This window comes from Pipra filicauda, unplaced genomic scaffold (genome assembly GCF_003945595.2).
Source record: "Pipra filicauda isolate LSUMZ 115617 unplaced genomic scaffold, ASM394559v2 scaffold54_size4384275_pilon, whole genome shotgun sequence".
NCBI classification, from domain to species: Eukaryota; Metazoa; Chordata; class Aves; order Passeriformes; family Pipridae; genus Pipra; species Pipra filicauda.
This window is the reverse complement of record NW_024104698.1, coordinates 1387533-1531711: the sequence shown is the minus strand read 5'-3', so window position 1 is coordinate 1531711 and position 144179 is coordinate 1387533. Positions and strand designations below refer to the sequence as shown.

General features: G+C 35.9%; 4 protein-coding genes across 16 annotated transcripts; 2 read left to right on the top strand and 2 right to left on the bottom strand.

The window, feature by feature from the left end:
• Positions 1-36059: 36059 nt before the first annotated feature.
• On the bottom strand, positions 36060-49629 carry CUNH12orf50 (chromosome unknown C12orf50 homolog). Of its 4 annotated transcripts, none has more exons than XM_027732920.2 (12): positions 49196-49628; positions 47614-47737; positions 45284-45448; positions 43951-44028; positions 43742-43855; positions 42336-42455; positions 41155-41265; positions 39750-39857; positions 39324-39521; positions 37781-37870; positions 37042-37133; positions 36060-36463 (listed from the first exon to the last, which is right to left on the bottom strand). In XM_027732920.2, exons 1-12 carry the CDS (start codon positions 49202-49204, stop codon positions 36404-36406), a joined length of 1269 nt encoding a protein of 422 aa, XP_027588721.1. In that variant the 5' UTR covers positions 49205-49628; the 3' UTR covers positions 36060-36403. The 4 variants fall into 4 exon arrangements, with proteins under 4 accessions (XP_027588721.1, XP_027588719.1, XP_027588720.1 ...); XM_027732918.2 differs by having other exon boundaries at positions 36060-36466; positions 49196-49625; XM_027732919.2 differs by having other exon boundaries at positions 36060-36466; positions 37781-37867; positions 49196-49625.
• Positions 49306-56533, top strand: CUNH12orf29 (chromosome unknown C12orf29 homolog). Its single transcript, XM_027732917.2, has 7 exons — positions 49306-50136; positions 51814-51931; positions 52551-52646; positions 53053-53169; positions 53510-53704; positions 54846-55015; positions 55585-56533. The coding sequence occupies exons 1-7, from the start codon at positions 49477-49479 to the stop codon at positions 55771-55773; spliced, it is 1545 nt and encodes a 514-aa protein (XP_027588718.2). The 5' UTR covers positions 49306-49476; the 3' UTR covers positions 55774-56533.
• A 557-nt stretch (positions 56534-57090) lies between these two features.
• On the bottom strand, positions 57091-109006 carry CEP290 (centrosomal protein 290). 5 transcript variants are annotated; one of them, XM_039387299.1, is made up of 53 exons: positions 108788-109004; positions 106009-106131; positions 105792-105869; positions 105120-105189; positions 104770-104816; positions 104335-104478; positions 104083-104136; positions 103240-103392; positions 102715-102897; positions 102273-102362; positions 102074-102196; positions 100008-100131; positions 99308-99480; positions 98781-98943; positions 98069-98169; positions 97889-97976; positions 97298-97410; positions 95677-95761; positions 94426-94568; positions 93685-93849; positions 92563-92712; positions 91447-91562; positions 91027-91129; positions 88162-88392; positions 86728-86901; positions 85230-85341; positions 84214-84419; positions 81193-81344; positions 80097-80208; positions 78862-79317; positions 77633-77797; positions 77306-77413; positions 77084-77218; positions 76161-76424; positions 75296-75403; positions 74530-74720; positions 73643-73856; positions 73318-73455; positions 73009-73230; positions 72565-72681; positions 71025-71170; positions 69794-69949; positions 69086-69209; positions 66686-66820; positions 66300-66386; positions 64412-64576; positions 63968-64090; positions 63503-63663; positions 60459-60600; positions 58817-58890; positions 58565-58668; positions 57628-57713; positions 57091-57340 (listed from the first exon to the last, which is right to left on the bottom strand). In XM_039387299.1, exons 2-53 carry the CDS (start codon positions 106108-106110, stop codon positions 57152-57154), a joined length of 7365 nt encoding a protein of 2454 aa, XP_039243233.1. In that variant the 5' UTR covers positions 106111-106131; positions 108788-109004; the 3' UTR covers positions 57091-57151. The 5 variants fall into 5 exon arrangements, with proteins under 5 accessions (XP_039243233.1, XP_039243236.1, XP_039243234.1 ...); XM_039387302.1 differs by lacking the exon at positions 88162-88392; XM_039387300.1 differs by lacking the exon at positions 105792-105869.
• Positions 109007-109116: 110 nt separating this feature from the next.
• On the top strand, positions 109117-139882 carry TMTC3 (transmembrane O-mannosyltransferase targeting cadherins 3). Of its 6 annotated transcripts, none has more exons than XM_027732930.2 (15): positions 109117-109193; positions 115725-115825; positions 116425-116641; positions 118301-118519; positions 125057-125156; positions 125849-125964; positions 127596-127768; positions 128607-128859; positions 129753-129901; positions 132168-132288; positions 132871-132982; positions 133736-133839; positions 134994-135163; positions 136002-136228; positions 137691-139882. In XM_027732930.2, exons 3-15 carry the CDS (start codon positions 116453-116455, stop codon positions 138503-138505), a joined length of 2748 nt encoding a protein of 915 aa, XP_027588731.1. In that variant the 5' UTR covers positions 109117-109193; positions 115725-115825; positions 116425-116452; the 3' UTR covers positions 138506-139882. The 6 variants fall into 6 exon arrangements, with proteins under 6 accessions (XP_027588731.1, XP_027588727.1, XP_039243207.1 ...); XM_027732926.2 differs by having other exon boundaries at positions 115725-115840; XM_039387273.1 differs by lacking the exon at positions 109117-109193 and adding an exon at positions 109273-109496 and having other exon boundaries at positions 115725-115840.
• Positions 139883-144179: the final 4297 nt, after the last annotated feature.

The following is a 144179-nucleotide window of genomic DNA, read 5'->3' as shown; positions in this document are numbered from 1 at the left end:
GCTTTTTTTTTGAAGATATCAGCTATCTAAATGGTTATGAAGAAAAATAAAATCTGTCAATATGTCTGTTAAAGCACACCTCCATAACACCTTTTTGTAGTCCCCATGGAGGCTTGTTCATCTCATTTAATGTTAATAGTCATATTGTGTTACTTGATTTATTGCAACTAATTTAATTTGAAGGTAAAAACATCAAAGGGAGTTGGAAAAAACCCCAACCCTGATCATGTGGAATACATGAAAAACAGTAATTCTCAAAGAATAAAAAACAAGAACAAATTGAAATAAGGTTTATGGGGGAAAAAAAATGAAGTACTATTATGAGGTGTGTTTTTCATCATTGTATACAGTTACTTTGAGGCATTTCCTCTGCAATAGCCAAGTTATATTTGCTGTTCTACAAGTATGAATCATTCCTCATGTCTTGCCTCAATATCTACTCATTTATTAATTTATACATTAAAAAAAGCATCAGCCAACCATTCAATTGATAGGAAGATCACACTGGAAAAGACTAACTAAAGACTTATAAATTGCTATCAGCTTTGTATTAGCTATTACAGCTCTATTTTTCTGTTAAAACAGGTTATCTTTTCTCTGCAAATAATAATTGTTAAGGTCTGACAACTAAAGTCTGTTCAGAGAAACTTTTACTTCTACACAGATCTCTCATTTTTCTCAAATAAAACCTGTTATCAGGCTAAATTAATGTACATAACATTTCTCTCAAAGAATATCTCAAAGTACATCCAGACTCCGACTGGAACTGATCTAAGCAAACTTTGAATACAAAGTTTACATTCACCCACCTCATATTTTGATGGAGTTTTCCGTAATTTATCAACATTTTTCCTGTATTGGGTGGCCCACAACAAGATACAGTATTCTAGATGTGAACCAACAGTTAGTATCACAATAGCATCTCTCAAACTGCAGAAATATGAGATGTTTTTTCAGTACCACAGAAGTGTTAGAAATCAAGTACAGGTCTCACATTCAGGGAAAAGCCTGCCCTCTCTCACTTATTTCCCCAAAAAATTCACAATCCATAAGAATGTCATCTGGTTTGATTATTTCTTTTTAACAGAACAAAATGCTAACATGAGCAAGTTCAGAAACATTATAGGACATTTCTGAAGATATAGTTAACAGCCAATGTATCTACTTTTATTTATTCCATGTTCTAAGCTCCAAGTTCCAGGCAAGACACAACAATAGCTCATTAAAACAGTTATGGGTGGATACATACGTTGGCCACTCTAAATGGATATAATGCACTGCATTTCACAATTAGTACGATAATTGATCCTGTTTCACAAGAATTTGAATGACTAAAGTGACAAAATTAACAGGTTCCTCAGATTCTGCTAAAATATCTTTTCTACTCACTGGCAAAAGTGAAAGTAATTCATGTCTTTCTTGTCTCATATTATATTTTTCACACACATTAAAGAAAAAAATAACATATGGCATATTCTACAGATAGCCTGATATTCAGTTTTTGATGAGGTAGGTGTGGAAAACTCCAAGCTGACGTGAATTTTAAAGCCAATGTTTTCATCAAAGCCACTTCTACCAGAAATCCACTATTCTCAAGTGTTTCAATCTAGTGTTAAAACAAAAGGCATCAAGACTTATCTAAAGACGCAAATAAACTGCACTAACATTGTGCTAACAGAAACAACACACAATACGCACAAGCTTTTAAAAAGAACTTTACACTTCCCTTAGGTAATTTTTAAGAACTTTTCATGGAGTGAAAGTGAAGCTGATTGGCTAGTAGTTCCCCTTATCATAATTTTCCGTCTTGAAAAATGACTGCAACAATTGACTTTTTGAATTCATTGGGAATTCCCTGAATCTGTACACTGTTTTAAATGCAATAGAGATCTCTGAGTTGATCAGCTTTCACTGCTTGTTGTTCCTCTGTTTGGATTCTGTATCTAGGCATAAAAATTTGTGAGACCTTATAGGGAATATGTAGGCAAAGAAGGCACTGATGTCTCTACCTTAACTGCATCCTCTACATCACTAAATCACTGACTTATTTGGTCACAAACGCACATTTTCATTTGTTCTCTTACTGCTCATGAAGTAGTAGAAGATCTTCTAAATGTCTAAATGGCAACATCTCTTGCCATTTCGATTCTAACTTTGCTTTGGTTTTTCTGACACTGTCCATGCAGTCGCAGTCAACGTTTCCAAGTTCCCACTGTGCAGCCTGTCTTCATTTGAATCTCCAGTATATGTCCTTTATGGACTGGAGCCTGTTCAGCCAAGCTAGTCTCCCAGTGTACATATGCGTATTTTTATAAGTATTAGGATGACCTACTCTTACAATTGAGGGTGTGCTAAGCATGTAAAGGAAGTCTCAAAGCAGAAAAAAAAAAAAAAAGAATTATAAGCATTACCCAGATTTATCATCTTACAGTCCCTTTTTAATATACATATTTCACTACTTCAGGGCTCGCATAAATTTTATCCAAAATGTGTACACTTCTATTTATTTCTGAAACTTACTGCAAACTCAAAACTAGATTTCAGATTTCACCAAGTATAGCCTTGTATTTCCTATAGTGTTTGTAGACCTGAATCAAGTATCTATGAAATTCACAGAACTTCATTGACATCAGAGAATGTAAGATGAGAAACACTCGTGATGAATAATTAATAAAAGTATTTAAAACAGGTAAAATATTAGAAATTAAAAATTAAATGATAGAAAAGACATTGCAAGATATCTAGACTTCTTTTAGTTCAAATAATTAAAAGTTATTGATTTACAACAAGAAAGTTTATAGTGGTTGTATAATTCCCTACGAAAAGAGTATCCTAAAACATAAGATTTTTAACAGGCATAACATATATATAGAAATTCTGCTTAGAGTGCTACAGGGAAATAAATAAGAATGAATAATATATATATATTTTTTTTTTTAATCCTAGCATTTGATATATTCAGTTCATCTAAGAGTTGTTTTAAAAGAAAATAATTTGTTACAGGTCTCACTAGAAAAATTGAGACCTGTATTGATAGTCTGTGCTATCAATATTACACAAAGAAAATACCTGATTTTTATTTTTTTTTGCTATCAGTTGTCCATAATTATTCACTTTTTACATGTTCCAAATCCTCTGGACCGCACTGCAGTCAAGAAACAGAACACATCTTTTTCCAGTACTTCAATTAGTAAGCTTGTATTTTATATTAGCTTCTCAGTAACAGGTAGTTAGATATTTAACTTTGTCTAGTATCATATATTAAAAATCAAGACAAAAGTTTAATATCTCAGCATTTGATTTTGGTCAGTTTTTCCCTTGATAGACCTAAGTTAATGGACCGTGGGTCAGGTGTTATTCATTTATTTGTTTTCTGAAACTCTAGAACTGACACAAAACTGCTTTCAACTAGATTAATTTGTTCTGTTCCTTTTGAAAGTAATTTTTTAGTGCTTTTTGATATTGCTTATTTGATAGAATGATGTTTTTGCTTAGTGAAACAGTAGTCACAGGATTCAGCTTTCTGAAAATTTTAAACATATTTTATTTACTCCCTTCAGCTCTTTGATTTAAACAGAATTTACAGATGCGCACCATCAACACATTTGGTTATTTTCTTAAAAAAAAACCCATTAGTTTTTTTGCCTACTACTCCTAGAGGATATTTTTGAATATTCAATAAAAAAGAAATACAATTAGCTGTTGAGTTCATCCTTTATTACAGAACTCTTTGAATAGTTATTCAGATAAACTAATGGGTGCATAGCTGTCTGCCTTTCGTATGTTCATATAGAAAGCCTGTTATCCAAAATTCACATTTCACAGTTCTTTAAGTTCAGAAACACTCCAATATAATTCACGACATACCAAGTCTGAATAGTGATGTTAATATTCAGATGTACTGATCACCAAATGGAACACACTATTAAAGAAAGGGAAAAAAAGAATCTGTATTTCTAATGGGCTGATACCAGACTAGACAGTAAAAAAAACCAAACAAACAAGCCCAACCAAAACAAAACAAAACAAAACACACTCATTAGATTAAAGATTCTTCTATTCAGTAGGTATCTTACAATAGCAGTATCTCTAAAATGAAGATCAAGGACTTGAATTTAGCCTTTTCACCTCAACAGTTCTGTTGCACATAGGGATAATAGATTCCCCTACTATGTTAGGAAAAACAAGGTTCAGGAGCTATTGTCCGAGATTTCTGCCCAGCTGAGGGAGTAATCAAATTCTGATGAACCTTTTCTTACTGGTTCAGTGGGGCAACCTCCGGGCAGCGGATAATGAACCTCTTCAGGAGATAGGGCTCTTGCAGGATAAGGATTTGAAATTTTTCTCTTTTGCCAATATTTATATAATTGAGGGAAATTGAATGGATTTTATATAAACAAATATTTTTATATGACTGATAATGTAATGATTTTATTCTGCTTAATAGATACTGACATTTCTGCAGTACAAAGCATCATGACATACAATATCCAGCCATGTGGATATTGTCAGATGGCAGCTTCATACACACCAAGACATTCTTATTCAATTTTAATACCTCAGCTGAAGTGGCCAATAAGCCTTTTAGGCAAAATACAGAACGTTTTACTAGAAAAGCACTATTAAGGAGTCCACCTGTTATTCATCATCACATTGACAGCATTTTTACTTCCCTCTCTGCTGGGTACAGATATATAATATTTGTCTAGAAATCATCATTGTAGTACAGCCTTAAAGATAGATTCCTTTATTAAATTTCCAGTACAAACAAACTATGTTTCATGCTTTTAGTGATTCCCTGTTTAAACAATTATATGGTAGGAAAAAGAGATGCAAGAATCACACAGAGATAGGTGTGGGAGACATAGCAAATAAAAAAAAAAGGAATAGCTACATTTTCAATGATTCTGGAATTAGGTATTGTCGTGGACTCAGGGTGGACTTTTCAAACCCCCACAAAATTGCAAAAAGGTGAGAGAGGTTTTACACAGGCAAAACAGACTTGACGTGGGAGAATAGTATTAAAGTTTATTACTAACAGAATAGAAACTATAGAATAATATATACAACAATTCTAACTAGTTTTTCCTATGAAGACAAACCCATTTATTTACAAAACCACCCTTCATTCCCCCCACATCAGTCCAGGGGGAAAGAAGTCTCTCCTTTACTCTCAGGGCCACGGCTCTTCCAAATTAATTCTGTAACACTTGAAAGTTTTTCTTCTATTATCTCTAGGGCGACAGCTCCAATTTGCCATAGCTGGAAAATTTCTCTCTCTCTCTCTCTCTCTTCTGTGGGGTGCAGAAGTCTCAGTACCCCACCTCTAACAGCTTGGCTCCCACCGAGGGCTCATCCATGGGCTGCAAGTGGGACAGACTTCCTTCACCATGAATCTTCACCACGTGTTACAGGGAATTACAGCTCTGAGTCTTTTTCCCTGCTCCGCATGGGGTCCCTCCCCAGGGAAGCAAATTCTCAGGGGATCCCTCTCCAAGTAGGATCCACCCCTTCCCTGGGTCACAGGTTTCTTGGGGTTCGTCTCAGTCCTACTCCAAGACGTTCCAGCTTGGCTTTTCTCTCTCTGCTTTGCTCTGCTCCCGGCGAGCTCTGTCCATGCATTGCTGCTGCTCTGGGCCCGCTCCGCTCCTCAGCAGGGCTTCTCTGCTTGCTCCGAGCTACCACGGCTGCCCGTCCCCTCTGGGCAGCTCTTCTCTCATTCTCTGGAATTTCTTCTGATTTCTGCTGCGCTTCTTGGCCATCACTGCTGCTCCGGCGTCCTCCTCCACCCCCACTCGCAGTGAGGAAAAAACGCCCCAGCCCCAGCCCAGCTCTAACACTGCATCAGGCCCCCCCAAGCCAGGACCGAGAGGGGAGGGGAAGGGGGCCTGGCCCCGCAGGCCATCTGGCTCCCCTCTGATACTCTTCTGGTGCTAATTTCCACTGTGCAATAAGTGCTTCTCTTCTGGCTCTATTAAATATGTCGTTTCGCAGAGGCGTTATCAAGCTTTCGATTGGTTCAGCATTGGAAATCCACCCCTGGAGCTACCCATCTTTCAGCTCCAAGGAGGGGAGGGGTCTCTGAAACCATGATAGGTATTCTTGCCCTACAATGGCACTCACTATTCAGTCTAAAGGGAGCAATTTTAGACATCACAGAAAGTGAACAAGCAATCTCTGGCCTTGAGATACAAACGGATTTCGTTACATTTGAATGTCGTTGCATTATAGCTAGATGAAATATTTCAAGCCATTTCTGAACACAGTCCATTTCTAAGCAGCATGAAAAATTGAAATGATAACACTTAGTTCATTAAATCTTTATAAGTACGTAACAGGTGTGATTTTAGGATATGAATGAAAAATTTTACAGAGGTGACCTGTCTTATCAATCTTGACATCACAAAGCCTTCCATAACTCTCATAGCAAGAATTTGCAAGTTACAAAAAGAAAACCACAAACTAGAGTTGCATTACAAGCAATATTACATGTAAAATTCAAACTGTAGTGACACTGCAGATGATCATCTGTCTGTTCCAGCTATTCAACTGTCTTTTTTGCCTCCTAGATCTGCTAATATTGGTTAATTTACATAATTTTTTTGAAACATACATAATTATTTGTAGTTCTCATTGTTATTTTGTGAACTATTTACCCAGCTGTTAAACATTTAATCTGTGGAATTTCCATTGATATTTCCATGTCATTACAATGGAAATACAAAAGCAACAATATACATCTTCTACCTCTTTACCCCACTACATAGGAAGATTACATGTACACATGACAAGGCAGACTTTGCCTTTCCTCTGATACTTTCACTTCTTTTTTACATTATGAGTTAGAGGATAAAAGGAATGAAATTCATGTAATCTGCGTTTCTGAAACTCTTGAAAGAGGAATAATTTTATGAATGCTAGTCTCTAAGGTTTCTGACTGTCACAGTCCTAACACAAAAGAAGCTGCCTTTTTTTTTTCCCCTCATGAAATGAACATAACATCTTTAAAGAATGCACAAGCAAGTTTGGGAAAATTATATTAGTTTTCACTTTTAGTCCAAATATATATATTCATATTCCGTGAGAACAACTTTTCAACCAAATAACTATTATTTTAAATCTTATCTTTTAATAGTTCCTTCCAGTTTTCCAGTACTTATGGAAGTCAGGAGAAGGTCTACAGGAATGTTTCTTGAAGTAGGAAAAGAGCATCCAATGTCACAGAATCATAGAATGCCTGAGTTGGAAGGGACTTTAAAGATCATCTAGTTCCAAAACCCCCTGCTGTGAACAGGGATACCTTTCATTAGACCTTTCACAGCTGCATCCAATCTGGCCTTAAACGCTTTCGGGGTGGGGTATCCACAACTTCTGTCCTATGAACTAGGTTAATAATTTTAATTTTCAACTTAAAAAAAAATAAATTACAGAGTAGAAGTGATAAAGGAGTTGAGCAGCAAACTGAACTGAGAGGTTTCAACACAAGTCTGCCTCCATTAGTTAGGGGGTGGAGCTCAGCTCTGGCAGCTCCACTTACTACTTTCCCGCCCCTTAAAGACAGATACCCAGAACACACTCATCCCTAAAAGGAACAAAGGCAGTGGCATAACAATATGCCCAGGCCTACTCTGCCTATTCCATGCAGCCAGACAGGTCATAGCTCCTGGATCTCTCAACCCATAGACATATTCCATTCCTTGAAGCCAGCTAGAAGCCAATAACAGTTCAGCAAGTCTGACTAATGCTTTATTACTGAGCCCCACATCACCCCAGTACCATTTTCTGCAGTTGACCTCCCTCCCTGCAACTGGTGCCAACCACAGCCCTTCCTCCTACCACCACTACAGCCCATCACCTCACACAATTCCCCCACCCAAGAGGAGCCAAACAGAGATGGCTACAGCAGTACCTCAATATGAGGGAAGAAAGATGAAGTTGCTTAGTGAGATTGGGGTCAAGAAGAATGAAAGATCAAAGTACAATTGTGAGAGTGTCAGGAACCACTTCATTCTGGAAAGAAATATACTAATCACACAAGAAAGTATTACAGATGTGTTACTGCAGGTGTTCTGCTGTCAAATTAACTCCTTAGATGACATACTCTGTTTGTATAGAGCACCAAGTCAGAAGCCGACTTTTTTCTCTATCTACCATGAAGTGAAAATCTAGGGTATGCAAATCAAAGTGCAACCACCATCTTAACCATTCACATTTTCAAACACAAAGAATAGTTATGTAGCTGTTTTCTTAAACAATGCTCTTGACTAATGGGCTACATAGAATAACAGTCTATTCTCTGTCTCTGGAACTGGAAGTCTATTTTTCAGTGACTATGATTTCTAGCCTTCATAGCTGAAGTCTACAAGCGATGCTTGCCCAAAATAAAATGTGTCTATTCTTCTCAAATCTCTTATCTCAGAGTTCTGTGAAATTTTATTATTACTTGCTGTGTTAAGAAAAGATGGCAAAATATTGATATTATATATATGTATCCAGCCAATAAGAGGCATGACAAATTGTAAATACAGGCACAAATTCAAATAATTTTTCCCACTCTAAAACCTTTTTCTGTTAAACTTTAACATAGTCCACCACTCAGCAAAATATAACAGGTAACAAGCATTTCTTGTGAGTCAACATGTCATTTTATTTAGAAATCTAAATGTATGGTCAGTAGTGACTTGAACCCTTGCAAGTTATCACAAGTACAGCTGGTTGCATAGAAGCCAAAACTTTCATCTTCCTGGTCTTCAGCTATCTTGTCCCAGTCAAAAAATTACATATATGACCTTGAATAAATATTCAGACAGAAGTTTCCATTTTAGAAGAATAATTATTTTTTGTAATTGATCCCACGCAGAGCTATTGCTGACATGCAAAAATAATTGCTAACCACTTACACATACTACTCCATTTTCAGTTAAAAGCAAAAATATAGAAATATGGTGATAATGAACTGTTTCAAGATGCAGAATGGGGGTAGGGAAGATCTCTTAGTTTAACTACATTTAGAAGGCATTTTAAAGCCACATAACTTGTAAAAACCAACAATTTTATAGTATTACCAGATCTTTGATATAGGCTACAGCATAAATAATATTCGTCAGAAAGATTTCTAACTGCCTACATTTTCTTCAAAACACTTTATTGTATCAGATTTCTACAATTAACATTCCTGTGGTTGTGGGGGCACCTAGTGGCAAACTAAACATGTTTATTTATAAGGTAGTGATCATCAATTATCAGAAACCTGTTCTCTTTTATTTTAAGAAAACGATTCTCTTACTTGCATAAAAAAACACTCTTCTGTGTAAGATAAATTTCAACATTAACATCAAGAAATAACAGCTGAAAATAACACACTATCAATTTCACTGATTTCTCCCTCCATCTCCTCTCCCCAGACTGATATGTGTCTATAGGAGCTGAAAAATAGCCTTTTTATCCTGTATGCCCTGTCAGAACTCTATACTCTCTGAGCAACTTCTTTTATACATTTTACATGAGCAAGGTTTAATGTTTAATACTAAACTTACTTATTGGAAAACATTTCATACAATACTGGATTGTGATTTAGCAGAGGGATGTGACAGCGTAGTGAAATCACAATACAAGCTGGACATAACAATTCAATATAAAATTGGATCACAATGCAAATATGATTTCTATTACTGGTCTTTATGTTTGTTATCATGGCACTGGTTATCTGTTATCAGTCACCAGTAGTTAATACTTAAATTGAATCCAGCTAAAGCTCATTTCTATCTTCAAAATTTATTCTGTTGGCTGTTTGGTTTTTATACCCTATTGAGCGACCTACACCCTTCCTGCATGCTGGTCTGGCCAGTCCAGGAAAACATTCCCAGTCTTTACTATCTTAGGAAGAAAATAAAATAAAATAACCAATTACACAACCATTTGATCCAGTCAACAGATGCAACCAGATGCTTGGGAATGGAAAAGGCAAGACAAATTTACAATCTAAATCCAAATATATATCTATTGCTTGATCCTGTACTAATGTTTCATGGGGTCCACCTCCAAAAGTCAGATTTTTCCTCAGGGCTCAATAACTACCTCCCAGCAACCACAGAGCTTTGACCCCTCAAGCTGCTCCTCACATGAAAGAAGGAACACTAATTCTACTATTCTCAATGACCTCATGTAGCTCAGTTACACACATCATTTTGACTCTTATCAGCTGGATCTCATTATCAGCTACAGAGAAAGTTCACTGAACTCATCATAGACAGCACATAAGAATCACTTGTTCATTTTTATGTCAGGATATAGAAATGTTGTGCAACTGCATTGTTGTATTGTAAGTTTCTCTCTCCGTAAAACTGCATGTTTTGACATGTCTCTCTTAAGTGTGCTTTACTGAAGAAGCGTTCTTTTTAAAGAGCTAGCAACATTTTCCTATGTACAGAAATTATTGATTCTTTTGTCTACATTATTCTATCAAAATTGTCTCTCACCATTACAATGAAGCATTATGAAGTAGGTATAAAATAGCAAGGAGTGAATTACCCTCTGAATCTCTGGTGTGTGGTCTTGCAACCTTATCTAGGACTTTTCTAGAAAAACTAACTCTGCTCAAGACTGCTTAAAATTACAAAGTCAGTCTTTTCCTGCTCACATTACAGTAGCATAAGTGAGTAAACCTATTTACATAAACAAACACAGGAAGAGATTAATCAATTAGTCCACCTGATTTTCACTGTTTATACAGCTGTAAGGCAATAATTTCCACGCATGGGGGAAAAAAACTAAGATATGTTCAGCCACTAAGGGACAGTCATAAATGTACAAAATACAAATATTTGTGTGAAGATTTTGCTGTAGTTTTTTTGTATAGACATTTCATTGACTCATCTATGGCAATTAAACTAGTTTTATTATATCACTATTGTGGTGCTTAAAAGATAGTACTACTGTCAAAGTGACATGAAAAATACTGGCTGTACAGCTGAAGTGTTGGAACTAACTCAGATTGGAGGAGATATCCTTTTGCAATGGCAACAGAAAAGGGAAGAATCATTTTTCTCTAGTATGATGTGCAAGTGTGAAAAATCATAAGAAATTAAAATTATAAAACAGATGAACGAACTTAGAAAATTTAATTACATACTACAGAAATTTCAAATATATCCATAGCTCATCTGTCCCGTATTGTTAAAGAGTATTTTATCATTATCTTTTCATCTTTCTTTGCCTGTATCTAGATATCTTCTCTCTGCTTAAGTGACTTATCTCCTATATACTCTCTGTATTGTACTCATGCTATGGTCTTATAATTTTTAGGACAGAAAGCGTACAAGATAAAGTTGACTTTTGTCACCCAAAACTAGGATACCATGATTTATGAAGATCACACAGTAAGAAGGCATTCTGTTAAGACTTATTTTCATCACTGAGGAAAATATTCTGGAGCATCCATTCACACATGGATCAGGTTATGTCCTAAAATGACTTCAAACAGAGGTTAGAACTTCACAGTTTTCTCTCATGAATAATTGTTTGTATTTATTGTTAGTCCAAAAAGCCCAGCTTAAGTTCAACCATATCAGAACATAATAAGTACCCTCCAGGTTCAGGCAACTTCTCCACCTAGCACAGTATTCTGTCTTGGACAATGGTAACGAGAGACTTCAGGGGAGGAGACAAGTCTGAATATTTTCTTATATCTGCTTCCTGCCAAAACCTGCAACTACTATAATTGTGATACTAGAGGGTACAACCTTGCTTACTCTCTTTTTTTCCATTAGCAGAATTCATTTCTATAAATCTGCTAATTTTTTTTTTAACTGATGATAGTCTGCTTCTACAGCCTCCTGTGGTAGCAACATTCAGAGGCTCACTGCCTCATGTATAGAGAATTACTTACTTTTACCCATTCAAATCAACCTTTTCCAGTTTCAAGTGCCCTCTAATTCTTGTATTATGGGTCTTAGCAAATAAAAGCTCCAAATCCAACTTCCTCCTCAGCCTTCTCTAAGCTCAGAGTCCCCATCTTTCCTCATTAGGCAGGTGATCTCCCCCAGTGATAGTTTTAATTTCCTTTTTTTAACTATTCTTGTCTACTTACAGCACTTCAATCCTGTCTTGATCTTCATATCTTCTTTGATGATGCCCAACATCTTCTTGACCATTTTGGTTACTGCTACATATAAAGGCTATGATTTCAGAGAACTGTCAAAAAGAACTTGCCAGAACAAGCTTATTATTTCCCTTTAAAGAGTTCATTAACTCACAGGCAGGGGAGCCTAGTTCCAGATATCTCTCATCTTACCTAAACATCTGCCAAAAACTGATCACAGTTTGGTCCTTTAAATTAACTATTATTCAACAGTTAACATAATTAACAGAGATACAAGCAATCTTCAGCCTGAAGATGAGCAGACATTTCAGCTTCCATACCATCTTTTCTGGGTTGAGCTAAGCATCCCTCACAAACAACTTGTCCCATTTACTTTCAGACTAACATCGTTCACTCTATTTGATCAAGGTTTGTCTATGTGATCTTAAACTAAGTGTTGAGCATTTCTTCAGGACTGATGTCAATCAGAGGCCAGCCTTCAGTATTTTTTCCTCCCTTCTCTTACCAATACAGCAAATATCTTAAGTCCACCAGCCTATAAGTCTATATTCCTGTGTAACACATTTTCTTCCCTTTATGGGACCTTTTCTTTCTGGCACCGTGCATGCATGGAAAAGGTCAGGATCTAAGATGCAGAAAGTGAATGTGCAAAGCTAGAGAAGTATTATTCCAGGGAAGAAGTAGTGAATGTGAGCTAAGATCCCTTTGATTTAAGCACGTTGCAGGAGAATATGTGAAATCATAAAAAACCACTCTCAACAGTGCAATCTGGGAACAGAAAATGAAAACTCCTAATAAAAGATGCTATCCCAAGAAAGTTTTCTATAAATACAGACCAGTGGAAGATTATAAAACTGACATAGACATGTTTTACTGGGAGATGATCAAAAATATCAGGTGAGTAAAACACATATTCATATCTAGAGGAGAAAAGTCTGCAGTCACCATGAAAAAGATATGTATGTGTCAGACAGAGGAAGAACATGCTTCCAATTTCTTGCTTATAACCTGTTTCTGTCAAAAATTTAAACACCCGAGTGGATAATTACTGGGTTGTAAATGAAGATAAAAGGACAAGAGTTACTTAAATTTGAAATCACCTGACATATTCCCTGGACACATTTTATAAAATTAATGTGAAGTTGCCTCTTGACTAAATCTTCCATCAAACTTTCTTGCCCCACTGAAAAGGTGCAGGTTGGGAAATAATCTGCTACAAGAGAGTAAAGGTAAAATATTATCCCCTAGGTCTCTAATTTGCTGATCTTTAACTGCATCCCTACATGTTTTCCTAACTGTAGTACTGAGAACTATTAAAAATTATATGGTCAACCTTGCATATGTGAATGTAGTATTAGAATTTATGTCATTGTTTGAAACCTATAAAGTCTAAATAGTCTTATTCATAGATGTTAAAAGAGCAACACATAACCTTCATTTAAAAGTGCATTATGGAAAAAAAAGATGTTAAGAATATATTTTTCTCTAATTTAGGTGAAGAGGGAGGCAGGAGATAAAGAAAAACAAGCAGGGATTTTTTTTTCCGGTAAATATTACATTTTAAAGGCAAAATAATACAACCCGTTTTTAGTTTTTAACACTAGTATAAAATAGATTAATTCATTTTGTTTTCAACTCAGTTTGAAATAAATAAATTCTCAAAGTGATGTGGTTTATTTTGTTCAAATATATCACTTGGTCATGAAACAAAATTTATTAACAAAAGCCTGGATCCTGCGAAGATTTATGTACATGCTCACAGTTACAACATTTGGCTATTCTCATTGACTTTGATAGACCTTTTCAATATCCAAGATTTTCTGTGTCTACACAGAGTATATATTTCAGTGTATGCATGCAAACTTCCTCTTCTTACATTTTTAAATTTTCTGCCTCTCTCCAATGTCAATCTTTCCAATTCTAAAGCTGGTTAAGTCTATGTATCACTTTGTTTCTCCCACTAAAATATTTCCAGAAGAACTTATGTAAATCAGAGAAGTAGCTGACAAACAAAAGATAATTTCTCTAACACTGGTGGTGATCTAAGAATGCTATTAGCAATACTTGTAGGATTAAACAATGTCTTTGTGAGTAAATTCAGCAGTCTAATCGTTCTGTCTCAGACCTAAAGCTGCAGCCTCCTTAGTTATTTATAAAACAAGCACAAAACCAAACACAAATATTTTTGTCCTCATTTTTGCAGTAAGCTATGGATCTATAGAAGTTAGATATTCCATACTATGTTACATCAGCTCAGATATAAAAGACGAGAAGGAAGTAAGGTCCTTCCTTCTCTCCCAGGTAGCTGCGTGGTTGTGGACGGGCCACTCCTTCGGGGGAGAAGAGCGTTCATTGTGAGGAAGTAGCCTTTGCTGTTATTTTTTCTCTCTGTGTATAGTGTTTATATATATTTTTTTCCCTCTCTGTGTATATATAAAACCACTTTTCTTGGCAGTTTCAATTTTTGTAGGTTTTTTTTTCCCCCTTCTTCTCTCCTTTCCCTCCTCCCCCCCTTTCCCTCCGGAGGGAGGTTGGGCACAGGCCCAGTGAATACCTGGCATGCATCCAAGGTAAACAATAAGAATACCCTATATTTCAGATATATGTTAGTTTTTCTTAAAAGGTTGATTTCAGGTAACTCACATGGCATTTCTGAGTAAAAAAATGACTCAAGTCTGTGCTGATTTCCAGGAAAAAAAAATTAATAATATCCTATTTACCCACTTAAATACACTTTTGGCAAGATTCTTTAATTCAGAAAAAAAATAAAATAAGAGAGAGTACAAGATACAGTAGTAATTATGTAAGGTAATTATGTAATTATGCAAGGAATTAGAGACACTGTATCTTAGTACGTCTTCATATATATAATTTATCATTAAAGAAAGTACTGATAACTAAAGCTTCATTATAGCTTATTAATTTTTTTCATGGTTAGGCTTTAATTCAGGACCCCTCACTATCATAGAACTTAAGTCTCATAAAACACTTCTCTATCAGAGAGAGACATAGCTGTTCTCAATTCCAGTTTTATGGTTTGTTCTGAGGTTGTACATATAAGTGGAAAAAAGAACATGCCAATATTTGGAAAAAAAGGTTCAATTTGAGACTAAAAACATAAGATGAACTGAAATCTAATGATTTTAGTTCAGTTTAAATCAAATCAATTAAGACTGGATTACAGTACTTTGAAAAACACTTTCAAACACATAGTGTGATTCTTAGGGTGTCCTGCACAGGGCCTGCACTTGATGATCCTGATGGGTACCTTCCAACTCAGTATATTCTATGATTATATGATTCCATGTTTCTAATTTATTCTGATTTCTGGCCTGACATGCAAATCCATTATTTGTTATCTCTAGTACACAGAACTATTCTCATTCTCTCTTTAAATGCACAAAATCAAAACTGTAAGGGTTTAACAATAAGAACATGAACACTTCTTAAAGATTTCCTTTAGGAAGTTCCATTTAAAGACTTTTTACCACTTCCATACTGAGAAACCTTTTTGAATAGTTTTTAATTGTCCAGTACAAAAGCATGAGTAGTTGAAAATAAAACCAGATTTTATAGTACAGCACATCTTGTATTCTTTGCTACTCAAACTATCATTCTGTAGCTTATCTTCAAACATCTTCTACATAACAATAATAACACCTCCCTAAAGATCCACACAAATATAGCTGGATTTGTCTTCTACTTAGATAAAGACATTTTATTCTTTTTTTTATTTTCATATTATATTTTATTTCATTCACACTGAGTGACTTGTGGTGCACATCATCTTCTATGAGGCAGAAGGGAGGTCTCAACTGTCATTTCCTCCAATGAAAGCTTTTTAAGAGAATAAGGTCTGTTCACTAGCCTTTTTCTTTAACTAACATTCTTTGTGGGTTACTTACAGATGAGGAAATAGGCAGAATCATGGACCTTATTGCAACAACTCTCAGCCATTGCAAAGGATCACATGACAGTATCAACCTAATTTCTGGGAATTTGCACGGCTGCAGTGAGTCAGTTGAGCTCTGGCTACAACACAACAATAATTAGATGCTTATTTTAATCATTGGCTGCACATACACACTCTGGGATCTGAATATAAAACTCCAGCTGATTAAGAACAGTTGAAATTCACTCTCTTACTCCAGCAAGATGAGCAGCCATAGTAGCCGTAGTCACAGCTACTATGTCTAATTATTTTCAGTAGCTAATCAGGCTTACATATAGCTAATTGAAACCAACTGACAGTTGTCTTGCTCTGTAAATTGCCCTTTATATGCTTTGAACCTGGTCTCTGATCCCAGTTAGAATGCACTACTAATGCCCAAACAGGAATACATCCAAAACAGTCATTGTTACTTTCTCAGTAACATAGTTTGGACAACTAGGACATGCTAAAAAGACTCAACTTCTAAGGTATAATTACCACGTGCATCTGCAGGGAAGACACAAGAATCATAGTTCTTCATTTACTGAATGAAAAGTTGAAATGGTGTAAACACTTCTAAAATAGTAAATTATTGCATCTAATTTTTTTCAAATTGTATTTCAATGACTTAGTGATATAGAAAATCATTCTGTTTCTGCATTCTGGCTTATAACTTTCTATTTTATCTGGAGTATTGTATCCACACAGTAATTGTAGGAGAATAAAGGAGGAATAAAACAGCAGAGGAGGTTTGTTTTCTTTTTATTTACTTCAGTAGCATTTGACAATTCAATGGTCTGTTTTTTATGTACTAGACTTTGCAGACCATGTCAAGGCAGCTTGCAAACATCTCATTTTTTATTTAGGCAATGTATGCTTAATGGCTTTAGTGTCTGAAGTTTCATCTGAATTAAATTTTGTGTAGTGCCAGCTTTGGTTTCATTTCATTTGGAGTCTGGCAGAAAAGAAGTCACAGAGGGGAAAACAACAAACCCCCACATTCCTTGTTTATGTCCTTTCCCCCAGCCACATTTGAGGCAGACTATGAATTAATTATGAGTCCATATGAAGCCAATAACTTGGTGACTGAGGTTTTTACATGTTCTGATGTTTTATTATAATATTATACTCGGTGATTATATTTCCCTTGTTTTTGCTTACAATCAGAGTTGCAAAGACCTGTGTGCATGTGTTTTACAGGGATTTTTAAATGGATGAGTTATCTGAATGTAGTTAATTTTAGTGCTAAATATGTTCATTTGGTACACACTCAAGTAGTTACTCTGGAAAAAAAATCAAAGGGGACTGCTGAATCGCTTATTTAGATCTAAAAATTGCTATTCCCCTGCAGATCCAAATGAGCTATGGGAATTAATACTTTCTTTATCTCTGGAAATAAATACAGACCTGTGACATTAATTATGAACATGTCTGTGTGGAAAGTATGGATCAAAAGAGAGTATATACAAATAATTATACAGGAAATGTATTCAATACTGTCCCAGAAACAGATGTAAATCACACTGTAACTTCACAAGAGAGCAGTAAAAAATTAGAAAGTTATTCTTACAAAAGACCATGAATCATTGAATAAGTGATCACACTGCTACAATATTTGTTACAATACAGAAAAATGCCGGATACCTGTGTTCAAGAGCTCAGATGCAGGTTACTTGCTTAGGATACGAGTCTATTGACCCAGAAGTGTAAGTAATTATCCTATGACTCTTCAAAACATCTTCTAAAAGAGTTAACAATAACCTTATAAAATCTAACAAAAAGAATATAGAGTTCATGTGGGAAGTTGTCATGTCTCTGCAATGAGACTCTACCTTGTCTCACATAATCGATTCCTCCTAAGTGGACTCTCATACTGAGACTCTCTGCACAGGGCTTCAGCTGATAGAGCACAGCTATGTGGCCAAGGCTTAGAGCTGACAATAATACTGTTGCTTGGTTGAAAGAAAGTTAGTGAGCTAAAACCACTTCAGATGATAAAAGTAAAAATGGAGAGCACTTGTTGAGATAGTGAGTGGCTCAAGGATTCTGGAGGAAAAATAGTCACATGAAAGGATATAAAGATCATACGCTGTGTGTATCCTGTTTTCATTGTGCATAGTAAAAGATCTCAAACAAAAGTGACCTAGTGAGCTGGATTACAGATAACATCCTACTACAAACAGTGTAGGACTTCAAGTCTTAACAAGTCTTTGGGTTTTATGTAAGCCAGCAGTGTAAAATTTGATAGCCTGTCACACTGAGGAGGTAAGACTACATGATTTAGACATCCTTTAGAGCTTAGTTTTATGAATTTAAGTCTCTCTCAAGAAAATGATAGCTTTGATTTTTAAATAGAAGCACTAATAACATTAGAATGCCTCTGTGTTAACAATAGCATCTTGCCCAGCCTGGCGAGGACCTTGTAGCAGAGGACAAAGAACAGTTTTGTGAATATTATATTATTTTCCAAAAGCAGAAATGGCAACTCAGAACATTCAGTCCACAAAGATAAGATCATAGATGATGTTTAGGTGGCTCCATATGGTAGGATCAAAGAGTGCAAAATATTTTGGCCAAAACCCCTTCCTGGTTGACATATTTGGTTTCATCAAGAAGCTTTGAAAGTGAAAATGAGTCACCTACAAATTCCAAGTCTCAAACCTTTGAATTCAAAAAGTGACTTAGAAGTGAACTAGAAAAAATTTCATATGGAGGCATTTTCAGAAGTGAAAACGTTGTTGAGATGGGGCAGCAAGGAGCTCAGCAATTTATGAGAAAGATGCTAACACAAAACAGTAAAAAGCTTCAAGGCAAAAAAAAAATAAACACAGAATATGACAGCAACTCAATAGCTTTAAGAACTAACCTATACCAAGGAACCTATACCTCTCCTGCTTGACAGGCAACTGTTGGCTTCGCAGACACTCCACTGGACCTGGTAAGTATACTAATTCTTAGCCTCCTAGCTAATTAATCTTAGCTATCTATGTCTTGTTGAGCCACCAATAAGTAATTGATGCAGATCCTCCTCATGACTGGTAAAAGATCCCAAAGTGGCTCAAAGTGGGTGGAAAGAGGACTCTCAGCAGAGTGTGCTGGTGTCCTGGCTATACCTTATTTTCTTTGCAGCTGAGTCAACCTTGGGTTACTTAACAGAATATGAGATAACAAAGCCATATTTTCCACTTTATTTTTTTTTTTTTTAGCTGTCAGGAAACATTCTGAGAAGAAGCCAGTACCACACCGTCACTAGGTTATGCTTCTACAGAAGTCATGCATTGAAAAATCAGTGATTAGCTCTTATCAGTCCCTTCAGAGAATTCTGAAAAAAAGTTAGAGCTTTACTTTCTAGATAAGATTCTGCTTTCTGAATTGTAAACAGAATCATACCTTTTGCCTAAGAATTGTCTGACTTCAGCACTGAAGCTTCATGGAGGAAACAGAAATTAGATGTATTTACTGTTTCCCACCAGCTCTAGGTTTGGGATCCAACTAAACTCATGATTTTATTTTTTTAATCATTTTCTTAAGTCCCAATTCTCCCAAAACACAGTATAAAGATCCTCATCAGCCTTCATAATCTTCTCAGAGACCATGCACTCTACTGTTTAGGATTTTGAGTGTGTGAAATTAAGGACATGTGCAAGCTGCTGCAGGATTGGAATCTGGCTTAATGCATACTTTTGGAAATAGAACAACTCATATGTTTTGCTAATTTCAAGGACATGCCACCAACACTAAGACAAATATATATAGTTCACATTAAAATACACATAGATAAAAATATGTTAAGCCTTATTAAAAGTCTTGCTTCAAATTGCAAAACCATACAGGCAAAATTAAAAAAAAAAAAAAAAGAACAAGAGAACAACAAAAAAACACCAGCAAACAAAAAAACCACCAAGCCAACCCTCTTTATTTCACAGAAATCTTAAATATTTATTACAAATTGGTAGGATTGATTCACTTGGGGAATCAATAATTAATAAATAGAAATGTTTCAGATCTCTCATAAATATAATTACTTTTAATAATTACTTTTAATAATTACTTTACAAATCCAGATCAGCAGAAATCATGAAGGCTTTAAACATTGTGGGAGGTGGAAACAAGCTACAGAATTGAGAACTATAAAAATTATGAAAAATGAATCAAATACTTTTTGATCCTATACTGCTGTGTTATAAAGGAGATTAATACTATAAGCATGATCCAGCATGGATCTTTTGATGGAATTTTTGATGGCTCACTGGAATTAACAGTAAAGCTTTTCACAGTTTTAATGATTCAGAAACAGGCCCATAGAAATGTCATAATATTGATCATATACAGTTCAATTATCAATAATAGCACTTCAAAGCAAGAGAGTTAGCAGTTGCCATTAGGAAGTAGACTTGGTTTTGAATCTCATAAAAAACATGCTAATAATTTCTGAAGTACCATTTTATGTGAGCAAATGAGTAAAACTCTAGAGAATCGAGTTCAACCCTAAAAACCAAAACCTTCCCTGTCTTGTCCCAGGAGACTGAAAAAAACCATGACAATAAACCTCACCATGTATTTTTAAAGAAAAACACATTGTTTCAACTTAAGTGTCAATATTGCCCATTTTTAACTGTGAAAAAAAAGAGAGTAAGAAAGGCATTTAGATTAGATAATATTACTTTTTTCCTAGTTCTGAGAGTTGTCCTGCAAGGCCAGTGTATCCATGAACAGTTTTTGAACCATATTAAAAAATGGGAATTTTCCTTTTAATTCATTAGACTGCTGTATAAATCCTGTGACATCTTCTGTTACAGTTCTTGATACTAATGTTTTCATAAAGAAAAACACAAGAATCCCCAAATATTGCAGTAGAAAATCTTGTCCAAACATTAATTGCTTTATTAAAAACTAGTACCAGATGATCTTTGAGGTTCCCAAACCATTCCATGATTCTATGAAAAATAAGCATTTATAGTCCCATTATTCCTCATTGGTAGAAGGCAGAGAACAAATTACAAATAACTAAACAGTTCATTGTCAAGTATGTGATTTCTTGTATAATATAGATATGAAAAAAATCCTGTAAAGCTGTAACAGCAGGAATTGAGAAGATAAATTTATTTGCACCAAAACCAGATACTGAAGAACTAAAGGCATAATTATCGGCTATCCCACAGAAGACATCAAAATCCTATGTTCCATCTCAAGTTAAACAAAGCACAAAGACAGAACTTTCCTGGTGTTTTTGTGATACTTTTTTTAAAGACATCCAACAGCATAAGCTATGAGACTTCTAAAAAGACAGGTATTCCTCAGATAAATCATACATGGTAGTAAATTCAGCGTTAAGTTCATCTTTGATCTGTGCATACTTAGCAAACCCAACACATCAGGCATACTCAGCAACAAAGAATCTCTCAGAAACTGCACCGTATATCTATCCCAGCCTATAAACACCTCCAATCAGTGCCACAGGCAGTAGTCAAAAGGATTAAAATAGCTGGGGGAACAGAAATGGGCTGGTAACAAGTGCATGATCCTGCAGTGACGTGTAGAAATACAGAAGTCTGGGCATTTATTCTAACCTGAAGAATTCAGTCTATTTGTCACTTTATTCGGTTGCCAAAAAACTCGTTACTATCAAAATATATCTCATTACTAAGGCATGCAATTATATGTTTCGTCTTTGCTTTCAAGTGGAGGAGGTGTCACAGGTGGGACTGGAACGTTTAGACAAAATTTATTAAAAATCTCTGCTGTTGAGTCACGAGGTGCAGAAAGAACTTCCTTGTTTCTATACCTCTTCTCAGAGAGGAGTCTAGGTGTGGTTGCATCCAGTCTAAGCCTCAGATAATGTCAACAGTTTAAATTTAAGGAATTATAGAGATGTGATTGAAGAACTTTTGTCCTGCAGTCTTTTAATGATTGGCAAAATGAGAATATTTATATAAAATGAATATTTTATTTTTATAAATCATCAGATAAAAGACCTTAGAACTATTTCCTACACAATATAAACACGAAAACTCTACTAGCAGAGTATAATATAGCATAAGTGCACTGTAACAAAGCAATTATTGAAGCAGTTATACTAAAGCTAGGAAAAAGAAATAATTATTAAGTATAGATCTGATGTAACTCACCCATACCAATGATTGTGGGGAGGTCTCTTTCTCTCAGCCTTGAGGAGTATCCTTGGAGGGCATCCCCAGCCAAGGGAGGAATCTCCATGCATACACCCTGTCTCTGTTTAAGGAGACTGAAGTGCTAAGGAGGATGAGTTATGAAGTAGACCAAACTCCTCTCTCTCAGCAATTGTAAATCAGAAATTAAGAGTCTCCAATCGAGGAAGTATGGAAAAAAGAAGAAAGAACAACCCTTTATTAAAGGATATATGTATATTGGCAGAACAACAAAAGAACACAAAAACAACTAAACAATAATCCTGTACCCAAAAGTCTCCTTCAAAAAGGAAGGAGTTCGATACTTCCCATCCTCTGGCGCAATTCCAATCATGGTTGGCAGGGGGTGCCGTTGGATCACTGGAGGAGCAGTGCTCCATGGTGGTCAGCGGGGGGCACTGTTGGGCTCTGGCGGTCACCACGGGGGGCCCTGGTTCACGGGAGAAGCCGACAATGGAGATTCCCCCCCATCAAGGAGGGGAAGTGGAAAAGGGAAAAAAAGGGTGGTTTCTTTCCCATGAAACTCACGCTGTCTGCGGCTGGCTGTGGCTAGGACTCCCCGCTCTTTGTCGATGACCACAAACTCTCCGATGAAATCTGAGCGGATCCAGGCTGGGGACAGAGCAGAGTGTAGGCAAGCCAAGGCCAGAGAGTAGCCAGATGACGAGGTCGAGAGCAAAATGGCCTCAGAGTTTTTCCAACACACACACCTTGCCTCCGTTAAGGCAGAAAGCGAAGTGTCCCTGTTTCCAAGGAGAGGAGAGAGAAAAAAAAAAAACCTCATCACCGCCCCCCCCACACATACCAGCCTTAGAGAGGGCCATCAGCCTGGAATGCAGTTCTGCCAACCAGCTCCTTTGTGTAGGTCAATCACCCAAGGCAAAAAATGCCATCTCCCATTCAACATCCCTCCCCCACAGTGGAGCAGGGGAAAGAAAATTCCCTTTTGGTTTTTTAGAAAAAGTAAACCCATGACACACCCCAAGAAGGTTTACACCAGGAGAACCTGACTGTATGAGAGGGGACTGGACTTTTATAGTATAAAGTGATTGAGTGCTAGTCACAGACCTACAAAACAGCAGACTAGCTTATCTGTCAAATCCTGTTTCAATAGCAGGAGGTGCATTCAAAGTCTGGTGAACCATGATAGTCTTAGCATCCTTTACCACCAAGACAACACCCTGGTGCCAGCAGTTGATAGCTTGCATTGTATTGGATTTTACTACTTACCAGGGGTAGGCTCTCTGGCACAGAAGGCAAATGCATTTTTCTCTCCCACATACTGTTACACCTAATATTTGGCATTTATCTACATTTCTTCATGCAAAAATTGCAAGATGTTAGAAAATAGACATATAATGCAATTGACTGTAATATCAGTCATAGATTAATTCTGGATATTTATTGTAAAGAAGAAGACGAGCAAATAGAACTAGATTAAAGCAGCTGGATAGAAAAATCAGTCCTGGTCATATTGCAGCAGTACTAGAGGTCGGCTCTAACTTTGTTTATTCGGAAAAGCCACAGCCTGTGGCCCACTCTAGTCCATCACTAACACTGATGAAGGAGATAAGAGCAAACTAAGATGTACACTGCATCAATACATTTAAGAGGCAACATGTGATAGTGTAGTTCCTGCTGGAGCCTCCCCCCAAAAGCTCCCCCCCCCACTGTTGTAGAGTTACTTCCTGGTTCACAGGAATATGTGGGTTGTGCCTACCTGCTATAACGCGAACTAAATCCTATGCTTTAGTTGTCTCTTTTTCACCAAAGAGGCTGCATTGTGTCAATTACCTCTTCACTATATAGTTTTTGTTTTCTTCACTCTGACAGATTTACAGTTCTATTCTCTCTCAGTCTGTATTTTACAACAGATCAAACATATGCATCCTACATTTTTCTGTCCCCACTATTCACCAATGCTAGCACTTTTATTTCCAGCACATCCTTTTGCCCACAGTGGCTGCCTGCAATGAAAATTAGAGTCTTAATCTTCTTCAAGTCTGAAGTTGAGATTATGTAACAGCATTCAGCTCATGAATGATTCATTCATAGAGCAAAAGCTGGCTGAACAGAAAGTAATATAGTGGCAGTGATTGTCTGTGAGACCTCAAGAGGCACAACCTTGCAAAACCTGAGATTTTAACCTCATAAAAGATATAACAGAGCCTCACAGGAGAAGATCAGGCCAATCAGAGAATATTGGCCACTAAAGAAATATCTTGATTGTTGTGGAACTCTTTTCTTTTGGCAAAATGAAAATTATTTCTCATTTATTTAATCCTGACATGATGGTGACAGCAGACATTGTGAAAAGTTGGGTAAAGTACAATAGCATTTTTTTCTGTACTTCAGTACAGAGTATCAAGGGCAGAGGGCTGTGAGCAAGACTAAGACTTTGATCACTACTTAGCAGCTCAAATTAAGCGATTATTGTAGGAAATGAATAAGACAGTTTTATTACAAGCAGGGGTTTCCATGGTTGCCTCGTGCCGAGTGTAATGGTTTTGAGTCTAGGCCTTCCTTCCTTTTGGTGGGTGGGAGCTCTTGCGGTGGGATTAGGAGACTTGGCAGGGAGCCAGGTCCAAACCACCACACTGAGATACCTGGAGGTCATTTTATTTGGGGAGTTGGGGAGTCATTTTGTGGACGAAGACTGATGGGCTGCTTACAGTTACCTATTGCTGCTTACTGTTCTGCTTACAGGGTTGCTTACAGTTACTTACTGCTACTTACAGTTAGGGTGTGAAGGTGGTCCTGAAAGAATGTAAGGCAGTAAGACCAGTCTGGGCTCACTGCCAAGGGACCATGCGGCTGGGGCAGGGAAACAACTTGATAGGTTGTTTAAAACAACCAGTGGACTGCAAGAAGAATACTGTATCACCTTTTAAGGAAGAAAAGAGTGAGGCTTGGCATGGGAGGAGCGAGGGAGTGGTTATGTAAATTAAAGGGTTTTAAAAAGGCTCATCCCTCCCATTTGGAGTGTGCTCGGACGTCGTCACGAGTGCAGTGCACCCAGCACGCTGTTGATAAAGTTCTTTGTTTCACTTTATTTGGCTGTCTCCGAAATTTTAATTAGAGATATTTCTCACAATTATAATAGCAGGATTTATTTTCATTCAAAGACACAGAATTCTAAATAAATTGTTACTTTCTGTTTTGTTTTATTTTATAGTTGCCCTTTATGATTTGTTTAAGGTTTTAATCTTCTTTCAGAAAGAAACCAGCTCCCAAAAGAAACACATATCTATTTTTTGATTTTTGCTGCCATCTTGTGCAAAATAATGTTTTGACTGCCAAGAAACTTGTAGAACAAAAGAAGAAGAGTATTACAAAATATCAAAGTTCCTATACAATTCTATGAAAAAGTAAGCCACCTACTACAAACAGAAAAAACCAACCAAATTCTTTTGTCTAATTCTGGTCCCCCTTCCCAAGTCACAATAAATACTTATTATTATTGCCAAAGAACCCACAGAAATCCTCAGTCTCAGAATGCATTTTGAGGAAAAGGTCTTTAAAAACCTCAAGCTGATCAGAGATAGAAAGCTTATAGAAGGCTGAATACAAAAGGCAATCCATGGTACCAAGAAAAAGAAGGTACCTCCAGCTTCTGTAATAGGCACAGAAACTCTGTTGCTTTTCTCACATTTCATGTCTGACCAGCTTGCCATTCAGCTGTTCTTGAGGACTTTCCCCAATGTATTTTCACTGCATCTCCATGGCAGCTCATATGTCTATTTATGCTTGGGGTCTGTATAAAGCAGAAGTTGCAAAAGGGTCAGATAGTACATCATTTGAGTTATCATGTGGACTTTTTTCTTCAAGATGAGTCTTCCTCAGCTGTTTTACTTCCAACATTTACCAAATAACTTCTATGATTCATGCTTTGTCTCTACCTGGTCCACACCTGTCACTTTGGTTATTTTGATTACACTTCCATTAATGGGGCTAGCATGGTTTTCTGTTCCAGAAATGGGGCTGAATTTTCATGACTTCTCACTCCTCTTAGTGTGTGGGAGGTTACACCAAGACCCCACTTCTTTCCCACGAGCCTAAACAGTACTGTGAGGTACCTCTACGTTCCCATCCTTGGGTTGTGTCTCGGAGAGTAACTGTAGACTGCCGCAGCCTTTTGCCCTGCCTAGAGTTTTTCCTCTTTATCTAATTTATCTCTTAAGACCTGAACCAAAACAATTGGCCTCTCTGATGGCCCCTGAAAATGGTATAGCTGTTCTACACTTGTAAGTGAAATTCCTGGGGCCAGGCGAGAGGGGAAAAACTAGAGAGCGGAAAAGCGTCACCTTACAGGGAAGGTACAATTTACCCTATCGAGTTCACATTCCTACACTTAACTTCCATTCAGGTACAGAAAACCCTATGCAAAATAAGCAAGTCATGCATTTCTCCCCAACACAGCAGAGAGACTGAGCAGGACAATGCTAGTTCTCACACTTCATTAACAAGCTTAACTGCTAAACTCTGCTAAACTATACCTCAGCAATCCTGACTACAGGCCCTGGATTAGCCACAATGCTGTTAACAAGTTAATCAGAAGAGTGGAGTTTGAACATCAGTCATAGAGAAGGTAATTTGATTTCTTCTCAGTTTGAATGTTGATCATTCCTTGGGAAAGAAAAATAAAAACAAAAATGTCACATTTCTGGAGGCCTGGTTGAGATTTTAGTATTAACAGCTCCTAAGACTGGAGGGTTTGGGTTTCTTTTTTTTTTTAGCAGATCGATCATTCATATTAGGAGATTACTCAGAGGTACAGTTACACTATATTTACATCCCTTTGCAAGAGCAAAGGATGTGTAATGTCCTTCCCTTAGGAGAAAGAGTTTCTTGTGACACTTGCTTTTAATCATACTTCTAGGACGTGACTGACCAAGCTACAGTGAACAGGCTCTCTTCTGGACAGTACTCCTCCAGGAAGTAATTGAAAGTTAAATTGGAAATACAACTTGTGTTACTATTGAAATGTTACTTATAAATGTATTCAAATAATCATTCCTACTTCAATGCTTTAGTAGGTGACAAATTTCTTTTATGAGCAAGCACTGGCAAAAAGTACTGAGCTGGGAACCTGACAGAAGACAGCTGCTTAATCTGCCAGAAAAAAATGAATCTAGTTTAATCCATGCTATTTGTTTTATATGTAGCAATCTGTTACACTGCAATAGCCCAAGAGGCTAAATTGATCTCTCAGCAGTTGCCTACTAAAGGTAGAAAATCTTCATCCATGAAATCTAGATCATTTATTCATTTAAAGGTTTTTCCATGCTGACCACTCTAATATTAAACTTTTTCTTTTTGTTTGGTGGTAAAAAAAAATTTTAAAGTCTCCATGTTAGAATACATTTTGCATTTTTTTTCCTATGTGTTATTTGCTCTTTGTATTTGCCTGTACCAGACAGCCTGTGTTGGTTGGTTCGAGTGCTCAACTCACAGCATGGTGAACTCAACTCACAGAACAGTTTGTAGACAGATGATAGAAGGCCAATTAAAAGCACATAATAAAGAATAACAAAATCTCAAAACACTGAGCATTTTCACAGCAGCTATGAGGTTAGTTTTTCAGGAAGCCTTCAGGTCCCTTAAAAATATATTATTTAAGCAAAAGTCACAGAAAATTTTATAGGACTGAGATTAGCAATTTAAATTAAGGCAGTTACCTTGCCAGTTCTCATCCTAAATCATAGTGCTGACCAATTATGTATCAGATGATTTTTAGGGTAATAGTAGGAAATAATTTTTTCATACATCATACACTCTACAGTAAAACCTAGGCTTCTGAAGCACAGTTCTTTGAGGAAACTAAGGACATGTCATCTTCTCCTTATTATTTGCTCCTCTGATAACCTGCATCTGGAGTGTGCAATTGTGAGAACAAGGGGGTGTCACACATTGATGGTAAAGAGGACAGGTCTCCGTGGGGAAGACATTACCTCCGTGCCCATCCTGCATGGCTGCCGTGGTGCAGTGTGCTCGCAGAGTCCCAGGCCAAATTTCAAGCTGTGCTACTCTGGGGGAAGCCTGATTGCAACACCACTGCCAACCTTCCTTGCAGGGCTCAGAAAGAAAAGCTAATGATAAATACTGGGAAGAATAATCTGACCTACTAATGCACTTTATAGGATTCTAAATTATCTGTAACAGCAGAGGGGGGGAAAAAAAGACTTGGAAACTTCTGTGAAAAACTCAGTAACTGTTTCTGCTCAATATATTGCATCAATCAAAAGAACAATCTTAGGATGCAAACGCAGTAGTGTTGAAAACAGTATTGAAAGCGAATACCATCACATAATCAATGAGAGAGTCTCCTCTGAACCACTGTTCCGTGCTGACCACTTCATCAAAAAGGGATATGACAAAAGGTTTACAAACAAACAACAAAAATGAAGAGAGGCTTGGGTAAACATTGATTATGTGGAGAATGAAATTGCTGAAACAGTTCAGCTTTGAGAGGTACTGTTTAGGGTGCCATGAATAACACATTCTCTAAGTTTAATTTGCGGAGAACTGGAAAATTTTTAACAGCCTGGTTCCGGTAGAAAATGTGAATTTGTCAAAACAGAAGTATTCTATCAGAATATATCATTCAAAAAAATATTTCAAAGGAATCACAGCAAAGATTTCTCCCTGTCCAGGATTTTTCTCCCTTTAGAAAGATGCTTTATTTCCTCCAAGTGGGCTATCTGCAATCCCAACTTTCTGTGGCAGATGTGTGCAAGGGACTTCCTCAGACATAGAACAAGTGATCATTTAGCTTCAAAACTCAAAGGTAAAGCCACTCTAGGGACAAGCAAGAATTTGAAACTCCAAATTTCTGATGCTTGGGGAATTTTGGTTGCAATAACACTGTGCTTGTAGAAAGGCAAGAAATCTCCAGTCTCTCCACTTGAGTCCTTTAAGTTTTCACAAGTATGAGTTGAGCACACACTATCCTTCATTGTTCATTCAGGATGCTCCTCTTCATAAAGGAAAGCAGTAGGCAGACACTGACTGTAATCCAAGGTGAACCAAAGGGTGCAGGCACTGTGTTTTTCCCAAGAATCCTTCTGAGGCAACTGTGAATTTACACCAGTCGTCTTTCAAAGGCCAAATAGAAACTTAATAGTAGACTTCACTGTTTGCTTCAGGTCTGCTCATGTGATTTAGGTGCTGGAGTGGGATAGTATGATATTTGCAAAATCCAAAGAGTTCAGGTATTCCCAGTGAGAAAAGTCTTGGATGATCTCATTCACGTTTTTCATTAACACTACTCACGAGAACAGGATTGGAGAATGTCTACAGACACCTTGACAATAGCTTTTGCTGTTGTCTTTTACATTTACCTGCCGCAGAATTGTTGGTTGGTGAATAGCCAGGTTGGATGTAATAAGGCTGTGTGGGGTGATAGCCACTATCCTGAACAGTCAATCCTGAAAAGCATTTATGTTGAGCAATGTCAAAGTCATGGGGCTAATTCTTGGCAGGATGCCTCCACCGTGCCCTTCCACATCCAAAGGTCCTCCTGTATCTGTTGCTGGTCACCCCTTGTCCTGAGGACAATGATGCCCCACAAGCTGGGTGTTGCATCATACCCTAGACATGATCACTGATCAACAAGGTGCAAAGCAACCACAGAGACTCCAAGGATGTTATTAACCCATCTTCCTGATCTGTGAGGGCTGGGAGCAGGCCATCAAGGCACCTTACTCATATGCTGCAGGTGTGTGAATAAGCCTGCTGTTCCCTCACCCTTCACTGGGCCTTTGCAGCGATCAGCAGTGAGTCAGGCAGCAGGTACTACATCATCGATAAGAAATCTGGAGATGGATGAGCAGCAGCAACAAGATTTACACTACATTGAAGGTGATGGCCGTAGGGACAGTGGTGTGCAATCACCATCTATGTGGGGCAGGTGAAAGGACACAGTAGCATATCCACCTGAGGCTTACTGTTCTTATGGCAAAGGTTTGTAGAAAAAATATTCCTTTGGAAGCACCTGGGAATGCATCTTTTCCCCAGAGAACTCTAATATGCACAATTTTTTCTTTCTCCCCTAGTCTGGAGAACTCCTTATTTATCATCCTTAAATCCAAGTAATGTTTACAATTTCTCTGACAACAGCCTGTAGAAAGTTGTGCTCGCAGGATTCGGAGGAACACAGAGATAGTGGCATAACAGAATTCCAAAGAACTGCGATAGAAAACTCCTCTGATTTGACAGAAATTACAAGGGGGACATTAATTGTACAAAATGAAATACTGAATTGTAACCTTTTTCAAATGTCAGAATTTTTAAAACTATAAAAATATCAATTATATGTCTTCAGTGTAGTTACTTGTTCATAGAAAAAGGGCACATAATTTAATAGAAAGTCAGGAAGTTGAAACTTGATTTAAAAAAAGAATACATTTAATTTCACCAAAAAAAAGGCTGTGGAACTCACCATTCCAATAAGTCAGGGGGAAAATATATTGTAAAATAAAATTAAAATTGCTCACTTTGAGCCATAAACACTACTAAACAAATAAATTTTCTAATGCATGTACTTCTCATTATTTCCTATCTTTGGAAGTGCCTGCAGTTCCCTTGAAATATCCTCTTTTGATCACTATTGGAGACATTATTGGGATATCTGGATCGGTAATCTGTCTGAGGAAATCAGAGTTTATTATCCTGTAGAGTTTCAATCTGAAGTCTACTCTCCTCACTTCCAGACTTGAGGTTTTGCTGAGACTTTTCCTTCTGTCAACAGAGATTTTAAACTCTATCACTGTGTGGTCACTGTGGCCAAGACGGCCACCATTCTCCACTTTGCTCACGAGACCCACTCTGTTGACATGCAGCAGATCAAGGAGAGTATCTCTCTGAATGGGCTCCCTTAGGACCTGTTCCATAAAGTTGTCACCCAGGTTTTTTTAGAAATCTTCTGGCCTGGATTGTACTGGCTGTGTGATGCTCCCAGTTAATTTCTGGCAAGTTGAAACCCTCCATAAGGACAAGGGCAATTGACTTGGAAGTGTCCCTTAGTTCCTCAAAGAATCATTGGTTGGTGTCATCGTCCTGGCCAGGAGGTCTGTAGCAGACTCACACAATGACATCTCCATTATTTGATTGCCTCTTGATTCTTACCCAGAGCCTCTCAACTGTGCCATTGCCAACTGTGAGCTCCATACATTCCAACCCTTGTATTACACACAGTGCCACCCCTCTGCCTCTTCTGCCCTGACTGTCCTGAAAAGCCTGTAACCATCCAACAGGGCACTCCAATCAGAGGTCTCATCTCACCAGGTTTAACTTGTACCGATGATGTGAAATCTCTGGGACTGGACCAAAGCTTTGATCCCCTTTTGTTTGCTCCCCATGCTGCGTGCATTAGTGTAGAAACATTTCAGGTGTGGTATTTTGTAGCCAACACCTGGAGAAGCAGAATGGAGGATCTCAGTAGTGCTTGTTTTCTCAAGTTTTGGCACAACACCCCATCACTTATCACTGGTGAGCCTGGTTTTGTCCCCTTCCCCCTTCCAAAGTAGTTTAAAGCTCTACAACAAGGCCTGCTAACTCCTGTGTACACTTCAAAAAAATACAGACATGTCCATATCTATCTATATACATAGATCTATAAAATCAGGAAGCGTTCTATTCAGGACATCAGCTCTTTGCCACCTGCCTGGAGTTTACATGGGAAATAGGGAGTTTTCTCAAGACTGGCTTTGATGAGAGGCACATCTCAAATTCTTGAGAAAAGAATTATATGATCTGGTAAGTGAAAACCTATTTCCATTACGTAATCTAATAAAAAGAGGTTGTTAGTCTATTAGAATAAATCTTATGCACTGCTATTGCTTAGTTTTTAAATAACTGTAGTGTGTACTATCATGGGGATTTTAAAATAATGGTTCTTAAAACAGCTTTTTCCAGTAAACCAAATGTTGGATAAGTCATACTGGAATAAGGGAAGGAGAGTCTGCTGTGAATCCCTGAGGTGTGTCACTTTAAAATAGTGCAGTGGACTCTGAGCAAATAAAACAATAGTAAATCAAAAGAGTTCAGCTGTTGTGGCTATTTATTCTACAGCAACTTCACTTCAGGCCATGCTGGTAGTTTTTCTAATGCCTTAAATCAAACAGTAGGTATCTGTGGCCTCAAGTTAAGAAATGTTAAATATCTGCCAGTTTCCAGAATTGAAACATTGCAGCTGCCTTACCTGAAGGAAATTTTACTGTTAGTGTATCAGGAATCTCAGCACTACCATCATGTGGCATTTTGACTATGAAATATATCATTGTCACTTCACAAAATGTTGAACAATACCCTCTTCCAAAGACCCAGTTTTAAGTACTTTGCAAAATATTTTATCATATTTTTCAATTCCTTATACTGGACACAAAAATATGGCTACACACTTTTCAGTTTTACTTCTTTAACAGACTTAAGACTTCTCTTGACAGCTGGCAGTATGTGTTTAGTTCAGCAATCCCTTTGTCCAAACCATACTGACACTATTCTTGCTGACATGTGCTTTGGCCTATGAGAAAGACCTACAGATATAAACATAATGGAATAAACTTAAAACTACCTCAAAACAAATATTTAATTTCTGTATATTAATGGTCTGTTATGAGCACAAGCTATTTAAGAGTTCTGTCTCCTCTTCACCAGCACTCCTACTAAGGAGTACTCTTCATCATCCTCCTGCGCCAACAGAACAAAGGTTTTGATTGGCACTGCCCAACTGAAAGAGCTGGTACAAGGCATGTTTTATTGCAAATTTTATTTTTTTTATTTAATTTTTATTATTTGCAACTGATTGTAACATTTCCATAATTTATTGTTCCTCATACAATTCTCTACTATATTTCCCCAGCTCGCAAATTCTGCTTCAAAAGTTAAAAGTCTTGCTACATTTTACATCCTCATCCATCTCCAATAGCAACATGAATTTGGCAGGCTGCAATGCATACTGAATGAAAAACTTGGAAGCCACTCTGTTGTGACCAATCAAGACACACTTGAATTTAAGAATATCAGTAATTCTATTGAAGTCAATAGGATTACCATGGGTCATGTTACAGTATGTTGTGTTTGTTACATACTCCTGTGAGGCATTAGAATCTTCAAAATCTTCAAAGATCCTTCTTGGGAGCAGAAAGTGTTGTGAAGATGTAAGAAGCACATTCTATCCTTCAAGTGGAAATTCATTAATAAGCCTCGGACTTGATCTTGGAGGTCTTTTCCAACCTTGATAATTCTATGATTCTATGATCATGCATGAATAGCAACAACAAGGATATCAATCTTTGAAGACATTAGGTCAAATGGAAACTGTGAAAACCATCTTTTTTTAAACAATGCCTACAATTGCCAGGAACATTTAATTCGGTTTTTCTTTTGTAACCATCAATGTTTTTCTCCTTCCAGTGTTGAGATGGACTTTGAGTTAATTAATAAACAGATTATTTAAATTATTAGAGCTTCTAAGATGCTAGGAGTTAATGGCTTTAATTTAGCCATATAATTTTGTTCAGGAATGCAGACTCTCAGACTGGAAGCTTTGCAAACTTTTGATAAAATACAGGTAGTACCACTGTTATTCCTTTTACTAAGTAATAGGATTCATCTAGACTAGACGTCTGATGTGTTTTCAGAAGTACCATTTGGAAAAACATTAACATATTTTAACATGTATAGGGTGAAAGCAACAAATCACTTCTTTCCTCTGGGCCTTTCAATTCAGCAGCAGATTATGGCCATGCATACTTATTAATACTGGGGCAAAGTCAACTCTATTTCAGTAGCCCTCTGCCTCTGATCTTTGGCTCATTATCTCAGGACTTATTTTCAAGTACTATATGCTTAAATAAGTGTGAGGGATCTGTCATACAGTGATTATGAGAAAATGCAAAAGAAGTGCAATCTTTAGGGCCTCACTGCATAAAATGCTTAATATCCTCAATTTCCTTTGGCTCCTCTCTGAGGCCCTAATGACAAAGAAGACCAAGCAAGAGTGGATTAAAAAATATAATAGAGAAAATGACTGTGATCTGGAAAACACACATATATTTTTATTATTTAAAAGGATCTTAGTGTCCTTGAAGCTGTGAAAGGGAAATCTTAAATAAGAATTTGATTGCTCAAAGCACTTGATCTCTTTCTGTTCCTTGAATTTCCATCAAGAGCAGTTAACACCTCACAGGAACTGTTAATATCTTGTTGAGCCATATATTAAGTGTACAATGGTGACATATTTCTTAGTATCTGTGACTTCCTCTGAGCAAGTGATGAGAAGAGAACAGTATTTGTAATTTCTCTACAGGAAGCTCCAGTGAAAAGGGAAGAGATAATGTACTGAGGCTGTGGTTCCACAACCCAGGATCAGCCAAGAATTGCCCTCATGGCCACACCTTCTCCTCCTGCATTTCTTTGTCTTTTCCTTGAGCTGGGCCGGACACTTAGCCCAATCACTTGCTGGGATGTTAGTATGTTAAGATGCCAGAAAATTATTTTCTTTTGGCTTTGGCTTGTGGGATTGGCTTTTCAGGGCAGGGAGGTGGATAAAGTTGAACCAGGAGGAGCTTTGTTTGTGATCCCAGACAGTAAGGTGCTCAGATTCTGTAAAGCATCTCTCAAGGTCCTGTTTTTTTTGAGACCAGACTAAAAAGAAAAGGAAGATAGTATAGATCGTATGACCCTTCAGATGCTGGGAGCCCCAGATTGTGCAACATCGAATGGACCTCTAACCATAGCCCAGCATACCCTGCAGATCCCATCCATGGAAAAGTTACCCTATTTTGGTCATTGGAACTCTTACAGGATTTTCCCAAAGAAGCCAACTATATTCCTCATTCCTACTGTCAAACAGAAAGGATGTTCACCTGAGAACTTCTTGCTGCACTGCTAAATAAAGGTGAGGCCAGGCAGGGGGTGTAATCACCTGTACCAAGCAGGAGCTCCCTGCAGGTTCCCCTATTCCAAGGAGCTGGTTGATTTTCTCCTGTGGTAAGGCATCTGTGTGGCATGAACCAACAGGCTGTATATGCAGTGTTTAATTAGGGGTGTTGGGAACATTTTCAATACCTTATTCCTTGATTTAAAAACGTGTTTCTTGTTTTGTACACTTGTACTTAGCTAAACTAGACACTCTAGGGTTTTCTATTCTTCTCTCAGTTAAGAAAAGTGATGCCTATATAAATTTCAATTTAGAATAAAAATTATTCCATTATTGAGATATTTTCAGCAAAGTAGGACAGAGAAATATATGACTATATTTCTCATAGAACAAGAGAATAATTTCATCTAGAAGTACCCCGGAAGGTATCTGATCCATCCTCATGCTCTGAGAAGTCACAATGAATAAAAGACTCCAAGGTTGTGCTTTCATACTGAGTTACAGGTGCTACCAAGATAATTATGGGACAGTAATTGTCCGTGTTACAGAAAGAAGTTTGAAGGGTTCTTCTCAAAAATTGATTATGTTCTAGGAATGACCAAAGGTGAGGCAAATACAAAAAAAAAAGAAAAACATCTCAGATAAAGATATGAAGTCACGTATATGTAACACCTCAGTATGAAGTTTGTTTCTCCAGGAAGCAATATTAAAATTTCATTCTTATCAGTCTTCCTCTCAGTCTTTACCCAACTCTTCATATTTTAGTTTAAAATGTGTGCAAATACATATTTCATTTAATTCTGAGAGTTTTGTTGTGAAGTTCATTTAGTTCAAAACACAGTTCTGTTTCTCTGCTAAAATTTCAAGATCAAATTCAGACTGAGCCCCCAAACATCTGGCAAACAGCTAAGCCATCTAAGAATATGGCTTTTACACCAGAACAGCTACATTCTATTGTTGTCCACATCAAAAGTCTTCTGAAACTGCTAAGTAAATAGTATTTATTCATATTAGGAATTATGCCTTTAAAGATCTGTCAAATAAAAAAGGGGAAGACTGCTTAGGGATATTTTTGCTCTCTATGGATATCTATTACTGTCAGTCTTCTGGTGTACAGCCATAATCTGTAAAAATAACTTCAACTGCCAAATTTTCACAATGGATTAAACTTAGTGAATATATTAAACACCTTTATATGTGACTGTGCAGAGTATACTTTTTAAATTTTTTAGCCAGCTTAGAAACATTACAGTGTAATTCCTACACCTTCTTTATGGAATTTGCAGGTTCATCATCTTTTTGTATTCCAGTTGATAATCTCCTCATTTTCCTTTAGATTTTTCTTTTTCTCCTTTTCTATTGCCTTCCATGTCTTCTTGGCTCTGCTGTCAAAATAGATATACAGAACATTTTGTACATAATTTACTAGAGTAAAACTACATACTCTTTCAGAAAGATTTAAGCAGTAAACATGAGACAGAGGTTCTAATCTCTGCTTTCAAGACAGCTGTAAAATGCATTAATGGTCCTTAGAGTGTCTTGCGAACGTTTTGTAGCCTGAGTCTTTTTATGAATTTGGACCTCAGCTGCTTGTCATTCAGCCATTGCTGATGCTTCATGAACAATCAAACAGAGAAACAAAAAGACCACTCATATAGTCTCTACTGTGTTTGTCCTGTGCTAGAATCCAAAACTTGTTTTTTGTAGTACTCCACTATAAAGGTAGTTTTCATTTTGCTTTCATACCAGTATTATTGTAAAAAAATTTAGAAATCACAGGGTAGTTATACAGGCAAAAGTACATGTCTGCAAACAAACAAAACTACTCTTTCAGACTGCTTAACATTGATTAGAATCTTGCAGGTTTTGACTGGGCAAGTCTTACAAGCACTTTACATTTTCTAGGTGTGAGGAGACATGTCACTTGACCTAAAAAGACTAAACCATTTTTATCAATTACCTGAGTGGTTGTTTTAAACTTAGAGATTGGTTTTGCCTGTGGATTTCTTTTTCTCCAAGTTGGTGAATTAGAAGATCCTGAAGTATATTTGCCTGTAGGGGAAAACATACATGTTGTTTCTTTATTTCAGACACAATTTTAGGTAAGACTCTCTTAGTGTGATATGTGAATTAAATATTACGTTAGCTGAGTGTCAATGAACGCATCAGGTGAATAACATTTCACTTCTGAAACACAAGCTAGTATTAAAGACAGACTATCTAATACTTTAAAGATCATTTGTAATATTGCAGCATTTCTGTGATACAGGATCTTCCAAATAAGGTGGTTCTGCCATGGACATCGTTGGTTTTAACAAAGGGAATGTTTCTGTGCTGAAGATCTTCCCAAAGGCATCAATTGCTAATCCATACTAATCAAACTAATCCATAATCCAACCTCCTGTTTGGGAAAGCACTATAATATAGTGCTTTCACAGGGCCAGATTATGTTTTAGCACATATGTTTTAGCATAACATAGCACAAGGCTATATTATGTTTTTCTGCTAGACAATTGATTGTGCCTCAGAGTATGGTGCCTAATCACAAGCCACTTTCTAGAAAATTTGATTTAAAATTAATATTATTAATATTGATTTAATAATAACAGAAGATAGTTCTATCTTAATTCAATAACTCAAATTATTAATTTAATAATCATCCTAAAATTTTCAGTTTATGCACAACATGTAAGTATTACCATAGTTTTCTGTTTGTGTCCAAAATCTCCTATTGTTGTCAGGCTGATTCTTCTGTTTTGAGCATTTCTGACCATATGATTCAGGTACTGCTAGAAAGAAAGGCAGTAAAAACATTAATGATTGCTCCTACAACAAAAATGTTGATTACCATTTTTTCTGAAATGCTCTATCTTTTTTTAACATGGAAATTTGATAAAATGCACTCTTCATATTAAGAATGTTCTCTCTATATCTCTATACCAACCTGTTCACATTTAATGAAAGCAACCATTCAGAGAAAAAACAAAAAACACACAGCTATTTGTCCTCAAGACTAAGCAGTGATGTTGGAATTCATGTCACTTAACTTTAGTCAACTTAAAGTAGGCATTACTCTGTCTGAAGGAAGTTCCTGTTATTAAAAATTAAGACAGGGAGTCACCTCAAGATGGAGATTCAATACAGCTTAAAAGATGGCTGAAACTGGCAAGATGAAATCACTTTCTTAACTTATGGTTATTTAAATTATTTCCCACTGAATTTGTTGACAAAATGACAGATGAAAAAATACAATTATCCAGGGAAACCATGGACACAGAAGGTGGAAAGGCAAATAAAGCCCAAATGATGTACGAAGCTCTATTAGAAAGATAAAAATAAAGTTATAAAATCAGAGTTACATCCAAAACAGATTCCCAGAAAGAAAGATGTAAGGCTCAGAATCCCACCTGTAGGTTTCTTGTCAAATTAATGACATAGCATGTATCATCAAGAGGACAGTAGAGTATTTCAAAGATGGAAAAAAAGATGAAGGAAAACATCATCCTGCATGAATGGGAGGAGGAAGGGATTCAGTCCTTTGTCCAACATAACTAATGTGAAAAAATAATACTAATATAAATCACAAAAATGTCCACTCTATTTAAATAGGTAAGAGAAGTTTGAATAAGACCCAAACCCATGTTTATTCAAGATGAAAAATAACCCTAAATAATGACAATAAATATAAATGCATAGCAATCTTTAACTCTGGTGAAATCCTAGTTGTGGAATTATACTATGCAAAGCAAGGTCATTTTTTCACACCTTACTGGGACAATAAAAGTTGAATAAGAAATATTTCTTAAGACAAAACATAAATTCTACTGTAAAATTACTTCTATTATCATTAGTTAGAATAAAATAAAAAGTTAAAAGTGGAGTTTTTTTAACCCTAATAAAGTTTACTAAATATTTGGAAAGAATAAATCACATAAAAGATGCTGTAAAGCTGGGTAACTGTATATTTGTGCACATTAGTACATCACTGCATTCATGAATTCCTGCTGTGAAGGTGGCTTAATTATTGTTTGTGGATTTTCTTTCTGACAAATTGTAAAGCTTTATAAATCTTTACATTTCTGTCTATGGATATGGTTGAAATCTATTTGTCAAAATTATGCTTAATCAAATTTACTTATACCTGTATTTAGGCATAAATAACATATTTACCTGCAGGGACACAATTGACTGCAGCACAATACAGACAGTCATTTTAAGAATTCTGCATAAGCAGGAGCCCACCTGTAGATCCATTGAACTTTGGTTTCTGAGTGACTGTACGATAGACTACATATGCTGATCGTCGAGGTTCTGGAGAATTTAAATTAGTGTATCTTCCAGTTTCTTTCCCATAAGGACTGGAAGAAGCAGTTTCATCATTCTTACTTTGACCCCTTTGTTGGTACCTTGGTTTTACTTTGGGGTCCAAAGTCTGATTTCCTAGAAGTGAAAATACAAACAAAAAGTTGTGCTATTACTCAAAATTTGACATATTGCAGGAGACTGGAGACTAGACAATAAGATTAAAAAAATATTCTTTGTGGATAGTCCAATCCAAATACGGACTGTCCACATTTGACACTAAGAACAGAAACTAACTAGGTAGTGCTAAATCATCTCACAGTTTAGTAAATAAAAATGAATAAACCAGCAGTTTTCTGCAAATACCTTTGCCAGTTACTGTATTAGCTGAATTTCTTGGCTCCTCAGAAATGCATTTATTTTCTTTTACTTCCTTACAGCGATGGTTCTTTACCAGCTCAGTGTGGTTTGTCTCTGATGAATTAAAATAACATATATTTACTTTTTTAGAAAGCAGACAAAATGTTCTTATCCAAAACTGTTGTGGTGTTTTGAAAACATAATCTCCCACCTCATGCATGGTTTGTCTTGGGCAGAACATGGTTTCACATGTTGGATGAAATTCGTTCATCATTCTCCAAAGAGAAATTAAAAGTGCCTCTCTTCCCTCTAGCAGAAGAAATCTTGAAAGCCAACTCAAAAATTAACTCTACAGGCAAAGACCAGATCATCCTTTCTATACACTTCATAAGTGATGTGTGGACCTTTGGAACACCCATGGTTGAGCCCATGGAGACCACCCCATGCACTCCAAAGGACACCTGGCTGAACTGTGAATGATTTCTGCCTGTAGCATCTAGATACATCCTGAACGTGGGCAGTACATGAACATAACAAAATACATAATGAGGAGAATAAAATAGCAATAGCATTTGTTGCATAGATAAGCTCACTTCAAACTACAAACAGAACTTCAGAAGGAAAGTTTCAGTATAAGGTAACAACAGTGCTCTTCTCCTGGCCCCTTCTACTCTTCAGGAAGATGTGACTTTGATCTTCCTTTTCTCCCACTGATGTAAGTAAACACTTTTGGTTTCTCTCATTTCAGGCCAGAATGTGGCAGAAATCCTCTACTTTTTCTTTAGTTTATGGGGTAGTTTAAAGACAAAATCTCTTTTTTTTTTCTTTTTACTCTAAAACTGCCAAGAAATAACCGGGTAACAATCTACCTACAGATTGATACAATAATCATATTGATACATATTCTACATTGACAAATAAATTCTGAAATTCTTTGGGAAAAGAATGAAGCTTATGATCAAGGTACTTTGGTGTAGGTATTTTAATTTGTTGTATGTGACTAGTTTTTAATAGGCATACTTTATCACAAGTGTAACTGTATTTTTACTGGTTCTATTAAGTCCCATTTTCTGTGAGATACCACCTACATTGAAATCTGTTTTACTTGACAGAATTGGCACGTGCACAGTGCTCCCTGTGATCTAACACTTGAGCATCAAAGATTTTAATAACTCAGGGACTAATCCTGCCCACATTGAATCTAACAGAGGATGCAAACTAGCTAAAAGGAGCAGAAACGAACCATAGCATACAATGACTGCTGTCATCTTGCAGTGAAAGAAATCACACTGTTAATGGGAAATTTCAATTCAGATTGGTTTCACACAAAATATATAATGCCCACCACACTTGCAGAGGAACAAAAATGATCTAAAATATAAAAATTTGGAAATATATAATAATGGATTACCTTTCGCATTGGAATACTTGGATGAAATTCGTTCTTTTTCCCAAGGTAGTGGTGCCTCAAATCTGGTCCCATCAAAAAATGTGCTCCTCTGTGTCCCAGAACCACCACCTCCTGGAGGAAAGGAGTCTCAAAAAGTTATCTACACTCAAGAGCACCCTGAGAAAGGTGAACAGTGTAGAGTCTGCTTTCTATATCGCATAGTTTTAGCTGAACTGAATAAAAAAGTACAACCACCAAAGAGCTGATTCAATAAAGCCCACAAAATAAGAGGAGGGGAAAAAAAAAGCTTTGAATACATACAGGTGTAAACAGAGATTTAATTATTGCATTGTTTCCCACTGGTAACTGTTTATATCAACATAAAGAATGTTTAAAAGAAAGATACATTTGTATATAAAGGTCACAGGAAAAGAAGTAGCACATAAGATACATTTTTACTGTCCAATAAAGTTCTGGAGCTACAAGACCCACACCAGTTTGCTCCAAGTTAGAGCAAGCAGCCCTGGCATGGTAGTGCATTGACAAACTAAGGGGGGGAAAAGAATACTACAACAATTACTACTATTTTTACCACTAATAAATATTTATGAAGAAAAAGGATTGAATACCACCGAGTACTAAGTAAATTCAAGGAGAATGGAGCATTATTCAGCTTTAATGACTATTCAATACTGAACTCAAAGGGTCAAAACACTGTGTCTTCATCTACATCAACCAAGTTTATGCAGAGGGATAGGATCCTGTTACACAAGATAGAGGACTGCAGCTTTGTTATTTCTCTGTAAGATAACTGAAAAACTTAAAGCTTATTCACCTCAACTAGGGATAGTCTCACAAATGTAATGGTTTTTGAAAACATTTCATCATGTGCGCATCTCTACACTTGCTTTTTTGTAACTCCACAGAATCCTTTCTTTCCCAAAATTCAGTATGAAAAAAGTCAATTGTAATCAGCTTAAAGGATTTTTTTTCAGTATAATCCTAAGATAAGCATAATACATAATCATAAACAGTGGTTTTGATTGTTATAATTAATGGTGCAGCATGAGAAAGAGTGTCTAGAACATAAAGAACAAAGAATAACTCAAATGTAAAGTGTTGAAGTTTAATGCATGCATTTTTGGTTATTTCATTTACCACATGATGTTCAGCAATGAGAAGCTGATGCTACAGTATATTACCTCCATTGTCAAAGGATTTATGATCTTTTCTGGGAGTACTCTCTATTGGTACTCTCCTTTCTGAACTCTCTTTCTCTTTTCTTGCATTATTACATTTTGTAGGAATTGTGTTACCATCACCTGGAAAGGCAACAGAGAATGTTTAGCTGTGGGTAAGCCCAGGGAATGGTACTGACATTCTCCGCCTCCCACCTCTATGAGCCAGTGATTAGAGCAATTTCTCTTAACCTCTCGTTTCATAACCTTCTTTCTCTTTTATCAGTTATTTGGATCCTGTCTAGTGTAACTGATGCATAACTTTCATGCTCTCTAAGATAATATCATAATACATAGGCTAAAGAAGACTGTGGCATCAAAGTAAAGACCTAGCTATAAACTACCTGCTTATTCATGAGTTTCTCACTTTCCATGAATCATATTTTTGAATCCTCACTGAATGAATTTATGTCATTTTCAAGATGTACCAAAGCCCCAGAGAACTAAAATGAAAAACTGCTTTGGGGAAACATATCTATCCTTTCCTCTAAATATGATAAAGATATACACTTCCTAAAAGCTATGTTTATGTATTCGTTATTGATTCCCTCATCTGTAGACTAAATGTATCTATATATGTGTTAGAAATAGCTTATCGAAACTACTTTATTTACAAACATTTTAAATTTAGAAAATAGAAGAGAATAATGAATGAAGTATCATAATAGCTGTGGTAAATATTTATGAATCTGTATTTATTTGACCTTAACTATGCTGGATGAAGCCCAGCATTTGAAACAAAATGGAACTCTTTCGTTTCAAGACCCTTGAGGGGGGTATTTACTTAATCTAAATTTAGTTATAGAAAAGTTTGCTCTATCACTACATTTTGCTATCTAGACACCCAAGATAGTCAGCAGAGAGGGCAGAGCACCTCTGGCAAAGTGACTCATCTCACCTTCCTTTGGTGCATCTGCTGATGCAATAAATAGCCCCATAAGAGTTCCAGTCTTTCTCAACTTACAACAGAGAGCCTTGATGAGAAATTTAAACTACATTCCTAACATTAGGATGGTTAAAATTAGACTACGCAAATCTTGATTGTGAAGAAAAATTATATGAAAGACCTATGTTGTGCATGTCAGGAAAGTACACACATTGCCTTAATGACCCATTTCTACCTTTTCCATGTAGAATTGATGCAGGTAGTCACATAAGTGCGACTATATATCTATATCTATATCTATATATGGTAAAAATTAATGAAGTGGTTTGGCAATATGCTTACAAATACAAATATGTTCTTTGTAATATTTTATTTTCACTAAATTTAAAAAGTGGCAAAGAAGTGCAAACTATGTAATAGTTTTGCCCTGTTACAGCCATTTTAAAAGTGGTAAACACAGTTCAAGGGAATTAAAAGTACTTGCCTTTCTGTAAGTTTTGTTCAGTAGCTTCCAAGGGTAGTAGCTCATCTTGCCAAGGTGAAGACACAGTTTTTGTTGATTGGTGTTTGTGAGGGTTCTGAATTCCATAATACTCTCCTAAACATGCCCCAAGAGGGGGAAAAAAAAGGCCCCAAAGATTACTGTATTGGCAGCATTGCTGTTTAGAAAAGAGTGACTAATTTCATATTTACCAGATTTATAGCATATATCCCTTATTGCTCTTTCCTCTTCAATATCTGCAGTGGTCTTGGGCCTCAAGTTAGAAACAGCTGTAGGAAATATTTATAAAAGATTACAAGATAATCTTTTGAATACGAATATCTTCAACATTTCTTAATAATCAAATACCATAATGACTTTCATTTCTATCATCGGTTATTTTTGTTTCTGACTGCAACCTCTGCTTCCAGACAGCAAAATGACTCCTTAACATGAGGTATTTTCATGTATAATGGAATTGCAGTTAAAACACATATTAAGAAGCAAATGTTTGTTCATTTAAAGTGATTCAAAAGCATCTCAGGTATTCATTTTGAAAATAATCCTTCATTTACACCCACAACGAAATCTGATTCAAAATGTCACCAGACAGGGTGACACCTTTGCCAAAAGTTACTACTCAGTAGTGTCTGCTATCAGAGCTGGTGAAGTGAGTGCTCCTTACCTCTCTCAGTTAAAGCTCTGAAGACTAGCAAAGGCCTGCCTTCTATATTGTTTGAGTTAATGCGGCATATTCAGACTGAAAATATGTTAGGAAGCTCTAGCAGGCTGCCCTACCTGATGGGCACTACAATAATTTGCTGAGTGCACTCCTGAGAGTAGGTCATTCTCTCACTTTTCACTCTTCAGGAATGTGCAATTTGTTCATTCCCTAAGAATGTCGTATCTCTAAGTGAGATACAGTCAAAGGTTTAAATATATTAACATATATATATATGTATATACACATAAACATTCAGTCAAACTAGTGAAGAGTTTTGCATGGACTCTCTTCACTAGATTTAAGAATAACTTCCTCTAAAAAAATTAGACTGCCTGCAGAGTTTAGTAAATCAGTTGATGAAATTAAGTGTAACTCACTCACACAACTATCTTTTGTAAAAAACCTGTGACTTCACCTTCAGTGATGAGTGTGTACAGCCCTTGTTCAAAAATTTGTTTCCCAGAAAAGAAGTACCTCCTAAGCTTGTAATTTCATCTCAAAATTTTGAAGAGTTTTTGATGGCCATATGAATTGTGGATCGTATTTTAAACTTAATTTAATAAAAAAAGGTATGTGAATTATACCACTATTGAAATATATACTAAAAATTACAAGGGAGTTAGAAAAAATTGCCTTGCTTACATCTGGTGACTATCAGTTTCAACATTTTAAGGATTAGCTGAAAACTATTTAAAAAGACTTGTCAACAACTCTTTTATAAAAATGTAGTGGTTATTACAATAAATCACCTGTGAAGTACATTGCAAGAATTGACAAAAGCCATTTAACTTCCTTATAAAAGAAAAAAATAAACTGTTTACAGTTCTCTTCCTCTCCATCGTCCTCTTCATCATCCTCTTCATCACTGAGGTTTATAATCAGTGGAGGATGAATTGGCAGTAAAATATTCTCTTGATTTCTGAGTGAGTCTTGACGAAGGACTGGATGCAGAATCCCTCCTTGGACATCCTGTTTTAATGGGACATCTGCAAACAAGAGCATTAGATGTACTTCATTAGGAGTGAACTAGAATGTCAAATCCACATTCACACTAGCAGGTATACTTTTGACATCCTTATCAGGATTGGGCATTATCTTGTGCAGAGATTGGCAAGAGAACACCTTCCAACTCCAGAAAGTAGGAAAAACACAGGTACTAGCTCCTCTGAATGTACGGATGAGGCACTGCTGAATACAGACTTTTGAAAGAGGAACGTTTTTATCACTAAGCTGTTTAAAAAAGGCTGGTTATCTCTTCCAGCTGGTGGATAGATTAATTTGAGTCAGCAAACTTCTTTCTTCCAATCCCTTTTAAGACATTTACAAGATAGAGAAATGCGTGATTAATCATTCCTGGATTGAAATGAGTGAGTGGGTGACTTTAGGATCCCACCTATGAAAATATTTTAAACATGCTGAATAACAGGCAAGTTGTATCATCTCATGGTATCCATTTTGAAGAATTTAGCAATGCTAAGTACAGAATTGCCCATTTTAAACTTGCAGATATTTTTTTCCTATCAACTCTCTTTAATAGGTACAAGGAATGCGTAGTTCATAAAAATAATTTACACTTAATTAGAAGAAAATCAGAAAATATATTATTTTCCTCAGGAATTTCTCTATATAATGTTTGCAGCAAAATGGCTTCAGTACTGGGATAACATACTCCAAGAGCCAGGAAATGCAATGGACTGAAAAGATAAATGATGAAAAATGTTGAATCTATTTGTACTGTTCGAGCTGACCTATAATTCTGTGCATTATATTAAAGAAGTTGGATATATTTTCCAGTTTAAAAGAAAGTGTGGGCATTTTTCTATTATTCCAGTTGTTGTTATTCTTATGCATCTCTTGCTTGCCTATGAGCAGCATGTATATCATATTAAACCCATTTTTATAACACTATTGCAGATCAGATTTGTTGCATCTCATGAAAGAGATGTGTAAGATAAAACACTGACTTCGTAGAGCCTTTTTCGCTGTCCAGAACAGGATATTATTAGCTCCGGGTAGTATAAGCCAAAACAAACTTAAATTAGTTTAACAACATTTCTAAGTATTAGCACAAATAAATGCAAGTTTAATATTTGCAAACAGACTTCGAATTTGTACATATTGCAATAAAAAGTCAAAGGACTGTGTCTGTTTTCTGCTTCTGCTTGTTGGACGTTGCTCATAGTTCCTCTTGGGCATAGTCTGTGACTCTCACCACACCTAAAAGTGGGACTATGCTGTGTAAGTGGGAACTGTGCTAAAAGCATTATGGGCACTCAGTGAAACAGCACTCAAGTTCTTGCTTTGGTCCTGTGTGGTTAGTTAAGCTCCACATGCTCAGATATGACACGCTATGTTTTTCTGGGGGAATTTCAGGAACACAAGGTTTCATGTTGACTTGCTCTCCTCACTCCTGCTTCTGACATCTGTCTTGGTTCTTTGCTCTGGACTCTTACCCTGTTCTGGGTTCCGGCTGCCTACCAGGACTCCTAATAGTCAAGAGTTCCTCTTAGAGAGGGCTGAGGAAAAAACCCCAACTTGTAATGGTGGGAGTTTCCACAAAGAAGTGTGCTGCCTTACACACTATTACCGTACTTCAGCAACGTGCAACCAATGTTCAAGCCTGAAAATTTTATTCAAAACGATGAACTGGAAATATATCTGCACACACATCACTGTAATCTGATGTTATCTCTTCAAGGGTTGTCTCATCCATACAACATGTACTCTATCAACAAATATCACTATTAGTGTCCCTACCAACCTCCTCCCCAACCACACACACTACTTTTAATTTCTCTTAAATGATTATCTGCATACTAACCATTTTAACTATGAGAGAGCTGTCAAAAATACAAGTTAAGCAACATTTTTACTCCATGGATCTCAGCACCTAAATTGCCATTTGTGACTTGATCTTTCATGTCACTAATAGGTATGAAGATTCGTAATATGACAGGTAAAATAATTCATGTGGCAATCCTTCTTTGCCTTGAGCTTGCTGGGATAGCAGATCATACCTGATTGGTTCACCATGGTCCATTTCTTGACCATATTATATATTACATAAGCACTGGAAGTAAATGCTGGGAGCACATTTTTGTCTATTTCCTTACTCTAATGAACAAATTGTTGAGAAAATATTTTTACTCACTGTTACTCGGTGGCAAATAAAGTCCATTTATATTACGGGGTTTTCTGTGAAAGAAGTCACAGCTTATCCTCCTACAGCCTACGGGCTCTGTCTCCCAGAAACAGGAGAACTTGCTGTAGTTTTGCTGCCAGAGAAAACAGTTTTCAGGTATTGTAAGTATAACAATCAAAAAATGGACTAAATGGATTAGCACAATGTGACCACTGGACTGAACATATGACAGTTCACACTGTTGTAAACATATAACTAAGATTTTGTGGGACCATGTTCTGATAGTTTACAACATTTCAAATTATCCTGAAAGTTATCTTAAGTTCCAGATAGGTCTAAAGTTATCTTGAGTTAGGTCAACAGAGTTTGATGATGTAAAACTGTTCCTAGATTAGAAGAGAAGTAAGGCAGTCTACTTAGTTTACTGCAGACTTTTCATGAGAGGCTGGGAGGAAAAAAAATCTATTAGCCACTTAACTGGCATGTGGCTGAGTTTTCTATCCTGTTCAATGGGAAAATCAGATCAATCTCCAATGAAATGTGCTGTATAAGTGCAAACTAGTACTGTCTTACTATTAAAAGGCATAGGTCTATGGGGAAATATGGGGTAAGAAACAAAACCCAGAAAGATTCCCAACAAAAAAATGAAAAGAAATGGGAATTGACATTATGAGACTGTTGCCATCACACTGCTCACCATCTTTCAGCTGTTTTTATAGATAACAAACAAAAGCCTAATGGGAATAATAACTCTACATGGATTTTTTTAATTATTGTTTCTTTACTCATACGTACACTGCTGCTCTTTCTCTGTTGATCAATGTAGCACCAGCTAAAATGTCTGCACAAAACTACAGAGATAGTACTTTCATGACAAGTGACTTTTGTTAGTAATACATAAAATTATTGTTCTATAGCACTGTCTTATTAAAGTTTACAGTTTTTAGCATAATCTCTGATGGTGCAATTCATTTATCCTTATAAGCTGAGGTATCTTTCTCAAGCATATGTTAAACTTGTAATTCCAAAGAGGCAAGTGCTCATGAGCACTACCCTGACTATGTAAACTCAGGTTTATACCCTGGATTTGAACGGCATCCTAGCTGAGAGCTGTAAATGCCAGGTTGCCAGTTACTTCTAAATGATTTTTTGTGTCATTTTTTAGACAAAACCAGAGCCACACTTGAAAATATTGGAATATTTGGAGGCAGGTTTCACTGAATTCCAGATATTAACAACTTTGTCTACGAGTAACATCTCCAAAACTTTTGGACTGTAGTGACTACAACTGGGCCATCCCACCAGACACACTGGGGTCTGGAGTCAAAGCCCATCTCCCTGGCATTAACCCCTAAATCCCCAACTCTTAAAAATGGATGCAATAAGCAGGAGCCCATACCCACGCCTGGATTATTACCAGGTGGAATATAAATATTTCTTTAAATTAAAGCTATGCTATCAGCTGTCAGGAAAATCATAATCTTATCCTGAAAACAGTAGTTTTCCTTCAAATACTGGACCTTCAGATGAAATGAAACTCAGATGGACAGTGTAGCTAAAACAAAAGATAGCTGAGTGAAGCAGGTGGTACCTTCTCCATGTGGTTGAACTGTTGAACTGAACTGAAAGCAGTTGTTAGCCAGGATGGAATGTTACATTTTGACAGTTGCCAACTGCTCCTCCAGCTTGGGACATCGGCATGATGCTGCTACATGATCTGTCCAGGCTGAACATCTTCCTTTATCTCTCTTGCTTGCAAGAAAGCATAGAAAAACAAACTGTTTCAAAGAGTCTCCCATTCTAGTGCTTCCTTAGTGTAAAACGGAAAAAAACCCATTTGGTGGGGCTTAAATAATACCCAACTTCTTGTTGATGGAACTATGGTTTTGGGAACAAACCTTTGTCACCGCAAAGATACCACAGCCTGCTAGGCAACAGCAGCCAGAGAGAGGAGTGAAAGTATATGTGAGTAAGAACCCTCAGGCACCAAGCTCAGGGAAGGAGAGGGACTTCTGGCACCAGAGCAGAGATTCTCTCTTGCAGCCCATGGTGCAGCCCATGGGGAGGCACCTGTGCCCCTGCAGCCCATGGAAGTCCACGGCGGAACAGAGATCCACCTGCAGCCCATGGAGGGCCCCGCACCGGAGAAGGTGGATGCACCCTAAGGAGCAGGCTGCTGGTAGGACCTTGGACCCATGGAGGCAGGAGTCTACTCTTGTGGGAGCCGCCGCTGGGCAAAGTGGAGCTGCCCCTGGCCCCGGGCCGGGCAGAGGCCACCGCCTCGCTGAGGGCCGATGGAGGGAACTGGCCCCGATGCCCCCGGTGCTCGGTCGCTCAGCAGCGTCCCAGGCGGGGCCGGGCGGACTCCATTTCCCGTGGCGCAGCGCGGCCGGGGCGGCGCAGGCGCGCTGCCGGGCGCGGCGGGAGCGGGCGGCCGTGGCCATGAGGCGGCGGAGCGCCGTGCAGCGCAAGGTGCCCTGTCTGTTCGTCACCGAGGTGAAGAAGGAGCCGTCGGCCAAGAGGGAGCGCCAGGTGCCCGGGGCGGCAGGGGACGGGGGAGCGGGAGGCAGGCAGGCGGGGCTAGGCCTCTGCACGAGCCCGGAGGAAATCGCTGGGCCGCGGGTTGCCACAGCACCGACCGTGTCAGGGCCGCCTGGCCACAGCCGAGTGGCGACAGGTTTGGCTGCAGATTCTGAGCGAAATGCACGGTAGCGGTTCTCCCCCTGAAATACAGGGAAGAAGGGCTTTTTGGGTGCCGTTTCAGCTCAGCCCCACGCAGAAATGTTGTCGCCCTGATGTTGTGTTTGCTTTTTCTAAGTGAAGGCCGCTCCTACGTGACCGCATTGGGAGCCCGTGTAAAACCACTCTGCTGTCCCCGCCTGTGAGCCTGGCAGGGAAAAAAAAAGGAGCTTGTCTATTTCTTTGTTTTGGTTTGGTTTTTGTTTGTTTTCATTTTGTGGTCGAAGGAATATCAGGCTTATGACAGAATAATTAATTTGAGGCTGTGAGACGTGGGCAAGTTGGGGTGGCATTCACCTGCAGATCTCCAGCTTGTGTTTCCTGATTTTAGTAGCAGCTGCGTAGTGAACTTGAATCCAGCTGGGTGACTCGGTCCCACTGGCGATTGGCTTTTGGACCGAAGACCTGAAATGGTTGCACAAAAGACAGTAATGTAATTGTTCAACTCAGGGTACCAGCACCTGGTACCTGAAAATGGTCATGTAAGGGTACATCCCTACACTGTTGTTCCTTCATACAGGAAAAGTGAACGAGGTATTAGATCTGGAACTGGCACACGCTGTTTTGGGGTTATTTACAAAGTTTAGGTAAAGATAAAATGGGGTTATGACTGGTAGGGAAGAAAGGGGGTGGTGGTGCTGATAAAACCAATGGGATTGTTTTCTCACAACCCTGAAATTTTTCTTTATTGTGTAATTTTTAGTCTTAATATACGCTGTATGTCATGGTTACAGATTTATAACTAAAATGTGAAACAGAGGTGTCGTGTAACAAAAGCATTCTGTTTCAAGACTTCTGCAAGACAAGGACTTGCTTTGTGTCCACTGAAAGAGACAGTGTCCAGCTTAAAAGACAAAGTTGACTGGGGAGAGAAGAAGGAAGTATGATGACTGTAGAGGAGAAGATTTGAATCCAAACACAACTGCTTGCATGTTTGTAGTGAAAGTGTTAGAGAAGCTGTAATATCTTACTAGAAATTTCTGTTAGTTGGCTATTTGTTTCAGATCCACAGATCATGTATTTCTTTGCTCTTTTGAAGCACAGAAGTATTTAGTTGATAGCACTGATACTAAGTATTTAATACCAGGATGTTTTGGCCACCTTGCATTCCACTGGTCTGTGTATTGCACTAACATGATGCTGTTGACTTTCAGCTCCAAACTGAAAGCGTGGGAGAGCTAGTCATGAGTCATCTTAAAATATTGCAGCATTGGACTGGACCCCTTCTAGTTTATATGCCCTATTTAAAGTGGAAAGCAAAATCATCTTTGAATGCTAATCAAGAATGGAAAAGGGGGAGAGAATTAGCAAACAGATTGCCTTGGTTCTTCTGTCTTAAGAGCATTTTGCAAACTGTCAAGTGTTGAAGAAACAAGGGTGTATTTCGATAGTGTTAGAAATCAGTAGAGGCCAACTGTAAGGAACCCTATGAGAGCAAGGCAATAACATAGCCACTTGTCTTCTTTTCAGCCATTTAAAGTTTTGGCAACTGAAACTATATCTGGAAAGGCATTAGCGGCAGATATACACAATGCAATTCCTACGGAAAAGGTGGACGGAACCTGCTGTTACGTAACTACCTATAAAGGTAAGAAGGAAGACCCTTATGCAGATTTCTCATGCTGACTAGAAGCCTTGCTTTACTTAGTTTTCATTTTCATGGTATGATTTATTTACAGCTGTTGTGAAGTCAACTGTCATGAAGCATCTTGACCACAAAGTAATAGCTACCATAGACTTAGCAGGTGTTTCTGAAGGTGTTACAGATTTTAGTCTCTAAATACATGAAGTATGGTTTAAGTGAACACGACAATCCAGGAACTATTCCAGTTTTAAAATGTCGTATTAGTAAGTCTTCCTTGCACACTGGGACTTGTATAATAGTGTCTGATTTCCTTGGGGAAGATTAATAGAATTATGGAGTTGGGGTGGAAATGAGAAGACTGTGATTCATTGCATCACTGGGGTTCTTGCCTTTCCGTGAAATTGTAAAAAACTTTGTATTATATTAGGCAAGACTGTATCTAGAATCTAAAATAGATTTTTAGATTCATATAGTGTAACTTATGACTTTAAATAGCAGATTTGGATATAAAATTTCTCTAGTGGCAGTTGAGAATTCTTGCCTGTTACACAGTTGATTTCAGTACTCTGCACTGTATGGTTACCTCAGTAACATGCTGGTTTTCTCTCTCTGGAAACGCTAGGGCAACCCTATCTATGGGCCAGACTGGATCGAAGACCCAGCAAACAAGGCGAAAAAAAGTTTAGACAATTCTTGCATTCATTGAAAGATTGCAAAGGTCTGTGAAGATTTCTTTCCTTCTTTTTGGCAAAGTAAGTTAGCCAGTTGGAAAAACTAGTCTAACGTGGGAAATGTCAGTGATCCTGCTCCTATTTTTTTAACGTCACTCTTTACTTTGAGAGAGGTTTAAACTGGCATAGGGAGGTATTTTTTTGATCTTAGTTAGTTTTTGAACTTTTAAACTACTTAAAGGCTACGTGCTTCTTTAAACCATCCTAATTGTAGACTACTTGAGTGCAACAGATATTGGTGCTTGTATGAAGTAACTGGGACTACTGTCTGTAAAACCAGGTTTAGATCAATGGTACTTTAATAATTGCATTGAAAAACAACAAACATTGAAAACTGTTAGCAAAATTGGCTAACAGTTTGCTGAAAACTAAATGTCGCATTTATATGTTTAGAATTTGCATGGAATATTGAAGAGGATTTCAAGCCTGTTCCAGATACCTGGATTCCAGCAAAGGACTTAGAGTTCTCTAATGGCAATCCATTGCCCGATGAAAATGGACATATGCCAGGTACCTATGATGCAGCACAGGTAAAATTGGGGAAAGGGGTGGGTGAGGGTGGGTGTGTGAATTTTGGAGTGAATTAGAATTAGTTCCAGAGTTAAAAATAGCAGTTATTGTATTTAAAAAAAAAGAATTGTAATGTCATTCATTCACTATCCAGGAAGGCATAAATGTCACATTTGCATGCTTCTGACACACGACAGTTTCTCTTGTTACTCTTTCTGTTTGTAGTTAACTGTGGTTTCTTGGTTTTTTGTTGTTTTTTTTTTTAAATGCATGTAGAGGTCTATTGCATACTTAATAACCTGAGATGCTTACTTTGGTAAAATGCAGTGTTTTCTCATAGGTTGGGTGCCTGTGGAGAAAAATAGTAAGCAGTATTGCTGGCACTCATCTGTTATAAATTATGAGGCTGAAATAGCACTGGTATTGAAACGCCATGCTGACCCAGGGCTTCTGGAAATCAGTCCAGTGCCGTTATCAGAACTTCTAGAACAAACATTGGAGCTTATTGGGACTAATATTAATGCAAATCCGTATGGTAAGTTTGTATGGTCTGTGCTTAAATACTTTTTTAATGTAGTGCTATTTTTGAGTGAAAACTATGCATTTCCTTTGTGTAAGTTTTTTTTAAAAGTTCTCTCGTAGCAACCTTCATAGAAGGGAGAGAAAGGGCTAGCTGAAGGAACAGTCACCCAAAAATACCTTAGAACCTTAGAAAGCTTAGTTGTCATGGGACTAGTTATCTCTATTAAACCTCAGTGCTATAAAAATGCTTTGCTTTAGTCTTTCAAAAAATATTTTGACTGGAAAAGCTGTTTTAAATATTACTATTAAAATATTAAAATAACTTTTTAAGATTGTTTCTTGGTGCCTTTTCTTCACTTTTTTTACTTGCTCTTCTGATGCTGTTTAGTCCATTGAAGTAGAAAATTTTATTCAACCATTTTTGGAGCCCCTAGAATTAGTCATAAGTTGCAATTTTTAAATTATGAAAAAGGAATTTTTTTTAAGGAAGTGTAATTTAAGCTAAATTTTGGTTGTGGCTTCTTCCTTTAAAAGCCTTATAACAAAAAAACAATTGGATATGAGCACAAGTGAGTTCTAATTCCAGAGCTTTGCTGTCAGGATAACTTGCAAGGACAGTCATATCTGGTCTAAGCATTTTCCCAGTACATAAAAAGAACTGCAAAAAAAAAAAATTCAGTAGCTGTATTCTTAAATGAAGATTTGTGATGAACAGTCAGTGAAGAGGCAGTGCAGTTGTTAACAGCCTGGCTTAAGTATTCATCCATATTCATGAAAAGATATGCCAGATTTTCTGGAACTAAGATGTTTGTGCCATTGACTGTGATCTGAAGTGTGAAGAATTTAGCCAGTAGCGTTATTGGTACTGAGGAGGTGACCAGAAGGACAAAACATACAACTGTAAAAATCTCTGTGTCATGTTTATTTTATTCAAAGGAGAAGGAGATTTAAATAAATAAATTAAAATGTGAGGATAGACAGCTGCATCTGATACTTAAAAATACACTTAATGTTTTGTTAAAGGCAGGACGATGTTGTAGTATCTAATAGAAATCCACAGAGTACTTTTAAGATAGCCACAGTAACAAAAATGAGAAAAATTTTAAGGTATCACATGTTAACTAACAGGAATATATTTGTTTCTTTAAACATAGGATTAGGAAGCAAGAAGCACCCTGTACATCTTCTGGTACCACATGGAGCATTTGAAATAAAGAATCCACCTACTTTGAAGCAAAATGACATACTGTCTTGGTTTGAAAGCTGCAGTGAGGGTAAAGTTGAAGGAATTGTGTGGCACTGCCATGATGGGTGTTTAATCAAGGTAAATATAAGGATAGACATGTGAAAAACACTACAGTAATTCACAGTATGTGAAGTATTGTACAGTACTCATTTTTTGTCTCTTTTTCCAAATTTTTTAATAATAAATGTCCTCCATCAAATGAGATGACAGTAGAATTAGTCAAGCCACTGAATCACTGCAATGATGACATTGAACATTTTCATTCCCAACATTATGCTAACAAAGTAATTGAGAACATAGTATTTTCTTGCCTCTCTATATAGGAATCATTAATTTTAAATCTTAATTCTTTTATTTAAAAATTAATTTCTTGTATTGATGACTTATGGAACAAGTATTATTAATAAGAATGTGATTTTTTTTTTAATTAGCACGTTTGTATTATTTCTGAAACTGTGGAGGACACCTTGGTTCTAGTTTGCCTTTTGTGCTTCATTGTTACTCATGTTATTCAGATAACTGATTAATGGTTTTAAGTGCCCTAATGCAGAGGATCCTAGAACCCACACATACCCACACCCCCCCAACCTGGAAGTTGTGCTACTCTATCAAAATTGCTGAGTTGATCATCTTTCTTTTTATTTTAGCTCCATCGCCATCATCTTGATTTACCCTGGCCACTTGCAGAGACATACCTGAATTCTCAGCCTGTTGTAATTTCTTTTAATAGAAGTAAATATGAATGTGACTTTGAACCAAAGAGTTTGTTTCACCATTTCTCAAACTTGGATGGTCAACGATTTGACAGACTCAAAGATATCAAGTTTGATGCTTAAAATGATTTTCTGCTTCTAAGTTAATTGTCCCGTTTGCTGCATTCCTCTTACTTGTGTCTACCACAGAACTTTTTACAAATAATCTACCAGCTTAGGCAACAGCCCAGGTACTGTATCATTTTAAGTTTATCCTAAATGACTAATTTCAGATAATAGAGATCTGACAGCCAGAGCAAGATCCAGCTTCCAGCATGTTTATTTTCTTTTCTGAAAAATCCTTAACTTTTGAACCCATTTCTGGAAACTGTCAGCATTAAGTGTAAGAAGTATTGTTGTCTATCAATGAGTCATTCTAAAAGCTTAGTTAATGAATGCAATCAAATGGAAAAGTTACATAGGTTGCACTTTTAAAAATATAATTGTTATGACACTATTATATGTAGGATTCAGATTTAGGATCTAGTTTCTTTACAGTAAAGAACATATTTCTGATGGGACCAGAATTTGTCTAAAATTTGATAACTTTTTTTTAAGTAGTAACAGTTTCTTATAGGGCAAAACTTTTCCCTGTATTATTTAACATAAGCATTATACTATTACTTGAAACCCCAATTACTCTCTATCCTATGGGCACTTCCACTATTTTGGGATAAAAAGAATAAATAATAGAAAGTATACTAGTTTTATTTTGGAGATCCTTAGTACTTGGAGAGAGACATGGCTTAATAATTTCCACTTACAACTGCATCTCAATTAGGACACTTCAAGGGTATATTAAGTACAATAAGGCATATAAATAATAAAGGTGAGACTGAATGACTGTTTGAGTTGGTTTTATTTTATTTCTGCTATAAAAGTATACATCCAGCTATATAAAATATACAAAATAAAAAATCAATTATGTACAAAAATACCTTTGGTTTGGCTGAAATACTATAGTTTAATTTTCAGTTCTTTGTTCTTGGGTTTTTTAAAATTGAGGTAAAAATAAGCAGGGATGTAAATACAGCCATCCCACATACTGACCCTGAGTTCAGAGTTAAACAGCATGGTCAGATGAGACAGCAAGTGCAAATTATCTATTCTTATTAATCTGGAATTTAGCACACTTAGCTACATATGCTGACATTTTAAGAGTTTCTCAACTTTTAGGATAAGCCCAAGGTTTCAACTTCACCTGAAACCTGTGTACTACCCAGTTTAACTGTTCCGAATTAAAATGTGATACTGTGAAGGAGCTGGAAGAGGTAAAACTCCCTTTTATTTTGACTGATGTATATAACTGTTGACTAATCCAATTCTGCATTCTTAGGTGTGTGCAAACTAGTGTAACTTTAAGAGACTTGTATTATTCTAAGATAACCACAGACAAATTAATATTACATAACTGCTGTGGAATTTATTTTTTGTATCAATGCTGAGAATACTAAACAGTAGCCTAATCAACAGCAATGTTGCCTGGACTATGCACTTGGATGCCAAACTCTTCAGAAAGCTGCTTCAACTTCTCTTCTAAGATTATATTTTTTTTTACTTCTTCATTGTAGTTATATTTCAGATCCTCAAGTTCTTCAAAAAAGGAACGGTCATAGTTTTCTAATTCTCTTCTCAGCTTTTTTGTCTCCTCCTATTGAAAAGAATGAAGGAGTTCCACCTTTATCAAGAACTTTGTTAATACAGCACAACTTTTTTTCCTTTGTCTTGAGGTTAAATGATGAGATAATAACTATGTTATCTAGAGACAAAAAACCTCTACCCACAAACAGCACATTCACTAAAAACAAAATAGGCTTTGTAAACATAATGGTTTGAAATTGACTTAGTCATTAAATATTAATTTAGATATTAAACAGCTCTTTCTAGCTAACCGTAATTTTACTCGTTATCTTGCCTAGGATGATCCTTGCAACTCACCTTTAATTGCTGTTTTTCCAGCTCTAGGGCTTTCAGCTGTGTCTGGAGGTCAGCTATTTTATCCTTCTCTACAATTTCATTATGCCCTGTAAAAATAATGATGATTTTTTTATGAAATTTAAAGTAATGAAAATCCATGGCACAAATAATCTTGTTCGAGTAGTTCTGCATCTCCTGAAAGCTGAAACAGTTGAAGTGTGTAAACCCAGCTGGGGTCACCAAATATTCAAGTCATCTGGGCTTTTCCTTAGTTCTTGTAAAAATTAGACAGTGGTGTCTAGTTCTTGTGATTGAATGCAGTAGTCCAGTGACCAGTATGTTAGCACACTTCTGAGAAATATGACATGTATGCTTTCTCTGAATTAAGCTCAGGAAGTCTGGAAATAACATTAGGATCTTGTTATGTGTATTCTTAAATTCAAGAGGGTTAGTTTGTTTTGGTTTTATTCTTCCAGTCATATGGCAATGTGCTACTCCATAGTGCTCTGCTTTTCCCATGGGACTGATGCCTGCTAAATCTTAAGTTATTCACAGAGCTGCTATCTGGAAGTAGGCAGTCATTCTCTAGCAGCTTAGAACCCAAAGCAAAAGAGTATTTTAGTGAATGACTGATACCTTACAAACAGTCTTTTGAGGCTAATAAAACAAGTGGTGGCATGAACTACACACCTTGTGAGGAAAAAATCATACAAAGATTACAGTCTCTTGCTCAGGATAATTGATTATGGAGATTTTTACTAAGAATTCTCTACAAAAGGCTTGTATATGTACTCAAAAATCCAAGGCCTTAGTCTGCTACAGTTTACACTATTTTGGTATTAATCTAAATCAAACAGTTCTTTAGATTTATTATCACTTTGCACAAATATATTTAGTAAAAATAGTTTTAGGCTCCAAATACAGGAAGATCTTTATTTTAGGTATTGAAAATTATTACCAGCTGCCAGATCTTCACTTGTATAGGTGTGTCTGTGGTGCTTATAATCCTCCATCTGGTGCACTAGTTCTGCTTTTTCTTTCTCTAATTGATTATTAGTTAATCTGGAATATAAAACAATTTTAGAATAATTCTTAAAAATTATTAAAGTATTTTAGAACTTTAACTATAAATGTGCAATAGACACATTTCCTGGTCATTCTTATTTCATGCATATTGGCTGAGGTATTTATTTATTTAGAAGTACGTTACCTTAAAAGCTGAAGCTCCTTGATGAGGCTTTGCTCTGTCCTTGCACCTTCAGGAAGATATTTGAGAAGCTTAATCTTAAAAGAAAAATGAAAAAAGTTTTACTTATGAAAACAGCATCCATGAACAACACAGTTCAGACAGTTTTCTTGGACCCAGGATTAAAAAATGAATGAAAATAATACTAAAGATGTAACCAAGTACTAGGTTATCAAAAAAAAAGAAACCAAGTGTTCATCTACTGACAGTTTGTATGAAGCTAATTCTCAGCAGCCTTTTCAAAGTTTGCATAGATCATTGCTACATATTTCGTGAAGGATGAAAAAAAAAGTATTCAGAAGTTAGATTTACAAAAAAAGTTAGACACATAGCTACATCAGCATAATTTATACAGATGCTTAAGGAAGTGATATGCCTAAATCATTAAGTGCTTTAAAAATACTACTGATGTACTTATTTGCATCCCTAGGTGTTCAAGTTCCTTTTGAAACATAATATGAAAAGCCTGTAATTTTGCAGTGAAAACCCAAATGAGTGTACATTGACTAGGTATGACCTGCAGTCATTAAGTTAGAATAGGTCCCTGACCAGAGAGGGAACAAGCCTCTAGAAGTGCCTTTTGGTAAAGATGCTAAAGCAAAAAAAATAGTGTTCTAAATAGAAGATAATATACAGTTTATGAATGTGGTGACAATTTATGAACCCTCATGAGGCTACTGTTAATGATAGGCTTTTGTTCTGATTCTACCTAAAATGGTAAGCATCTGGGTACCACATAATGAAAGATTTTTATCTCTGAGTTAATTTTGCTGCTGGTATACACATCATGTTAATAATGCTGACATTATAGAAAAGGGAAAACAAGCAAAAATTAACAAAATGGTTGTTTTTTAGGAATCAATTCCAAGTTCTATTTATTGAACACATCTACTTTCTTACATAATATACATATGAATTCCCACACTGCAAGTTTTGTATTTGATGCCTTACACTGAAAATGGCTGGTACAAGACCATTGTACAGTGTGGGGAAGAAAACACCTACATATTAACAAACGAGAAGATGGAAGCTGACCTAGGTGAATAGTCCTAGGACTGCATCTCTGGAGTACTTAAAAGCCAGAATGTGGTACATCTTTTCAAAGGTACCTGAGTTTTAAAATTACATCACCTTTTCCATACATAAAATAGTATCTGAAAGACTTATGAGAGGCTACATGTAAGAGGCCGTGTTGGAAACAAATCAAGATCCCATTTAGGATGGCTAAGTCAATCCTCCCCCCCGAAAACCTGTAAGGAGCAGAGAAGTCTGCAGAACAAGCTAGAAGGACTTTAGAGACCATTTGAAGTATCTGTACTTATGGGCTTCCATGTGATCAGTGAAACGATAGTAAAAAAAGGCGTACAGAAGAACATAGCAGAAAAACACAGTTTCCCCCTAAGGCTGCAAGTCAAGAATATATATTGATAATATGTGGCTAAATTAATTGGCTAAAATATGTAAATATATTTGAGGCAACTATGACTGAAAAAAACTGTAAAAGAAAGGATTAGAGAAAAAATAACTACTTTGCCACTACAGACATTAGAAAGACATAAATTAATAATAATCATTCTATTCTCAGAGTCATCTAAATTTTACTCACTTGTTCTTTTAGATCTTGTAAATTTTTATCGGCATTGTGTTCACGTTCTCTTGCTTCCTGAAGCAGCCGTTTAAGGTCAGCAATGCTTTGGGTTTTTTTAGCAATATCCATTTCCATTTCCTTCAACTTAGTTTCATGCATCCTGGTAGTAGTTTTATTTAGAAAAAGATAAGGGCAGAAATACAGATTTAAATATGAGAATAAATGCCATAAAATAAACCCTAAAATATGCTTGGGACATTGGCCTTGAAAATAATTACTGGTCTTATAAATACAGCGTGCTGAAAGAAGCATAATGAAAAATACATATTTAATCTTAGAATAAAAGCTTTTCCAGATATTACACTTTTGTGGATCTTTCTTTGTGTCTACCTTTTATTAAAGGGTGATGGGAATCTTCATGCTATTGCACATAAACCCCAAACTACTTCATGCTAAAAGGATGCCTGTTACTGATGCAGTATGTAGACTGTTGGGTCTTTGTTGTACCTTTGACAGTATTTTTCTTATTATTTAATAATTTATGGAAAATAATGTACTGAGAAAAGGGCTAATACAGATACAGAAGAGGGAGACTCCAAGGGCAAAACTGTTCTACAATAAATTAGTTTACCCTGAAGTAACAGCAGTCTGAGAACGATTCCATTTTGCTTTCAGCCGTACAAGGCTACAAAAAGGTCTGTGTAGAATACAAAATGTTGGAAGGTACCTCTGGAGATCATGTAGTCCAGTCTCCCATCTGAAGTGGATTATCAGACAGCAAACATTTTGCTTTACATCAAAGAGCCTTCTGAAGGGTCCCTTGGATGACACCCCTTTGCCCTATTGAATACTTTCTGTTACCACATATGCTTTGGAATATGTGCTAGTGAGGTGGATTGCATGTTAAAGTGCCTCAAGCAGCTCCTCTGGATTAGTAATTTCTTAATGTTATTAACTTACTTTAAATTCATGTTAAATTAAATGCACATAAAAGTTTTTATTCACAAGCTGAAATAGGCAAGTACAATTAAGCACAACCATGTATTTTATAGCTGTCTATACACACAACTACATATCTCTATCAAGTAAATAGGACTAAGCAGAAATGTTCTTCCAAAGAAGTGAAGAACTAAAAGAATAATATATTAAAACTACTGAACCTACACTAGCTGTTAAAGGCCTACCATCTTCACTGCATGTTTGTATCTTTCTCCTGTGGTCAGCAGCTAGTTTTGCCCACCTTCCTTATGCTAAATATGACCTTGCATAGAGACATTTTATCTCACTAGATAGTGTGGGGAAAAGTTAAAAAAAGGAGTGGCTTTCTGAAGTCCTAGTGAAATGAAATGGCTCAGCAATATGCCAGAGAAGCACAAGAACTCCCCCAAGGGATCGTGTGGGATTGCAAGACGAAAGTGGGTAAAATCTTGGATATCAACAGTGATCTGACCTAAGATGAAATCAGAGAAGTCTCTCTCCTGTCCAGCTGATTTTCTGCCCTAGTAAGATTACTGTCAGAGGTTCTGATTTTGTAGATACCTTTCACTTCTGTTTACAACTGTTCAAGAGTACTTTTGCAGTACATCATCTTATTTCACCCTGAGATCATACAGGAGTCCAGACCTAAGAAATTTTTACCAAAAATTTTCTCTATTCAACCCTTTTGCAGGACACAGGCTGCTTATTTCTCTTAATAGCCTAAGCATTGTTACATTTCTTTTGTCCTTTTCTGAGGTCCAGCAGTACAAGATGTGATATCCAACTAAAAACTTGCCTCAAGAAGGGCAAAATTCTCCTTCCTTGTCCACTTTGATGAATCATGAGCATATTTCATGTGAACGTATCTTGAGATATATATAATGAATATTCTATATCAATCTGTTCATTATATCTGTTCATCTATATGTTAGTGTGACATATAAGTACTATTTTTGTGCTAGTCACAAAATGGGTTTAATAGTAACGCTTCTTGGACTGACCATGGCTTTGGAGTGACCATTTGCCAAAATCATATCTGTAAGCAAACCAGAAACCACAGAGCAAAAGAGCTTGTTTCTAGAAAAGAATGAATGGAATTAAGAGTTGTCCAGGCTGTAGAGTTAAGATCTCCAGCCTGTGTAAGTAGGTTGTCACAGAAAAAGTATAAAATTCCACTAATTGTGGAGGTAAAGATAAATTAAAAAGTAATTCTGCTTTACAGCTTAGGCATACAATCATAAAACTTCTTTTTAGTTTGTTCCATGTTGTGTGATACAAGTGATAGGTAACTTTCAGATAACTTATTGCTAAAGAGTTGATCACATTTACTAGTATTAGCAAACAAATTTTTGATGCTGATTTCCAAGTCTGAGTTTTATCTAAAAATCTAGAAATGGTGATTCTCAAACTTCATTTTATATACTGGAAAAGATACGGCTGATCTCAGTTTTTCTCCCTTCTACAAAAAGCAGAATCAACTGGCTGGCTGCAATTCTGGGCCTACAGAACACACAGGAAGGATCTTCTGCTGTGCCTACTTGTCACAAGGACTATAGAAATCACAGTGGCTTTTCTAACACAACCTCTGCACATTCATATGGTTAAAGGTAGATTCAAATGCTACTCAACTGGAAAATGCAGGTTTCTGGCTTCAATTTTTTGTTTCAGATTGTTGTTCATGCAGTAAATTATTGAAATACTTTCTGTGTTCAGCAGAAATGCTGACATTGCACAGAGCAAAAATACAATACGTTCAAGCAGCAGGGAACACAAAATACTTCCTTTACCTGAACTATCCAGAGATCTAGAGCTGATCTGAAGAATGGAGATAAATAACTGGCTTCTATATAGAGGAAACAGCTAACAAGGCCAGTATTTAAAGACACTAGGTCTCTGCTAGATTCATATCAGAGATCTGTATACTGATTCTATATATTAATATAGAAACAGAAAATAAATTATAGATAATATAAAACTATCTTCAAAAGAGAGATGAAAAATTATGAAAGTGTAACTTGTTTGTTAATATTTAAAGAGGATTTAACACTTGTGTTTATCTTCCTTACTACATTTTTAATTCCTACCTTGTTACAATGGACTTCCAGCTTTTGCTGTCAGCTCCATCAAGTTGGCTCTCAGCCAAATTTAGCTTCTTAATGGTTTCCTCCAGCTGTACAGTTAACTTTTCATTTAATATCTCCAAGTTATTCTTCACTATTCGTAGCTTCTCTCCACTGTCAGCTTCCTGTTGTTCAGTAAAACCAAATGTTTATAGAATACTTAACCTCACATGAAACACAGTATTATCTAAAATGATGGTGACATAGACTGATTTAGAGGAAAACTGCATCCAAGATTACTAGCACTTCAATTTCTTAATTCTGTCTTGCCCTAGTCCTTGGATATCTCTTCTCTACATATAATGAAAAAATCTGTCATAGCAACATCAGTGCTATATCAACCATTAAAAAAAGCCCAAACAAACCAACCATGTATTTATATACTTGCCACAACCAGTGGACTAAAGGGATGCATTATAATGACCGTACCTTTTTCAGTTCTTTACGCAGTCTTTCGTTTTCAGCAATGACTTTTTCCATTCCTTTGGTTTTAGATTCAAAACGCATACTCAGCTGGTCCCCCAGATCACGTTTCATTTTTTCCATTTCAGACTAAATATCAAACAGTTTGTTAAAGCACGTATACATTGCTTAGTAGAAAATTTCAGATTTCAATTTTTAAAACACAGCATAGTTACAGCTACTTAGCACAATAAACATAACATTTCGTCAAATAATTAAATATATCCTTAAGGTACAACATACCTTATTCGTATGTTATGCTAAAATTAAGTTCTGCTCTTCTGTTCTATGTTTCATATTTTTAAAACACTTGTGCCAATCAATATCAACAATAGCCTTGCTGCTCCATTTTTTTTACTAACTTGCATATAAACTGTGACCTAAATATAGTCACTGGAGATAATTCAGTACCTTTAGCCCCTCATTTTCTTGTTCAAGACCAAGTAATTTCTCATTTGAAACCACAGCTGGTGCTTTCTTCAGTTCTTCATTTTCTCTTTGGAGTCTCTCTACAACCTTTTTCATCAAACCAATTGTTTTTTCCAATTCTGGGACTGTCTTTCCACTTCTACCAGCCTATAGAGAGGGGGGGAAAAAAAGTAAAAGTAAGCAAATAGTTCATCTTAACATTCTAAGATACTCTAAATCTTACTTTATTGCTTATTTTCCCATTGCAACTCATAAAAAAATGATGCATTATTTTGGTATAACTTGAACCCTAGAATTCCTTGCATGCTTAGTTCCCCAAAATGTCTAATAATATATTCACCCCCAAAGTCAACGTATCAGCTCCTGCATTTTCTATGTTACCCAAGAAAGCTGCCATTAAGTCTCAAAATCTGCTGTATTTTATGAACTAAACTGAAACATTAGAAAAATAAATCAAAGATCTACTTAATTTTTAGCTTTTCTTGTAGACCAATTCCCCAGTCCAACAGACTGTGCAATTGTTTAAATGCTAATACTGTTGGGAGGACTGGAGGAGAAGAATGGCTGGGAGCTTGAGGGAGGAAAAGAGGGCAACCCTCTTTTTTTTTTAGCAACCCTAGTTCTGCTGAGTTAAAGTCACAGGAGAACTACATTTTAAAGCATAGATCTCCCTTTCCAAAGGCATATATTCTTCTTGAAGGATGATAAATAAATAAATGTGGGGGAAAATCTTGTAATTTCTCCATTTTTCTTGTTTCACTACATTAATTGCTGAGTTAGAAAAGCTGTTAAAGAGTCTTCAAAATCATTTATTTTTTCATCATTTTTGTAGTGATTTCCTCAGCAATAATAATTTAAAGATGCTAACTCTAGTTCCAGGCCCATGAGGTACCTCCTTTTCTTTCTAAGAAAGGAGCATAGTACAGTGTAAAATAGGGAATATTTTACTCCCTGGAGCTCCACATAAATCTATATAGCAACCAAGTCTCAGAAGTAAAAATCACTTATTCTTCTCTAAAATAATTGGAAGGATTAGGAGGTTTGCGTTGGTACACAACAGAGTTAAAGAAAAACCTGTCACATCTTGGTGCCTGAAAAGGAAAGAAAAGAACAAAATTTGCTGCCTTCTCAGAACCCTTGCATACAACAGTTTCATTGCCTTGTCCAAAAATTACCACTGCACAAGAAGAAAAAATAAACAAGCAGTTCACACAAGGTTTGAGTAAAAGAATGGAAAATTATCTTTTCCAGGTACTCAGAAGCAGAACTCATTCTCCTTTTATACTGAAAGAGCTACAAAGGCACTGAAGAGCTTTTAATTAAGTCAGCTTCCTTTAAAAGGTCATACAAATAGTCTGACAAGTTAGGGGCAAGAAACATATTGGGCACTGCTGAAGACTTTTTTTCCTTTAACTTCTGAAATATTGTTCTATTAAAGTAGTTAACAGTAGCTGGAGTAAAATTTAACTGTGTCATCTTGTGTAGTACAACAAACAAAAACCTTCACTAGCAATAACTTACACTTTGTAACATCTACATCAAGTAAAATAATTTAAATAAATACACTAATATAATTTTCATTATTACAGCTGTAACTGAAATTTATTGTATAAATATGTTTCTGAAGATAACTAATCCAAGTGATAAAATAAGGCCATGATAGTGTATATATTTAAGTGTAGTTGTAGTCCTTCTAATGGTCCTGTTAACTTAATTTCATTAATTTATTATAGCAGTTTATCAATAAAATAAACAAGAACAATTAATATTTGCTTTTGTTTGATTCCAAGTAATTTTGCTTCAATAAAACTTTGAGCTTTTTCTTTTCATTCTCATTTAATTATGATGAAAATGCTGATACAATACTCACCCCTCTAACGCTGCCCAGCTTTCGTTCAACATCTGCTTTCTCTTTTTTGAGAAGTTCACACATTTCTTTTAAGTCATCTACTTGGTCCTACCAAAAAAAAAAAAAAAAAAAGGCAATAAGCAATTTAATTAGATCTCAAATTGACGTGAACAGTTGGTGAACAAAATTACAATTGGTATTTCAACTGGTTAACTTTGAAAAATTTAAGAGAAAGCACTTTCCCATATTAATGACATTTTCTATCATTTCCACCAGCAATTCAACCTTCTCAACTTCTGTAAAAACATGAAAAACTTACAGTACGTACAGAAAAAATATCTGTTTCTTTTTAAACAATTCCCTAACCTGTGTCAGAATAAAGAGGACTAAAGGTAAAAAGATGTTACCTTTAGTCTTGGCAAATCTTTATTGGCCTGCTCTAGCTGGAATCTTAGCTCAACATTTTCAGATGACAATCTTAGATTTTCCTTTAAAACTTCTTGTTCTCTTCGATACTGATCACTTGACCCTATTCCTGATGTCTTGAGAAAACAGAAGGGAAAAAAATTATTAAGTGGTAATGCACTAATTCAATACAACTATCAGTTGTAGCTGATTAAGAGCAACAGATAATTAGTATTTTTCACAGAAATAAAACAAGATAGTATTATCACCAGTTTTGATCTAATCTACTTTAACACCTCTTACATTTCCTAAACTTGCTTAACTGTTAAGGGAATTTTACAAATCTGTATAAACCAGTAAAAATTTCGTCAAACCAAAATTAACTCTCAAACTATTGGGTAGAAATAAATTCCAAAATCTAAAAGACAAAAAAGCTACTGAGTGTAGTAAGTTGTGACACTGTTTCTGGGAACAGCATCTAATTTTAAGGATATATTCTGATAGTTTTTTAAATAGTAAATATGTCATAAGACATTTCAGTTATGTCAAAGAGATCACAGATCAAGTCAGGAACAGTAGTATGTAACTCTTGTTCTTAGTTTGTTATTTCCTACAATCTTAAGTCTCTATCCATGGAGGCTAGTAATTTCTATTACATGAAGAGTGCTTTGCATGTTTTATATTGCCAATTCAAATCATAACTATACGGTAAATTATTTTGCCTGACTAGTAAAGAGTAAAACCTTTTAATGATATAATAATCAGTGTTTTTCACTTATGTAATTATGGAATTAACGTTATGATTCATTACTTTACCACTAGGAATAAAGTATTTGCTTCAATAAAGCACATTTTTTAGTATAAGTTTAAGTAAGAAGTAAGTAAATGTAAGTAAGAAGATATCATAAGTCTCTTAAAGAACGAAGATCATCAGCTAGCTGCATGTATCATTGAGGTTTTTTGTAAACTCTCTGGATCAAAATTTTAGTATTGACAGTAGCTTACTTGTGAGTTGTCATGCATGCCTATCACGAAAGTACAAGGTTTGCTTTATGGACTAGATGACTAGACTTCAATATCCCTGCAGACCATGCATAGGAGAGCATGGCTTTATCAAAATCAAACTATTCTATTTCTTTATCATTTATACTGAAGAAATGCTAGGGGGACACTACAGTATCAAACCTTGGGCATTTCACACAATTCTGAGGTTGTTTCAACCCTTTCTGTACAGCTTTGGTAATTTTCATGTTTATTCTCTGCAGTGTGTTGATTCATTTCATTATTCACATTTATTTTGTCTGCTTCACAGTCATTAGCTTGAGTAGAAAGTTCCCCCGGATCAGACTGATTGCAGCTCATTCTGTCAGTATCAGGCTCTTCTCCACCTTCTTCTTCATCCACATTTGATCGTTTGAAGATTTCTTGCTTGCTCTCCTCTTCACATTCCTCATTAACTTTTCCTTTTTCAGGCTGGGTTATATTTTCTTCTTTTTCACTGCAGTTTTCTTTATCATATTCAGCTATATTTTTGTTTTCCAATACTGCTGTAGAAAAATCTGTGTCCTTCCATTTCTCACTATCTTCAGGATGCTGTTCAGGAGACACTTCTGTGCTTGCATCTGCAGTAGCCTCCTGGCCTTTGTTATGCATGATGCAGGTTTGTGTGTGTGCTTCCCCATCTATTTCATTGCCATCAGTAATGCTATTATTAGCCTGATGTTTCATTTCATCCCTACTCGAAACAGATTTCTTTTGAAGGAAATTCAGATACTTTTGTTTACTGACAGTGATAGGAACAGATTCGGTCACTTTAGTCTGGTCACATCTACTCTGATTCAAGTTGAAGATAGAGTGAAGCATGAAAGAAAAGCAGAACACAGTAAAATAAAACAGGAAATAAAGAAAACTAGAATGTATTGTTAAGTCTATTCTTGAAAGATTAAGGTAACTTAATAATGCAAAGCTTGCAATATAATGAACCTTGTAAAAATCAAAGCACAACAAAAACACCTAATGTAACTGAAATGCAGCTCAGTATTTCCCCAAATTCTGTGCATCCTAAATTTTCAATCAATATGTAATATAAAAGTATTCTCTCAGTTGCAGACTGATATATTTAAAAATACATTTTTCCTTATTTCTCCACATATATTAGAATACTGAATATTTCAGTGTCTACCCATAGAACACAGAAACTATAAGTTTTGCGGGTTGGGGGATTTTTTTAGGTTTCTTTTGTTGTTTTACAACCACTAAAAGCTGAGTATTTCGTATCATGTTCTAGAATACTGTCATTTGAATAAAACCACCTAAATGACACAGAATACCAAATAGATAACAAATATTTTTGATAAGTTGGTGCATTTCCTCTAGGTAATATGGTTATATTATTAACTTACTGAGGCTCTCGAAAATGTCTCTCTCGAATATTGTCTCTGCAATGCATGAAGCTTTTCCTGGAGGTATAGGTTTTTGAAATGTAAATCTTCTACAACAGAATCTCTTGGGATTGCTTGCAGTGTTCTACATCGAAAAACAAGTCAAGGCAAAACAAACAAACAGCTATTACTGCAGAAAAACATCCCTTAAGGTAAAAACACCATGAACTTCTGGATTTCTACGTTGGATTTTCCAGTATTACTGAGCTAGTTATTCTACATCAATGTTAGCCATATAAACTATTTGAACTAACACCTGTGAATGGACAATACATACATGTCCAGCCTGTTCTACTCAGATACATTATCCACTGTGATAGTGAATATGCTGATTAAGAATACACTCCCTAAGTGCACTTAGCAGTTTCAGTAACTTCCACCAACTCTAAACTGTACTTATAATTTTACACAGTAGGAGCCGTATGTTTTTCACATTATTTAGCTTTTTAGAATAATGAACAAATGCTGCATATTCTCTTAACATGCACACCTGCTCCCAAATAGTTTTAAGTTTGCTCATCACAGACTCAAAGAATAATTTTTTTAATTCCTGTCTGGTTTTTTTCCTTACTGAATTAGTTGACCTCTTAGAGACCATCTCATTCCACACATTTTTTATTAATTTAGATTTTTTTCGCTTTTGATAGATTCTTTTAAAAAGACTCTCACCTCAAGTGTGCAACTTCATTTTCTAACTCTAGATTCTGTTTTCTTAGTTCTTCCACTTCTTTTTCAGTTTCTGAGGCTCTTACTCCAACAACACGGTCAACAGTGACACCAGTAGTTTTCAGTTTCTTCTGCAGAGCAATTTTCTCTTTTTCAGTCCTGAAACATCCAGTAAACTTACATTTAAAAGTTTATTTGCTAACTTGCTTTCTTTAGGAGAAAATATTTCCTGTCTTAAAGAATCTACATTTGCAATTTGTTTGCTCAGCGAACCATACCCCCTTTTCTTTTTAACAAGGTCACCATGGAGATACTAAAAAAACGTGACCTAAACCTGAAAAAAACAATGAACATCAAGTCAGTATCATGCATGTCATAAACCACTTGTTGGTTTTGTCTTTGTTCACTGTGAAATTCATGCAAGACTTGCTAAGAATAAATGCTATTTTGAAGCAGTTTCAATCCACCATTTAACAACAGCTACAATTACTATCACAGTTTTCTTTCTCTTCTGCATCTTTTGTCAGTAAAACCCTGCTATTACTGTACCGAAGTAAATATAAAACCTGCAGAGGGTTTGCACATATGGTTGATTTTTTTAAAAGGCTTCCATCTCATAAACCTAGAACAGTCACTACTGCAGTAGCACTACATGTAACAGTAGCACGGCATTCAGTCCTCATCATGGCTGGGCTTCCTGAACGAAGATTTGGGGAGGGCTCTACCCATGTTTGTTACAAGCGCGTTGGTGGCTAAAAAGGCCAATACAAGACAGGCACGTCCGGTTGCAAAAGGCACAGCAGAAAGACTCCTTAGGTGGTATATTCTGCAAGGCACGATTCTTTCTGCGTTGTCTTTTCTCCTCGAGAGTGATTCTAGCAGCCTGATTAAATAACACAGAGGTGAGAAACAGCCTGTCTTCCTAAAACTGTTATTTGCTTTATGAGAATAACAGAATCCTAAGACAGGAAGCATAATAAAGGACTTAAATTAATTTTATTTTGATACAGTTTTTTCTAATAAAGGTTGTTGGCTTCTACAAGTGAAATGATATTAGAGGAGTAAGTAGTCTGCTGCTTGAAAATTAACTAATCCTTTTAATCTCAATAGCAATGTCAAATTCTCACCATCAATCTTATAAACACAACAAACTGCAATAATTATTACGTGAAAATCATATTTAGATTTCCCTTATGTCATCATTTTGTAGCTGAATCGATTAAAACCAACTCACTTTGTATAAATTTCCTTCAATGTATTTAGCTGTTTGGATAAAGCATCTGCCTCTTTTTCCTTTTCCCTTAGTTTGTTTCGCAGTCCTTCCATTCTGATTTGCCATTTTTTACCTTCTTCCCATCTAATTATTTCCTCCTTGGGGGTCTGTGAAGAACATAAGCAAATTATGTATATCCTTTTGAGTTTTTTTCTTGAAGTAAAACAAGAAAACACATTAGAAAACTAAATAATATATTCTTCATTTATCAATTTAAACCAGGAAGCCATAGCAGGCATGTATGATTTACCACAGCTAAATAGCAGGTTTGGCTGGATATGCTGTGTAAAGTATAAAAAGGTAATACAGTTTAATGCTGTTACCAAATTCTTCCTTAGCTTTTAATAGTCATTTTACAAAAAAAGGAGTGACACCTTTTATGAAATTAGAGGTGCCAGTGCAATCTATCCATTTACTTTGAATTACACATTAGACAGATTTAAGAAAAAGCAGGGGTTTTTCTCTGCCTATTTAAAACATTATCTGTCTTCTGCAGCTCTCCAGGGGCTTATTTAAAACATTATCTGTCTTCTGCACAGCTTTTTTTCCTATGAGAAATGGAATCTCTACTCAGAGTTAACAATTCAGTAACTATAAATTATACATTGGTTAAAACCAGTACCTATGGCATTGCAAACGGCTACTGAAAGATCACAGTCAATATTCCTGTAAGCAATTTTTGGTTTGGGGTTTTGTTTGTTTGTTTATTTTTAATTGGAATTTTCCCTTCCCCAGTTATCCCCTGTACTTCGTTGTCTGTCTTTTTTCTAAACAGTTACTGCTACTAAGGAAAGGAAGGAAAGGAAAATCTCAGAAAACAGGAAAAATACATGCTAAGTGTGAGAAAAATACCTCTAGACACAAAGCAACAGGTATTTAAAACATTTCAAATTCAGTGGATCCATAAGTCCAGTCCTAGAATAATACTTAATATCATAACTAGTCTGAATGTCATTATACAAGCATGCTGTAATATTCCAGTATACTTTATGATTAGTATGAGAAGCTGCTAATTAGTTACCGAAGTAGTAACAAGGAAAACACCAAACAACTGGTAAATTAACACAACTCCAATTGCTCAGAACCTCTTGTATGTGGAGATCACTACTGTGAAGGATAATCACCTATAGAGATATCATCCCTTTTAGGATTCACTCTTTTGCTCCTAATTACTTTGTGTTTTTACCATTGCACCGATTTCACAGAGGCACATTTGACAGCACTTACGTAATAAATTTAACTGCTACCTACAAAATCTTAGTTTTCTAAGATTTTTAATGGATCTTTAATTCTACAAAAAAGGCAGGAAAACATTAATATACCAGTACTAAGTAACAAGAGCAGTAACAAAGACCATGGGAAACATGAAGAAGTTGCAGCCATGAAACTGCTTTTCTTCTGGTCAAGTTTGGTTGGTTGGTTTTAGAAGCAACTGGGAGAGTAGAACTGCCTTGATCTAGGCTGATGATGTCTTCAATGCAACGATATAAATATCACATACCTTGTCTTCTCTTACACCTTTTTTTTCTGTTTCTTCACACTTTGTCTCAAGATCACTCTCCAACTTTTTAATTTTTTTCTGAAGCACATCTATCAGATTTTGTTCATCAACTTTGCTCTGAAAAATTACAAATTTTTACAAACTTCAAGTTTAGTGATTGCTACCTAAGTTGTTTTTTTCTCAAGTAAAAAAATAAGGATTTTAATTCCAAGTTCGTAGAATTTGTTTAGAACCTCAATGATGTTTTTAAAATTATCTTTAAAGTATTATAGTATTGGAACAAAACTTTGCACTCTGAACTGAATAATCAGCAGCAGGTATAAGTCTTAAAAAATAATTAGATGATTCTCCTGTAAGCCAAAAAGACTTAATCTTTTCCCCCCAAACCAGCACATCTATACAGAAACTGGACCAACATGAAACAGTTTGAAAAATCACTTCTACCTGAATGCTACTGCTCAGTCTCCTAATACGGTTCTTCAGTTCTTCATTTTCTTTTTCCATTTCAGTTTTTTCTCTCGATATTTTAGCAAATGCTTTTTGTTTCCTCTGAAGTTCTTGGTTCAACTCATCCCTTTCATCAGACAAAGAAGTTTCCTTGGTTTTACTTATTTTAAGGTTGTCTGTAAGCTTTGTAATCTGATTATTCAATTCCTCTATCTGTGTCTAGAAGAAAAACAAACCAGCAAAGCCCACAAATCAGGGTTATCAAGGATACAACAAAGCAGTACAACAATGCTACCTAGTACTCACCGTAAGCCCCTTTGTTTCTCTGTCAACAATCTCCTGGACATTCATATATGCCTCCTTTTGTGATGCAGCAGAAATAATCTGCTGTTCAGCATTAGCAGTCATTTCTGCTCGGAGTTCCAGAAGTGCTTTACTCAAAGCCTGAAAGTAATTAATTGAATTTTTTTTAAGTGAAGATGCTGCTAAAAAACAAGAAAAGGCAATTATATTTTACAGTGGTATATTATGCAATTATATTCTATCTCCTGCTCAACTACACAAAGGATTCTTAAGCATTGAGAAACAGTAAACATTTAAGTGGCATGGAGATTAATTTTTGTTAACTAACTTTGTGCTGGTTCTCTTTTATGGCTAATTGGCTCTTCAGCTGTTCCACCAGGTTTTTCAGTGTTGCTGTGGGTGCTCTGGTATTTGCTTCTTTTTGGACCTCTAGTTCAGCTTTTACATTTGCTAATTCCTTCTCCTTCTGAGATAATATATTCCTCAATTCATTTGCTTCATGTTTTATTTGTTCCATATCAACTGTGTGCTTTTCCTGAAGCCTAATAAAAAATAAGCATTAATAGGGTACACTGCAATAATTAACAAATTCCAAATAAGTAACATAGGACATGATTGATATTTTTTATTATTATTAAAACAAATGACACTCAGATTTGGAAACAGCAAAAAAAGACTGACTCAACAAAGGTGGCCTCCATTTAATAAGAAAATTACTCAAGAAAGTCAGCAAAATCAGATTAGAGTATTGTTCATTCTCATTCCTGGCCCTTAGAGGTTAAAAAAAAATCATACTTTTCTCCTTTTAAACACCAGCTAAATTTTCATGAGTTTAAACTGGTCAGCAACAAACCCAAACAGATGTATCAGAGGGAGAAAAACAACAAAACACAAGACAGCAGATAATACAGTAACTTAAAAATAACTTTCTTACCAAGACTCCTCAAATACTTTTTCACTGATTGGGACAAAGCTAACAACTGAAAGGCACTTTTCCAAGCCACAGTTTTTCAGTATTATCCCCAGCGAAGGGCTACAGATTAAAATTAACTTATAGTTACCAACTATACTAATGCTTTTGAGTTAGTTTTTTTCAGTTAAATCTTAAATTCAGCAAAAACATGTTCAATTTGATAGATCAGTCCTGTAGTAGCAATACATAACTGACTTGATCCACTCCAGGTTGTGACTTACATTAACAGTCTAAAAACTTACTGGACTCTGATAGTCTCAAACTCATTGATTTTCATTATAGTAATTTGTTTTTGTTTCTCCAAATCAGATGATGTTTTCTTTAATTTTCCAACAAGTGAAGCAAGAGAATTATCCTGTTCGGCTACAGTTTGCTCTAAGCGGTGAAAATATTTGCTGTTGGAAAGTGATAAAGAAGACTTTTTCCCTAATTCCTGTAAAATAGAGCAAATGCACATGACAAACACTTTAAGCTTTAAATTAAAGATAACCATTAGTGATGCATTTTTAACTCAATCCTAAATATACCTAAGCATTCATAGCTAATACATTTATTTACTGAGATATGATTCTTAGTTCACAGAGAAACCAGTCACACTGGTTTGAAAAGAATTTTGTGCATCTAATGAACAACAGAATAACCAGTTAAAACAGGTTTCACCTTATCATAAAGTGTAGAGAGAAATTTCATATTGAAATGGGATAGTTTAATATAACTATAGATTGAATGAGATGAATAGAAAACAAAATATAACTCTCTCTTCTAGAAGTCTCCGTAAGGATGATATCAAAAACAGGGAATGAGGTGGTAACTTTGGTTTCTTATACATGACTTCTAATCCATCTCATGTGAATTCTCTCAAGAACAATACAATAACTGTATCAATCACGCTTTTCTTTTTCCTGTCATCAATTATTACTTACTTTTGACTGCAAAACTGTTCTTTTCACCAACAAATTAAAAAACATAGGAACAACTTCACTAATCCCACAAATACACATAACTCACCAAAGCAGTCTCTTTGAATTTATTAAGGGAATTGTCAGTGTGCAAATCTAACTTCTGGTGTAGAACTCTTAGGTCTTCCTCATGCTTCTTTGCTATTTCCTCTTGTTCCTGTTAGTTCAAAATAAAAGTATAACTCTACTGGATGTACACTATCACAGAAAGTCATGAAACAACAGTGCCTTCAAGCTGTTTATTCACTCATTGCTCAATATTACTCCACAGATTGAAGAAATAGCTACACATGTTAATCAAAGCACACTAAGTGAATATGATAGAAAGTCTGCTTTGGAAATGTGCTCCTGATCCAAACACACTAAAACTGATGCACGTGTAGTCTTGAAGTACCTCTGAGACAAAAGGTTTATGCTTTAAAATATGCTTTATGGATATATGAAAAGCCAATATTAATTATGTTAAAGTAATATAAAGTATGCTTAGACACACTTTATGCTTTTAAAAATGCTTTAATTTAAAATATGCTTTCCATAAATGTCTTTCCTCTATCTTCCAAATATCTACCAGATATAGTCCAGATGCAGTGCAACTTACTGTTGCTAGTACTGAAAAATCCCATAGAAATATACGACATACCACTTTTCACAGCAGAATTTTAGTTTTTTTCCTGTCACACTACTTTAATTCCTAGACAGACATCAGATACATAAACTCTTGGACCAAGCAGTTCTCTTATTATAAGAGGTTAAAAAATTCTATGTGAACCTCTCACATAAAAATAACAAATTGTCTCTGTTCTGTTACATCTGAGCTCAGAAACTTATTTTAGATTTCACTAGCAATGTGAAAACAGAGAATCAACTAAAATAACTTAAAAATGGAAGAAATTTTATCCAAAAAGTTTAACTACCTCTCTTGCTTTAGCAAGCATATGTTGGTATCTTTTTAACACTTCCTCCTTTTGATTTAATCTTGCTTGCATATTTGCAATGGTTTGATGAGCAATTTTAATGGCATGATGGTACTCTGGATCATCTTCTCCTTTGCCTAATTCAGCCATTATTTTCTCTCCTGATGATGCAGGCAATCGAAGTCTTAGTTCATTTATAACTTTGTCTCTTGATAAAACATTTTGTTCAGCTTTCCACAGAGCGGTTTCCTTTTCTTTTAATTTCTACAACGAAAGGCAATTGTTGCATTTCCAGAATTCAAAAACTGCAAGAATTCAAAAACTGCATTTCTTACTTTTTAAGAAATGTACCAGAAAGATTTGTCTAAATGGACTTATAACCACAAAATGCTTTGCACTGGGTTCTGTCTGTATAGGATTACCATTAAGTGTAGAAAAGTCCCAGAATATCATTACCTTGTCTTTTGCTTGGCACAAGACACTGAAAGCAACTGATTTTGTGCTACCAAACTAAGACGTCTGTGTTTTACAAATTTCTCTAGAACCATTTAGTAGGATGTATCTTCTGTAACAGAATAGCAATTTACTAACCCAAGATAAAAGTATGTTGCTATGCTACTTTGTTACTTGTTTAATGTAACACTTGTTAAGTTTAACTAGCTTTAATCAATAGAATTTTGTACAGTAAGAACATCTTACCCTACTAAATGGAAGAATAAAAACACTAGAAAATTCTCAATAATTTGTTCCAATGGAAAAAGTATTTAATTTTATTCATGGTGTGATTATATTATTTACATTTTCTCTGGGTTAAATCTATCTAAGTAACATTTAAAAAAGGATATTTATTATAGAGGAAAAAAGTAACAGGCATAGAAATACAAACTTCCTTACTTTATAGGATAATTTATATATTTAATTACCTCCTCCAGTGACCTGCAGGTTGCCCTGGTTTCCAGGATTGTTTGAACATGCTCCTGAATCTTTCTTAAAGCCAACTCAAGTTGTTGTGCGATTGGCAAACTAGGGTCTGGAACTGAGCCTCTAGCCTCTTCTAACTGCACAGAAAGATTCATATTCATGTAATCTGACAGCTCAAAAAACCATGCTTATGAGTCTATTTTTAGTTAATTCAGTGCATGTACCTTTAAAGCAGTGCTAAATATTTCATTTTGTTGATGATCATACAGGTCTAATTGGCGCTGCAGTTCCACTTCCCTCTGGTCCCAAGCCATTTGCCTTTCCTCATGAAACTGTAACATGTTTGAAAAAGGTAGTTTATTTATTGAAGGCAATAGAAATTTTATAATCAACTTCAACAGAAGAGTTACCAAAAAGTAAAATACTCAAATGTGCTATTAAAAAGAATTATGAAACCAAGATATAAACATCCATGTTAAAAAGTTATTAGGAAAATCACTTAGTAAAATAAGGAATATGCTGCTTTTCGAATAGCATGCAGAAATACATACCTTGTTCTGCTGCACAATTTCTTCTTCCAAATTATTGATTGTACGTTCATATTCAGAAATGATATTACACAAATATTTCACCTCTTCCTTTTGCTTGACTAATTCTCGATTGAGTTTAAGTTCCTGCAGATGGAGTTCTTCCATCTTCATATGCCATTCAATTACCTAGCAATAAATAAAACATGGTATATTATAATTTACCACAGGCCAACTAGATGCAGCTTCACTCTGAGGCAGTATGGCACTTATCAAACCAACAGGAAGACAAACATGCTGCTTTTTTCAGCTTCTTCACTTTTCTTGAGTTAGCAAGCATGGCAAGCATATGAAACTGCAAGAGGAATGACTGATAAGTGCAGAAGACAATTGGAGTGGCAACAGGCTTCTCCCTCACTGACAGAAGTGCTTTGCAAACAATTTTCAAATGACCTAGAGTTATACCCTACCCTATGCACCTGTCCAGATGGAACAAAAAAAAGCATGCAAGAAGTTTGGTTTGTTTTTTCTAAAAGAGCAGAAGATTTTCAAAACCATTAAGCACTGTATGTATTCAAAAATGCACATGTACTAAGAATAACAGACATATTTATGTCAAAATGCTCTAGAAAAATATCTGAAAACTGATTTCAGACTAAAACATGCCCAGAGCATTAAAATCGTTGATTGTTTGCATGCAGACTTTAGTCATAACAGATATAATCATATTATATAATACCCAGTGATCTTGAAGAGAAGTGAGAAAGACTTATTCAAATTTCAGGGCAACATTGTTTACAATAGATATGAGTAAGCATACTTACATGATTATAGTAATATTTCTGATGATACTGCTAAATTATTGCCCCTAGATTTATTTAGAATGACATGGATTTGTAGTGAAGATTTCAATGCCAGCTCATGGAACGGCACTTCAGAATGCTATTCTCTGTTTAATTTAATTTAATTAATTATTTAATTAAATTAATAATTTAATTCAAATTAATGTAACTGCATTCCTAGTTAGCCTCTAGCTCCTATGTGACTTAATTGGGCACAAAAGATAATTAGTAAATCTGACTGCACTGATTTTATGGAAAACAAAAAATTACCGGTTTCCCATTCTAACAAAGTTTATTTTGAAATAATTACGTTCTACATTGAAACAGACATTTAGAGAACAAGCTAAACTGAAATGCAATTTAAATGCAGATCAGATGAACAAAGCTATTCAAAGTTGTAAAATCACAAACCTTTTGAGCTCCTCTTGTATCCTTCAATGCACTTACTAATTCTTCTAAACTTTTCAGTTTTAACTCCAGCTCTAATGTTCTGTTTTCTGCATTTCGACGCTCCTGCTGGGCATGTTGAACTTCTTCCAGGATCTTCAGTTTGTCATTCTGTAGCTGAATCATTGTTTTAGAGAATTTTTCTTGCTGTGCTAAAGGCAGAGCACCACTAAACTGTCGCCGCAAAGACTGAACTGTCTGTTGCAGATGTTTGGCTCTATTTCTTCCTTCCAGTCGGGCAAAATATAAGGCTTGATCTCTCTCATCAAGCTTCTGCTCTAAACGTAGATTTTGGATCTCCATCTTCTGTAGTTTCAATTTAAGTGTTTCCAATTTGCCTACAGCAACAGATTCACTACCTTGAAGGGCTATGATATCTTGATGCAGTTTTGCAATAACTGCTTTTTCATCTGACTGTGCCTAAGAACAAAATTCATAGAACAAATTTATTTTCCATTTTGAATATGCTAGCACAGTTTATTTTATATTTTTATTTTGTATTTATTTTATATTATTTATTAATTGCAGCGCCATGTTTTATTTTATATATTGCATGTATTTTATTTCACAGAGAAGAGCAAGAACTAGCCTCTAACAGCTTTTTATTTTTCCACTGCTGTTTCTACAACCACATTTTAGAAGTATACCTTTTCAGATACCGATCTTAAAAACTCTCTTTCCAAAATACTAGAAACTGAGGAAGAAATCTATACCTAAACTTAGAAAATATGGTAATGTAAAAGTTGACATAGGTGTTGGATTTAAGGACTCAAACCATTCTAGAAGACGAAACCAAATCCCAATAACCTGTTTCAGCTAATAACAAGGCACTATAATAAGTCTACTACAAATCTTCAAGTCCTTTCTTGTCTTGTAAAAAATGACCAAACTTTCCTGACATTGTATTTAAATATTGACCATGATCTATTAATCATACAGGAAGAAATATTACCTAAACAACATGGAAAAAAGCTCAGGATCTGTCATAGCTACCCAGCTAGAAATGGAATAAATGAAGAAGGGAATAATTAATGTAATATAGAAATCTTGAAAGGGTATGGCAACTACAAGGACCAGCTTGCAAAGATCCTTCTGAAATACTTTTGAAGTTTTCTAATTCATTGCGAAGTTACTTCATTTATTCTCACTCCAGGAAAAAAAATATCCAAACAGCAGTGTAATTAAAGGTTGAATTTTACCTGATAATCTAAAATTTGCATTCTAAGAGATTCCACTTCTTTATCTCTGTATTGCTGGCGTGCCTCCAGAGCTTCAACTTGCGTTTTCGCTACATCAGACAGTTCTCTTAACCTTGCAGGGAAAAGAGGTATTGTGTCACTTGAAACCATTGAGTAACCTTTTAAGTCTGTCAATGCAATGCTAAGAAGAGATACCTAGCATGTCTCCTCAAATCAAAACATTTGGACTTTGTTCTTTTCAGCATACTCTTATCTACTACTCAGAGTTCTTATTAAGAAAATTCTTGTTTGTATTGTCTCTCAACTTTTTCACAGGACGTTTTCCTATAAGTTATACAGAGGTCTGCCAGTGGTTAACATTCTCCAGCAAAACAATGCCATGTTTTTTACCTGAACTAAGCATCTCTGTCCTCTATTTCTCTCCCACTTCAGGATATACTCAAAATCCTCTAAATGTTCAAAAAGTCTCATTCTCAATTCCTTTCTCTGATTCTCCAACTTTAATCATTTATTTTCAGTATTAAAAATCACCACAAGTATCCCCATAGACTTTGTAGATTTAGGAATATAACAGGATTATATTAATTACTCAAAGACAAATGTCCATATCAACATATCTAAAAAGCTCATTTTTCAATTTATGCAAAGTTAATCTCTTTTAAGTAAATGACAAACCTCCCTCCTACTGCAGTTTAACCTTCGATGTATCTATGCCTCTTTTGAAGTAAGAACTGCTTTCCAATTAGTTTTATGAGATTTTCATACATATAAGGGAGGTTGTGGCACAGAAACAAAATAAACCTCAATTAATTAGTTTAAAGGGCCTGCTATAAGTATCTAATTGCACACTTACCCTTGTCTATCTAGGTCAGCACTTAATTTTTCAAATTAAAATGAAACAAATTGCTTTCTTTATAGTTAGGAATTAAATGCTTCATTTTCAATACTAAATTTGGCATATATAAATGTCAGAAAAACAGGCATTGAAAATTATGTTAGTGATACATAAGTAGTGTATTCCATAAGATCAATATAGCCTAAATTTTTGCATGCTTCCAAACATACTGCATTCCAAATTTGTTACTTCAACACTTACTTTGACACTTCAATCTTGAGCTCCATCTCGCGCTTCTCTAGGTCCATGATTTGTCGTCGATCTGCATCACTTACTGCCTTACTTACACTCTTTGACAGTTCATCTCTTAATTCCTGTTCCACTTTCTGTGCCTCAAGATTGATTTTAGTGAGCTTAAAAAAATCAAAACGAGAAACAAACAGAATGGTATCCTAAGCACACAACTACTCTAAACTCTGCAAAGAAAAAGCAGTGCCAACAGCATTTTTTCTTTTCCAGTCATTATAATACACTGTTCAGCTGAGCTGAGGTTGTGTTCAAAACTCAGTTTTGTTTTCTCTCTGCTTAAACATCTTTTTGTTTGCAGTGTTGCTTACACACAGGAACAGAAACACAGGTTGGTGCAGAAAAGGATGTTAAAGCAAACACAATTTTTATTAGTTAATTTTCTTAAAACCATTACTGCAACAACTTGCTCTTAACTAAAATAATAAATAAAAAAATAAAAAAATACTATAAGCACTTCAGGAAATGGAGAGTCTTATATATTTATTTACTACTTAGTATATTGGGATTGGTAACACAAAGGTTATAAGTGCCAAGACTCTTTCTAAAAAGAATTTTCTTTATTAAGTGATATTCTTTCAAGCAGCCTGATTTTTCAAGTTGATTATTAAATACTCAGTAACCAATGTTTCAATTCAAACCAAAGAGCTTTAAGATAGATAATCTGAAAAGGATTAGACAACACAGAGAAGTCTCAAGATTTAATTTAGTACATACAGTTGTGGCACATTAATCTGATACCACTTCTTAATAAAATAATTGATTTCCTAAACAAATTAAAAAAAAGTGTGGGGTTTCTTATTATCTGCACTTTGCATATGTGAGACAGTACTATCTGGAAAACAGTCATATTGAAGTAGATTTATGAGTTAAAAAGATGTATAGTAGACTTCTAGTTATCAGTTCTTAAACTGGTATCATTTAAAACTTCCATTAATTACCTCAGCACAATCATGTTACTCGTCTCAAAAAAAAAGAAATTATACCAGATTAGGAGGCACTGGCACCACAAGTATATTAAACAGAAAACGTATGTCCTGGAGCTACAGAAATGAGACAAAAAGGGATGCAGAGGTACTAATAAGAAAAAATTGTGGTATTAGGAGTTCATCAACTCATAATGAAAGAAGACCAGCAGACCTTAAATGTATCACAGGACAAATAATATATGTGAAAAAGTAAAATGGGACACTAGGGAGCGTCACCTGAAGTGTTTATTAAGGAAACAAAGAAGTCATCCCATCAGAAAAGCTTTAAAAATGCTGCTGCTGAATAGCTTTATACACTTTCAGTTACTCCATCACCTGGATTAATTTAAAGCAAAACAGCGTAACAAACACCACTAAAACAACAGAGAAATGGGGAGTCACATAACTGCAATCTAAAATAGCTTGGCTAAACTCTAGCAAAGGACAAGGAGGGGGAATGAATACAATCTATCAGCATTCAGAGAATCACAGAATATGCTGAGTTACAAGGAAACCACAAAGATCATGGAGTTCAGCTCCTAGCCGTGCACAGGACCATCCTCAAGAGTCATACCATGTGCCTGAGAGCATCATCTTGAACTCTGTCAGGCTTGGTGCTGTGACCACTTCCCTGGGGAGCCTGTTCCAGTAACCAACCACCTTCTGCGTGAAGAACCTTTTTCTAATATCCAACCTAAACTTCCCCTGACACAACTTCAGGCCATTCCCTTGGGTCCTGTCACTGTTCACCACAGAGAAGAGATCAGTGCCTGCCCCTCTTCTTCCCCTCATGAGGAAGTTGTAGACTAAAATGAGGTCTCCCCTCAGTCTCCTCTTCTCTTCACTGGCTGAACAGACCAAGTGATCTCAGCCAATCTTCATACGGCTTCCCCTCAAGGCCCTTCACCATCTTCATTGCCCTCCTTTGGAGACTCTCTGAGAACTTAATATCATTCTTATGGTGACCAAAACTGCATACAATATTCAAGGTGAGGTCACCCCAGTGCAGAGCAGAGCGGGACAATCCCCTCCCTCGACTGGCTGGTGATGTTTTGCCTGATGCCCCCCAGGACATGGTTGGCCCTCCTGGCTGCCAGGGCACTGCTGACTCATCTTCAACTTGCCATTGACCAGGACCCCCAAGGTCCCTTTCTGCAGCACTGCTTTTCAGCATCTCATTCCCCAGTTTGTACGAATATCTATGGTTGCCCTATCCCAGTGCAGGATCTGGCACTTTCTCTTGTTCAACTTCCTATTGTTGGTGATTGCCTGGTCCTCTAATTTGTCAAGATCTCTCTGCCAACATATTTATTCTTCCCTTGCATTTAAATTATAGACCCATAATAGCACAAGGACAAATGTGTACAACTCCCATAAATACATTTAGACTAAAAATTATAAAAAAGTCTCACGCTATTAAAAAATAAATTTATATAAAGAAATTAAAATATTAATAGTGGAGACCAAAAAAACCTAACAAGATGAAAACTGATAGGACAGGAATACTAAGGATCATCAGCTTCAATAGCATATGACTTCTATTCCCATACTATAGACAATGTTTGGCATGGTACAGGGGACATAGTCAGTCTGTACCAGAAACATGACACTATTATTTGCACAAAGGATGCAACATTCTACCTTTTTTTTGAATAATTGTTAAATTATAAGGAAAAATTAGTTGAAAAGAGATCATATGCATTAGACAAAAGAAATTAACAGGTCAAGAACAGACATTTTTCTAGCAGTCTGCTGATAAAAATATAAACTATCTGTTAAGATGCTCATAATATGTTTTATAGATATTAACTAATGTTTAAAATGAACTATTGACAAATTAATTAGTTATACTTTTACCAGTGCCTTGTGCATGCGAAATTGCAGCTATATTTTGAATCATAAGTTTATTTGCCAGTCCTGATACAAAATAGATTAATGCTTTTTGAAAAGCTCAAAAATATGCTCTTAAAATGTATCAAATTATGTTGTTAAATCTCAGCAGATTTACCTCAGCAAATTTTGTTTCCAATTCAAAATTACGTTCCTCTATTTGCTTTACAGTATTCCTCAAATGTTCATACATTCGTTGTGAATGTTCTGCTCTCTGTCTTTCATTTAGTTCCTTCATTTCCAACATTGTGATTTTCTTAGAAATGGACAAAATCTCACTGTTGGTTATTGCTTTTGTGGCCTTGTCCATGGAACTGTCATCCCCTACAAGAAAAAATATTTAAATTAGGGAATACAGAAGCTGATTCAACTATGAAAATTATTTCCACTACAAAACTGAACATGAGCTTTGCTTCATCTGTGTCAGATAAACTTCATCAAAACACCTGTATTTTTTTTTAAACTGGAGGCGTAGTTATCTTGCCTTATTACATGTTTGAAAAGTATCTAATTTGAATGAAATACTACTGTAAATTATAAATGCATATATCTGCAACCATGGTTATTGAAACTGATAACTATTTTCAATCTAGCCTTTCACTTTATCCTTAATTCAGCTGGTAAATCTTCAGGAAATTTAATTTAAAATATGTAAAAGAAACAAATATGAATGAGTTCTTCTTGAATAATGGGAATGTAAGCTATACAAACAAGCCCCAGCTATCAAGAAAAAAATGCTTTGTTACAGAGTATCCAAACAAGAAAAAGAAATCACTTTCTTGATGACCTCTGATCTATTATGACTGACAATCAAGTTAGAACATATTAAGAAAAAAATTCAGGTCATGTTGCTTTAAAAGCTTTCAGACCTGGTAACCCAAGAAAAGTCAAAGTGCAAGAGTTTCCAGAGGAAAATGCCAAACTTGGTTTTAGTCAAATAGATAAGTAAAATGTAACATAGTAACAAAGAAATTCACCAAAAAAATTAAGACCGTTACCGAAAGATATAAAATAGTTTTTATTTTTTATTTTGGTTATTTTAAGATACATCGATTTTAAAACATTTTCAAATATTTCTTTTATACAGGATACACCATTTGGTTTTTAATGTTGCAATATGACTTTCATACTTACCCAGTTTAGTCATCTGTTCCCAAGCCTGTTCCACAGTGTGAAGTTTCTCTTTCGTGATCTCCAGTTCTTTATTCAATGAATTTATCTGTGCTTTCAAGGATTCATTCTCATGCTGTGTAATAGAAAAGTTTCAGCATAACTGCAAACTATTTAATTGTAACAGATTTCATGTTTAGTATCTATGAAATCTTTCAGATTAACAGATGTTAATGTATGCTATGTACAACCCGTAATCTACATATATGGCGACAAAGAGCAACAGAAGAGCATGTTTCCTCCTAAGTGTAAAATTGCTAGTCTTTGCTGTGTTCTATCTTACCGCCAACTATAATACTATGAACAGTTATTACCAGTGGCTGGGATTCCTACAGTGCCTAGAATTAGATGAAGAAATCTTCATTTGTCATACTAAGCACCTCGTTATTAGTTCGGAAAAAAGAAGTACTTCTGGAGGATATTTCATCCCACACACAATACTTCATCTTGCACGTAAATATATATTTGAGACGTATCATATGCTTCTTTTAGGCATCTAATATGATGCCAAACATTAGTTTTGTAAATGTTCCTTCACTCCTCCAAATAGAAACACAGATTTCCGCACTAACCAGTAAAACAAATCAAATACTTCTTGTTAATTTTCAATCTTTAGTTTTTTAAATACGTTTTTAGTTGATAAATGATTCTCTAGCTCTAAGAAATTGCTGAAATGGGCAACACAAGTTTTCATACACACAAAATTCCAAAAAATAGACAAGGAATCATTCATTCATTACCACCCATTAAAAGTGGAAGGTAGTAACACATCTTTGAAGCCAACTTCACAATTTATAAAAAGAAACTTCTACTTCAGAATAAAAGTTCAAAGAAAAAGTTAAATATTTAAAGTCCCTACAACATTTTGCAAGCATATTGTGAGCGATCCTGGGCGATTTTTTTCTATAGAGGTCAAATTCCAAAGCTTAACTCATTTTTGGAAGTGAACATTTCATTCTTGTGAAAGCTGGGAATTAGTAAAAGCACATACTTTGAGAGAAAGCTTTGAAAGTGTTTACATTCATTCTACTTTCCTTATGACCTCCAAAACTCAAGATGATAGCAAATATTCCTTCTGCCAGTCAAGTTTTAGTAATCAAAGAACTAAAAATAATTTCTGAGGGAACATACCTAAAGCTTAATTTAAAAAGCAAGCAAACAAAAAACCAAAGAACCAAAACAATTAAACAAAATGCTTTTATGTCTGCCCATTGTAATAAAATCTGGAACTCCGTGTATGTTTGTCAGTGCACTGAAGAATACCAGGATAGCAAATTAAAATTCAATAGCAACAGTCAGACTGGTTCAAACATCTCATACTCACTATGAAACTGTTCTAACCAGCAGTTTTAGTGCTGAGACTTCTGTTCTATCTTCCTCTTAAGTGAGAACAAAAACCAAAGCAAGATGAACATATAAGAAGTTTCTTCCCCTTGGGGTTCAAATGTAACACAAACATTACCTCCATGTGTTCCATGTTTGTTGTCCGTTGGACAAGCAAATTATCCTTTTGTAACATATCTCTGTATTTAGCAGTTAATGCATTGTACTGCTTATTAGCCACTTCTAGCTCAGACAACGGCACACTACCATCCAGCACTTTTTGCAGAGCGGCAATCTTAAAGCTGGCCATTTCCTATGAAAATAATGAACAGTGGGTTAATAAAATGGATCAGTTACATCTTGAAATATAAAATTACTCCACGGAAAAAGAATACTACTTAATATAATGCTTTAGACATGGGTTTATTTTCCTAAATTACCTTTCCTTTTTAAAAATTGCCTGCAATAAACATTGACAAAATTTCTCTGGTATTCCTAGAGCGACCTGCAAGGCCAAAGAATAAGATTTGATTTCATATGACACTTTCAACAAAAATAACTTTTTGAAGCAACTGCAGAAGGGGAAAACCAACAAGTTTCATATGATGATCATAGAATCACAGAATGCTTTGGGTTGGAAGGAACCTTAAAGATCATCTCATTGCAATCCCTCTGCCATAGGCAGGGACACCTTCCACTTGACCAGGTTGTTCAGAGTCCCATCTAACCTGGTCTTGAACACTTCTAGGGATGAAGCATCCACAACTCTTCCAGGCAACCTGTTCCAGTGCCTCACTACCCTCACTGTAACAAATTTCTTCCTAATATCTAATCTAAACCTGCCCTCTTTCAGTTTGAAGCCATTCCTCTTTGTGCCACCACTGCATGCTCTTGTAAACAGTCTCTCTCCATCTCTCTTGTAGGCTCCCTTCAGGTACTGGAAGGCCATAATTAGGTCACCCTGAAGCTTTCTTCTTTTCCAGGCTAAATCCTAATTCTCTCAGCTTTTCCTCACAGGAGAGGTACTCCATCCCTCTAATCAGCTTAGTGGCCCTTCTCTGGACTCGCTTCAGCAGGTTGATGTCCTTCCTGTGCTGGGGACCCCAGAGCTGTACACAGTACTCAAGGTGGGGGTCTCATCAGAGCAGAGTAGAGGGACAGAATCCTCTCCCTTGCCCTGCTGGCCACACTTTTTGGTTTTATGCAGCCCAGGACATGATTGGCTTTCTGGGCTGCAAGTGCACATTGCTGGGTCATGTCCAGCCTCTTATCCACCAGCACCCCAAAATCCTTCTTGTCAGGGCTGCTCCCAATCTGTTCATCCCCCAGCCTGTACTGAGATGTGGGGTTTCCCCAACCCAGATGCAGCACTTTGCACTTGGTCTTGTTAAACTGCATGGATTCCCATGGGCCCACTTCTCGAATCTGTCTGGGTCACAATGTTTTTATAACAGCATCTAGGAAGCTTTGGGGATTTCACTCAAGAAACTAGTGCTAACTCCATTTAAAAACAATGGATTTATCCCTAAATTGTAAAAATAAAAATGTGTGCTATTACTACTATAAACTATACCTTGAATCGTTGCAAGTTTCCAATCTTCCCTATAACTGCAGTCTCCATATGTGTTATTTCACCCTTTAGTTTCTCATTTTCTTTTCTAAGATGGCGTTCCATTTCAAGCAAAGTTGTACACTGCCTTGTTAGTGATTTTTCATTAACTCTTAAAACAGTTATTTTTCTATTATTTTCTGCAAGTACTTTTTTTGTTTCATCAGGATCCAGCTGAAGTGCATCGAGTAGATTCTGTAACACATTTTTTAACAAGAACCTTGAACAGAAATATGGTAAAACACAACTCCATAGACAAGCTTGCTTGTATATTTTTTAATCTAGGTGGAAAAAATTCATTAATCTGTCTGAAATAATTTCTTTTTGCTAATAAAACATACGTACACTCAACACATGCATAAGCATACAACATTCTATCAAAAGAAAAAATTGAATCTCCAAAACTATTAATTTCTGAGGAACAGAAGCTAAATACATTTGACTGACTAAATAAAATTGTAGTTAATGCTGATATTTTCAAAACTTAGAAAAATAATAGTTCTCTGCATTTACTGTCATCTGTCTTCCCCTTTTTACTAGAATCAAAACAAATGTATTGGGGAAATTTTCTAAACAAAATAGAAGTCCTGTGGTTCCAAACACTAATAATGTCCTACTTTGAAGACCAAACCCATAAAATTTGCAAAGTAACCACAGGATCCCTCTTACAGAAACGCATGTGTGTGCACACGTGTTTGTATATACGTATAAATCTAAGGAGGGGCAGTGGTGGGGAGAGGAAACTATGGCAACTTAGGTCTCAGGTGCCATGTGAGCTTTAGCTTTGCTGTCGCACACATCAGCTGGCCAAGGAGACAGGTAGTAGAAATTGGAGCTGTAAATTCCCAGATTGCTTTGAGCTTAATAAACAAGAATGAACAGGCAGCTAGAAAAAAAATCCAGAGTCCTGGAAGTCTGATACTTTTCCAATCAAGAAGCCTATTTTTCTTAAGCTTTCAGAAGTAAGCATCACACTATCACTGATCACTCACAGTGAAGTAATTTCAAAGAATGTTTAATCTGAAAATGTTAAACTAATTCTAAACAAAATTACACACTAACAAAAAATAATGCTAAATAGTAGTATGTATTACTTATGTTTGGATAGATATGTCTCTGGAAATAAAAGCTATTAGGAAATGGTAATTTCTTAAAATATCTCAGCAATATTTTTATAGCACTCCATTAAATTTTAAAATCATTTAAAAAACAAATGTCAGAAATATCTTAATTCTGCTACAGTCTCTTCCTGTGACTCCAGAAATGCAGAACAAGATACTGAACTAATTAAGTAAGATGGCGTGCGCTCTCTTTGCTCTCTTTCTCTCTCTCTCATTTTTCAGACATACAATAGAAACATCTGCAAAACAATTCCAATTTCAATTTCCTGGAGATATATTTAGAATTAAGTGCCTATTTTGCTAATCAGTTACAGTCATGAACAGGATTATAAGCAGGACTACATACCACTACAGTTATCCCTCGGTAGAAGAAAATTGTTAGAACTCAGCTCTTTAAACCTTCACAGTTTACTTTCAGCACCTTGTGAAAACCTTGCTCTGTGTCTGCTTCTCTAAAAGGATGTGTATGGCCAGTACATCTTAGGTTATATTTTGCAATGTTTGGTACCCAAAGACACCTGTAACCATGTGAAACTGCACTATGTCTGTGATTAGACATCTGCATCAATTCCAGGAACTTTTAAGTACCACCAATATTTTTCAGTTTTCTAAATGCAAGACTGAATTTGGACTTGGTGGAAGTAAATCAAAATACAAAGACGAATTCTGGATTCTGTTCTTCTGGAACAATGATTCATATACATTAACAATTATACATAAATAAGATGCAAGTCAAAGTAATAATCTTAATTCTTAGTACAAATTATTGTGCTTTTCAACAAGTTGTTTGCACTGCTCCTCCTCCCAGTCAAACAGCCTGGGTAACAACTGCTGTTAAGAGAGCAGTGTGAGTGTTAATAGTGTGTGTGAACAGAGATTGCCCAAGAAGGCATTTATTCAAAACTGATAATCTTAAAGATCACCATGAACCAGACTGAACAGTAAACGTAAAATTAGAGATTTGAAATAAAGGAGTAGTCAGCTTCAAAATTAGTATAAATGCAGCATAAAAACTTTTAACAGCAGGGGTAGAGAGGGTTATAATGCAGCACTCATAACTCAGTTCAACTTCAGAAGTTTCCCCATGCCTCCATCTCCTGCGCAGATGTGAGTGCTTCCTCCCTGCTGGACACCACCCCTCAGCACTCCAGCTAAGGTCTGGAAGTACTAAGTGCAACAATTAGGGGCTCACACCTCGGGTGTGTGATGTGACCTCCTGGGGTGATTTCTCACAAGTGCATGGCTCACGCTACAGAAAGGCAAACAGGCACATGTAACACTGGAGCAGCCCCACATACTCAGCACCCTGGAGCACACACAGGAGGTGTGTGTACCCAGGGAACCTGTACTCTCAGGAAAAAGTGTGTGTCCTGGCAACCTGAAGAGGCCAGGCGGATGTGTGGGATGAGAAATATTAGGGATTAATTCCTGATTGGTGCTTAAAGATTTTCAGGTCTATAGTAAGATTTTATATGCGTGTTAATATTGTGATTTACCTTTGTACTGTTGACGCTGATTCTGAATGTACAGTTCAGATAGCTAGCTATTTACATTCCACTAGTAAATCAGTAAACCTCCTGTTTTGATTCAAATTGAGCCATTTTTCCCTTCAACATTTTCCCCATCTAAAAAATTATAATTTTGTATTAAAACCTCTGTTCTATGTTCTAAAATCTTTTTGAAAAATAAAAGCAACAGAATTACTTACAGAATATGCCTTTATTTTTGTAGCATCCTGTTCTTTTTGCTCTTCTAGTTTTTTCATTTCCTCTTTAATATCTTCTGATTCTTTCTGCCAGCTTTCCTTTTGACTAAAACAGTAATGCATTTTCATTAATTATGATGAAAAACTTGATGATTTTTAAAACTGTAACTTTAACAGCAACCCTGAAATATTACAAACCAAAGTACTTACTTTGAGCAGTAATGTAATTTGAAAAAAAACATTATAAATTGTAGATGGATTACTGAAAAACTATCTTCTCTGTTTAGGCTGCAGCTGGTTTAGTGATGAAAATAATTCTTCAGAATTACTTCAGAACTACTTGAACAGAGCGGAAAATCTTATTTCAAAATTGTTAATTATTTAGATAATTGGGCTTTCATAATTCAGAAGAGAGAACAATACCTTTGATATTCTTTATACAACAAGCCTTGTTGATGCCGAATTACTGCAAATTTTCGCTTATAGTCCTCTACTGCATCTTCTAACTGTTTAAGCAATTTTTCTTTGTTTTCCGATTCCTATTGATTTCCAAGTAAAAAAAATAAATTATTAATATAGGTTTTAAACATGAAATTATTAACTTAATCAAAATGCCATTCCTTTGTGCTTTCATGATAGATGCTTCTGTCATGAACAATGTGAACTCAAGATATAAACCGTGTATTTTCTTTAGAAGCAACAGATGAAAAAAGTACCATGAGCTTTGGTATTCCTATTAATAGGTGTGAAATAGTGCACAACTGCACTGTGGGTTACAGCTCTCGAAGTTCAAAACACCATGACCTGTTGCTAGCCCACAAAGAATACTAACTGAACGTCTAACTGGAAAACAACATTTTTTCTCATGTTCCCAAATACTCTTCTACTTTATGAGCATATAGAGTTGAAAAAATACTCTCTACTGAAAAAAAAGTGATCAGAAACAGCAAAAAAAAGAAAATTTAATAATAATAGAAAGGTAACTTTTTTTTACTTCTACTCCGAATGAGTCAAATCTTCATTACAAGGTACCTGTCTGCCATGCTTCCCACAGAAATCACTGGCTTCTGTTTCAATGAATTTATGCCTCTTTTTACAGTTGTTGCTTTGACAAATAATGGAATGAAAATTCATATGGCAAATTAATTGAGACCTTTGCTCTATAGGGAAAAACTGTTCAAGTAGGATTTGCATATGCAGACTCAGGTGTGGAATTCAGAGAGCAGTAAGAGAGAATTTCTCACAGAAAGAGTGCAACGGCAGAAGCAGAAGGAAAAGTGCAAATATTTAGAACAAAATTCAGATTTAAACCAGAAAATCTGATTTACTGTCAAATATTTAATTAACTATTATCTTTCAGGTTTACAGCACAACAAATACACACAGCTTTGAAATAACAGAATAGCCCAAAGAGTTAGATGTTAGAACATCAAAATAATTTTGGAGAGTTCTTTCATGTCCATACATGACATGGTGCTAAATTTTGGAGGAATTAGCTACATTATAAATATTCTTGATATCAAGGAATATATGAGTTACCTGTATAAGACGTATTAAATATTCATTCAGAGAATTAATCGTATTAACACTTGAAGGAACCATTCCTTCTGGAAGATTCACTGTTTGCAAGACAATATTGGGACCTTCTGACTGATGCAGTAAGCAAATCTCATTTTTCAGTTGTGCAATCTAAACAAAGGATACAAAACCATAAAGGAGCTCTTGCTATTCAATTAATAAAATGGAAAATATATTGCTTCCCTGTGCTACATCAGTTGTTATTAGCAACCTAATTCATTTCCACTTATATTCTAAAGCATTCTAAAACTCCTAAAATAGCCTTTTAAAAATGCTGTGATTCCATAAATCATTAAATGCATAATATATTTACCCAAATTTATCAAATTACTCCAGCAAACAGGGCAACTAAAAATATCACCACAGTTTTATTCAAAATTGTTTAAAACACAGTGCATTTCTACTCCTTTAATAAGATTAAGTTTTGGAAATAATTATTGTAGTGGTTATTTGACAGCTTATTCTAAACAAATCTTTGCCTTTTTATTTAACTTAAAAGCTCTCTGGTTCTCTAATAGTACACAAAACACTATTCTACAGCATTAGATTCTGGCAAATCTTTTTGCATCACCAAAGCTGTTATAAAAGGCAAATTTAAATCTGGCTTCTTTTAAGATAACATTCCATTCCCTATTCCTTCCCTGGAAGAAGCATTCCACAGAATGAATTGTACAACTTAAAACAAGATACAGAAATTTAAAGAACAATTCATCATTTCAAACACTTAATCTCTGTTCGTTATTTATAAATAACAAATGCAAGACTCCTGGCTTTTTTAAAGAAATAGATGTGTGAGCTTTTCTAGGCACAGTTCTCCCCTAAAAGAGAGGTGTGTGTGGTGTTTAACATGATAGAATATTCCAAAGATAAAGTAACATTAAAAAGAGCAAGATCTGAACTTAAAATTGATGAATTGATAGCTCCAATACGTAAATTTCAGGAAGATTTGTACAAATCTACTGTACAAATCTTGTACACCGTTTACATAAGCTAAATTCAATATCTTATAGATTGTGTGGTTCTAAGTTATCAGAGCAGACACTTTTGAAGTACAATATAAATTATATAAAATAAAATATTTACCTTTTCATTTGCATTTGCCAGCTGATTAGACAAACTTGTTGCCTCCTTCTGAGTCTCTTTTAGCTCCTGTCTTAATTCCTCATTTCGTCCTGTAAGCTGGTCAACCTGAGCTTTCAAGTGCACACTAGCATCAAAGATTCCCTCTGAATTCTTTGACTCCATTGCCTAATGCAGTAAACATTTAATTAACAGAACAGAGAAAAAGTGAAGAAAAGGTTTCATGTTTTCATAATAAACTGGAGCCATCAAGTTTAGACTACATGAAATTAGAAAAAAGAATGACATTTAAACATTCTAAAATCTACTTATCAGTTTCCTGTGGTATATTTGCCATATACTGTGACTTAAATGGTTAAACTTTCCTGTAAAAAACATAATTTTTGGAAAGATATTTGAATAAAGAATTTTTAAAAAACATTTCCTGCAAGTCCCATAGTGATAAAAGACATGCAAATGAACTTTTACCTAAGCTTTATCACTGGCACAATAAATTAGACATCAGATAGCTTTATACTATCCAGCTGAAGTTAGGATTTTTTTTTTAAATTTTATTGGCAATTTCTCCTTTATATTTTTAATTTACACTGTTAAAGAGGAATCACACATACTCTTACTTGCAAGTATGAAAGCATATATACAAGGAAACTACTATTAAATTATACAATAACCCAATAACTGAGGAGGAAAAGAATACCCTGTAAATTCTATAAAGCTAAATAATACTTTAGAAAGCAAACTTACATGAACTAAACGATCCAGACTAGGGATTATTAAGGCTGTTTCTCCTCCCTTCATATTAGAATCCTTCTGCATTTCCTTGACAGCCTGCAATATTTCTTTCATTCCTTGTTCTAGTTGCTTATTCTCTTCTGATAACTCTTTTACTGTATTAGAAGTTGTAAATGTGTTTAAAAGTACAGGAAAAACGAGTTAAGGTTTCCTAGAACACTTCATTATGATGCTTGTTGATTTGATAAACTAAAATAATGTTCATAGTATACATATATAGACATAACCAATTAGGAAATTAAAAGCAGAGCTGCTAGGAATATCTAGACAGTATATTTTACTGGTGAAATACTAACACAAAAATAATTAAATACTTCATGGGAACACAATTGAATTTATTGAACTTTCCAGTCTTCGATGTTTCCTTCCACCTTTTAAACTTCTTTAGTAGCCTATCAGACTTTCACAAATCCAGAAACATGGCTATCTTGGAAATGTTTGGGTGTAACAATGGAGTATATAGGAATTGCCTGAATTCCTTCTGCAGACTGACAAAAATGAGCATTTAAATGATGTGGCTATCAAAGACACTCAAGAAATACAAACCAGTAGTTTCTCAATGGAATTCCAGTTTCTAGTACAGAGCAAGAAGTCTGAAAACTTGAATTAAACCCAACAAACCTTCCAGGACATTCTCTGCATCCAAACAATATGTCTAAATGTCCTGAAGACCAGGAGTGAACTGCAAAATCTGTTTCACAAAGTCTATTTTGAAAAGTCAAAAAGAATTTTAAGAATTCACATTCTCTGGGAAGAAAATAAGATTCTTGTCCAGAGAAATTTGCATTATTTTTATTTCTGAGTTTGCAAGCAGTAACTTCAGCTAACATACATATGTAAGTAAGCAGCAAGTTGGTTTAATTCCCCAACATTGTCTGTGAGCCAGGAAAGCTCTACAATGACACAAGTAAATTCTGGGATTATTCACAGATTTAAAACCCTTATAAGGTCTCAATCAAGAAGGAAAAACATAAGAGAGCCCATTTTAATGAATTTAGTATGATTAAAGTACTATCACTAATTCAGCAACACTATATATGTATATACACACACACACACAAAGATATACGTTAACTTAAACACAAACATTTTTTAAAAGCCAGAAATTTATGGTCAAAATTATAGAACCAGAACAACTAAATAAGCAAACTATCTACAGGTACCTGATAATATTCCCTAGTTTTAAACCAGGTTGCAACTTACATTTAGATTGAAATCTGGCTATTACCGTCCTGTTCTTCTCCAAATCTCTCTCTCTCTCATTTAATTCAGTTGCAAGATATTCATTCTAAAAAAAAACAATCAAATACTCAAAAATTGCAATTTAGGAATTTTACTATTAGAATTTTCATTAAGACTGTGGTTAAATAAGAATAAAAGCTTGAAAATACTGTTAATCCACATATGCTCTATAGTGAAATTACACAGTATGTAAACCAAAATTAGGTGATATATAAAAAGCAACAATCAAAGAAATAGGCTCATCTTCACAGCAATAAAATTCGCAGGAAAAAATTATTTAAACCATAAAGAAACTTTACATAAAATATTTATCCTTTTTAGTTGTTTGTTGTTTGTTTTTTTTTACAAGCTTGTGGTACCTGCACTGCCTGGCTTCTGCAATTCTTTGTAACTGTTTAGCATACTCTTAGCCAACAAATCTCAGAATATCTGTTCCTTCTTAAAAAACCCAGCAATAAGTTATTAGTATAGGATTCTACATCCATTTACACGTATATATGTGAAAAGAAAGTACTTCCAATAGTAACTTCCAAAATATGAAAAAAACCCCAACACTTTTTTCCTTTGAAAATGCAATTAGTAGGCATTATTAATTTCATGGCTTGGCTGATGCTATTTTAAAAGAAACCACATCAGCAAAGCATAGTACTATAGCATGGAAAACCTGTACAGCTGAAAAAAGTCTGATATGTAGAGACATATACTTTCCACTGATCAGTCACACAGTTCAACAGCCTCAACAGAAACGGCATCAGTTCCAAAACATTTTGGGAAAGATAGGAAAGACCTTCTGCTTAATTTATGCATTGAAAATAGGTTTCCTCATCACATTATTAGATGGTTTCTCTCAGACCAAAAATACACAAAATCTAATTTTAGCAATTTAATATTTTAGTTCCAGACTTTTTCAAATTTGGAGTATGCATTCATGAAAGTTAGCCAGTCCACATATGGATTTCTTGCCTGAAATGGCAACAGAAATGGATTCACTGGAAGAATGACACAAGGTGTATCCCCATATAACACTCTCTGGCCATAGGGAAACATGTATTCTTGGGTCATGCAGAAGTTGGAATAGCAGTATGATACAGACCAAAAGTCTGTGAGACTATATAATTTGTAGCTCTGGTGATATGAAAATACTAAGAGCTTCAGAATTACACTTGTGATTAATTAGTTGCCACTCTATCACATGTTTTGCACCTAAATGAACAGAAAAAGTATTTCTAATTTTTTCCAAGTGATCTAAATTCTCATGTACGCCAGAAGTTCTTCTAGGTAGATTTCCCACTGCCTTACTGTTTTCAGCTATATTTTTCTCTGACTTCAGCTGGGGCTACTCTGTCTGCAAGTCTGTTTCACACTTTCACTTCACATGAGCTGCTAGGCTGTATTCACAAAAAATATACAATATTCACTAGTCTTCTAAAAATAATACAAATTATTAATTTTTGGATTTTTAAAAGCAGTTAATAAAAGCAGCTTAATAAATACTTGAATAGATATTTACAAAATAGGATTTTTTTTTAATTTTTGAAAGAGAAATACAATAAATGTTCATGAACCTGCTTTATGGACCTACCTTTGCTTTTATTTCAGCAATGTCATGTGTGGTGAAGAAATCCAACTTCCTCTTATTCATTCCCTTCTCTTCAGTAAAGCTATCAGTCATCTGCATATCATCAGCATCCAATCCTAATTGCACGTAGATGTACAAGTAATAAATTATTATGAAAATTTAACTGGTCTCCAAGCAAAGGAATATATTTCATTTATTATATCTGAGTTCTAGTTTTCTATCTGCAAAGTAAGAAGCTGTAAACCTTTCCATCTGAACGTATTACGCTACCCTGAGCGGCACGGAATTGAAATTTTAGGATTTTTGAAACACATATGTTAAGTACATTACTGGAAATTTTGGGGAGATCATCCTGCGCCCAAGAACTGCAAGGCAATGACACAAGTCTCAGTGATACATTACAAGTCATCACAGTTCAAGAAGATACTGGGCTGTAAGACTACGAAATCTAAAACCACTCACCTCTTCCTAAAGATTCAATGAAATGCATTTAGCCTTTTAATTTAAACAAATAAGTAAATATAAAATATATAAAAATATTAATAAGTAGATAGTATGTTTTTGAAAGGACAATTTATAATAAAAACATCTTACCTATTGTTGCAACTCTTCTTCCTTTCTCCTGAGCCAACTTACGAATTTGTTTTTTCAGTTCAATTCTTTCCTCTTCTAGTCTTTCAATCTGCATATTATTATTCACAGATCAGTATCCCACTTTGTTCAAATGCATTTTTATTACGTAGCTCTTATGCAAAAAAAAGATTTATCACTTACCTCTTGCAAAAGAATTTGGTTTTCAGCTCTATATTGCTGCTGCTTCAGCGCTTTGCTGTTTCTGAATTCACTTAAATCAATTACTGTCTTTGGGTCAAGACCTAAAACACAGTATATTATACAGTTATTCATTATGGAGGAACATTAATGTTAGTTAATGCGTTTAATTTAGATAAGAATATAATTAGACAAGTAGAATTAAAAAAATAATTTGTTGATAGTTGAACATAAACTACCTATAAAAATATGTATCTAGAAAATATATGCACATATACTCCATGTAATAACAACAGAAAAAAGCTTAATTTTTCTTTAGTTACTCAGAACCCAAAACACAATAAAATGTCACCTAAAATTAACTTTATTTACATTTAAATTATTCTATTTAAAAATAAGTCTGTCTGAAGTTTTCTCTGTGTTTTTCCATCTAGCATTACAACTTCAGTATGTTATGGTTTCCATAACTTTTTATTAAGCAGTGTGTGGTCAAAGAGGAATCAAAACCAAAATATAGTAGAGAACCTACTATCTTCAGTCAAAGAAACCTGTAAGCCACATTTATTCATGCAGTTTGTCCTAATTAAAACTACTTGCAAATATTAGCAGAATATACCAAATTATTTCCAGTGACTTGGTATAGTAAAATCCATTATTAAATCTTATTTCAATTCTTACAAAACAAATAATTGAAAATGTACTGGATGCAGCATACCTAAGCGCTCTCTGAGTTCTTCATTTTCATCAAGAAAGTCATTTATTTTAAGTTCAAGTTTATTGACTTCCTTAATTAACGATTCAATCTCATGTTCTCGTATTTTGACTTGCTTTTTTAAATCTTTGATCTCAGCAACAGCTTCTTCCAAACCATATATTCCCTGTAAAAACCCCAAATGGGAAGTAAAAACAAAACAACCAACAGAAGACTTCTAAAATAAATCATGAAACTTTCTTTCTTCATTATACAGACAACAAAAAATATTTTTCAAACTGTATCACTCTTCTGCACTATGCTTATTGAAAAAAGTTACTGAATAAAAAGCAGATCCTACAAATCTGTCTGACTACAGAGGAGTCTGCACATTTTAAGTGAGCCCTCTTACTACATGATTCTTTGAAGAATCATATCTTGAGTGTTCAATTGCTGTTCAATGGACAAAAAGGGAAGGGAAGCTTTGGGAAGGAAAGCACAAAATGATGTCCTAAAAATATGATTAAATACCCTGTCCACTCTGAGTTTACCAGTTCATAGTCTCTCATTCGTTTCAAAGTCTCAACAAGCTCTTTGTCCTTTTCTCTAGCATCTGCTTCTGCTAATTCTGCTGATTTCTCAGCCTCCGCAGTTCTCTCTTCCAGTCTTTTTAACTTTTCTTGCATATCCTCACTATGATTCTGCTGAGCAAGAGATGAGTGACCTGGAAAGAAAATTTCTGGTATGTTTACAATTCAACTAGGAATTCTATCTGCCATTAAGCAAGAGAGAAACACTTCAGAAAACATTAAAAAGGACATCTTAATTTTCTGCTCTTTTTAATTACAGAATTGCAAGAGACTACATATGAGAGGTTGGTTTTGTTTCCCCTCATTAGTCCTTCAAACAATAGTTATCATAAGTAAGTGCACACAAGGGACATCAGAATTTTTTCTGAATTGCATGCTATTACTTATTTTCAATTCCTGATGGAGCTGAGATTTTATATGTTATGCTCTAACTTTTACAGACCAGGTGTAGTTTTATTACCCACAAAACCCACTGAGGTAGTGTGGATAACTTCTTCATGAAAGTTTAATAACAGAAAATTAAGAAAAAAATTAAAGACTAAAATTACTCAAATACTGCAATTATTTTTTTTCTGTATTTCTTGAGAATAAAGAATGCACAATAAATTTGTGGTTTCTTATTTTCCCTTCCATAGACATTAATATAAAATAGTCATGTTACCTTTATCTTTTTGGAGATCATTTTTTAACTTCTCAATAACGAATGCATTTTTTTCCATTTCTTTGGTATACTGTTCAACTTGCTCAGTAAGCAATCTTATCTGAGCATCCCGCTCTTGCACACCCTACACATGAAAAAACCAAAAACTCCATTAGAGGATCCTTCTTTACTGAGAGGCAAACTACCAATACAGAACACCACACAGTAAATGAAGAAATTACATGTAGCTAATACAAAGCAATTTGTAGAACATCAAATATACTATACTTACAACAGAGAGTTCAGATATTATCTAGAAGTTTGGTATATAAATGCAAAGCAGGAAAAATAAAAGAAAAAGTAAAAATAAAGCAATCAAACACACAGAAAAAAAAGCACCTTAGAATAACAATTTTAAATGGAAACAGTACTTTCAGATTTTGTCAATGTTAGATGAAAAGTTTCAGATGATACATGTTCCTTCCTGCTTCCTCGCAAACAACTGCCTTTGGGAACTGAGAGATACAAGTTCAAGCTTATAAGGACTAACAATCAACCATACATGACACCTGAATTGCAGACTGCCTGTCAGCAAGTAATCTAATTTTTAAACATTCATCACACATTGTTTCGCATGCATATACGTTAATAAGTACATACAGACTGTGAAAGCGACTTCTATTCATATTACACTATTTCTGTGCTTGTACGTGAACTTTAGAAACAACATAGAAAGCTTAATGTTATTTTTTTCTGTCATGAATAAAAAAAGTGGAGACAGATAAAAAAGAGACTTGAAAAAAGTTACAGGTAGTAACAATAATGAAAATGTAAAAATCTCAAGATTGTTGTCCTTTTTTTATACTAATGTTCTGAAAAAGAAAATCTAAAGCTTTCTTAGAGGACAAATAACCACATTTCAAATCCAAAGGTACAGAGTTTAGGAAAGTTGTAAGGAGCTAAACACAGTCTTTTAGAGTATAAACATATATTGAATGATAGCAAGCTCAGTTCATTTGACTAAAAACACAGAGCAGTGCCTTGATTTAATTTTTAAGTGTCTGCTTATAAAACATGCTTATTTCCACAAAACAGTTCAGAATGTCATGCTAATGATGGTCACCCAAAAAAGCAACCTCTACAACCATCTAGTCTGCTAAAACCAAACTCTACAACTGCTTATCCAGGTTACTTTCAGCTGCCTTCCTCTTCTGATCATCTAAGGCTGATTTGTAATTTACGCTTCTTTCTCTTGAGAAGCTATCTTTGGAAGACTGAATAAATATATCTCACCGCATTGTTCAGTCTACAAGAACCCAAAATGTAACACAAATGTCATTAGACATTTTTTTAAAAAACTTGAAGCAAGGAAGGAAATTATCCTGGAATCATAGGGTGTGCTATGCATAATTAATATTACAAGGTTCCTAATGGGCCACATTATTTTGGGGTTTTATATGGTTTTCAAGACAGTGAGGACTTTCAGAATCACAAAGAACTATGTAATTTTGCATGAATATGAGAGATATTTATATTCAGCTAGCTCTATCATAGACTGAACCACAGATTCAATAGTATGCATCAGATCACAGTATCACACAATACTCTGAGTTGGAAGGAACCCACAAGGATCATCGAGTCCAACTCTTAAGTAAATGGTCCATACACATCAAGCCCACAACCTTGGTGTTATTAGCACCATGTTCTAATCAACTGAGCTAATCTCAGGATGTGAGACAAATGAACACAGAAAATTAAGCAATAGGTAAGACTCTTCCTTAACTAGCAAATTTAGGACAGAAACCAAGCTGTAACTTAATCACAGTTAAAAAAAGATAAATATGAAAGTAACAGAAGTGACTACCAAGAGTTCAGTTCATACATACATACATAAAGAGAACTTTCCTTTGTACATTGCCTATTAAGCTAACTCTGCAGTGGAATGAATTGAGCTGTCTCATAATTCTCAAACACAAATAATGCATATTTTGATATTTGCAAACTATGAAAAACTAAATATATGTTTGGTATTTGCATGTTTAGTGAATGGTGATTTCTATGTGTGCAATTTCTCACATGGACTGTACCTGCTGAAGGGCCAGTATGCTGTTTCTGTCGACATCAAGTTGAACTATTTTCATTTTCTCTTCTAAGTTAAACAACATTTGCTGATACTCTAGGATTTCATCATCTTTTGAAGCTAAGATTTTCTGAAAAGAAGATAAAATACCATTAGAACTCTTGAATTAATTCCTAAAAATCATAAAGAAAAGTATTAAAAAATACCTTCCACTCTTCAACTTTTTCATTTACAGCCGCCATAAGTGGATCGTCTTCCTCATTCTTTGCTTTCAGCTGGTCTGAAAGGTCCTGAACCTAGACGTGACATTTGGGTGAACATTGTATCACAGAAATGTTTGGCCTTAACCACTGTATGTGTACAAATGCACTACATCGAGCACATAAAATTTAACAGATTAGCATTACAGCAGCGAGGGAATGACTCTTAAGAACAGTGTATGACACATTGTGTAAAAAAAATTTTCGTGATCTTTTGTGTTTTAAAATCTGCATCAGATCCAAGGATCACACTACTTTTAAAAAGCATTATTTCAGAGGAGTGGGTGTTTTTAACTGGATGGATTGACTGTTATTTTAAGTTAAGCTAAAATATGAAAATACAGTATAAATCTAAAACAAAAACATTAAATAATGAGTCAGCTCTTACTTGAAATTTGTACTGATCTTTCTCTTTTCGTAACTGATCCATAATACTATCAGACTGTTGCACAATTAGTTTCATTTTGTTATATTCATCAGTCATCTTCTCCATTTCTTGCACTGATTCCTCAAGATTTTTCCTCATTTCTTGGTTTTGAATGTCTAACTTCTCATTAGCTTCAGTCAAATTCTGAAAAATTAAAGAAAAAGCTGCTTTTAGAAAGTGCCCATCTTAATATCTGAATGAGAACTTGAAAGTCTTACATGAAATTAGCACAGAAGAGAGGATTTCACCTCTAGGTCATCAATTTCAACAAATCCTAACAGCAAATAAAAGACACATCTCCCCTTGTCAGTGACTGCATTACCTTTGCCAGATTCGTAGGTGCAGAGTATATACATGACAGAACCCAACTACTTTATGAATTCCCTTGTTCCATGTGTCTCGATCTGTAAATTGACGTAGTGTCAAGAAAAACACTACTGTCAGTAAAAGTCTAATAGATACTCAATAGCATGCATAGATTTTTACCTGAATTTCATCCAAATACTGGACAAGCTCAGAGCTTCTTTTGGACAACTGTGATCTGTAATCAGAGTCCTCTCCCCTTCGTAATGGAATTGTTTCTTTTTGGGAATCTATTTGCCTCTGATAGTCAACTACATCCTGACGTAATTGTTCAGTCTGCATAAAAAGTAATCCAAACTTAATGTTATTTCTACAAGTTGAAGACAAAGTCATTGCAAGCTAACACAAAGAGCTAAGACATTCAAAACCCATCCAAATTCCTACAGTCTGCTTTTAAAAAAACTTAGAAGCCTCACCTTTTTCTTTATGCGCTTTTTCTTCATATTAAAAAGGAGAAAACAAGACCAAGAGAACAAAGCATGAAAAATATTAGAAACTAGCTTTGCTTTAGGAAGACTAAATATTAATTGACATAGAGACAAAATAAAATGGCTTTCTATATACCTGTGCACGCATGTACACACATACACACATATGAAAAGGGGTATTTTGACAAATGATTCAAAAGGTTTTACACCCCAGGACAATAATTAGACAAACGTACTTAGCAACAGTTTTTAAGAAAAATACTAAAAATTCAAAACATGAAATCCAAATTAATGCACAGTAGGACTATGCAAATTCGAACGTAGACGCCTCCTAACCTCCATTAACTAAGTTTCATTGGAGCACATATAGTACATATTTACTAAATTTAGTTAAATTTCTTTTTGTACCACTAACCAGGAATGTCCTAAAACAGAATTAAATATCATGCCACGCCAAAAATTATAAATATAGAAAGATAGCAATATATCTATAAATAAAGTTAAAAATACAGTAAATTGGCAACAATTTTTTGCTAACCTCTCTCCTGAATCTGATGTTTTCATTTTTGGCATCTTCCATTCGAAGAGCAAGCTACAAGAAGATGGAAAACCTTTACATGTCTCATAAAACACTACAAAGAACTCCAGAAACAAAAAAGGAAATAAATGCACAGCAGTCCTATTTCATCAATGTTTTCTTCTTAATTACAGAGGCTCTTTTCAGAAAATCAATTTTACAAAATATTTGACAGAACAGCTTTTAGAGATGTTAAGCTGAAGTCCTTATTACCTGTTCATTCACTTTCTTCTCTTTTTCCAGCTCTTCTTCTAGATCTGCTAACTGTCTCTCTTTTTGTTCTAATTGGTTTTGCAGTTGGCGCATCTCATCACGCAAAAAACGAGTATCGCGACCACCAGCAGATCTTTGTGCCTTCTTATGAGCATTAAAGTAACATTATAAATACAGTACAGATATTCAAAACAGAAAAAAAAATTAAAAAGCAAAGCAGATGGTAAGACAACAATAAATGGGATTTATTCAAGTATATAAAATACAAGTAATTACTCACACAAGACCAGCGAATATTGAAAAACCCATTAATAGAATTTGCTAAAGTGTAGGGCTATTTCATCTCTTTACAAGATTAAAATACTAGTCTAAAACAAGTCTTTTAAAAACCTCACCAAAGAGCACTCTATAAACTAACAAAATTTTAAAACATACCTCTAATTCATTCTGAAGTTTCATCATCTTTGTTTTAAAATTATTTTCTGTTAAAATAGAACAGATATAGTGAATTACTCAACAAGGCAGAAAGCACATAAAACAACAATGGTTAACCTCAATCTTTAAAAATTTGGCTTCATTGAAGAAATTGACTTCAGAGCAGTTGGTATTTTGTCCAGTTCCCTAAACTTAAAGAAAAAGCTACCAAAAAAACCCCATGAAATCCCAAAACAACCAAAAAAATCAAACCAAACCAAAACAAAACCCACAAAAAACCAACGACAACAACAATACTAAAAAATACATTTAACAAATCATTTAGGAACAGCATATTAAAGCTTGTTTACCACATTTGGCTTGCTCTTCCCCAGCTTTTTCAACTTCTTCTAGTGCCAGTTCTACCTCTTGAGTCTTCATCTGAGAAAAGTACAGTAAGCAAAAATATTTACTATTAACATAAATTAGGATTGTTCTGTACATCTCATGTTTAAAATGACGACAATATTTACAAAAGAACATAGACTTTCTTTAAACAAATCAAATTACTCCCATTTTTCCTTATGTGGACAATTAAGAAGTTCAGAGTATCTTCTTTAGTAATTCATTCTATAGGGACACCCAAACGTTCAAAACATTTACACTGCTGAGAATTAAAGGCAGTAAAACAGCCTCTCTAAAACCAATGTGCTACCCTATGCTGCTGTTATTTCTTCCTTTCGGTACATTTATGAATAAATACAAGAATGTATGGCAGATTTATAGGATCAGTTTTAGAATGGTGGTGTTTCTTCATGCATGGTGATAATTTTATTTGCTCTAAAACTTCAATGTCCCACAAAAAGTTCTATTAAATTAAAATCATTACAAATAACTTACAACATCTAACCAATTTTTGAGAAATTTGTTTGCATTTTCCATCTATATAACTATGTTAGTCCAATTCACTTCCCACTACTAAATGCCTACAGCTATATGCAGGTACTACAATACAATTGTAGTAATTGAGGATTAACACAAACCTTCAGTAGAGACTGAGTAATTTTAAAAAGATGTATCAGTTTTTCTGGAGTTTCAGTTTTTAAGTCTTTCCCATCAACCTAACGAAAGAGACAACAGTGTTTTTATACTAATATCTATGAAATCCACAAAATAAATCTTTCAGGTACGTGAAGGACCAGAGACAATTTAGGGAAGAACATATAACAAACCCTTATGTTCTCTTCTTCTCTTAAGTACCTTGGACATGGTCTCCAGCAATCTGTCTGCTAGTTCCTCTTGATGAGGCAGACTATCTGGATCAACTTTCATAAGCTTCTTCCAATCTAAAATAGGTGCCATACTGAATTTACGATTTTTTTCCTAAAACAAAAATAAAAATAACAGTTATCAAGTATTATCAGTGCCAGTCAATTTCAGGTCAAATGATTAAATGGAGGCTGGCCACTGAACCACACAAGATGATTCTATTAATTGTATCTATTTGTAACACTGATTAACACTTCGTTCACATTTTGAACTACTGCAAACTAGGAGGTCATAGTAAAACCTTTTTTCTTTAAGTTAAAAATTACACCATGCATACTCAATGAATTTTTGACACTAACAGTGAAGATCAGGACATCTGTGAAACCCATATTTTAACTTTAATATAGTTGTTTTCTTCCCCATCTCGCAATGTAGTATTTTTATGCTAATGAACAAACACAACTGGATGCCCCTTGAACCAGCCCTTGTAGGATAAACATCTCCTTACAGTCACAAAAATCGTTATTTCTAATATTTAAAAGACAACCAACACCTTCTTTAAGCTTGATACTGTGAGCACCCATTTCTTGACACTAATTTATAAGATATTAAACTCTTTCAGTTAAATATCGGGGGGAATTATTAGAATACTTGAATTGACAAAGGACATGAATCTACCTGGAAACTGACAAAAATCTGATCCGAAAGTGGTGGAAAGTTTTGTTCTACTGTTTACCTACTGCCTAAAAGCCAATACAGTGTCTGAAAAAGGCAGAAGAGATTGAATATCTCGGATTATTCTATCCTCTGGAGCTATCTCTAGCCTTTATGATCAATATTTCAAACAGTAAATTCTGCCAAATTTTTAACAGAGCATTTTTAATCTACTTATTCCCCTAAATTATTAACATGGTATAAATGCTCAAGAAATAATTTTCAATTATGAAAGAAATAAAACTAACCAGAATAATAAATTATTCAAAAAACTAATGTCAGAGCATTCTCTTTTATAGGAAAAAATTGAGCTCAATCAGTAGCTCTAACAATGCTCTACACTGAGCATGATATTTTGAGATCTCTTCCGTCATGTACCCTGTTCATTGTTCAGCAGTTGAAAGACTCAACAACTGAAAACTTCTCCCTTTATAAAAGGGAAATTTTTATTACTGGTATTACTTTGCCAAAAAAAATGCCTAAGCATTCTGAAAAGAAGAGCTGTAGGACCTTGAAATCCAGCTGTATGCTTAAGGGATGATAAAAATCAACCTTTCCTCATCTTTTCTCAATATGTGAACTAGTCAAGAGCTCTCCAATATTAACTATATTTCTTCAATGTTTGCTAAATATAAAACATGCATTATATATAATCCATGACTTCATAAGGATGACATCATATATAGATTTTTGCTTTTCTGCATTGTTGTAGGTGGCAAAGGATAATACCAGAAGAATATTGATCTTGGCACTTCTTCAGTTAATTGAATACTACTTGATTTCAATAACACACTTGTTTTATGATTGGAGTTTTTAAACACAGTCATTTTTTCTGAAATAATGAGATGTAGGGCTTACAAGTATGAAATGGCCAACAATCAAAACTATTCTGAAAGCAAATATACAACCTTACTACTGTCAATCCTTTCCTACCTTCCATCTTGCAAATATCTTTTTCTCTTAACTTACAAAATAATATCTGAAGAAAATGTCAGAAAATTTTATCCAAAAGGAGACATATCTGTACATAAACAAAATAATCCAACTTGTTGGGAGACCATAGGAAGGTATGGGGGGGGCACGACCTATGCATACAGTATGTTCTACAGTATGTACATACTTAAGGACAACAAGAGAGAATTTATTTAATTGAAGAGTTTTCCATCATAAAATTTAGCTCATCCCTTGCCTTCAGTTAAACCTGCGGCTTTAGTGGACAGATGATCTGTGTGATGAGACACTGAGATCAGGGGTCTACAAAACGAGTGAAATAGATATGCATGTGACATTAGTTATCACAAGCCTTTCTTGACTTACTCAAGGAATCAAACATACATAAAATGGGTAGATGTTGCAAAGTGCAGCACGGGTAGATAGAAAAGATCTGGTGAGTGTGTTCAAGTACGATCAGACCAACAATTCCCATGCTGCCTAAAGGAAACCACGTAAAGAGGCAGCTAAGCTGACAGGATGATACCTTATCAACACAGTGAAATCAAGCACCAGTAGGCACAGCTGTTCTTTTTCTGCAAAGGTGTGTATAATGGCCAGCACAGAGTCATGTACACTTGAGCAAGACTGAATACCAAGAAGCATCATAGTCACAAGGCTAGCTCAGTATTTATTTACTATGGGCAACTCAGATTAAGCTACTTCTGGACTTTCAAATTGCACTACCTGGCCCAGCTCTCTGAAGCACGAGATCTTAATTGCAAAACCCCAACCAAAAGAGGATCTTTTGCAGGGTTCCAGTTTTCTCCCAACTGGTATATATCCCAGCCCCAGCAATGATACACTGACAGCCCGCGATCCCTCCAAGATGCTGCCTCCGTTTCATCCAACTCTGATGAACTAACAAGTTGCCTTATTTTCGGCCGCCTTCACCACGAGACACAGCTGAGGCATCAGCCGAGTACAGCCCCAGCGGGATGTGCCTTTCCCGGGCTCCGCACTGGGACGCTGCCCAGGCCCCGCGGCCGCCCCCGCCTCCCCCGGCCCGGCTGCCCGCCAGGTCTGGCTCTCCTTCCCCGGAGCACCGCCCGCCCCTCGGCCTCACCGCTCCCGGGAGATGGCGGTGGCCGCTGCCAGGCGACGCAGTCAGACTCTCCCGCCAGCTCGGCTCCCGTACACCCGGGTACTCATAGGCGCAGGGAAAGTCGGCACTCCCGCAGCACCCACAGACAGGCGCCGCGGTGCCAGGCGGGCGCTCCCCGTTCCAAGGGGCGGGCAGGCAGGGCGCGATCCCGCCCGGGCGCGCCGCGCCGCTCCGCCGGGGCAAGGATGCCGAGCGCCACCCGCGCCGCCGGGCGGCTCCCCGGGACTACAGCTCCCGGCAGGCCTCGGGGACCCCGCCCGCCTCCTTCCCAACAGCCTCCGCGGGGCGGAGGGCGGTGGCGGTGGCGGTGCGCGTGCGGCGGGGGCTCCGGCGTCGGGAGCAGCCGCGGTGCGTCCCGCGGACTCAGGTACGGCCTCGGGTACGGCCGGCAGCGGGCGGGCTGGGGGCAGGTCCGGTGCAGCTGCTGCCCGCGGTCGTTTCGGTCCTCTCCCCGCTGGCCGTGCCTGCCGGGCCGCAGCGGTGCGCCCTCCGGGCCTGCGGGGCTGCGGTGCGGCTTCGGCCCCTTGAGCATAGCACGGGCCCGCCCCGGCTCGGCCCTTCCACCGCTCAACCCGGCCTGGCGTTGTGTGCCTCGACCCAGGGTTGCGGGCGGCATGCTCATTCCTGCTCGGCCGCTGGAGGCCTGCGGGACTGCGCGGGTGCCTTGTGTGTAAGTGTGGAATAGCGGGGGCCCAGGAAGTGTTTATTCTGCGGAGTGAAGTAGTGCACCAGACAGGTAACATCTATAAACTGGTCGAATCCATAGGGTGCTGGTGACCAGCAAGACAGTTCGAGCTTTAGTAGTGGTCTGATAGCCCCAAAAGTTAGGGGTCTTGTGTTTTAGTTAAATGGGTGTGAAGGCATCTTTTCCAATAAACAAGGAAAGCCAGCAACCATTCGAGACGTGTTTATCTCTTTGTAGTTGTTCATTCAACAGCTGTGGAGAGCTGAAGGGGATTTGTTGGTTTGTTTTGTTTATTTTTTTTCTTAATGGAAAGGGGAAGGTGATCATAATATTATCTTTGTGCTTTTACCCTTTTCCTGGGTTATTCATTGCTTTAATTTTCTTTGCTGTTTCTTCATTAGTGTTGATATTTAATGGAGGCTGACAAGATGCAAGATGCTTGGCGCTCCTTATAGTTATGCAACTTGTTCCAGTCACAACATAGCTCTTAGATTAAAAGTGAAGACTTTTATACCATATCTAGAGTTGATTAATTATAGTTCCATATTGGCTACAAAAAGCAAACTGTAGTTAGGGAAGGGAAAGAGACTAGATTATATTTCATGAATGGGTAATGTTACTAAAATAAAATTCGTTTTGGTTAAGTGTAGAACAATTTCTTAGTAGTAGTGACTTTTATAGGTGGAACAAGTGACACACTGAGAATAATGGTGCCTTGCTACAAAATAAACTTTCAGGAAATGGATCCTCCTGTGATAGAGAAAATAATTCATTGATGTTAGGATACTTAGCTATAGGAACTTCTTTGTTATCCTCTTCATCAGGTTAACAAACTGTTAAGGCCCGTATAGCTATTTAGTGTGCTCTATTTAATGTGCTTCAGCGTTTTTTAGTGTTCTATTACACAATCAACAGAAAACACACCATTACATATCCTGGTAGTGAAACCACATCTAGGTTCTAATTGCATCTAGTAAGAAGATTGGTGCAGGAATTGGATTTGAGGCGGGCCTGGAAACTCCAAAAGTGAAAAAAGAGTTAAAAGAATGGAGATGTTAACCCCACAAAAAATAAGAAAACGCTTAAAATACAGCATGGCTTAAACCAAGTGAATTAGTTTTTCTTTTGTTCTGCATCACATCTAATCACCTGATGAACTTTGCATAAGTGGATCTTCTTTTATTGGGAATATGTGCTTGTAGTTTGGGAGCAAAAGTTATTTTATGTCCATAGATCACAGTATGACCTACTCTGATTGACAGGAGAGTTAGGTGTCTGTGTTAAACTGCAGTTTTGATAACACTATGCTATTGCAAAGACCTTTGATATGAAAGATCTAATGGAATGTTATATAAAATACCACAAGAAATTATATACAGACCCAGCATACTAAATAAGGACATGCTTAGCAGAGTCTGAAAGCTGTGTTTCCAGCTTATACCTCCCATGTAGCTTTTGATTGTTTATTCTTTGGAGTTAACAAACATGCAGCTTCTGCTGTTGTATTTCTAGAACACTGAGAGTGTTCTAGATCCGTGTTATTTCAGGGATGCTATTTTTGCATCAGTGTCCTATGAGGAGGCAAAATATTTTTTATGTAACTACTCAAAATAGAACAGGTGTTATTTTGTTACTGTTTGAATGTAGCAAAAAAACCTCAACCCTAGAAAACCTGAAGGTATAACTTTGAAATGTGAGATTCTGTTAATGATTTAAGTTATAAAATACCTTAAAATACAAACTAGACCTGTGTGGTTTGTTTTTCAGCTGCTTTGTACCAGTTACATTGAACAAATTTAAGCTAAACCAGCAGCTAAATCAGTATCTTCATCTCACCAACTTTAAATTTGTGTTATGTTTTGATACTTGTACCAGAGTAACCTAAAATGTTCTGAGTGTTAGTTCAGCTGCTTGGTTGCCAGCAAGCTCTCCAGTCTTCCCCTTGGGAAATCTCTCATCTGGCCTGCAACATGTTCTGACTTCGTTTCAGAGCTGCCAGTCCTCTTCTGATTGATCCTTCAGAACCGTATGAAGAGAAGGCTGGATGGCATTGTCTCCTGGGTAGTGAAGATTACTTCGTATTAATCCCATCCCTCTTGATCTGGTAGTATTTGCAGAGGAGGGCTTTCACAATAAAGCTTTTCTTTCTACACCTTATTCTCTTCTAGGATCTCAGCAAAATGAAAGGGGAATCCAGGCATGCTTTGTATTATTTCTCCTCCCATCTTCCCAAATACTGCTTCCCTTCTAGATCAGATTCAGACTCAATCATTTAAATCTCAACTGTGCATCTAAGTTGTTTTGCATTTGAGTTGTACGTTAGAGTGACATTTTTAAGTGAAGATAAATTTAATGGCTGTGTTGGAAAGGGACAACAGAAACAAAGTTATGATTTCTGTCATTAAACACTTGTATCAAATCAGCAGGAAGAATGTTCAATTTAGCCCAAAATAAAAATATGCAAAAGTTAGTAGGATATTTAGCAGAGCCTTAGAAGCTGAATTAAAATGCTAGTTTTAAGTGACTGCACTACTGGTTTATATATATATCTCTGCTGATATTCATCAGTTCAAGCCACCACCTCTTAGATGAACTTATTGCTCAATTGTTTAAAAATAAAAAAATTTAAATTTGGGAGTGGCTCTTTGTTTTCTTCCACCTTTGATGGATTTCTGTTTGAACTGTAAATACGTTTTAAACAGTTCAGGACCTTCAGTGGTTAGCAAAGTTTATGTCTCTGTAGTGAATAAATTTCCAGAAATGCCTGACTATTTTTTTAGCCAACAGTCATAACACATGTTTTATTAATGACCTTCAGGGTGTAAAAAGTGCCATTACTCCCTAGAAGAAAAAATTTAAATGTATGTTTTAAGTTTCTGAAGTTAGATAGTAAGATGTGCCTTACCATCTGACTTACTAACACAAATATATTTGCTTCTGTGAGGGTCTGTTAATATAATGTGACAGATAGCATGATTATTAGCTGATAGCTAATTATGGAGTGCTAAATAGCTTTTGCATGTTTAGGGATTGCAACTCCATTCCTGCCAAAATATACACTTCCTATTTTTTTCTAAATTGATATGGGTAGAAAATGTCTTCTGCACTCCCAAATTTCCCAACTGAGGATACTTTTAGAACATCATTATGCCTTTTTTTATTTGTGTTGGAGTTTTTCTGTGCAGACTACTGTGTTTTGCAGCATGTAGTGCTGAACCATCTATAGTGTCATGGGTTTAGAGTAGAGAAATATTTTGTTTTCCTACCTTTCTAAAAGTGCTTTGGCTTTTGGTTGTTGTTGGTTGGTTGGGTTTTTTGTTGGTGTATTTTTTCAGTTTTACAGGGTTTTCTTATGTCTTGTTTGTAATTCTTGAAGGAGAAGACTGGATGAATTGTTAGAGGGATCTCAAGAAGTTGGAAGAGGAAAACTATATGCCTTACAAGCCAAACTGCCTTGAGAGTTCTGGTTCTCTTTGGTCCTTTCCACTTAATCTCTCTGTACAAACATGGAAACAGTGCAGTGCAAAATGCAGATTTCTGTGCCAAACAGCTTAAGAAATTTAGACCAACGATCGGGTGTTTTGCACAGCTTGGGTATTTTTGACACAGTTGGCTCTCATGACTGTGCAGTTTCTACCTCTCAAGGCTTATCTTGCTGTTTAATGTTTTCAGCTGTGTATTCCTCATGGCATGGTCAGATATTGTTGTAAATTAGAGCATCCAACAGAGGTCTTTGTAATGTGTCTGTCCTGAGTTCATCCAGTCAAACAGTGGCTCTGTGTCTGTGTACTAGACCATGAACTGGCAGTCATACAGCCTAGAGGGTGGTTAAGGTATCTGATGGGCAGCCTTAGAAGCTGTGAAAGTAGCAGGTAGGTAAGATGAAAAAATGACTTGAGGGATTGTCAGTCTGTTTACATGTGTAGGACTTTCAGTGGTTATCAAACAGTGATGCAGTTCTCCCTCGCAGCAAGTCTGTGTTAAGAAAGGAGTTGTTAGGCGGTATTTTACAAGAGTTTATCAACACATCCATCACTGGGAGTGGTGAAATACTGGCACTTGCAAGACGATACTTGGGTTGATCAACATGTCTGTTGGGTAAGAAGGGGAATGTATCCATTCACTTGAGGAGCCCGGTCATACCAAGGCTTCAGCAGCCTCTTGCACATCTGTGATTTATGAGGTTCTCAGTCTTGTGTACTCCTTACATGGTTTCTTAGTTTCCAGCATCAAAGTGATAACAGATTAGTTGGCATGAGAAGAGTTTTGGTAGCAATTGCTGTTTTCTACTTGAGATTAATGGCAGGCATACTTTAGCCTGGCTTACCAAGTACAGATGAGCTTTTACAAGCCTCCCTCTGCTTTAGTTTTGCATTCTCAACATGTTAATGATGATTGCAGGTTTGAAGCTTGGAGTGTGATGGTGGACCCAGCAGGAAGTAGTAGTTCTACTACAAAACATAGTTGAAGGAGCTAATAAGATTGATTAAGCTTTTCCTTTTGATAGGAAGCAATACTTGGGAATCGGTCTTAGTTTTTTGCTAGTTGGGTAGCAGTAGCTGTTTCTGAAAAGTATTGCTAAAGGATTACCACAATTTCTCTTTGATACGCAAGCAGTAACTGCAAGGGCTTGATGCTTCAACCAATACAGTAAATTCATGTTGTTAATACCTCAGGTCACCAAAACCCTACTTGTTTTACAATGCTGTTTCTTAAAGGGTGAATTTAAATAAACCTTAAAATTGGTTCTGTGCGGCAATGTTATCTTTTCACAGTATTTTAAAAAATAAAGGCTTGTATGTTGGAAAATCATTACATATTGATTTTAGGTGCTTTTCAGATGTCAGTGCTTTTCAGTAGAATTAGTGACCTTCAAGAAGTAGAAAGCACACTATTCAGAAGCTGTTGCAAAAATTCTAGCAGAGAGAGAAACATCAGTTTCTTATCCACGTCCTTTGAAAGGGGGGGAACTAAAATACTTTAAGTTGAAGTTCAAAAGTGGACCGTCTTTTCATGTATTCCTGCAGTATGATTTGTTTTCTTTTTTTTTTTTTAATAAGATATCTCTGGTTGCCAAGAAGACTGTAAATATGTTCAGGTGTAATCTTGGCTTAGTGTTTTAAAGTGCTCTGAGCCCATGGTAGGGTCATTGGAATTAGATGATCTTTAAGATCCCTTCCAACCCAAACCATTGTATGATTCTATGAAACAGATGTAGCAACATCCTTTAACATTGTTTTGGGGTTTTTTTACTAGAAAAGTAAAAAAAACCCTTCACTGCCATTATGTGAGTAATAAGGAATGGTTTGGTTTCATTCCTCTTAAATTATCTGTGTCCTGGTTTTTAGTTTAACTGCACCAGCATCTTGCTTCACATGTATTCCTTCCTGTACCACTACTCCTTTGCCCCCAGTTGTGGTAGGTGATTGACATGCTCTCAGGTCCAGGCTGCAAACCACAACCAAAGTCACCTATCTAGATGAGATCTCTGTGGCCTGTTCTTAGAGTTTAAGAAGGGTTTGGACAATGCTCTCAGGCACATCGTGTGATTCTTGGGGTTGTTCTGTGCAGGGCCAGGAATTGGACTCAGTGATCCTTGTGGGTCCCTTCCAACCCCAGGTATTGTGTGATAAATCTGCACAATTAAAAAAAAAATCAGCAAACCAAAGGAAAAAAATATCACCAGGATTTCAGGGTTTAGGATGGTAAAACAGACTACAACTTCTGAAGAGCTCATCAGCTTTGATGTGTGAACCCTGATAAACATAAGGCTGGGGTTTTACGTATTTATGGCTCTGCATTATCTGGCTAATGTTAGCTGCTCTGTGTCCCTTTGTAGTTTGGGGGAAAATATTTTTTGTTCAGTCATCTCTTCTTTTTCTCAAAATGAAGTAATTGTTTAACTCTCTGTAGCTTTTCAATATCTTTGGTCCCAACGGTTGGCAGTGATCCATGCTGTGTCAACCAGTGGTCAAAAATAATACCTTTGACCTGTAGTTACCTTCTTATTCTTCCAAGGCAGAACAGTAATTTAAAACAACACAATACACAGTAATTTCACCTTTTGATCAGTTCACCCACATAGTGTTTTGTAAATAATCATAATATTGCTGATTAATAATTTCTAGGGTTTAGGAAGTTTATGCAAGATGAGAGAAAATAATGTAAGCTAAAGTTCATTTGTAGTGTCTTTTTTGTATCTATTTTTTTTAGACAGGACTCTCATGAACAGTCAGTGACACCAGAACAATTGGCAGAGTGGTGGGAAAAAATGACCTTTTCATGAACTTCTGTGAAGAATGCAAATGAGCAAGGTTTGAGCTTCGATGGTAAATTTAACTTTTTAATTATTATTAATGTCCTTTACCTATTGAACATGTATATTTATGAACTTCTTGAAGTTTCCTGTTTGATCTTCTGATTATTTGAAATTTGTTTTTGTTTTAATTACTTCTGAAATATTTTGAAAAACAACTTTAAACCTAAACCCTATCAATAATTAAAACATATGCGTCCTGTAACTTAGAATTTTGTGTCAATATTTTAAATTACTCAGGATTCTAGAGAACTTAATTTTCATAGTTCTTCAGTTTGCAGCATTTGCTTGAACTGCATAGCTGTCTGCAAAAACTACATCACAATATGTTATCAATACTTTTTTTTTTCTGTAAAAGATGAAAGATAGCAGTGTATCCACCTTCTGCAAAGGCTTTTTAAGGGTGAGACTTCTTAATGAGAGTTTTTAAACACTAAATTGTGTAACATGCATGAAACTTGAGGAAAACTTTCTATCTTACTGATTTTTAGGTAGGTAGTGTCATTAACTTATAAAATACTGTTTTAATTTCACTTTCTTTGTCAAGTTTAGTTTCTAATTACTAAAATTACTTAAGTTTCTGTCCATGTATTTCAGCTTTTGTCCATGAAAACTCTTAGAGAAGATGGCTGATGTAAGCCTGAAGGAAGCAGCACTGATAGTTGGTGTGGTGGCAGCCTGCTACTGGAACAGTCTCTTTTGTGGCTTTGTTTTTGATGATGTCTCAGCAATTTTGGACAATAAAGATTTGCATCCTTCTACTCCATTAAAAAATCTTTTTCAAAATGACTTCTGGGGCACTCCCATGTCTGAGGTAAACTCTTTGTAAAACACTTTGAGGCTTTAGGAAATGAAAAAAAACAACACCCTTGCAGAGAGTTTTTCCACTTCTTTCCCTAATGTGATTTTAACAGAATATTTTGGATTAGACGGAATTTGGTGGTGTTAGTGTTTCGTACTATAATATCAGGAACATATGTTGCTTATATTCTTTCCCTTTGTTTACTAAAAGAACTGGTAAGAATAGTCGTGTGTATGTATATATATATATATATAAATATATATATATAAAGTTGTATAGACAGCACACAGCTGCAAAATGCTGATTACTATCTAATTCCAGTATCAAAATTACACAACTCTGACCAGTTTCTCTTCCTTGCAAAAGTTATATGTTGACATACAGGGATATTTATTTCTAAATGCAGTCTGGAAGGAAAGATAACACTTAAGAAAGCTTGGACTTAGAGAACAGACACTGAATCCTTTAAATTTATTTGAGTAAGTGTATCTGTGTGAAATCAGAGTTTCTGCTTTGTAGCCCATGTAGAGTGGCTGTGTTTTATCTGAAAAGCTACATTGGCATTGAAGTTGTTGATAAACATCATTACATGGCAAGGGCTAAAGGATTTAGATACAGTTTAAAAAGTTACACGTGGTGCCATTGCTGAGCAAATGAACAAAAATTCTCTGACAGTCATAGGTTTTCTGCCTATCAGGGTATTCCACCGTATAATATTTTCTTATGTCAATAACATGCTTGTGAGATACTAATTGCTAGCTCTGTGAGTAGACTTTGATACATAATTTTCATATAACCCTTTAAGAAGAGCTTCCAGATTCTTTCACTTATTTAGTCCTGTATTCATTGAGGGTTAAGTGGGTTCCCCTAACTCTCTCAGTAAAGTTCCGAGTAGTATTTTTCAACGTGTCGTTTCTCAAAAAAAATCCCTAACCATGTGTAGTAGAAAAAAGCCATCTCATTCAGTGTTGATTTTGCACTTAAAACCAACTGAAAGTCATCTTAAATTAACTAAATTAAGTCAGATTAATTTGATTGTTCATGGCTTTTAGAATACTTTTTCTTATTTTGTGGTTTTGTCTGTCTGTTCAGTTTGATTCGCCTTCCATCTGTTTTGTTCCCCATCCCACCTCCCATTTTTTTCTTAGATTTTCTTCCTTTGTTTTATGGACAAATTCATCAAAATATCAATAGGCTGTTTTGTTAACAAATGCATTTTGGAACATGAAGGTGGTGTTATTGTAGTATTTAAAAGGGTTTTGGGATGGAGTCAGTGGCAACATACACATATTGACTGGTAGATATATTGCAAATATGTAAATAATACATTTAGCTCAGTATGCCACATTTTTATTTTATAAAATACTGATCTAAAACATGAAATTGGAGAGTAATCAAAATATTTGAATAATACATTAAAACTATGTGAAAGTAGGAAAAATAGTCAGAATTAACTTTTTCTGCTTAACATTGTAATTTTAAATCAGATTTTTATTGAATTAACTAGATTTTTTATTTTTTTTCCTATTACCAATTGTGCCTTTATTTTGAAAGTAGATGCTTGAGAACAGAGGGAGAGTCATGTATGCATAGGTTTTTAGAAAGGTATCTTGGAGTGAAAGTCACTTTGTAAGTTGGTGGTGACTGATTGATTTGTTTATTTTCTTTTAGGAGAGGAGTCACAAATCTTACCGTCCCCTTACAGTTCTTACGTTTCGCTTAAACTACTTGTTCAGCGAATTAAATGCAGTTTCGTACCACTTTCTAAATCTGGTCTTTCATGTGGTGGTTTGCATAGTCTTCCTCAAGGTCTGTAAGCTCTTTCTGGACAACAGGAGCAGCATAGTTGCATCCTTGCTCTTTGCAGTGCACCCAATACATACGGAAGCGGTAGGTATAGCTGTGATGGGCTTAATTTGTTCAAGCTGTGTTAATTAAACTTTGTGGGATTTGTTTCTAAGTTTGTATATATGTTGTAACTCCAGAAAATGTGGTTTTACTCATACTTACTCTTCCCTTTGCAATGACTGGTGGAAGTGACAAATTTTAATGCTCAAAGTTGTTTTATATTACTTGCAGCTACTGAAAAATAAAGAAATGTTAATTTAGTTATTAAATAACTTAGGTCTCTGCTATGAACATTGGCTTTTGTGGTGATGACTACTTTAGTTTACATAGACATGTTCCAGGATGATTCATCCAGTATCCTATTTTCAAATACTCTGAATGCCTCCTAATTCATTTCCAGAATCAATAAGCACTCCCCTCTGGCTAATCACCAAGTCTATTCTGCCTGCTTTCTTTTATGTCAATATCTCTATCTCAGTGTGACTTTCTCTGGGATTGTTGTTGCTAACGCTACATCCAACTTAGGGCCATTCTGTTTAAACCTTCCATTTTTTTAACATATATGATAGAAGGAAGAAGAAAGATGTTTCTGTCCTGTCATATTTCCTGTGGTTCTGAGGGAGTTTTTCACTGCTATGAAAAGCTTTGTTTGTACAAACTGTCTGATTATATACCTTTTAATGGCCAACCAAACTTGCAGCGTTGTGGAGTAAATGAAGTCTTGCGATTGCCATTAACTAGATGTGTTTCCATCAGAAACACTGATAAAGCAGATTTGTGGCATTTTCTGCTGTTATTTCTGCATCACTTCAATTGGCTTTCCTCGATTCCAGTACAGAGGTTTTGCAAAGCCCTTATCCAGTCTCTTTTTTTCTTACAGCATTAGCTGATTTTCAGAAAACTGAAAATGTTTGAATCTTTTGATTCTTTGGAGGTGTTGTCTTTTTTATGTGAAGAGTTTGCATCTCTCTTTTAATCAGTAACAACACAAATCCCTGTCAGTTACAATTCAGAAAACTGCATCCATGTATTTTGAGCAAATCTTTATAGGAACTGAGTTGAGTTTAAAATTGGCTGCTATTCGAGCTACTAATATATCCTTACTAGAAGTTAGTGGAATGTTTAAAAATGCAAAAGTTAACCATCTAAAAATTTTTGCTTGTTCCAAAGCAAAAAAAATGTGTTTATTTCTTTAGGTTTTCTTGCTCTTTGAAAAAACGTGCTTTAAATTTCCATGTTTGGCTTTGGGTCTGTGTAATAAATGTGATAGTATCTTTACAGGAGCATTAGCAACTTGCCAGTGACTAATATTGGTGGGTCATGGCTTAGATCTGACTATGTAATTTTATCACTTTCATTCCAAATTCAGTGATTCCTTATTATGCTTGAACTGTTAATTCTGTCTGAAATAACAAGTTAACACAAGTGCTTTTATACTGTGCATCAGAGTTAGCAAAAAGTATTATACAAATCCTATAACACAATCTGTAACAAAAGCTACTTGTGTAAGGCAATGTGTTACATAGTTACTGTGTAAAGCCTGATATCAGCCACATGAGGGCACTGTAACACTGGGATTGGTGGAACTTGGACGTGTGCTTGAAATATTTAGTGTGAGGTTTAAAGGGCAATTGTAGCTGAATTCCCCTGCTGTTGTACTTAACTAGTCAATGAAGAATCAGTTAGAGGGTTTTCTTCTGCCTACCCCCATCTTTTTCAATTTAGAAGTAGTGTATTTTACTGCTCTGAGAAGTAGTGTATTTTATCCTTACATATGTTTGTATTGAGAATTCTGCTTAATATGCAACCAAGAATTTGTGGAGTTGGCAGTTGTGACTTGTACAGATGTATAAAAGGCAGAATAACTGGCAGTTTCCATGCATGGAAGAGAGGAGCTAATAATGAGACTTGCGTTAGGGCTGGGGATTTGGGTCCTGACTGACTTACTCAGGTTTTAGTGAAAACTCCAAACCAGATCTCACTTCCACATTTTATGTCATTTGATGGCATAGAATCATAGAATCATAGAATCGATTGGGTTGGAAAAGACCTCCGAGATCATCGAGTCCAACCCTTGGTCCAAATCCAGTCCATTTACTAGATCATGGCACTCAGTGCCACGTCCAATCTGCATTTAAAATCTCCAGGGATGGTGAATCCACCACCTCTCTGGGCAACCCATTCTAATGCCTGATTACTCTCTCTGTAAAATCCAACTTAAATTTCCCCTGGCGGAGCTTAAGCCCGTACCCCTTTGTCCTATTGCTGAGTGCCTGAGAGAAGAGACCAACCCCCACCTGGCTAGAACTTCCCTTCAGGTAGTTATAGACGGTGATGAGGTCACCTCTAAGCCTCCTCTTCTCCAGGCTAAACAACCCCAGCTCCCTCAACCTCTCCCCATAGGACTTATGCTCCAGTCCCTTCACCAGCCTTGTTGCTCTTCTCTGGACCCGCTCCAGCACCTCAATATCCTTTCTGAACTGAGGGGCCCAGAACTGAACACAATACTCAAGGTGTGACCTCACCAACGCAGAGTACAGGGGAAAGATCACTTCCCTGGTCCTGCTGGCCACGCTATTTTTGATATCTTTGATATCTTTGTGTCTTTTATAATTGAAATGTACCTGGTTTAAATACCTTCAAATTAATTTCCTACTTATTAGTCACCTGCACAAGAGTTTGAAACAGCAGATGCAATACATAAATATTTCAACACTTTTTGCCTATCTTAGGATAAACATATTTTTCCTGGAAAAGTTAGCAGAGCAAGATAGATAGAAATTAATTTTTTGTTTGACTTCAGGGAGTAGTAGGCTCTTGCAGTGGTAATATCTAAGTTGTGATGAAATAGGTTGAATAACAGCACTGTTTCTAGCTACTTTGCTACTGTTCTGGCCAGAAGCATGTTGATCACCTTTATAGCTACAAGATGTCAACTAACAGTGTGAATGCTGGAATTTTCTCTCATAAATCACCTTTGTATTCAAAAATAGAATCTCTTTTGTTGGCGGGGGACCCTGGAGGCACACCAGCACACTTGCTTTACTAATGATCTCCCAACTGATCTACAGATAAAGTTTTCTTTAATGTCTGTCTTAATGCTGGGCAATTTTGAGATCCAGACCAGGAATCCTTGAAACATCTTAAGATATTTTGGAAACAAACACCTACATACTATTCAAAATGTTAACACAAACTCTGGTGTCTTACCAGTGTTTGTGCATGATTTGGTGACTTGTTTAGTAAACATACAGTGCTCAAAAAGAAGCACTAGTGTATGATTTCAGATTCAGATTTGAATGGTTATCTTTACACTGTGACCTTGGATATTGAGTTACTTTCTTATTTTACGCTGTGCTGGATCAATCATGCTTGACCAAGAATGTACCTAGCAATAAAAATTTTGAGCTGGGACTGGACAGCAAAAAGTCAGGTTTCAACATCATCATAGTTAAAGCATGAGCTATGAGGTTTCCTTAGCTGAATACGACCATCTACCTCAGGATAGTATGCCATTTTTCAGCTATCTTACTTGCAAAAGTTTGGAAGCAGTCTGAGGCATTACAGAAGAGGACAAGTGAGGAGGAACAGTAGTCCTAGAAGGTACTCTGGTCAACACAGTGGCTACTGCAGTAACCATTAATATAGTGATCTGTCTTCCATCTCTGGTTGGTTTCACTTCAGTGTTTTTTGAAAACAGTTCCTGAAATGGAAATTAATCTGTATTTCATTGGGGATTCTGAAACAACCTTCTACCCTATGCGTTTTAGCACTTCTCCAGATTTTCATAAAATCCATTCCTGTCTCTCTCATTATCAAGGGGTCACTACCTGTAATTTTTATATTGCCAACCAAATTTTCATTCAGAAAATTGCCAGACCTGTGGTAAAGCCTGAGTCATTCTTTAACGTTATTGCACTTGGCTTCCCATCAATTTATTTGTGACTGTTGACTGCTCACCTGAGAGCTGCCATAGCACCGGTTGAAGGAATGCTGCTTTCAGATTCAGATCTGTTCAACCAGTTAGAAAAGCTACAAACAAAAATAACAATCACAGCTTCTGTGAGTTGTTGTGAGGCTTCTCTTAGAACTCCTATTGATAAAAGCTAATTTCTGCCAGGTATTATGAAATCAACAGTTGTTACCATGGCCAAATTCTGCCTTAAATGCTATTTATGATTAAAGTTAAGGGAAAGTACAGCATTTTTCAGTTGTATCATTAATGGTTGTACTTAAACTAAGTATCAGCCACAGTTGGCCACCAGCCACCTGTATGATTTTTGTTCTTGAATTTGGTACTGATTGAACTGAAAGCAGCATTACTCTTCTGAGCCTTTTTTTGCTTGCTTTACAGATCTCTTTTCTGCGTATCCTGATAGTGTATTAGTCATGATACTATCAACTAGAAGAACAGAAACATAGAATGGTTTGAATTGGAAGGGACCTTAAAGACCATCTAGTTCCAACCCTCCTGCCTTGAGCAGGGACACCTTCCACTAGACCAGGTTGCTCCAAACCCCTTCTAACCTGACCTTGAACACTTCCAGGGATGGGGCATCGACAACGTCTCTGGGCAGCCTGCTCCAATACTTCACCACCCTCACAATAAGGAATTTTTTCCTAATATCTAATCTAAACCTACTTTCTTTGAGTTTGAAGCCATTCTTGCTGTCCTGTCACTACATGCTCTTGCAAATAGTCTCTCTCTGTCTTACTTGTGGACTCCCTTCTCGTATTGGAGAGCCTCAATTAGGTCAGCTCAAAGCCTTCCTCTTCTCCAGGCTGAACAGTCCCAGTTCTCTCAATGTTTACTTGTAGGAGAGGTCCTTCATCCCTTCAGTCAGTTTGGTCGCCCTCCTCCGGACTTGCTCCAACAGATCAATGTCCTTCCTATGCTGGGGACCCCAGAGCTGGATGCAGCACTCCAGGTGGGGTCTCACTAGAGCAGAGTAGAGGGACAGAATCCCTTCCCTTGACCTGCTGGCCACGCTGCTTTTAATACAATCCAGGACACAATTGGCTTTCTGAACTGCAAGTGCACATTGCTGGGTCATGTTCAGCCTCTCATCCACCAGCACTCCCAAGTCCTTCTTGGCAGGGCTGCTCTCAATCTGTTCATCCCCCAGCCTGAATTGAGACTGGGAGTTGCCCTGACCCAGATGCAGCACTTTGCACTTGGTCTTGTTAAACTGCGTGAGGTTCCCATGGGCCCACTTCTCAAGCTTATCCAGATCCCTCTGGATGACAACCTATCCTTCAGGTGCGTCAACTGCACCACTCAGCTTGGTGTCATCTGCAAATCTGCTGAGGGTGCACTTGATCCCTTCATCTGTGTCATTAATGAAGATTTTAAGTAACACTGGTCCCAGTACGGATCCCTGAGGGACACCACTTGTCACTGATGTCCATCAGGACTCTGAGCTGCTAACCACTACCCTCTGGATGCAACCATCCAACCAATTCCTTATCCATCCAACAGTCCACCCATCAAATCCATCTCTCTTCATGTTGTGGGAGACTGTGTCAAAGGCTTTACAGAAGTTGAGATAAATGGCATCTCTGGTCCTTCCCTTGTCCACTGCTGTGGTCATTCCATCATAGAAGGTCAGTGTTGGTACAGACAGACTTGCCCTTGGTGAAGCTCTCCTGGTTTTCTCAAATTGCCTTGCTGTTCTCCATGTGCCTTAGCATAGCTTCTAAGAGGATCTGTTCCATGATCCTCCCAGGCACAGAGGTGTGACAAGTCAGTAGTTCCTATGGTCCTTCATTCTACACTTTTTAAAGATAGGTACAATATTTCCCTTTTTCCAGTCACACAGACTTCATCTTGCTGCCGTGACTTTTCAAATATCGTGGAGATATGCAACTACATCGGACTCCCTCAGGACTCTGGAATGAATCTCATTGGGTCCTATAGACTTATGTGTGTTCAGGTTCCTCAGTGGTCATGAACCTGACCTTTACTTAGAGGAGGAAGCACTTTGCTCTCCCAGTCCCTATCCTGCTGTCTGTCTACTCAAGAGATGTGGCAAGAGAGGTTGTCATTGAAGACTGAGGCAAAAAAGTTGAGTACCTCAGCTTTCTCCTCATCCATTGTTACCAGTTTTCCAACATTGTAGGGGTACACTTTCTTTGACCTTCCTTTTCTGGTTAACATAGCTGTAGAAGCCCTTCTTGTTATTCTTTGTGTCCCTTAAGTTCAATTCCAGCTTTGCTTTGGCCTTTCTCACTCCATCCCAACAGAACTGAACTTTGTCCCTATACTCTTCCCAGGTTACCTGTCCTTGTCTCCACTGCCTGCGCATTTGTTTCTTTCACTTCTGTTTGACTAGCAGTTCCCTACTCAGCTGTGCTGGCCTCTTACTTTCCTTGCCCAGTTACTTGCTCCTGGGGATTCCTATCTCCTGTGTTCTGTGGAACACTTCTTTAAAGATCTGACAGCTCTATGTAATATATAATAATAAATATCTAACAATTTATAAATAAGGTATACAGATTACTAATAATATCTAGTCAAATACTATCTTAAAATATAATAATAAATATAATAATTGTGGTTTTTCTTCTTTTACTTTTCAGGTAACTGGAGTTGTGGGCAGAGCAGAGCTTTTATCATCTATTTTTTTCCTAGCTGCTTTTTTGTCATATACAAAATCTAAAGGGCCGGATAATACCATAGGTAAATGATTGACAAATAGATATATAACTTAATTTCTTTATCACTGATAACAAAGCTCTTAAAACTGTAATAGAGGTGTACTGGTTCAGCAAGTGTGTAAAAAACCCCATCAGCCCCAAGATACCCATGTAATACTGCTTTCCTTTTGTTTTTAATTCAAGACTTAGGCATTTCTTCATTAGTTTTGTAACGTCTGCAGTAGGGGACTCATGCACTGACTTTTATTATTGCAAGTTAAGTGGAAGTATGCTGAGGTGTTTCAGATGTTCAATCACAAATAAGCTGCAAAGTTTCAGTGTAAGTGAAGGAGGCTTTCCTCCTTTCCAGAGTTAAATTGTCCCTGTGAAAATTCATGACTCCCTATAAAGTATTCCATTTCTAAAAATGCTCTGGTGATTTAAGAAAGAGAGAGGTTTTTTTGTTTTCCTTATTATAGCTGTCTTTTACCTTTCATTTAGTTCTTTCAATTTAAGAGAGACAGTTTTAAAATTGATACATATGTATTATTTTCTGTAGAGTAAAACTGGTAATCTTTCCTTTACTAAGAAATTACATACTGAACAAGTTTATAAAACCTGGCATATTCAAACATGAAGAGCCAAAGTCTTCACTTTTTAGGTTAATTTACTTTATTGTATGTTTGTGTTTTTGGTAAGATGGAGCATTTTCAGTAATGTCTTCTTTATTTGCAGTGTGGACTCCAATTGCAGTGACTGTGTTTCTAGTAGCTGTTGCAACACTGTGTAAAGAACAAGGAATAACAGTGGTTGGAATATGCTGTGTGTATGAAGTATTTATTGCTCAAGGGGTAAGCTGTTGAAAAATAGAGTGGATTTCATCTCAGGAATTCTGTTATGATGCATAAAGTACTTTGAAACATCCTATTTCAGTGCTGATTTTTCTCAGTTTAGGCGAACTCAATACTTCTTTTACATTTTTCAGATTTTTTCCAAGTCAGTTAATGGTTAACATAAATGGTTCATGGTGAGGGAATCAAATGATTTCCAAGTTATCCTTTACATGCTATACAGAGATGTTAGCAAATATAGTCAATAAAGACTTAATAGGTCTTAATGGAAACCTAAGGTTTTAGTTAACTGAAATTTGCAAATACTAACATGTAACAGTCTTGATTAAAGTCTGAGGTGCATAAAGATGGGGGATTATTTGTTTTTAATCCCTCTAGTAAAAATAGAGAACACATTATATACAAATATACTTTATCATTTTCTAATGAGTAACCAGATGTTTTGGAGTAGTCCTATTGAATAAGTAATATTCTTTCAAAATTTGTTGTTAGCTGATAGGTTTCATTTTAAGCATTGATAAGCCTTTAATCGTAAATTTGCTTAAAGAAACAAGTTGTTCCTGCAATTAAATAATTTTTGGATTTTAATAGTTGAAACAAATGCAATTAAAAAATGTATGACTGCATATTAGAAGAAAATTTTGTAGTTTAAGTTAATTATTTGAAGGAATATTTTGTAGAAAATACACCAAATAAAAACTGAAAGATTATCTGTTTGGGGGATACATATTCAAGGCCAAAATACCAAAATCACATAGATGTCTTTGTAACTATTGCCTTTACAAGTCTAGTGAATAAACATACAATTTTCAAACTGGGTTTCTAAGGAAATCCTCAGTGTGTGACTGGTTTTAAATCCACTCTTCCTTTCTTTTAGTATCTTGAGATCTGATCTCAATTTCATGAAAGTTTAGTTTGTGTAAGTCCACTAAATAGGAAAGATAGAATCCAAGCTGAGGCTTCTTCTGAATGCACACGTGTCTCATGAACTTAGAATTTGACCAGTTCTCAGAAACCTCTCAGTTTCTGTAGTTTAGCCAACCAGTGTATGTGAAGCAATAAATCATCTCCAGCGGAAGTCGTGAAGACTTAGAGAAAGAGGTACACAGGGAAGAAACTAAGCCATGTAAAGGGGAATAATGAAAGATCATAATGTTATATAAAATATAACATTATTTAATATATAATATATATAATATAAAATAGAAAACCAGGGTAATCAGAAAGTGAATAGCATTTCTACCATTTGTAAGGAATTTTGTTTATAGGACAAGTTTTCAGAAGAGCTGATAATTCCAAAAATAGTGATTTTTCTTCTTGACAGTTTATATCATAGCTATGATTCATTTGTTGAAGTCTCCAAAGTTGGTACAATATTTTTGAATCTGTCAGTGCAAAATACAGAGCTCCAGGCATACAGGTTCAACTGTGGTAGTGTTAGCAAGAATACTTGAATAGAGATTATTAGAATGGTGGACTTGGTTTGGGGGGTTGTCATGAAAACACTAAGTAGCTGAATTAAGTAGCTCTTGGGAGCAGACATTTAGAGACAACTAAGGAAAAAAAATTAGGTAGCTCATATTTAAGGGAGTAATGAGTACACTGATTATAAACACTGTTTTGCTTTGCAGTACACCTTGCCAACGCTGTTGGATACAGCTGTACAGATTCTTCGAGGGAAGGGCAGTATTCCTTTCTCTATGCTCCAAACACTGTTGAAGCTCATAGTCCTAATGTTCAGTACACTGCTGCTTGTAGTTGTCAGAGTCCAGGTTATCCAGTCTCAACTTCCAGTGTTTACAAGGTAATAGTGTCTCTTATTTACAGATGCCGATAAATAAGATATGACTTAATGAGGTCTGAATGAAATGGCCAAAAAATACATCACCTTCAGTGCTATGAACTAATTTTAATATTGGTAACCAATGTCTGTACAATACTACGTTTTTTGGGAAATTGATGATATATTTCAGCACCTGTTGACAAGAATGTCCAAGGTATTGAGGTATCTGAGCAGGCAGCCTTTTTTAAAAACTTACAGTTGTAAGACTTTGTCTTGGTAATTCGTAAATTTAATGTCTTACTCCTTAGGTATTTTTTATTGTCTCTGTATGTGGACATTTGCTGAATACTTTAAACCTCTTGAGTTTTTCCTCTTCTACATGCAAAATATTTTTTTCATTTTAGTTATGTATATGCAGAAGACATGGTTGTCTTTGGATAGACTGCTTGAAGATAAGTGTATATAAATGGCATTAGAACTGAAAAACTAATTTATCCTAAGTTTGAGCAATGTAGGAATGCAAGAATCTGTTACTGTCCCTGAAAAAAATAAGACAAACTATTCAAAACATGAACAAGGGCCACTGAACTCAACCTTAGGTGTAAATCATTCTGTTTCTTCAAACTTAAGTTGATTATATCCCAAACCAGTTTCATAAACTTGGAGGCTCTGTCCTGTTCTGCAGTGAATCATTGTATGTGATTCCAAAGTCCCACACCTGACAAATGCAAAAAGATTAGGATATTGTACATGTCTGTAATTGGTAGTTCTAGCTATGAATCTGATGTTTGTCACAAAGTGAATCAAGACTACATCTTTTTTCATTAAAAGCTCCTTTTTCTCCTTTCTTTTGCTTAAGGTTTGATAACCCAGCTGCTGTTAGTCCATCCCCAGCAAGACAGCTGACTTTCAACTACCTCCTCCCTGTAAATGCTTGGCTTCTTCTCAACCCCTCAGAACTATGCTGTGACTGGACAATGGGAACTATTCCTCTTGTGGAGTCTTTGTTAGATGTTAGAAATGTCGCCACCCTGACCTTCTTTTGCTTTCTGGGAGCTTTGATTGTCTTCAGTCTCCGATATCCTGATAATTCCTCCAAGACAGTATTGATGGTATGAATTCAAGTTTTGCTTAAATCTATCAGCCAGTTGTACTGAAAATTTCTAGAAAATTCTTCTTTATTCAAAGAAACATTCCATTTCTGCAGGTTTGGTTTTGTCAGTTTTTTTGTAACTTGGAGGCCAGATATTTTGGAATAATTATTCATGTCTTTTTTTGGACCAGAGATTGGAAAGCTGCTATTTAACAGTGACCCAGGACATAAAGGAAATGGTCATGTCCACTTCCTTTGCAGTAGATGGATTTCTCTGCTTTTAATAAACACACTTTTTGATAAGAAGTCTGTCACCTACCTAAGACCTGCAGTTATGCAGTTCTTAAGATCATTGTCGCTTTAAGTATTCTAGGGTGCTCTTAACGCACTGTCTAAACACTGATGTTGATTCAGTGGCTGATTTTGGTTTTTATGTTATTTCTTCACATTTCTTACAGAAACCTAAAACAGACTGTGTTGTAATGTAAAAATAGCTGCTTTAGGCATCATATTGATTGATAAAAATTTTTAAGTGTTGTAAAACACAATGTCCAAGGTTCTTAGACTGTCTTATTTTTGTATCTGGAACTCTTATTAAAACATTGTTTTGAAATTAATCTTTTGATCCTAGTGATTTGTCATACAGCTACTCTTTTCTATAGCATAGAAAAGTGAATAGACTTGTAAACCCTTAAATAAGGAGTAGAATCATTTGCAGGTTACTACTTGCCATATTCAGAGATGTCTCCATGTAAAACAGATCTTACTGCTGAAAAGAAAAACAGCCAAATATCTACTATCTATGTCTGTTTTTCTGGGATTATTTTTGTAGTTAGTATGTAATTTGTTTCCTGGGTAGAGTTTGTCACCACCTGATCTTGATTACTAATGCCATTTGCATTTATTTTCTAGGCACTCTGCTTAATAGTGCTACCATTCATTCCTGCATCAAACCTGTTTTTTCCTGTTGGATTCGTAGTAGCAGAACGAGTGTTGTATGTTCCTAGCATGGGATTCTGCATTTTAGTAGCACATGGATGGAGGAAATTATCAAATAAAAGGTAAGGTGGTGTTACCTAAAACTAGTTTAACTCATCTCTTACTTTCACAGAAGATAACCATTTATAACTACAAGATTTCCCATTAGAGCTTTTATCAGTATGAATTTATTACATTATAGCTCTTACTCTGTTTCAAGTTCTTAATGACCGCAGAGTAATGACCAAGAAACCATTTCACAGTTATGTGAACAAACAACAGTAAGGAAGTTCTTAGGCAACTGGTGGGTTATCCTGACAGTGTTATAAAATTTATTTAAAAGATATACAAATATATCTATATACACACACAAGTGCATAATATATTTTTTATTTTATATATGAGCATACATGTATACATAGAAAGAGCCTCAGCCTGCACCAAACCTTTTTAGAATGCAGTGTACCTTATATTACACATTACTACAGAATAGACTTTACCTATGATCCTAGTAGTATAACCCATCTCTCTTCTGTAAAAGAAAATATTTTCTGTTTAAGTCCTAGATGTTTTTAAGGATTAGGCAAAAAGTATTTCTTGGCCAGATTTAATTTATACTCTATTCTGGTGACTACTGACTGAAGTTTATATAATGTGTGTGCATCAGCAAGTTAAAATATCTTTTGTTGATTAAATTTTCAGATATGCTGTGCTAGGATTGGCTATCAGAACCATTCAGTATTTGCTAAACTAAAGAATTCTTTGGATAACAATTTCTCCTTACGAAATTCTGCTCTAAAAGCGTTTTTTACACATGCTTTTGTTTTTTCTGGTATCTTCTACATTGATCTGCACAAACCTCCCACTGCACAAGCCTGGATGCTTTACCCTTATTAATTACCCTGATGGTATCCTAATGCTAGTTCAGACAAATGGAAAGGCAGCAATTCACAGTCCTGTGTTGTCTGCTATCATAAGAGCTGAGGCCTGGCAGTATCACTTATGCCAACGGGTGCTGCTGAAGCTGACAGCACCTGCATAATGAGAAACTAGTGATACCTTGTGGGAGTGAGGAGAAAGTATTCTCACAAATCCCACTACAAGGCAGTAAAAATAGAAGTGATTTGAAAGAAAGCAAGGAACCAGGAGAAGATGGCTGGGGAGAAAAATCAGGCAGCAGTGTCATTTACTACAAAAATACTGGGGATCAGCACTCTAAAAAGTCTTATGAGAGAGAGAAGATTCCTTGCTTTAGAAATATGTGGAAAGAAAAAGTTTTCTTGTAAGTCTGATGGGCATATAGATTACTGTATATGCCAGTTCTCATTGATCACTTTGCTAGTGTTTAAGAATTTCTCGCTTACAATTTTACAGTTCCACTTTTTTAGTATTTTTAAAACCAGTCACGGTAGTCTAAGTCTGTACAGCATTTTGTATATCTTAAAAAGTGGAGGGAAAAAAAACCTTTCAGTTTTTAGCAAACCCCTGTGAAGTATGTAGTGGTGTGAACAACCATTGCATAAGTCAAGTATAAAAAATAACTGTTCATACTGAACAACTGTATGTCCTCTCGAGAATTACATTTCCTTAAAACAAAATTATAATTGTAGGAAGGCTACTGAGTGTTTGACATGTTTTTTCATAATGAAGTTAGAATTCAGAAACAAAATTATCAGCATGTTAAGGCATATGTTTTATATGTTATGTTTAAACTCCAGAAAAATAAACTGCACAAAATCAAGATTATTCCTGACAAGCTTACCATAGAGGATGACTTCTGCCCCAATTTGCAGCTTTAAAAATAAAATCACTAGAAAGACATTAAACCTTTCTCCTATTTAGATATTACAGTAGCACTAGGATTATATTTGTTTATGGAAGATTGCATAGCCTCCACTTACCTCTCTGTTAAGATGTATTCTGCAGTGGCAATGTGTGCAGTAAAAAACCTGTGTGGAATTGTCTGATATGAAACAAAAGGATGGGATGATATTTTAGTTGCTTTTTTTATTTTTTAAAATTTTGTATAGTTTTTTGGAGAACCTCACGTTTTGCCATCGTGTTTATTGTTTTAAATTACAGCTAAGTTTTAACAGATGTATAATTTTTGTATATTTTTGTATACATTCTATTATGTGAATTTCATTTGTTCTTAAGGGAATTACATAGTCATAACAAAAACATCAGGTAAAAACCAAAATTAATTTGAAATTAGGCATTATTTCCTTTCAAACTCTAGAGTGCGCCATTCACAAATGTGGTTCTTGGTTTGTTTGCCTTAGCATGAGATATTTAATTAAGATTAGAATTGTTTGTGTGCTTACAACAAATCTTTGTTTTATTTAATAGCGTGCTAAGAAAAATTTCTTGGGTTTGTTTGGCTGCGGTACTATTCACTCATGCCTTAAAAACACTGCACAGGAACTGGGATTGGGAGTCGGAGTACACCTTATTTATGTCAGCTTTAAAGGTACTGTATTCTATTTGGAAAGGATAATGGAAAGTTTGTTGCTGTTATAAAGCTGCAGTAGAGCATGATAAAAATGGAGAAAAATTATGCTTATTTTGGCACATTAATTTCTATGTTGACAGTATTGACATATAATCAGTTGCTTTGGGGAATGCTTTAAAAGAAGTGTCATGCGCACATGGGAATTCTCATGCGAGAAATAGATGGTAATTTTTCTTGTCTGGATCAAAGCAAGATATGTTTCAGTACAAAAATCTGCTAAAAGGTTGATTCATAGAATAATGTCTTTAAAGTTCATATGGCATGATAAGACAGTTTGTAAAAGATCCTATAACAATTACAATGAATGTTATAATATTTGGTATTTCTAGGGCCAAATAACTAAAATAAATTGATGTTGAGCAACAAGTTGAATGTAATCATTCTGGATATAGTGTTTTGTTATCCTTTACATATAGAAACTTCATGAAATCAGTCATTTGCTGTGCATTTTTATGTCTTAAGACATAGATAAGAAAAAATCAATTGCCATGTAATTTCTGCTTAATACCTTATGCATTGATATCTTTTTTGTGGTTTTAGGTAAATAAGAATAATGCAAAACTATGGAACAATGTGGGGCATGCATTAGAAAATGAAAAGAACTTTGAAAGAGCTTTGCAGTTTTTCATACAGGCCACACAAGTGCAACCAGGTAAAAGCTTTAACTAACTACCATTGAATGTCATCTCTGCACTCCTAGTATTTCAATATGCTTAGCTTAATTAGCATCTTCTCAATGATCTGTTTTTCTTAAACTGAACATCAAACAATGTCATATAATAAATTAATTGGTCCATAGTTTTTGGAAATAATCTAAAAAAGTCCTTCAGAAAAAGTTTCTATCTATAAAAAGATGCAAAAACTTATGATTAAAAGCTATTATTTGGATGACATTCTTTTTGAATTAACTTAAACTGTAATTTCTTATGGAGGCTACTTATTACTTCATTTTCTTATTTAAAACTAAGGACGTCTGTAAGAAAGTGAAAAAATCTAGATAACATCAAAGTACATATTTAATCTATTTTACATATTGTTGCAAAAGAAGTTCTAGATAGTACTGGACCATCTTTCCTTTTTCCTTTTAGAAGTCTAATAAATAACCTTCAATTTATGTACCTCTATTATAGCAAGAAATTAAAGATAGATACCTGGAAGTATGATATGACCTCGAACTTTTTACAGTTTCCTAAGTAACTTTATAATCCCTCCTTAGTTCATGGCTAAACTATTAGCTTCATAATTAAGATGAAAAATTATATAGAATTGGATTTATTTTTTTTTTGTGATGGTGGTGGTCTATGCAGAGTACCTGTACTTCACACTACTTTGAAGGCAGAGGTGTTTATTTTCACGATACTCAGTGCATGGAAGTATTTTAGATTTCATTCTTTTCTTCATTAAGATGATATTGGTGCCCACATGAATGTAGGAAGAACTTACAAGAACCTAAACAAAACTAAAGAAGCTGAAGAATCATATATGATTGCTAAATCATTGATGCCACAGGTCAGTATAACTTTATCTACCACCACAGGAGAGAACCTATATTCATTATACATTTTTTGTATTTTTCCTGTAATTTTGTGTGGCTGTAGTCTTTAAAGTTTCTCAGGGTTTTTTTAAAACTGCTATGAGAAGAATACAATCATGGCTGTTAAAAAATGCTAATTGAGAATTCTGTTAAAATTGTTTTGATTTGCTTTTTATAATACTGTGTTGTGGGTTTTTTTCCTGAAATTGAGGATGTAAAAGAAAGCAGCATCTAAAAATGTACACCTATAGTTTCTGGTGACAATAGGTCTATTTTCAATTACAGCTAATACATTCATTGATGGTGACTGAGTTTGAGCCCTCAAGGCTTAAATACATTATTGTAGGTTCGAGAAAGTAGCCAGAGCAGCAACAAAAAAATTGTTGCCTTAACATGCTTTTATAAACATGCTTTGTTACCTTTACCATTTGTTAAGTTATTTTTATAGCTAGCAAATGTTACTTGTTCAGCTCTTTAGGAGGAAAACAGAGAAGTATTTTGGAGAATGTATGAAGGTTACAATGAGACTAACAACAAAAATCAGCAGCCCCTTGACTAGAAGCATGGCATTCAGAAGTTTATATTGTGAATCAGTATGAAGACTCCAAATGGATGAAGTATAAACATTACAACCGTTGCAATGTCATAGCATTTTTATCTTTCCTGACTACTTTTCATTTGCTATATCAGTGGCTGGTAAAATCTTACTTAAACACTTACCTTAGGCTGAAGGGTTATTAAAAGGAATGGTAATGTTTGATAGAATGTCAGTTTAGGCATTAGGAAATATTTTTTGTCTGAATAGGGAAAGTTTTGCAAGGTCTGATTGGTTTCTAATGGCTATCTGCATGAGCCCAGTTAGGTAGTAGCAGAGCTTAGTTACCTGATACCTTAAATATGATATAAGTCATCTGTGTCTTCATACAAATAAAGAATAAAAAATACTCTTGTTTATATTGGGGTATGATTTTCCGGGAAAGAAGAATTGCTTTTTGTAATCATTAAGAGCCTGCACACTAATGTCCAGTAGTACCCTAAAACAAATGTGGCAGAGTAAAGAGGAGTTCTATACTGATCGTCTTTCATATTTTTACCCATTTGTGCTTGGTACATATCTTCTCTTTGACAGATTATTCCAGGTAAAAAGTATGCAGCAAGAGTTGCTCCTAACCATCTGAATGTTTATATCAATCTTGCAAACTTAATTCGAGCAAACGAATCTCGCCTTGAAGAAGCAGATCAGTTGTATCGACAGGCAATTAGTATGAGGCCGGATTTCAAGCAGGCTTACATCAGCAGGTATATTTTCTAATTTTAGAGATATGTATTCTTGAATAAACATTTTTGTATTTACAGTGTTATGGACAGTATTTAGTTCATACAGTTGACTTAGCTGCTGGATTTGCTTCATTTCCAAATAAGATGATGATTTGGGACAATTATCAGTTATTCATTAAAAACCCTGTTCTTTTAAATTCCTACTTGAAATGGCATGTTTCCACATAGGTTTTGTATTCAAACATTGTATAGCAAGACACTTCCATTAGCTTTCTTTATGAATCTCTAACTGAAATTTCCAATCTCCTAGTTTAGTTTTGAACTGAAAAACTTTTGGTTAGTCTGAATCATGGAACTTTCTTTGTGCTTCTTTGTTAAAGATTGTCCAGAAAATGCAAGAATTAACTATTTAACTGATATTAGTGTACTTTTTAGTTAAGAGTCCCAAATCTTCGTTTGCGAAGCCTAGCCATGATGAGTTAAGAGTAATGTGAATATGGTTACTGAGGCTTCTGTTCTCTATTTAGTTTGTTGTGATCCCATTGGGACTTAGGGTGGTGCAAAATGGCTAAACTATAGCTGCTGCAGTGTAATTAAAGAGCTGAATCAGGAACCCTTGATCACTTTTTTTTGTTTTCCTGCTTATGCATTTGTTGTATACAGACTTCGGAGACCTGAAAGCTTTAGAAATGTTATGTAAATAGGATCTTGTATTGTTTTGTGTTTAAAACAAACAATAGAAAAAACACTGTCATCTCACATCTACTGTCTATAGGAAGGCAAACGTTTAAAGAAACCTGTCAATTATTTTCATATGGTTTTGAATAAAAGTTGAAAGTTCAATCTGGTTCTTTAACAGGGGAGAATTACTTTTAAAAATGAACAAACCTCTGAAAGCTAAGGAAGCTTACCTTAGAGCTCTAGAACTAGACAGAACCAATGCAGACCTGTGGTACAACTTGGCAATTGTTTACATTGAACTGAAAGATCCAGCAGAAGCTCTGAAGAATTTCAACCGAGCACTAGAACTCAACCCAACGCATAAACTGGCGTTATTCAACTCAGCACTGCTAATGCAGGAATCTGGTATGTTAATTGTCCCTTTTATAATTATTGCATATTTGCATTTATAGGATCCATACTATTTAATTTTTTTTTTAATTAACTTTTTTATTTTTGGAAAGGAGAAGTACATAGCATCATCAAAAAAGAAACTGTATATTTATAACAGCTTTGTAATTTGTAGTGTATAGAATTTGTCCAAAGTGTGCATACACCTTAGCTGATCAGCATCTTTAATAAAAGTGCTATTTTACAACGTCTTATACATATAAAGAGTAGTGTTACACAAACATCTTCAAAACTGTGCCTATATAATCTTAAAAAATAATATTTAGTAAAATGTGTAATATCTATGTTTTGCATTTATAGTGATTGATTTAATTATTGACTCAGAAATATAGCTGACTTCTGTGGGCTTATGTCTAGCTCCAGAACAGTGAATGCATTCGTAGGTTCCTCTGTGCTACTGCTAATTAAGATAATTCAGTTGGATTTTCATGAGTTTATTTTTTTCATGAGTGTAGCTTCTAGCTCTGTGGGTAAGGGTAAGTGTGAGCCTTTGGTGAATTAAGGCGGTTGCAAAGAGTATTTGGCAAGTGAACTGGTAGAATTTTTTTTCCCCCTCTAAGAAACAGAGGCCAATTGATAATTTTTCATCTCTTCGCACATTGTAAGTTGAAGACATGCATTGTTCCTTGTCTGTAGAAGCACAGGTTGCTTCAAACAAGCAGAAGCATTAACGATCTAGTATTCAATTTTTCATACTGAAAAGTGCAACACTGTTTCAGGAGGTTGAAAGAGGACAGTTGAAAGCAGCTCCTGATCCTTCAGTAAGTTTGGGACTGAAATTCTTTACTAAAATATGTTCACTGGCTTATTCAGTAAAATAGTGCAGGCCACAAGCTCATCTAGCCAATCCTGGTATATGGAGATAAAATTGTTTTACTATATCTTTTTCAAACTTTGATGCAAATTAAAATATGGGAGTTACAGATTTTATTGTTTTGGGTTTAGAAGATATTTTAGCCTGGTTACATTAGAAGTCACCCTATGTGATCTCTGTCTAAATTTTTTCAGTCTGTCTTTCATAAAATTAGATCTGCTCAAAGTTTGGCTCTGTAAGAGCTGGTTTGTCAGAACTGACATCTGCTCTACATTCCATTTGCTAAACTCTGCATGAAAATAACTTTTTTTAAACTTATAGAGACACCTTTTGTGTCTGTTGTACCAAACCTAAATACTATTCAACAGCTAATAGAGTAATGATGCTGACTTTGGCTACAAATCAACTGCACATAGTTTCATTCTGTAAAGAAGGTAGATGTCTTTTATTTTTGCTGTTACACAGCAATGATAAAAAATAGCATTTTAAACCCTTTCCCTTTTACAGTTGCATTTTATGTTGTATAAAGATTAGCCTTTCACAGGCCTGGTCTAAAAGTCCTTCAGAATAAATGTAGAATTAAATGTTTTTTCCATCATTTAGGTGATGCTCGGCTTAGACCTGAAGCTAAACAAAGACTGTTACATTATGTGAAAGAAGAACCCCAGGATGCAAATGGATACTTCAATTTGGGTATGCTGGCAATGGATGATAAAAAAGATATGGAAGCAGAGGCATGGATGAAGAAAGCCATAAGGTTACAGCCAAACTTCCGAAGTGCTCTGTTCAATTTGGCACTGCTTTATTCTCAGACAGCAAAAGAATTGATGGCTTTGCCCGTCTTGGAAGACCTACTGAGATACTACCCTGATCATACCAAAGGTCTGATTTTGAAAGGAGATATCCTTATGAACCAAAAGAAGGATATTGTTGGAGCAAAAATGTGTTTTGAAAAAATTTTGGAATTGGATCCCAACAATGTACAAGGAAAGCATAATCTTTGTGTGGTTTATTTTGAAGAACGAGACTTAATAAAAGCAGAAAAATGTCTGGTTGAAACACTAGCACTGGCACCTCATGAAGAATATATTCAGCGTCATCTAAACATAGTTAGAAGTAAAATTGCGTCGCTCAGTGCTATGGAACAGTCATCACTTCCATCAGAGGGAACTGCAGCTGCAGAAGAAAAAAAAAAATCATTTCAGAATTTGAAAGAAGTAAAAAATGAGAAGACAACCACCCAATCAGCAGTTGATAAAAATAAGGAACACTCAAAAAATAAGAAACTGACAGAGAAAAACAGTGTGGACAAAGAGACTCCCAAAAAATCTACGAAAGAAATCAAAGACATTGAGAAAAAGAGAGTTGCTGCTTTGAAAAGACTTGAAGAGATTGAACGTATATTAAATGGTGAATAGACTTTATCATGTCACAAAAGAATAAGGGGAGAATACTATTTTTAATTATTGTTTAATTTGTAAGCCAATTGGAAAGTGTTCTCAGTGCTTTGAAAATAGAAATAATGTTGACTACATATCAGTTATCAAGCAGCAAAAGACATTACAATGTTCTATATGAGAAAACTGCAACTTTTAAATATGATGGAGGGATGGGTGGGAATCAAAGGATAAAAGGTTGAGAATAATCTTCAATGCAGAACCCTAAAAGTGAGGAAATAGCACTCATAAAAATCATTGGTAGTCAGGGATATTAAGTAATGCTACTTTCAAAGAATCAGTGGAAGAGCTTGAATGGAGAATTACCAGGATAAGCCAGACACTGCTTCTTTCCCCTATACAGATCTCTTTGTACTAACATTATCTACATTTCGGTTTACACATCATCAGTTAAAATTTTTCTAGACCTCTGTTACACAAGAAAAACTGTTTTTCTTTGCGTTATTTGTTTCCGGAACTTAACAAAAAGTCATCAAAATGCCACTGACTGTAGTATAGGAAGATGCAACAACACACTAAAACTTTCAGTTGCATTCTGAATATGGAATGATATAATAACTTTTTAGATGTTCTTTACTTACAATGCTAATGGTTTTTAATCTTTTACCTGACAAGAAATCTTATGGTGCTCTTAACATCTTTAGACTAAGCTTTTTCTTTTAAAAGAAATGTGTTTTTTTTCTTCAACTGTCAATCATGTAAAATTATACTAAAAAGGATGGGTTTGTCACTTTTTCCCCAGTTCATTGAATTCTGATAAATGCACTTTGGTACAGTAACCAGTATGCTATGCAGTACTCCTTGTTGACTTTGTATCAATGGCTGCGGATTGACTCCTTAGTGTAGTAAATTCTTCCTTGTTTTATCTGGTTTTACTATTTCTGCCATTGGAACAGAATTTCTATTCTCATGACTTTTTACAACACTAATATAAGCAATGATTGCTGAAGGAAGTGTGATAATAATTAAGCCAACTGAACTTAGCAATGTTTAACACAAGGCAATGTAGGTAGTGTCCTTTCAAATACTGAGTTTTGTTGTTTTGATACTTTGTCTTGGGTGTGTGGTTTTTATTAAATATTTATTTTGACTACTAAAATATTTCCATTTACACTTTTTCACTAATGCATCATTTTAATTTCTTATATGAAATGAATATCTTTGCAGTTTCAGTGTTGCTTTTATTCTTTTGCAATGCATATATTTTTTTTTCAAATATACTACCGATTACCTAAACCCAATGTTTTCCTTAATTCTGAGAAAGAAAAAAAAGAAAAGAAGTGTAAGAGCTGGGTTCATTAGTAGTTTCATTAATCATTAAATCTAACTTACTCTTTATGTTTCGTCTTATTTCACAATGTGGAGGTATTCCTTAACAACTCTACTCCTGGAACTTAATCCTTTGCATACTTGCTCAGTTTTCTGCTTCAAGCAGTAATCCAGCTGTAAGATGTAATTATTATCTCTGTGGGAGGGATCTGAAATGGTTAAAGGCCTTCCTTGCATGGACCTTTTCTTTGTTATGTATCATTCATAATGTTAGCACAACAATTGCTTGCATGGTAATAACCGGGGGGAAAAAAGTGGGGTTTACAAAACATGATTTACAAGCAGCTGACAGGAACAAGTGCATGGTGTGCAACTGTTCATCATACAAAAAACTGACGTGCTACTTGTAGTGAAGTGCTCACAGGAATCTGTTAACCACACCTTGAAAATCACTTGTCTGTGAATAACTCAAATACTTGTAACTAAAATAGCTGCTATGTTGACCTTTATAGAAACTTTAACTTGCATATTAAGTCTTCCTGCAAACCTTTGTTTTGCAAAAGGATTAGTCATTGTTCTGCACAATATGAAGGAATGTTCATTTGAAAATGGCAGGAACTAAGTAGTATGAAAAGGTACTTTCTGATAGAGGAGATCAGGATTCTTCCCTCTTCTATATTAAGAGCTCCTAGAATCCTACTGTCACCATTTTTATTTGGTCTCTGAATTGAAGGGGGGAGGAAAGACACATTCTTGATTTCTGCATCTGAGCCTCTGTCATGCTGCTCTCATCTTGACCATCCAAGTGGCTCTTTAGGGACTAGCCAGAACTGTTAGATTTATTGACGCTAAGAAGTGCCATCAGGTTTACCTAAAATCACCAGGTGAATGTAAATGGAAGGATGCTGGATGTCTTTCAGTCTGTTACCAGGTATTATTTCCCCTTTGTCTCTGTTAAAGAAGTTTTAGTAAAAACAAGTATTTTTGCTAACATCAATGTACTGAGTTGTATTTAGCCTGTTAGGATGTGTCGGCCATTTTAAAATTAAGCTGTCATGAGAAAAACTGTTCAGTAAATGGAAGTGGCATAACTTGTGAAAAATAGTCAAAATAGCATTTGTGCATAGGAAAATTATCAAAGAGAGAATAGATTCATTTTTGTCTGCTTGCAGGTAAAACAGAATAATCAACAGGTGTTTCTCCCCTTCCAGTTCAACTTATCCTTTCTTCCCTCCCTACCATCATCATGTGCAAGAACACTATAAATGTCATCCCTTTTCGGAACTCCCAGTTTCACTAATACGCAAGAATTAGGAATTTCTGAGAGTGGGACAGGCATACTGAAACAACTTGTACCCCTCTTACCATAAAATGCAATTGCTGTGGTTGCTGAAAAAACCTGAAAAGATGTCTTCTATCATCTTTGCATACATACACAAAATTATTCAAACTTACCTGTACAGCTGCAGTAAGCATTTTAGGTGTTACACACGTTTGTGCATGCAATTTCAGTACAGACTCATGCATTTGTCAGATTAGATTTTGGATCTTTTGCAGGTGAGTATATGCATAAAGAGAGAGAAACTCATAAACATATGGATTAATTTGATATGCATGCATATATTTGGGACACTTTAATACTTACAGGTAGTGCAATTGCAGAAAGACAACATGCAAGTGTAGGTTAACCTTTGAGTATAGAATTTTTTTTGTCTCTTTTGCCCATGAAACATCCTAGGACTTAATTTTCTAAGTATTGCAAGTATTCTTTATTTTCAAAATATTATCGTTTGTATTACAACTGGTTAAAAACATGATTGGTCAGATCTCTTTTTTTTTTAATTGTCTATTGTTTTTTATCAGCTGCCAGTGAAGTAGTCTTGTCTTGTGAAGACCGGGAAATATTTTCCTACAAAAAGGCATGTACAAAGTGTTGGAGAATGGAGTCAAAGGATTAAATGGGACAGAAAATTTGTTGCATCGTGCAGTGCAGTTTGTACCTTGATTAGGCAATACTGGAAGAGATAAAGTCAAGCTAGGAGTAGGCATAGAGGAAGATTGCTGTGAATTGAGAGTTTCATATAAAGAAAAGAAAACATGCAACACCTGTGCTGCCAGAGCCTTTAGCTGAAAGAAGTAGGAAGTTTTAGATTTATGCTCAGCTGTGGAGACTTGCTGACCTGCACCTTATTCTTGGAACCTAACAGTAACTTCTGTATATTTATAAGGAAAATTACATGTTAAAATCTTAGGTAAGTGGGTCTTGGCTTCAGCCTGGGAAATAATACCTGCATAGCTTGTAAAACCTACAGAGACTTCTCATCCAACTTGTCATTCCCCACTGGCTCTGGCATGAAGCAGACAAGTTTGGAAGATCCCACTCAAGGGGGCACAGGTTTGTTCTGTGCCCGTGGGATGCAACAGATGCACATGTTCTTTGTTTTCTGGGAGTTACAACAGTATGGTTTCTGAGTTCCCTCTAAATGTGTTTAAATTGCAGACAACAGTAAAGTGTGTAACTTTACCTTCATTTAGCACAGCTGGCTAAACCATAGGCTTGGGGGATATGCAACCTCATGTTTAATGGGATTTCAAAGCAAAGCAGTGAGAAAAGTCAGTTTGCTGAAAGAGGAGTAAGCACTCACAAAGCAAAAGCTCCTGAAACATTTTGGCACTATGCATGTAGGTTGTCCATCGCAACATATCAGCAGCTTTTCTTTCCTTGCAGCTGTTGGTCAATCCAAGACCAAGGGGCACTGAGAGCAGCTCTTCAGGCCCGGTCATTCAGCCATCTGCCTCTCTCGTCAGATGAGGTTTTTGCAAGACCTAGCTGTGCTTTGTAGATTTAAAGCTGCTCACATACCTTCTTCCAGGGTATGGAACTTTGTGCTGAACATGCAGGCATCTGTTCCTTCCTGAAGTTTCTTTTGGAAAGACTCAGTGAAGATCAAAACAATTCTGGGAAGTTAGCAGCCCGCCCCAGGCTCTCGCAAACTTTGGGTTGCACAAGAGCTCCAGGAAGGGTCCCAGTTTGACTAAGTGTACATGGCTGGGCTTTTTCTTGAAAGTTCTGGAATCCACCTCTGCCTGGCACAATGTCTGGAAGTACAGCAGAACCTGCTACTCCTGTAAAGTACTGCTTCAGCTGCTGCTGTGTAACCAAAATTATGCTTTGACTTTCAGCCTAGGAATCCTGCTTTGCTTAGACAGAAAGCTTGAGAATGGAAAGGCTGGAAAACACCTTCCACCCATCCTTCACCTCATTTCCTCTCCCTTCAAAAATGTAACATTCTGTGTAGTGTTCCAACTGAGCAAGAAGAACCTGTCCCGCAAACCTCCAACCTAGTTTACAAAAAGGTAAGATATTCCTGCTCGAGTTCAAAATAACATAGCTTACTATATTACATCCATTATAATGCTTCTTTTTTTAAATAATCCTAGATGGATATGACATTATTTTTATAGCATTGAGTAAGTGGTAATGCAGCTAATATTCTTAGAAAAAAACTGCTCTCTGCGGTCTAGTGCCTGTCTACAAATTAGTGATTCTGCATGTGCGTTATATGTCTCTCGTGAACAGCAAGAAGTCATACACACATCAACTCACAAAAAACAAGAGTAACAAAACCAAACCAAAACTGAAAAAAAAAAAAAAAAAAAAGAAAAAAATCACAGAACTTTCTGCATGATTATCCTGGTACAGGAATGACATAAAAAGCTATATAACTTTCTTGGCCTGTGAAATCATCCTGGAAAAACACATTTAACCTTCCCTTGCAGTCATACTTTAAAAAAAAACTGCTGGAAAGAGAATTGGACTTTATGGATACCATTTACTCTGAACTAAGGAGTTCTGTTTAAAATAAAATATTAATATAATGTTATTACTCCAGCATAATGCAAACAACTGTTAGCTGCTACATCTTTACCAGTATAAGAAAGATACCATAAAAGTGAGTAAAAGGTCCCTGTTCAGCTTGTGTTCTCACCAGTGCTTACAGAACTGTAAATGTCTTTTGCTAAACATTCATACAGAAGCACTGACTTTCTTTACAGTGAGTTTAGAGGTTACCTGCTTACTTGGGTGAACTCAGCCTTTTGCAGATGTTGACAGAAACAGAGAAAAATCAAAACACTTGGGATTGGTGGGGCTTTGCATGCTAGACTAGACCTTGGCATTGTGGAAAAATGTATATATACTTGGCAAAATTTTAGTTACTGGTAGGTCAATGTAGCAGGCAAATCAGTGTATTTGATATAGTTTTGGAGGGTGATACAACTCAAAAGCTTTATATGAGTCTATGAATTCTTTGTCTTTTCTACACAGTAACTGTTGGAAATGTGAAGCCTTGAAGGATTCCATATA

Bases quoted from the DNA above. Each gene is read 5' to 3' on its own strand.
- CUNH12orf50 (XM_027732918.2), bottom strand. The intron at 42,456-43,741 runs GCAAGTACTTTT...TTGCCTTTCCAG, and splicing joins TGAACAAAACTTACAGAAAG to GTGATGGTAACACAATTCCT. The intron at 37,134-37,780 runs GTAATACTTACA...TTTCCCCTACAG, and splicing joins GACACAAACAGAAAACTATG to GCAAATATACTTCAGGATCT.
- CUNH12orf29 (XM_027732917.2), top strand. From the start codon at position 49,477: ATGGAACTATGGTTTTGGGAACAAACCTTTGTCACCGCAAAGATACCA. The intron at 52,647-53,052 runs GTCTGTGAAGAT...TTATATGTTTAG, and splicing joins TTCATTGAAAGATTGCAAAG to AATTTGCATGGAATATTGAA. The intron at 55,016-55,584 runs GTAAATATAAGG...TTTTTATTTTAG, and splicing joins ATGATGGGTGTTTAATCAAG to CTCCATCGCCATCATCTTGA.
- CEP290 (XM_039387299.1), bottom strand. From the start codon at position 106,110: ATGGCACCTATTTTAGATTGGAAGAAGCTTATGAAAGTTGATCCAGAT. The intron at 105,870-106,008 runs GTACTTAAGAGA...CTCTTTCGTTAG, and splicing joins TGCTGGAGACCATGTCCAAG to GTTGATGGGAAAGACTTAAA. The intron at 64,577-66,299 runs GTGAGTATTGTA...CCCTCTCTATAG, and splicing joins AGCTGGGCAGCGTTAGAGGG to GCTGGTAGAAGTGGAAAGAC.
- TMTC3 (XM_027732930.2), top strand. From the start codon at position 116,453: ATGGCTGATGTAAGCCTGAAGGAAGCAGCACTGATAGTTGGTGTGGTG. The intron at 118,520-125,056 runs GTAGGTATAGCT...TTTACTTTTCAG, and splicing joins ACCCAATACATACGGAAGCG to GTAACTGGAGTTGTGGGCAG. The intron at 129,902-132,167 runs GTAAGGTGGTGT...TTTATTTAATAG, and splicing joins AGGAAATTATCAAATAAAAG to CGTGCTAAGAAAAATTTCTT.